The sequence below is a fragment of the Sus scrofa genome, chromosome 10, assembly GCF_000003025.6.
Source record: "Sus scrofa isolate TJ Tabasco breed Duroc chromosome 10, Sscrofa11.1, whole genome shotgun sequence".
Taxonomy (NCBI): Eukaryota; Metazoa; Chordata; class Mammalia; order Artiodactyla; family Suidae; genus Sus; species Sus scrofa.
In genome coordinates, this window is record NC_010452.4 from 67,616,417 (window position 1) to 67,760,595 (window position 144,179).

The window sequence follows — 144,179 nt, forward strand, 5'->3', positions numbered from 1 at the left end:
AGTGGCTGCACCAACAGTAATTTGCTAAATGACCCACTTGTGTCCCAAAACAAGTGAAGCAGATTGCAAAAGCAAGGGCTGCATTGCTGGCCTCCCCAGAGCAGGACTGGAACTGCTGACACGCTCCAGAGCAACAGCCGCGTTGCTGAGTCGGTTCCCAAAGCTGCACAGCCCTGTGAGACCAAATGACCTTCCAAATCGTCGTCCGTGAAGCGCCAGGTCTGTTTGCAGAAAAAGAACATGCAAGTGAGAAGTGACATCCTGCCTCGTCCAGAGCAGGGGCGAATGCTCATCTCGGCCCTGGCCCTGGACCAAGCACAGGACGCTCTCTGAGGCCAGCAGACGCGGGCACCGCAGCGGTCCCTGGCCAACACGCAGCGTCTCACCCAGGACAGTAAGCTCAGCGAGGGACGCTAAAGAGGTAGGAATGGAATCATCAGCTGGGCATTGTGTGAAATGCCACTCACTTCTCTCTGTGGATTTGTCAGGCGTCTACTACAAAGGTAAAACCGACATACTCTCTGATGACTGTCACAGGAGCTCACTGCTCCCTGTGTCGTTCCTTTGTGTGGCACTTACTCTGTTTGTCTTTTTACAGCTGCATCTGCAGCATATGGAAGCTAAGAGTCAAATCGGAGCTGCAGCTGCAGGCCTGCACCACAGCCACGGCAATGCAGGATCCGATCCACATCTGTGGCCTGCACCGCTGCTTTTGGCAATGCTGGATCCCTACCCCACGGAGGGAGGCCAGGGATCAAACTTGCATCCTCATGGACAGTATGCCGAGTTCTTAACCAGCTGAGCCACAGCGGGAACTCTGTATCTGGTTTGGTCTAATCTCTCCTGTGATCCCGCTCCTAGGACAGCACACGCGTGGAAGGCTCACGGGTCCTGAGCGTGGAGGAAGACGCTGTTGGAGTTGGTGTGGAGTGGTGGTTTATTTATTCGTTTCGCAAATATGTATTGAACTTTTTCTCTTTCCTGAGAGTGTTCTAGGCATGACGTTCGGCAGACAAAAACCTGGACCTCTGGAACATGCTTCCTTATTAGGGTCAGGTGATTGAGGGCGTGGAGAGCTGTTTGGGGCTGAACACACGCTTCCAGAATTCATGTGGAAACCTAACTCCCCATGGCGTGGTGTTGGGAGGTGACGGGCCATGCGGGTGGTGTTAGGGACCTTACAAAGAGTCCCCAGAGGGATAGCGCCCTCGCTCCACCTCTGCCACGTCCAAGGGGTCAGGAAGCAGCCCCCGCAGACCCGGATCATGTCGGCACCTTGACCTTGGGGTCAGGAAGCAGCCCCGCAGACCCGGGTTGTGCTTGTATTTCCAGCCTACAGACTGTGCAAAATAGATTTCTTCCATTTATAAGACTCCCAGTCTATGGTATTTTCTCACAGCAGCCTGAACAAGATGAGAGTCAACAAGCAAACAATGAAATGAACTGACAAAACTACAGAGTGAGAGGTATTAACAAGACAGACAAAAATTAGCAAAGTAACTAAATTAATAACCGCCACATGCACATAGAGCAGGAGAGACGAAGAGTAAGAGCTAACAACGCGATGGCCAGAGAAGCCTCTTGGGAGGACGGGATAGTTCAAACTAAGTCACAGCAAACTCTATGGCGAGAGGGATCGCTGGGTCGGGGGTGTACGGATCTAACAGGAAGAGACCTGTGGGCTGCTGGTCACTTCGACCAGGCCATTTTGCTTCCCCACCAGTGTCACTTCATCCCACAGCCTTAGGGGCATTTGCCTCCAGAACGCTCGGGTTTGCTGTGTTTGTCTGTCACCTTCCTAGGTATGCAGTGGCATCACTCTCTGGCTTCATTTGCATTTCCCCCGTGACTAGCAAAGACCAGCATCAGCATTTCAAGTTTTATGCGCCACCTGCCTCTCTTGCTGTACAGTCTGTTCAAGTTTTTTGCCCTTTTTATTGGGGCCTCTATTTCCTTTTGCTTCTGTTTGGAGAGGTTTCTGTGCAACCTCTGTAGGAGTCCCTCCTCGTATGTATTTTGCAAATATTCTCTCCCAGTTTGTAGCTCTTCATATGGTCAATTGCATGTTTTCCTGCTGCTAACTTTTCATATGAATAACTGCACTTTTGAAAAGGAAGAGTTTTTAATCTTGAAGAAAAATCATTTCATGCCTAGAACACTGCCCGGTATATGTGTAACACTCAACATCCAGCAAATAAACAAAGAAGCCACTCTTTCAAATAAATTCCTAACAATGATTTTTCTCCACTAACTTATTCATACCTCTTCTATCATAGAAATCTTTGCCAAAATCAAGGTCACAAAAATTTTCTCTTATGTTTTTTAAAAAAAGTTCGTTAGAATGTTGTGATTGTTTTAATAGGGTGGAAGTTATGTGTTAAAAAAGTTGGTGGTTTTTTTTGCTTATGGTTGTTCAGTTGTCCCACACTGTTTTCTGAAAAGAATATCCTTTCTTGATTAAATTGCCAATGCAACTTGGTTGTTAATCAATTGAATATATAAACACACACACACACACACACACACACAGAGAGTCATTTTTTAAATTGATTTTTGTGTCTCTGCTATTGTCAAAAATACAATTCACACTGTCTTGATGACTATAGCTTAAAATAAGCCAGCAAAATGTCTTGTTTTTTAAAATTCCTATGACTATTCTAACCACTTTGATTTTTTTTTTCTTATATACATTTAAAATCAGCTTCTCAGTATCTACTGGTCCTGCTGAGATTTTGGTTGGTGTTAGTTTGAACCGATAAATCAATCTGGGGAGAATTAATGTCTTATCAACCTTTAGTCTTCTGAGCCATAAACATGGCGTAGAGCTCTGTGCACTCAGTCAGTTCTCAGCACAGAGGTCATGGGCTTACTTTGTTACCTGAGTTTCGGGGGTTTGGAGCTCTTATAGATGTACTGCGTTTTTATTTTAATTTATTTTGTATAATTGTCCATTGTTCCTACATAGGAACTATAGTGGGTTTTTTTTAAATTTGTGTATTGATCTTGAATCCTAAGACTTGATAAAATCACTTATTGGTTCTACAAGAGTTTGTAGATTCTTTGGTAAGTACTGTCTAGTTTACTTACATTGTATGAAAATAGAAATAGTTTTGTGACTTTCTCTGCAAACTATGTGACCTTTATGTTTTTTCTTGCTTTATTGCCTTGGCCAGGACCTCAAACACAATATGGATTAGGATGAAGAGAGCAGACCTTCTAGACTTTTTTTTGGGACGTATGTTTATTTTTATCCAAGACAAAAATATATGATGTCTTTTAGTTTTCCTTGTCTCTTCCTCTTTGATTCATGAGTTATTTAAAATTATATTTTTAAATTTCCAACTATTTATGGACTTTTCAGATCCATGCTATTCTTTTTCATCTTTTTTTTGCCAGAGAAGTTACTTTGAATAATTTTAATTATTTTAAATTTGCCACAGTTGTTCTGTAGCTCAGAATATGGCCTAACTTGGTAAATAATCCATGAACCCATGACAATAATGTGCATTTTGCTGTTCAGGGCCTGGCGTTTTACAAGAGTCTAGCAGGTCAAGTTGGCAGATATTGTCGCTCAGATATACTAAATCCTTGAAGGTGTTTCACCAATTACCTCGATTGCTGAGAGAGGAGTATTAAAGCATTCGGTAAAATGGCATGTTTTTAATTTCTCCTCTCAGTTGCAATAATAGTTTTTCTTCCTTTTAAAAATAATTTGGGAATAATCATTTATTCTGTTACTCCAATTATTAAACAGGAATATTTGTACTGGTGGAGAACCTGGTTCATGTCCAAAATTCCTTCTACGAAACCCTGGGAGCCAGATGACTTCCAAAGCTCAGAAGGTGGGGGGCTTTAGAATGATGACATACTGCCTGAAACAGATAACACATGAGGCCTCAAAAAGGTCTGAGTAAACAGCATAGAATCAAAAACATTATCTCTGCGGGGAAGCATGCAGATACTGGCATTCAGTGGGTACGGAAAGACTTGCATAGATAGCCTCATTTAGTTCAGTCCATTAGTGTTCCCTGTGAGCTACGACAAAACTTTCGGTTGTCAAAGACAGTTGGGCTTGGGAATTAGAGATAAGAGAGGGTGGGCCTGTAGAAGCTCATTTTTATAGCTATTAATACGAGAAATTACCATTAGATTGCCATTTGAATTTACAAAGAGCACAGGGGAGAAAAAAACAGATAAAGATGAATAATGAAATGATTATATAAAAGGAGCTGACGGGAAACACTCATGAGCTTGTCACACACTCATCTCCTTACGTCACTAAGAGGTAAATATGTATTTACCCACACCTATGTTTGTCATTCAAGCAACACATGTATTTCCAAACATGCTCATGCCTCTTGTTGAAAATCGAGGGTCTGATAAGGGAGTTATTAACTCTGGTCAATATTAGATTCTGCTCAGTATTTAAATCATCAGAAATACCTTCTCGCCTATTAGATCTTACAAAGCAAATTTTTGTAATTGAATCACTATTATGAAAGCACCAACAGAAACCTTTTTAAAGGAACAGCTTCTCTGTTTATTCCTGGGAACAATGTTCTGTTAACTACATCTAATCAAAAGCCTAAAGAAAGGATTCTTTGCCGGGCACGGACAGGGGCAGCCGGTCTCAGCCAGGCTCTCGAGATATGTGACGTCACTGATTGTGTCTTACATCCTGCTTTTACCGTCAGCGCTAAGACCCTCCGCTCCTTCGCCTGGTCCACTGACCGTCTGATTTGCTCTGTAAATCCAACCCCTATTCCCTCCTCATTCTTAGTGACGCTTTTAGGGCGAGGAGGCCGGAAGCAAACTGGTCTCATGTAAACATCCTCAAGCATGCGCAGCCTCTCTGCTCTAATGAAAGTATATTGCCAAGTCAATTTCAGGCTACATTTTAACCTAAAAAGCAATATTTTCCCAAATCTGTTTAATCTTCACTTAGTCATTAGCAGAGCCTGATAGACTTAAGGTTTAATCCACTCACACTCTTAATACCTACAAAAAATCATGGGTCACATGATCTTATTGATGGCATCCCACAGGTTATTAAATAATTTAAACATTGTCAAAAAATTCAAAAAATCTCTAGGATGTTTGGTCATGCAGAATAAACTAAACACTGAGACAATTAATGTTGCAACTGTGGCCCCCGCCCCCCCAGAAAACACACACACTGTGAGGCTTGACTCCTTTAAATAGAATATCCTGACACACTTCTGAATATCCATACAGATGACTTAGAGAACAAGTTAAATAAACAGCATTTTTTGAGAATAAGACTCCCTGGTGCTTTAAAGCTTCTGAAATGCGAAAATATTACTCAACACTCTCATTGCACTTCGAACACATTAATCTTCTTTCAAAACTTCAAATCGTCAATTTCTGGGACGTCTTAGCCAAGTTAAGATTGAAGTATCAAAGACTGTAGGAAAACACGCTTTACTTTATGCTTTCAAAAATAATGTATTTTATATTGTTTCCCTTCACAGTGTCCCCTCTCAAGAGTTCCCGCTCTGATGCAGCTGTTAAGAACCTGACTGCCACAGCTCAGGTGGCTCTGGAGATGCAGGTTCAATCCCTGGCCCAGCACTGTGGGTTAAAGGGTCCAGCGTTGCCGCAGCGGCGGTGTAGATTGCAGCTGGGTGCAGCCATAAAAGAAAAACAAACAAAAACGCCGAAAATCAAAGTGTCCCTTCTAAGTCCCCACCAGGCCTTTTCTTCTCATTTAGCCGCAGTGGCAGTGATGCCACTCTCTCCACCCTCCTGCTCTCGTCTGCCTCTGTCTTGCTGAGGCTGATGGCACAACAGTCCCACTTCTTTGGCAAAGACGGGAGGAAGCTGAGCAGCATACGGGAGAAATAAAACATACGTGCTGATTGGTGTAAATGGACTGTTTTAGACCTGGTTCCCCTATTCAGATTGTTATTTCGAATAGATCTGAAATATGCAAATGCATTTTGTCTTACGTAAGCCTAGGTAACCCTGTACGATCTCCCTTCTCCCAAGTCCTTCTCAGGGACCTGCTAGAAAGCAAAGCTCCATGACGACCCCACACGGGGCAGCTGCAGTTCACGTGGGGGAGGAGTTCATCGGCCCTGAGATGGGTTTTCTCTTTCTCGGCAGCTATGAAATTGAAGAAAGGCTCAGAGGAATTACATCCAGACCTCGACGGGCAGAGAGACACCTGCCGCACGAATTACAATCCACGTGAATTTCATCTCTAGGCCAGAACTCTCTCCTGAGCTTCAGAAATGTGGAGCAACCATTTCACCGGCACCTCAAACGCGTGATTTTTAGAACTAAAAACAGCCGTCTCGTCGTATTGTACTAGAAGCCAAGAATTACAACGATCAAGGACAATAGCATCACCAAGCAATTAGCGTTGAACCTTTTTGCTCAGGAAGACGGAAGCGAACACCAGGAAATGATGAGGGCTGCGTAATAATGGAATAATAAGAACTGGTAATACTGACGTCGCGAATACTGGTGGCCCTGCAAGGTCCCTATGATGCGCCAGGCACCCTGGGGGCAGCCTCTTGTGACCCCCTCATTAGCAAAATCTGCCACGTCCAGTCAACTTTCACTTCCACGTGTTCGCGGGCTCAGATCGTCTCAGGCCCTCCCCGCCTTAAGCTTGTGACCTGGTTTCCGTATCCCAATCCTGCAAATCACCCGGCTCGTGAAGCCACCAAGCCCTCCGACAACAAAGCACGGCTGCTACCAGAGGGTCGCGCTTTTCAAGGTCTTCCCATTGCTCTTCGCATAAACGCCGCATTCTCGCAGCACTTGGAGTTTCCCTCCGGGCCATCGCTTCCCTGAGGCTGAGGGGAGCCCTGCCTCGTGGGGTGAGGTCTCAGACCCCTCAGCGCCCGGGCACACGCTGCTTCCTCTGCTGCCAAACCCCGCTTCGCTCGACGAACCTTTGCCCACCTGGCGTGGTCAGGGCCGCACTTCCGCCACCATCCAACCTACGGTCTAAGCATATGGCGATCGCTTCCTTCTCCTAATTTCTCTCTTTATTGACTTCCTCCTATTGTTCATGTACGTTTCTCTTGTTCGCCTTTGCCTTTGTCCACGGGTCCCTTTGCCTTTGTCCACGGGTCCCTTTACCTTTGTCCACGGGTCCCTTTATCTTTGTCCACGGGTCCCTTTAGCATGTTTAGTATATTTAAGACCGTTGATTTAAAGTTTTCAATAATCAAGAGTTTCCGTTGTGGCACAGTGGTTAACCAATCCGACTAGGAACCATGAGGTTGCAGGTTCGACCCCTGGCCTTGCTCGTTGGGTTAAGGATCCGGCGTTGCTGTGAGCTGTGGTGTGGGTCTCAGACGTGGCTCGGATCCTGCGTTGCTGTGGCTCTGGCGTAGACTGGTGGCTATAGCTCCCATTAGACCCCTAGCCTGGGAACCTCCATATGCCACGGGAGCGGCCCTAGAAAAGGCAAAAAAAAGTAAATAAATAAATAAAAATAAAAAATAAAGTTTTGAATAATCAGCCTAATATCTGGCTTCTTCATGGATAATTTCCACCAACTTGAATGGGCCACGCCTGTTTTTAATGTTTTGTGATGTTGATAACTGGTCCGTTGAACGTGATCATGTGGTAGTTCTGGAAGTCAGATGCTCCTCTTGCTCTTGGTTGTTACAGCCTTTTCCTTGCTTGGTAACTCTGGCCATCGATTCCGTAAAGGACCGAATTCCCTGTCATGTGTGGCCACCGCAGAGCCTCTTCCCTTAGTCTGTGTGCAGCTTGCAGGGAACTCGCCTTTCTTGACCTTATTCCACTTGCATGAGGCCCTCCAAGTCCACCTGCATGGTCACAGATGGTAGGGTTTTCTTCTTTTTGCAGCTGAAGAGAATTCCCTTCTATAAGCCGCATCTGCTCTGTCCCTTCATCCACTGGGGGGACTTTAGGTTGCTTGCCTGTCTTGGCCCCTGTGAATAAGGCTGCAATGGACATGGAACTGCAGACCCTCTTGAGACAGCGTTTTAATTGTCTTTAGATAAGCGCCCATTATTGGAATTGCTGGATCGTCAACAGTCCTGTTTTTAAGGTTTCGAGGCCCCTCCACACTGTCTTCCATGGTGGCTGCACCTGTTTACATTGCCCCCAAGAGGGCACGAGGACTCCCTTCTCTCCACACCCTCTCCAGCACTTGTCACCTCTGGTCTTTTTGATGACGGCCATTCCGACAGGTGTGAGGTGATGTCTCCCTGTGGTTTTGATGTGCGTTTCCCGGATGATCGGTGATGCTGAGCATCTTTTCATGTGCCTTGGCCACCTGCATAGCTTCTTTGGAAAAATGTCTGTTGAGGTCTTCTCTCCACTTGTACATTGAATTCTTTATTTTTTTGAAATTAAGTTCTATAAGATTTGTTTCCTCTCTCCTTATCCCTGGAGCTCCATATGGCCCCTTGTCACATACCTTGTAACCTTACTCCTATTATCTTCTCATTTCTTATTTTTCATCACTGTTGCTTGGTTTTGTTCTGTTTTTATCTTCAAAGCTATTCTTCTTAGAGGACACTGATACTCTCTTCTTATTTAGATCAATTGCTTTTCAGGGCTTCACACTGTCTCTCAGACGACAGTTGTCTTTCCTTGGAATCCCAGAGTTATTGCTAAAGTTTTTGATATGTCACATTTTCTGTTTATTGCTATTCTTTCTCCCCTTGTGGGATTAAATCAAGTTTTTTTTTTCTTTTGTTTTTGGATTTTTTTTTCCCAGAAAGGAAACATGTAAGTTCTTATTTTCAGCCCTTACGTGACTGAATGTGGGTTTATCTTTCGAACTTGATTGAAGATTTACCTGTTATAAACTCTAGGAGGAAAGCCATTTGATCTCACAGATTTGAAGCTCATACTCCTCAGTACTCTAGAATTTATTCTTACCCTGGAAAAATCGGATTCCTTTTTTGTTTGTGAGCATATTTTGTAAAGTCCTTTTTCTCTCTCCACCCCTCGAAGCTTTACAGACATTTAAATTTAATATTCTTTAAATTCATAATAATTGAGTCTAGGGATATCCATTCTCACAAAAATGTCCTTTCACAAATCTACCAAAGCTCAGCGGTTTAAAACAACCACCGCTGTGCTTATTGTCTTGGAGGCCACCTGTGGTGGGCCAGCTCATCGAGGCTCTGCCTGCTTCATGGGCCTTCCGTCCTCCCCAGTTCGTGGAAGGCCCTGGAAGCGCTTCTGTAAAGCTGCTGGTGGCGGGGCGGGGGGGGGGGGGGCTCCGTACAGCAGGTGCAGCTGTGCAGGCACTGGACAAGCAGTAGGACGCGCCACACATGCCACACACACCATACACGCACACGCTACACACGTACACACACACACTAGGGGTCGAATCCAAGATACAGCTGACTGCCTACACCACAGCTCACGGCAACACCAGACCCTTAACCCGCTGAATGAGGCCAGGGATTGAACCTGCATCCTCATGGATCCTAGTCAGATTCGTTTCCTCTGAGCCAGGAAGGGAACTCCCAACTTTGCATCTTTTTTAAGTAAATGTTTTTTCCTCAACATCCTTCTCCTTTGGTATTTTTATTTATGGAAGGACTATACTTTATTTAACCAAACTACTGTTATTGGTCTTAGGTTATACTCAAATATTTGTTACGATTGACTAGTAACTTTGCAGACTATGTGGTTTACAGACTCTCTGTGGAACTGGCATTAATCCTTCTTTAAATGATTGTTGGAATTCACCAGTCAAGCCATCTGGACAGCAGCTTCTCTTTCTCGGGATGTTTTGATCATTGACCCAATCTCCTTTCTCACTATTCATCGGTTCTGATTTTCTATTTCTTCGTGATGCCCCTCTTGCATCCATGAATTAAAATATTAACAGTTTCCCTCTTTACTTTCAGATATGTCGCTTCATCTTGAAATAGCCCTTGGCTTGAAAACTCCTTTAAACCGTATCTCAGGACCTCACAGAATCACCAGCGGACTCTGTCACGGTTCTGTAACAAGGCTTCTGTCTGTCCTGGATGTTCTAAGGGCGGCTGGTCTCTCAGAATGGGGTGACGGAGATGCTCCTTTCTGCAGGGCGCCGCCATCTCTTTTGTCTCTGCAGCGATGCTGTTGGTGGCATGGAAAAAAGAAAGGGAGGAATAAAGTTGAGAGGGAGCAAGAGAGGAGGATGTAGAAGGGAAGGAGATAAGGAAGGAAGGGAGGGAGAGAGAGGGAGGGAGGGAGGAGGGAGGGAGGGAGGGAGGGAGGGAGGAGAGAGGAAGAGGAGAGGAGGGAGGGAGGGAGGAGGGAAGGGAGGGAGGAGGGAGGAAGAGGAGAGGAGGGAGGGAGGGAGGAGGGATGGAGGAGGGAAGGGAGGGAGGAAGAGAGGGAAGGGAGGGAGGGAGGGAGGGAGGGAGGAGGGAGGAAGAGGAGAGGAGGGAGGGAGGGAGGAGGGAAGGGAGGGAGGGAGGGAGGAGGGAAGGGAGGGAGAAGGGAGGAGGGAGGGAGGGAGGAGGGAAGGGAGGGAGGAGGGAGGAAGAGGAGAGGAGGGAGGGAAGCAAGTCTTGGTCGCAACTGATGTTTGTCCGAGACGCTGGCACCGAGGGGCGTCCCCAGGGGACTCTGAGGTAAGGAAATGCAAAACGTCGGCTCCTGCAGATAAAATTTGACTAATAAAATTAGCTCAGAGCAAAATGCTTCTTTAGAGAAACCAAAACAGATGCATAATTACAGATGGAAAAGTACTGGAAAGGCACAAAGAGAAAATCAGCTTAAAATAGCATCATCTTTAATGGCTTGTGTTGATGTTTAAACATTGGATGTAAGCCGTTTAAAAAAAAAAGCACACACACATTTCGTGACTTCAGAGTAGCTCAGGGCCCTGGGAACTGAGCACACAGAGGAGAACGGCTCGTGTGCACAATACCGCCCACTAAGCGCCAGGTCCTGTCCACTGAGCACAAACATGCTTTAAACAGACTGTCCACACTTAGGCATCGGAGCATCTGACTAGGCATGTGCGATGTGCAGTTAGTCACTGAGAGTATTTTACGACTGATGGAATACGTTTCTGTTGTTCAAGAAGTCACTTAACCCCTTCTTAGTTTTTCAGCCTGTTGAATACTGGCGGAGAAGTCCAGTCTTACAAATCATAGGGTTTCTTTAACTCGTGTAACTGAAAATCTCATGTATTTCCTCCAGGCTTTCCTTTCCACAATTCTTTCTGCTGTTTTACCCTCTCTCTCTATATATACAATATGATTTATGATAATCTATAATATTACATATTATTATGAATATATGTGTGCATATATATTCTATGTTTATATTCACCTATGTGCACATGCATTTTTTTATATATATTTAGAGGAATCTTCACAAAATACGACTGTGAACGCCTAATTGCCCGGCACGGATTTGAGAATAAAGTCCGCTTCCTTCTGTGATTCAGGAATCCCAGAACACGGTCCCTATTGTTCGTCCAAATCATGTCCTCGTTTCAACAAGGCTGTTGCCTGCTCGATGCTGTGATTGATTTTACGACACAGTGCAAAGTGCTCACGTGTGCAAAGTCCCTGGAATAACCGAGGGCTGACCTTCAAGGCCCAGCCTTCTTCACACACCTGCTCTTGAGCCTTGAAGGCCCTAACGACTGCTGCACAGGTGGGAGAAAGCTGGAGCGGCCACGAAGAAGCCACTGACTTCCATACGCTTGGAATCTATTTAAGCAGCTGGCACCTCTGCACATACAAGTCCACGGAATCGTAAGGAGTGAATGGTGAGAATACCGAAAGCTACAGCATTTCAGATACAGCCCCTGTGCACACGTTTCCTAAACATATTTTCAAACCGTCTTCCAAACAACACAGCTATTTTTAGTCCCATCTTTGACGAAGGAAAGAAGAAATGCCAGAAGGTTTTTCAACCTGTTGACGGAAAAGCCATCACTACTTGCTAGAAATCCCGACACACAACCTCATAAATGAAGCTCGCTGCAAGGATGGTAACGATGCTGTTACAAACCCAGGTGTTCATGAACTTGACATGGAAACATGTCAGTTATAGGCACTTCTTTCCTCGATGGAAGAAACAATTGACAAACGGTTAACGACGTTCCTATTTGCTTTTCCTTGTTAATTTTAACTGAAATCTTTCCCTTTCCCCCAATAATGCTTGAGAGAGAGAGCGTGCACACAAATGAAGAGGTTCCCAGACACCATTCCCAGTGCAGACTCCAGGTCCAGGGCACTGCCTCTGAGCTGCTCCTGTTTCTCCCTTTGGTGGGTTTTTCAGAAAGTGCTGACACTGCTGCCTAATTAAATTTAGAAAAGTTTAGCAGCTCATTTATTTAGCCCACCGTACGGAGAAAACAATGCCACATTGACTGTGTTGGTGACAACCTGAGAACTGCGAATGGAATCCCTTTACAGAGTCCAACCTGAGCTGTGGAGATGAAACCTTTTAGAGCTCCTGGGAGTAGTGAGACTCCCGGAGGCGGGAGGATGCTAATCCTGCGCTCCCCTGGAGGCTGAGGACCCCTCTTTAGCGTCTCGCCCAGACATCTTGTTAAAATACTGAAAACATAGTACGACTTTTAAGCAAAGGACCCAAAATGACACTGAATCCCCAGAACTTTTCCTCTCCCTCACTTCTCTCCAGGTTTTGTCTGTCGCCTCCACCGATTCCCTAGTGGCCCTGCACGAAAGGTCCTGTGATTTCTGGTGGTGGGTTTTCACCAGAGGAGTTGAGGAAAATAAGTGTGTCCCTCCTACGGGGGTTGGCTCACTGGAACCTGATGGATGACTTTGAGGGTCTACCCCTGTTTGCTCACCTGGCTGAGTCAGATTTGGGTATTTTCCGTCGCATCTCTTGCAAAGACACGTGTGGGTTTGTGGATGGGGTTGCATCCCGGTGCTTCAGGGCAGGTGCCCTTTTCCTCCGAGGTGACGTGCTGAAATCCTGCGGTTCAGATAGACTCGACAGAGGAGCGGTGCGGGGAAGATGCCGGCGGTCCCCAGGCCCTTGGCTCTCGCCCTGTGCTCAAGGCTGGGCTCAGTCACGGACCTTAGCGGCGGAGGGCGGGGAATGAGCCTTTCCCACCGCGCTTGTGAACTCAGGTGATGGGTCCTATATGCACCCCCACTTCGGAGGACTTCTGCTCTGTCCCTTTCTACCCCAAGAATGGCAACTACGAAAGCGAACTTGGAAGGCAGGGGTGAACCTGGGGGTGTGACTCTCCCTCTGCGTCCTGGAATGTTTGCACAGGGCAGAGCAGCTCAGCAGCCTGCGGGGCAGGTGGAAGGGAAGTCCACCCCCGTCTCGTTACTGGGCCCCTGGTTGCAGAAGCTCAACTTCTCTCCTAACGTGGACTTTATCCTTGGGGTGGGCGTGTCTAGGAATTATTCGTAGTTATTTCTTAGGATCTGCCTACAAATATGTCTGAATTTTAGATGCATGTACCTATTGTCAAATTTGTGTACGTCGTCTTCTCGTCTCTAGTCTATTTCCCAACTTCTCCCACGCACAGTGTAAACACGACAAACCCCGGTTTCCACGGTTCTGTCCCTCCTCCTCAGTGAGCTTCAGAGAGGCAACCATGTCCCTGAATTCCTCAGTTCCTAACTTTTCTTTATCCCATTTTATTTTATAAATAAATCAACAAGTATGCACCTGCATCACTTTCACAGTGGCGTAAACAGCATCATCTAGTTATGTGTTCTCAGTGTTTTCTTTACCAGCTGGGCTTCCTCTCTCTCCTTTTCTGCATATTCTCACCCACAACTTCTCAGCCCCTCCCTGTTGGTAATTCACACTCATAACTGAGTAGATTTCCCAATATTGTCTCTATATTCATGGAATGAACGTAAAATCTTGTAACAAGATAAATAAACACACGCATAGTTAGGGGTTTTTCTCTCTGTTTTACGAAAGTTGTTTCATATTTCACACACTTTTCTGCATCTCGCTTTTCTCCTGTTACTGCTCTCTTGCAGGAGGAATCCCAGGAAATCCTAGTCGTTCTAATTCGTTCCTTTCTGCGGCCGGGAAGTGCCACGTCCTGCGATAGCTGCGTAAAGTATTCCGCCTGACCGCTCTGGATGGGAAGTTAGTGTTTCCTCACTCGTGGGTTAAAGAGTGCGGGGCACTGGGAATTCACTGCAGAGAGTTTAAGAACAGGGTAAACCTGGCTGAAAAGTGGACGGCTTTCATCACCGCTCCTCGGCAGCTGGAGACTCAGACTGCTGGGCCAAGCTCCGTGCATCTTGAATACATCTTGCTAGAATGTCCACATATGCTACTTCAAATTTCTGCCTCCAGTGCCTGGAAGTGCATTTTTCCAACGGCTGAAATTGTCGAGCTTTTAAACTTGGGTCGCATGGGGAAAGAGTTATCCTGGAACCTTAAAAGCATGTAACTGCCTACCAGTGAATCTGAAAATGTTTCCTAGACATCAAGGCCACTTGAACTTGCTTCATGATCTTTCTTAGATTAGATGTCACTAAATTGACTTGCGACATTTTTATTTCGTTAGTGATCCACAGCTTTATTGAGGTGCAGTTCATATAGAAAACCACACATATCCAATGTACACAGTGTGATGAGTTTGGACGTATGCACACATCTTGGATCCATCAGCACGATCAAGTTCATCAACAGGTCCGTCGCCTCCAAAGGCCGCCTCCTGGCCCCTCAGGGTGTGTGTGTGTGTGTGTGTGTGTGTGTGTGTGTGGTAAGAACACACCATAATTTCCACCTTCTTAGAATCTGTAAGTGCACAAAACAACCTCGTTAACTTTAGGCACCACCTCAGTGTGTACAGATTTCGTCCAAATCCATCTTTGTTGGCGACATTTGACTACACCAAGAGGTGAGTTTTTCTACAAATACGTCCACCTTTTCTGGCATTTCTTCTGTGGGTCCAGCTTTGGTATCAGCCTCCTCCCGCGCCACGAGATTGTCCATTTCATCTGGCACCTGCAGCCCTAAGAGCGCTCTTGTTCCTGCTTTGCAGTCAACAGAGCACTTATTTTAAACTACGTCATAAAATAAGGGAATTGGCTTATTTTTTTCCTGATAATCCGTTGCAACCGCAGCTTGTGATAAATAACTAATCTCTCATAAATAAACCGTTTGAGGCATAACGTACATGCAGTAACGTACACGCACGGCCTCCCTGCGAAATGCTCCCCTCTGACCTTAGGTGGACAGTCATTTCTCATCTCAGCCCAAGGCCTCTGGCAATGTACTGATCAGATTGCTGTCCCTGCAGATTAGAAGTGTCTGTCTTAGAACTCCATATAAATGAGAGAGAACTGAGTACCTCCTAAGTCCCCGTCTTTGCTCAGCATGACTTGTTTGAGAGCGTTTATGTTGCTGTATGCATCTGTAGTTCAGTCCTCTTTACTGTCAAGTGGTTTTCTGGTATGTGAATATGTGTTATTTATTTTTAACCCAGGCTACACGGTTGCATGTGTAAGTTGTATACATTTTTTCATCATTGTGACGACACTTCTATGCACATTCATAGAAAGTGTTTAGATGAATTAGTGCTTTCATTTTTCTTAGCTAAATTTCTAGAGGTGCCATTGCTGCCTCACAGGGCCACTGCAGATTGAATATTATAAGAAACTGGCATTCTGGCTTCCTAGGTCTGGTGATCCTTTGGACACCCACAGCGGCAACGTGGCAGCTGCAGGGTGTGCCGTGATAGTGCATTGGATTTTTTTTTTTTTTTTTGGTCATTTTAGGGCTGCATCCATGGCATATGAAGGTTCCCAGGCCAGGGGGTGAATCAGAGCTGCAGCTGCCGGCCTCCACCACAGCTACAGCAACACCAGATCCAAGCTACATCTTCGACCTACCCCACAGCTCATGGCTCTACCAGATCCTTAACCCATTGAGCCAGATCAGGGATGGAACCTGCGTCCTCATGGATGCTAGTCAGGTTCGTTTACCACCGAGCCATGACGGGAACTCTGTGCACTGGATTTTAATTTGTTTCTAGATCAGATAAAGAGACCGAGTATCTTTCCCGTTTATTGGGCTTTTGCATACGTTTCGTGAATCGTCTGTGGTGTGTGTTCTGAAAAAGGCCTTCCCAGATACCTGTTTGCAAGGCATCATCTCCCCGCCTGCAGCCTCCCTTTCCGTTCACCTGATGGTGTCCGTCAAGGAAGAGCAGCTTTCCCTTTTGAAGAAGCCTAACTTACAACGGTTGAGAAATGAACCGGGCATCGTCTGCAATGCAAACGAAGGCCGAGGTCCACATCCTTCCTCAGCTCGCGCTCGGCTGTTTTGACACAATTCGTCGTGGAGCCTTTTCTGCCATTGGGTTACCTTGACATCGTTGTCAGAATCCATTGACCAGATATGTTCAGGTTTATTTCTGGCTTCTCTGTTCTGTTCTATTGCTCTAAAGAGCAATCTTCTACCCTTGGCAATCTTAATTAGTAGGGTTTTATAGTGAGTTTGGAAATCAGGCGTTGCAATTTCATCAGTTGTGTTCATAGCTTTCAACATTGGATTGGTTATTCATGGCTTCTTGAAGAATCATAGCAAACTTATAATTGGCATTGCAGTTTCTATCCTGAAGTGTGCTGAGATACTTTTAACAATACATTGGACTTATGGATAATTTACGGAGACTTGCTCTCTCGGCAGTACTGAGGCCTCTAATCCACGAGCGTGGTCTACATCTCCAGCTTTTGAGACGAAAAAAATTCTCTCAGCGAGGTTTTGCAGTCATTAGAACAGAGGTCTTGCCATGGTTCACTGAATGCATTGTGAAGTGTTTTATGTCATAGATGCCATGGCCAGCAGTATGTCAAAATATATTTTGCAAATGCTTTTGATAAAAGCAATTTATGTGTAGGGGTGCCCTATCACAGGGCTGAATTCATTTGTGATTTTGGTAACTTCTTGTTCATTATTTTTGTTTTTCTATGCACAATGACTATGTACCCTGTGACTGAATAAAGCATCACGTCTCCTTTCTAAGCGGCACGACTTTCATTTCTTTCTCTCTGCACGTTAGAGGCTCGCGCTCCGGGACAATGGTGAGTAGACATCGTAAGCGTGGTTGTGACTCTGCCGGTTCCGGATCTCAATGGAAACATATCTCGCCTTTCACTCTGTCGAATGTTAATTGTAGGGTTTTCATACCTGACTTTTCCATGTGGAGGGAATTTTCACCTCTCCTCTTTGCTAAGATTTTTTATTTTTAAGAAGAGTGGATATTAACTCTTGTAAAATAGTTTTTTCTTCCATTGGGGTGATTAAAGTATTTTGATCCGTTATCCTTTTAAAACAGTGAATTACACAGACTGATTTCCAAATTTCAAAGCAACCTTGCATTTATATCCACTTGCCTGTAGTGCATCTTTCTTTGTATAATGTGTCTCTCTTTGCTGGGTTCTATGAAGGCAGGCTGTAAGGAACACAGTCCAGAGTCACAGGGACATTTGCAGCTTTCCCTTTGTATGATGGCTTTGTGAAGCTGGAGTCGAAATAACACCAGGCTCACAACATGAACGAGAAAGGGTCCCTTCCTCCCTATTATATGAAAGCATAGAATTGATATTATTTCTCCCTTTTATTCAGCAGCGAAATCAATGAGGCTGGCATTTTACTTGGAAAATTTTAAGCTGTGAATTCAGGTTTTGCACCTGACTGGGGGCTGATCGCATTTTGTCTTTTTATTGTTGTCCATTTCATTAATTTCTATGACACAATTAATATGGCAGTTCCACCTAAATTTCAGATTTGCTGAAATAAAGATGTTTTGAATATTCCATAATTGTTTACACGTCTTTAACGGCTTTCGTGAGCCCCCTTTCATTCATGATATTGGCCATTTGTGCTTCCTAAATGTTCTTTTTCCAGTGTAGCTAAATGTTCACCAATTTTATGGAGCTTTTCTACAATCAGACTTTGCGATGCCTTTAGTTAATTTTTATGTTTTTCTATGTTTTCCAATCTTTTATTATTTAATGTTTTCTGCTTACTCTGGGTTTACCTTGATCTTCATTTTGTAACATCTTCCAGTGAGAAGTAACTTGATTGGTTTAGATTTTTCTCTCTTTTAGAATAGTTGAGCCAGAATTTCCCAAAGGCAGTCTGGGGTTTCCTGAGATTCTCTAAGGGTTCTGAGAGGCTGTAACTGGGATCGCAATAATTATAAGACAGCTCTTGCACCATTGTAGCGTTGTTGACATGTGTACCTTCAGTGCAAAAGCAATGGGAGGTTAACTTTGGGTGCCTTAACAAACCAAGGCAGGGAATGCAAACTCTACTAATTCTCATATATTACTCAGTGCAATGGACCCACATTTCAAAAAAAAAAAAAAATGACTTTGTCACTGAAGGCTGTCTTAGGAAAAGCAAGGAAATATTTTATTAAATGCAGACCCAAAGTACACATCTTTCCAAATACCGTGCAGGATGAATTGGGATGTTTGCACACTACACTCCTGCCTCAGACCAGCGTGTGGCACTGTCTTGAGAAGAGCACTTCAGCACTTGTTTGAATTCCGAGACAAATCAGCAGATATTGTTTATGGAACCCCATTGACCTCAAGTCTCACCAGCAGCTACGGTTATTCGGACAGGGGTGTTGGTGTTTTCTCAGAAATGAATGGCGCAGACCTGGCTCTGCAAAAGTCATTGGTACCCAGTCGTGAAAATTTTAATGTTGAGTGCTTGACAGTTTCTCTGTACGTCAAGACTCTTCCAGTGAGAACAGAAATGGTATTAGCAACGACAATTTTCCGATTTTTTTTTCTGGCCACGCCCACAGCAGGCGGAAGTTCCCAGGCCAGGGATTGAACCTGCACCCCACGAGGGACAGTGTCAGATCCTTAACCCACGGAGCCATCAGAGAGCTCCAATTATCTGATATTATTAATGAAATGCATCATCATTGGGAAGCTCCGAGCAACCAAGTGACCTAATGTCGGAAGTTACGAAGCCAGGCATCGGGAAAAGATCCATTTCTCAAGTCACAGCTCCTCCGCTGACAGTTTTTCTCGTGGTATGACGGCACTCAATACAGGACCCATAAATACGAGGTGACTTGTCGGCGCTGCTGGATGGATGGCTAAGCCGAGGTTTTGTTTCAGCATTTCGCCCCTCCCTGCAGCATTACAATTGCTTCCTACTCGACGTCACGGTGATTTAGAAAAACTGCCTGTACCCGGTCTGTGATGAACTATCCGCTCACACAGTGCAGCCAAGGGGGCCTGCAGAGCTGACTTTGAATTCTTCTAGAAGCCATATGCTTTGTAGTATTTAAGTGAAAAAATAACAACCCCTCCCATCATTTCTGGTTCCTGAAAAAAAGAATTTAATATGTTTTTGCAGCTCAATAAGAAAGCCTTACAATCTGCTTAATGAAATCTGCGAATAGAGTATGTGTTGTTTGCAGGGGTTTTTTCCTTTAAGAAAACAGGCAGGTTAGTCAGTTTTCTGATCCGCAAAATTATGCCAAGTGAGGCCCTTGCAGACAAAACTATATTCTTCTAAATGAGATAGTCTTTCCCCATTTGTTAAGTTTACAGCTTCATAATTACTCGCAATTATCATTACGTGTTCCCAATATGCCCCCATCTTTTCTGTAAGGCCCCACGGCATTAAACGCCCCTCCCCCAGGTAGACTTCCCAGCAAGGGTGTATTTGTGCCTCTTACCGATGGGACAAGAGGTTCCTTTTCAGACTCGAGAAAATGAGAATTCGGCAGAGTCATAGTCGGCCATTGCTCCTCCCACGTCTGTGTGCCAGTTCCTTCCTCACGTGAAAACAAGAGGAAAAAAGCAAAAGCACACGCTTAAAACCTAATAGGCATTGCTTCTTCTTATGTCTTGACACTTTTTTTTTTTTTTGCCTCACCCGCAGTATACAGACATTCCTGGGCTAGGGGTCGAATCCACCCAGGTGGCCTGAGCCACAGCAGTGACCACGCTGGGTCCTTAACCCACTGTGCCAGCAAGGGAACGCCCTAAGCAGAGCCTCAACAGAGCAAATGTCTGACTTCTTATCAGAACAGACTATCTTGGGAACCCGTGTTTTTAAAACGTTTGTTTTCTTGAATTTCTTTTCTGCTATAACTAGAAAATGGTGCAGGGGAGGGGAGGTCACTTCATTTCAGGTCCTTTTTTTAGGACCTTCTAAGTCAAGGGAAACACAGAGCTGGGTCGTGAGCAACGCACAGAAGTGTGTACAAACGCCGTGCAGTTACAGGAAGGCAAAGAAGCCCGCTGGCACCAGCGCCAGCCAGGCCCTCGGGCCGCCTGGCGGTGGAAGGAGGCGCGTCTCCAGAAGCAGCGGCATCCAAGGTATCTTGCAGAGATTCGGCGCGGAGGGGCGAGAAGGAAACCCCGCAAAACCTTGGTGCAACCCACCGACAGCTGCAGTTCCTACCGTTTAGCTTCCGCTCCACCGGGGCTCAGGCGGCGAGCCCACGCCCGCGGCTGCGAACCCGCAGGCCGGCAGATGCCGTCAACACTCTGTCCAGACCATCACACTGCGGGCCGGGGCCGCTGGCTCCGGAGACCCGGAAAGCACATGCATGCGTCACCCTGGGCCGGAGCTTAGCCTGTTTTTTTGGTCTGCAGACTTGGTCGCAGAAAGAAAACCTTGTCTTTTTTGCTTTCTAATTGCTTTGAGCCCAACTTGAGGTGTTTCATTTCCAAATGTTTCCTTTCCGATTTGATGAACATATCATTTACAAATGATTGTTTCCATGCAAAATTGCAAGAGTTAGCTAATAGTGTTACCGTACTGTCCTGTCTAACTCCACGCCGGTGGCACGCTAGCATATGCAATTTATTCTGGTTTCACAAATCAGTGTTTACCTTATGCTGTACCTGCAGATATACAGTGGGTAGGAGATGCTAATTGAAAATGTCACGATTTTTCAATCTAATTAGTATAATTGCTCAGACAACAAAAGCAGGAGAATTTGCTTTTTAATATAAGTTTATTTTCCATGATTGCTGGAAAAGGCTATGGTCATTACGTTTCCTAGGTAACCACGAGACTAGTGGTTGTCAAGCCTCTGAATCTCTCGACATATGAAAGCATTTGTGAAGATGAAACCCTGAGAAAAATGCCAGGTTCTTGTCAAAGACCTTTTTTTTTCTTGTATCATTTGTTCCAAAAAAGTTTATGAAGTTGGACTTCAGATTTTTTCCGTTCTAATTGTGAATCCAGTCATGCTTGAGTCCATGCCTCTTTAAACTGCGCTTAAACTCGGATAGAGCTCAACCCTGACTGTCAGAAAGACTCAGCTCGGGCTCCACAGAGCTCCCTGGAGCCCAGGGTGGTAGAGGAAAAATAAATATCGTAGGTATGCGTTACTTGAGGGGGAGGATGCACAAAAATCAAGCCAACGGTGTGAAAGTCGAGCTATCTTTTGAGAACTTTATTTCAAAATTGCTGATAATGTGAGACATTCACTAGGAAAAATTTTCTGCAAGTAATATAAGTTTAGAAACAAACTTGCAGAACAATGTTTAACGGTATGTTTTCTTGCCACTTGGATCCTGGAACTGCAGGCAGACAGGAAATGCCCCTTCTAATACTTTACTGTATTGCTCTAACCAGGGAAGGTATCGACGGGAAGTGAAATGGGAAAGTAGGAATTTGCCGTAACTGTTTGCTTCCATGCGCAAGAAGACCCCACATCCCAGGTCTATCCCGTGACCTGCAGCAGCGTCCTGGCCATGGAGGGGCCCCTCCTTGTCCCATCATCAGGCCGGCAGTGTGACTGCTATGGGTCTGTGCCTTTCACCTATCCTGAGCGGGAACTCAAAGTACTATTGCCTGGTCTGTCTGGGCCTTTTGTTTTGCCCTTAGGAGAATAATGTGTTCTAGATAAAAGATGCTTCCAGCTGGGTTCCAGGATGAGAAGGGCCCGGGCAGAGTGGCACCCGGGGCAGAGCTGCAGAACCACCTGAGGGGCAGAGTGTGAGCTGCAAGTCCTGTGAAAGGAGCCGCTGAGATCTGGGGGTGGTTTGGGGCTTTGGCCTGGCTGTTCATCCAAAGGTTGCCAGCCCTCCCCTTTGCTGCTGTCCAGCCTGCAAACCAGTCTCCCGTCACTACTTACTTCCAACACTTGCTTTGTTTTTTGTTTTTTCTTTTTTTGGCTTTTTAACGCCGCACCTGCGGCGTATGACAATCCCCAGGCTAGGGACTGAATTGGAGCTGCAGCTGTCAGCCTGTACCACAGCCACAGCAACACGGGATCCTTAAACCACTGAGTGAGGCCAGGGATCGAACCCACATCCTCATGGAGACGAGTCAGGTTCCTAACCTGCTAAGCTACGATCAGAACTCTGCTTTTGCTTTTTAATGATTGTATAATCTTCCCCTGTGAATCCTTCTCATGATCGAACCTTAGCCCAACCTCACTTTTCTAAGCCTGATAACCAGTTGGAAGAACTTGACTCAGACCAGGGACCGGGTTCTGGCTGGACCCTGGCAGACGCCTTCACTCGCCTAGGGGGTTTTCATCTGCAAATAGCGCGAGATGCAGCTGGACCTTCTACTTGCTTTTTCCACATGTGAGTTTTCCCAGCGTTTATGAATCTCTCTTCCTCCAACTCATTCACTGAACCTCACATTTAACACCCAGGCATCAGAGCAATGCAAACTTAAATGAGACAATTGCAATTTTTTGCTTTCCTTTCCATTGTATTAGCTCTTTATCTAAGAGAGATGTAAATTCCTTAACCAGGGGAACGTGTCCCTAATTATTTTTCCTCCCTTTGCAATTACCCTGCACCTACCGGGTGTGCCATTGCTGCTAGACTAATTGATTGATGAAAAGAGCAAGCTGATGAAAGTCTGAGAGCTGCATGAAGACATTAGCAGGACAGGTGTCTGATTAGTTCTCGGCCACTCCTTGCCATGCGACTCTTCTCGGAAGCCTGGGCTGCAGCTGGAGGCTAAGCTCTGCCTCTCGGGGGCTGGCAGCACTTCCAAGCCGTAGCTGCCCACCCAATCTACGAAAAGCGAGGAAACGAAGCGGAGACTCTGGCCTTGGGAAGAGGCGGCCGTGGTTTCAATAACCTGTCCTTGGCCACAGTTAAACAACTGGTTGCTATTTGGAGGTCAGTGGTCGTCACGTAGCTTGGCTTGTCATTGGGTGACCTTGGCTCCTCGGCGCCTGGTCCTCCTTGCCTGGAATGATGCCCAGTTTCGGGTCAGCTGCGCTCTGGCACACGGCCATGGCCAGTTTCCTCCACAAGCTCGTTGTTTAAGCAAAGATCGCATGACCTGGGTTTGGGCTCTTCCATTTCTACCATTTTCCAGCCTAATTACAACTTTTTCATAGGGTACAACATCTTAAGACATATTATGGAGCAACACCCCCAAATAACTTCTCTTCTCTGAAGAGCCAAGGGTCTGGAATCTCGGGGCGAGCCGGTGATGGGACGGGGCCCCTGCAGGAGGGGGTATCTGTGCTCGTCGGAGGTGAAGGTGCGTGAGAGCTGGACGAGCAGCTCTGTGGATGTCACGCCAGCACTTGCCGCCCGTGGGGCGGGGAGGGGAGGAAGTGACAGGACGGGACAGGGAGGAAGCCAAGGGGCTTCTGAGCTGAGATGATGCCGGTGACCTGAAATAGCACTAATGACTAAGTAGTGTCAAGGCGCTGAGAAAGCAAACGGCAATGATGCCTCTGCAGTGCCCAGGACGGGCCTGGAGGGTCCCTGCCAGCCTCCCGGGGCTGAGAGAACAAGCCACATGACACGCGGAGAACGATGTCAAGAGTTACTAGAAGGCTCACACCGGCAGTCCACAGAGAGCCCTCCGACAGCTCGGGGAGGGGGGATCTGGCTGAGCATCCCTCGGGCCGGATGAAGTCGTTAGATAAGTGGGCTGCGAGGGGAGGAGAGAGACCCCAGGCCCTCGGCTTCCCCAGACCCCCTTGTTTAGGTTAATCTCAGACACTCTTCCCTTTCACGTTAGAGGCCAAAGACTAAAGCCGGAAGGCGCCTGGAAGCAGCGTGGTGACAGTGTCCTCCACGGGTCAAGATGGCAGGGGGACGCAGCAGGCCTGGTCCCTAGGGTTGAGGATGGTTCTGGACCAGGACAGACAGACCGCCCCCAAAGCTGCACACAGATGTCACCGCCTCGAGCAGGTTCCAGGAAACCCTCTACCTGCCGCTGGACTAGGACCAGTGGAAGCTTTAGCTGCGGTATTGAAGTCGAGTCCGTTTTAAAATTGTGCAGCGTGGCCTCCAGAAATGTTGCTAATGCCACTTCTCGACGAGGAATTGAAAGAAAGGGATATTCTGCACCAAGAATGTGTGGACCAGGTTATCCCGGCACTGAAATGTCTGCAGCTCCTGCAAGAGTCAATTAGGAGAGAAGCAAATGCAACGAGTGACTATTCTAGCACCATTTTATGCCGGGGAGCCTCTAGGATAAAAGCACAGCGCGCTGGGAGAAGGACGCTCTGGTCACGTGCGGGAGGGAGTGTTGACTGTGGGACGCAAGTGGGTAAACCTCCAAAGGTGTTTTTGGTGATAGAAGGAGCGAGTTCTCCTTCTCTGCCAGACGGCTACACGCAAGACAAGCTCCTGATGAAGCAGGTGTCCTGAAGGGCACAGTGCTAAATGCCAGTGTTGTATTAATTGTCCCCACGAGTCACTGGCGGGCTCACAGTATCTTTCAGACGCACAATTGGCCGCTGTGAGGGGGAGGCAAGAGCCTTGATCGAGTGCTCTGCGTTGGGACACGTTAGCATTGCTTTTTCTTCCAAAGGCGGGAGACATTTTTGACAGAAAAAAAAAAAAAATCTCTAAAGAAGCTGATGGAAAGAGCAACATCCCTCTTCTCCCCAAAGAAATAGATCCTTTTCTTCTTTCTGGCTTTTGGAAACCATGAGAATGAATTTGGAAGACGGACTCCTCCCAGTGACTGTTTCACACTAATTTTATTTATATTTAATCATGAATCTCCCTTAAAAATAAGGCTGGAGGGGGTCACCCTGGAAACAGTAGCATAGTTCAGCCATGCTCTGGGCAGTATTTGGCACCGCCAAGCGTGAGAGGCAATCTGTCTTCCTTGCATTTCTGCAGACAAAACGCAATGGCCTCGGACTGTTAAAAGGCCCTTTCGGAGAGGGCTCCTCTCCCTTCCTTTCAAAGCGCGAGCTGGCAGCTGGAGTTTCTGGCTGAGCGGCTCAGCTACCGCGGCTCCCATTTGGCATTTGCTTTCGAGTTCTGCTGTCTGGCTCATCAGAACCAGGCTAGGTTGCAAGACTTGTATTGCCACTTTATGTTTTAGAAGTTCAGGAAGGGTAGCAGGTGAATACATCTTTTCTAAAAGGAAAGGAATAGTAGATCTTGGGGGGTCTCACCTACTGGTAAGAGAGACTACTTGGGGGAAAGGGGGGGAGTTTGAATTTCTCCTGTCGTTTACCTGAAATTCTGCTTAGGGTTTCCAGATCACACAGGATCTGTCACAACTGCACATGTAAATATGGGGACATCTGGGTTTGAGAAGTAGCGGCTTTGAATTTCCTCAGAAGGTCTGGCCTTGTGCTCAGCGTACAGCTTCATGCAAACATCTTTATTTTATTTGAGCCCCATCCAGTCACAGCTTCTCATACGGCTGAGAAATAAAATTCCATTTCATGTTTCGGTGTCCGTCATTCCATCAAGTAAAGCAAATACCATGGCCTTTGTAAGAACTTGAAGCACAGACTTTGATGAACCTGGGTCACATCCTGTTTCCGCCAACCTCCTGCCAGTGACCTGTTCCCAGGTGATTAGTTATGACATGTATTTAATTCTGCTCCCGGCACCCGGGGCCCCGTGGAGAGGCACCAGGCAATGTTTTCACTTTCTCAGGGAGAAAATAAAAATTAGAACAAGTGCACAGTTTCAATTATTTAGAAAAAAGATACTTCCAGGCTTTAAAACTCCTAGTTGCAGAATCGTAATACTATGAAAAACTAATAGACATTCGAGACTTACTATAAAGCGACAGTAATTGAGAAAGTATGGTATCGGCAAAAGAATAGACAAAGAGAGTGTTGGAATGGAATAGAGAGCCCAGAAACAGATCCACAGAAATAAAATCAACCTATCTGTGACAACGGGCAAATGCAGTACGATGGAGAAAAGTCTTAGCAAATGGTGCTGTAACAACTGGAAAGGCCTGCAAAACAATGAAACTAGACACAGAAGTCACACCCGTCACACGAGTTAACTCAGCGTGGACCAGAGATGACAAATGTAAAACACAAAACTGTAAAACTCCCAGAAGAGAACGCGGGGAACCCAGATGACCTCGGGGTTGGCCATGACTTTTCAGATACGATGCCAAAGGATGACCCAGCTGGATCCATGGTCCACTTAACTGATGAGCTGGACTTCACTAAAATTAAATTTTTCTGGAAGTTCCCATAGCAGAAACGAGTCCAACTATTATCTGTGAGGATGCAGGTTTGATCCCTGGTCTCGCTCAGTGGGTGGGGGATCCAGTGTGGCTGTGAGCTGTGGCGTAGGTCACAGACATGGCTTGGCTCCTGCGATGCTGTGGCTGTGGTGTAGGCCAGCAGCTGTAGCTCCAATTAGACCCCTAGCCTGAGAACTTCCATCTGCCACAGGGGTGACCCTGAAAAGCAAAAAAAAAAAAAAAAAATTCAAATCTGCTCTGTGAAACACAGCATCAAGAGATTGAGAAGACTGAGAAGAAAGGCCACAAACTCAGGATGTTTGAAAAAGACACTTCTGATAAAGGACTGTTATCCAAAATATTCAAAAAACTCTTAGAACTGCAAGATATAATGGTGGGTACATGTCATTATGCATCTTTCCAAATCTATAGAATGTACGACACCAAGAATGACCGTGATGCCAGCTGTGGACTCTGGGTGATGACGACATGTCAGTGCAGGTGCATCAGGGGTGACAGATGAACCACCTGGTGGGGCTGCTGACGTGGGGGTGCTGACGGTGGGGACACTGATGGTGGTGAGGGTTTGTGTGCGTGGGGGGCACAGGGTAGATGGGCCATCTCTGTACCCTCCCCTCACTTTTGCCGTGAACCTTGAGCTGCTCTAAAGAGTAGCTTATTTTTCAGGGAGTAAACACCAGGTGTACTGTTTCCCCATGCTTATTACTCACGCTTTTGTCCAGGCTTTCACTGGACAGTGCACCTCCGCGCCATGTAGGTGGTGCTGACACGCTGGAGACCACGGTTTTAACTTTCAGGTGATTCTGCCGTGATAAGTCAGATTTGGGAGCGGCCCCACACATTGATGATGGAAGGGCAAAACGGAGAAATACACTGACCTGGCAGAAGTGCCCTTGAACGCCGCCCCTTTCAGGTTCTTACCCCTGGTTGACCTGTCCAGCCCGCTATGGGGGGAGAGCACCAGAAACCTTTCTGTCCCTAATTTCTCAGGAGCAGTTTTGCTTGAAGTTAAATGCTGAGCAGATGAAGGCATGTGGGCATAGCTGGTGGGGAGTTTCCTCCTCTAACCCTGCTTTTTTCAGCCACAACACTCAATGGCATGATACAAGACTTAGCACCTTGGATATGGGACATGTTGGTTCATTAACAAAAATAGCAGGAGGATGCATTTTTCTAACTTCAGAACCATTTTCAGCGATGGCATTGAGGGCAGCACATAGGTGAAAACTTAGCAGGTGCATGACTGCCTGGCTCCTCACAATTTAGGATAATAAGAATTTTTATAGGAGAAGTTGTGAGCATACTATAAAGGTCAGAGTTTGTAACTGCCTTCATCGAGAAGACTCAGGGCTTAAACACACTATGTAGAGATTACAGGCATTTTAGTATTATTCTTCTTCTATGTGTAGCATATTTTATGATATTTTTGTGTCTTTCCTAAAATATTAACTCTGTTTTGTTAAATCAGGAAAAAAAATCATAAAATTATATATGTTATATATAACATATACAATCTTTGTATATATATTACATACATATAATCTTTTTATAAATACATCCTACATATATAAAATCTTTAAAGATCAAATATTCTCTTATTTTGGTAAAATGTCCAAATAAACATATTACAGATAACATATAGCTATAAACATAAACAAATATACTAACAGAAAAGTATATATATATAAAGTATATATATATTTTTTATTCTATATATAAGTAGAGAAATTGTCGGTATAAGCTGAACATCCAATGCTTCTAGCGTACATTATTTCTCTATGAATATAATCACCCTAAAATGTACACGATTCCAATACAATTTAGATTATTAGAATTATAATAAATTATATTAATAAGTTCTTTGTCAAAATAACCTTTATAAAAGGTTCATTTCTTATACATGTCTTTCTTTAGAGTCTATATTAATTTTTTATTGTAAATACTTTCTAAAGTATTTCCCACATCGGGCTGGTTTTATCATTTGGGGACCCTGGGTATAAAAGGGTAAACTGGGATTATAAACTTGAATTACTTATTATTACCTGCCTGCATTTATCGGAATACGGCATCTATAAGAGCACAAAATAAGCCTCTACAATGTAGAGATACTTGTTGGGAAGCTCACACTTGGATAAGGTCTGTGAGTGAACCTTCCTCTGCTCGAGTTTGCATGGTTTGTGCGCTTACTAACTTTCTAGAGATCTTAGGTGGCCGAGGTCAGATATTTGTCTCCGTTTGGCTGAATACTGCATGCAAAATAAAGTCATTTTTTTCTTACCCAAGTGTGAGCTTCCCAGCAAATATCTGGCATCGGTTTAAGCCGAGCTTTAAGGCATGGGTTGGGATCCGTTCTGTCCAGGAGTAAAAGCATTTGGTGACTCTGCACAACCAGAGCTGGCCAGGCCCAAACTCCCAGGGAAGAACTCAGAAAACAGAAAGTTATTTGTGAGTGCTAGTTGGTATCGGAAAGAAGGAGTTAATTCAGCGTGAATCAGCAGCTTTCGATCAACAGGGAAAGGAAGAGGCAGACTGAACACCTGGGGCTTGGCAGGGGTTAGGCGAGGGGGTGGCCTGGAGACCCCAACACAGCAGATGATGCTGAGAAAGGGTCTGAGGCAGCCTGTGGGTGGGGCCCGGCAGCGGATACCGGACTAAAGGTGTGGCGGCCTTACCTGCAAGGCTTCCCTCCCAGCCGCCTTTGCAGCTGGGGCGCCCTTCTAATGCAAGTGGGGCAGGTGATGTCACTGCTTCCACACCTGGGCCATAACGCTTTACCCACCCTCTGCGAGGCTGGAGAGGCAGGTGTTGAAGGTGGAACACCTGGGTTGAACCTGAATCCATGAATGTCTGTGTGGAGCAGAGCCCCCAGCCCCTTCATTAACTTGAAGTTCACTCTGATGATCTCAGGCCACTAAATTCCTAACTGATAGTAACATCAGTAATATGCATACCTTTGTGAAAGACTGCGTATGACACTGAGTTTTTCCTTCACTTTTATAGCTGTACCTGCAGCATAGGGAAGGTCCCAGTCTAGGGGTCGAATAGAAGCTATAGCCACCAGCCTACGCCACAGCCACAGCAACGCGGGATCTGAGCCGCATCTGCAACTTACGCCACAGCAACTCCACATCCATAACCCGCCGAGCAAGGCCAGGGGTTGAACCCACATCCTCACGGACACTATTCGGGTTTGTAACCCAGGGAGCCACAATGGCAACTCCCATGACATTGATTTTTTTAAACAAGTATTTTAAATTATAAAAATGGGTTATAACACACAACATATAGTTAACCTATGTGTTATTTAAGTATACAGTATGTCCAGAAGATTGCCGAAAGCTACATACCAGCATGATAATGCAGTTCATTTCTAATGCTTGGGACTAATGGTTTTCATTTTCTTCTTTGTGCTCTTCCAGATTTCCTAAAATCTTGTTAATAAGCAAGTCGCAAGATAACTTCACAATGACCATTTGTATTCAGTAAAGAAAATACTGTGTATTATGTTTTTAAACCTTCGTGGAATGAAATAAAATCCCATACATATATACTTCTTCCTTTTTGTCTTTGGATTAAGTATTGCTTCAACTAAGGTAATTTCCTTTCCTATAATCTGTCAAAAATGGCCCTAAGCACACGTGTCCATGCATGCACACATATGTACACACAAGCACGCAGACACATACACACACACTATGTGGTGAGAACACTACAAAAGATTAGAAGCTGGACAACATCTGTGCAGCGCCAGGGGCCTGCAGGAGGGGCCCACCTACAAGTTTAAACAAACCTCAGCTTCCTCTAAGTTGTCACTGAGAATCCTTTGCCGGATGTTAGGTTTCCGTGGAAAAAGCTGACTTATAATTAAAGAACGTGGCCATCAGATCAGGAGTGACATCTCAACACCAAATTCTCCTCTCTCTTTTGTGCATTAGTGTAGTGCTGGGATTTCCTCAGATCCCGGCAGGGATTGTCCATCTCACAGCGTCTCAGCCGTCATTGTCAGGCCGGTACTGAGCGTGAGGAGAGTGACGGGGAGGGGGAGACAGGGCGCTATGAGGACAGTTCCCGGAGCAAAGGCACGGGGCCACTGAGAACGGGTCGGTTGCAGCCTTTGGTGCAGACACCTGATCCCGCTGAGGTCGAGGGGCAGATCAAAGCCACTGAACTTCATTCTCCAGGGTGGTGGCATGGTCTGGGGTTCATGTACATAGAGTAGGCTTGGTGGCTTCGGGTTCTCTGGCTTTGGGGATGCAGGGAGGGTCAGCCCTGTGGGACACGGTGTCTGTGTCCTTGGGAGGGCCAGGGGCTCCGACTCTGAGGACACAACCGCTCTGGTCCAACTTTCACATTCCAAGGCTCTGTCGCCTCCTCTCCTTCCCCAGATGAGGCCGAAGCATCACGGCTCTCCTCGCTGCCAATCCAAGCCAACCAGGAGCACTGCAAAGAGCAGGGCACCAAACTGAGAAATGGCTGTAAGTGGGAAAACAAAACAACAATGGGATCGATTCTCTGAAGAGGAAGAGAAGTCCACTCGCAGCAGGTGGGAGGCAGGAGCGTCACAGGCGTGGATGTGGCCACAGGTAGGTCCCGGATGCCTTTCTGGTCCAGAGCTGTGCGCCTCGCTCCAGGGCCTGCTGGCTCAGAGATCATGAGGCCAGTTTGCATCACGGGTCCCTTGTTAACAGTATGTGTTCCTTGTCAATGCCCCGCCCCAGCCTGTCACTACTGCCCTCAGCGGACGGCAACCAGCCATCCACTGCTTCAGCCCAGATGCTTTGGGAATTCATGTTATTTCCTTTCGTTTCCGCGTGCAAGAAACATCAACAAGGAGAGCAGTTATCTCCTTTAAAACGGATGATTCCTGCAGGTGACACCTGACTCTAACCCAAGCCACCCTCACACCCCACCTGGAATGGGACGACACATCCGCGGCCGTGGCCGTGGCGTCCACGGTCTGCGCGGCACCGGGAGAGACCCTCACACAGCAGTCCTTTGGATTACGCTTCTGCTCTGTGCCTCGCAGTGGCTTCACAGCTCAGAACGAAATAAATACCCTTTGTCACCATCTACAAACACCTGCATGATGCAGACACCACCACCTCTTTGCTGTCATCTGCCCTTCCTCACTGCTGTGTTTTAGCCCAGCACTGGCCGCATTCTCTGCCTCGACTGATGGCCGTGCTGACAGCTACTGACTCCTCCGGCGAATGCTCAGGCCTCCAGTCTCCATGACACCCCTTCCGTGAGCTCCCACGCATCTCATAAGGCTGTGCTTTATGCACCACATTAGAGAACCGCCAGCATCTAAATCAAGGTCCCTGAGCTCTGCTCCCGCCTTCCAATGTGGTCCATACTGTGCTTTATTTTCCTCAAACTGACTATTTCCCTGACATACTATGTACAGATGGTCCATTTCTTGATTTTCCAACAGACTCAATAAAATTACATTTCTGTGTGTGCATATATTTCTTTCTTTTTTTAAGTACTGTATTCTCGGCACCTAAAATACGTCTGGCAAATAATAAAGAGTTAATACTCATTTGTCAAATACTATAAAGTGACTATTAAGAACTTCCAATGATTTCGATAGGGCAGTGATTTTTTTTAAATGAAGCATTTAACTCATTTGGCTGGCCAGCAGCGTGATAAGTGGCTCTGGTGAAGTGTAGTAACGGGTGAGGAATTTATATTATCTCCCTCAGAGATGGCTGGTCACCAAAATGTCCAGGAAGCGCAGACCCATCTGGAGATTACCGAGTGACTCAGACAGAAGAGCAGGCTTGACCCGGCTCCTGTTACTCTCCCAACAATGTATGCTTTCCTGCCTCACTAAAGACATAGCAGCTCTCTGTCTGAAGTAATTAAAAGGCAGTGCATTAATGCTGTAATATGCAGATGCTCTGGATGCAATTAGAGAGTGTCGGAGAAAATGATAACTCAAGTTAAAAAGGTTACTGAAGGCTAATTCTGTTCACAGGCGTCGGCAGGAGGAAAACCACCAGAAAAGGTGTGGATTGGCATATTCCTGGTGAGGCGTCGGTGAGCAGCACAGATAACCAAGCGTCGATCCCGGCTCACGGCAGCAGAGTCCCCGCTTCGCTTCGAGGGCAGGTGCCCAGGCCTGTGCCTTGAGGCACACGAGGGTCCCTGCTTCTGGGAAGGGCAGCCGTGGCTCGTCTGTCCCGCTGTTTATCAACACCAGAACCGTTCTTGAACGGGGAACTTCCCGAAAATCCCAAGGCGTGCTGAAAATGATTGTCCCAAACCTTGAAAGGGTACCTGTCTTATAAGGTTGCAGTGATAGAAAGATTACTGTGCTAACCGCAAAAATCCTTGAAACTTGTAACAGCAATAAAGGCAATCAATATTCAGTGCTTTTTGATGGGGGCTCCGGCTAAAACAGAGAGAGGGAGGGATACAGGTGGGTGGATGGTGGATGGATCAGCTGATAGATCCATAGACGACCGACGAGCGGGTTGATCATCTGACCAAAATGCAGATGTTAGATGGACAGAGGGAGAAGGCGGCTGGGTGGCTGGATTAAGGGTGGCTGGATAGCCTTCCATCTGGGATGTCTCCTAGGCCTTTCTGTGTTTTCTCAGCGCAGCCCTCTCTAGCTGTAATACGCACCCAGTGCAAGGCCAGATCTTAAGTGTACAATTAAGCGGCTTTTGAAAAATGCGCAGCCGGCTGTCAGTGATCATGGTGGAGACACAGAGCCCTTCACACCAGACCCCTGGCCCTTCCTCCGGTTCACCCTCCCACGGGCGAGCCCTCCGGTTCCCATCAGCACGGACGCCTCTGTCCGGTTTGAGCTTTGTGGAAGGGGGATCAGACAGGATTGCGCTTCTGTATCGGACTTGAACTCGGCAAAGGGCTACGCTGAAATCCATCCACGGGCTGGGTTTGCCGGCAGCCCCTCCAGCTTCCCCGCTGACAAGTGCTTTTTTTATGAATCAGCTACAGTTGGGTAATCCACGCTCCCGTTCAGTAGACGTTTAAGTTGTTTCCTGTGGTTTTGATTATTTTGAATACAGACCTTGTAAACTTTTCAAGTTACGTGTGTTGTGTGTACTGAGTGTGTGCGTGTGTTTTTACTTCTCTGAGGTTAGCTGCCCAGGGTTAAACTGTCAGCTCAGACAGCAGCTCTGTCTTAAACCTTCTGAGAAACTGAATGTTTTGCAAAGTGCTGGACTCCCTTGGCTTTGCTGGAGGGTTTGGGGGTAGCGCTTTTACACCTGCTCTTCCCCTGATGGGACGGAGCAGGAAGTTCTGTCCAGCCACTCCGGCTGCGGCTCCCACGTGTCCCTGGCCTGGGTGTCCTTCTGCACCGACACACCCACTTCCCATCTCAGCTGCGCGCCCACCCCTGAGCCCCTGCGCCGCCTCCGTGGGTGCGCGGGGTGCACCCCTGGCTGTGGGACTCTCCTTGCTAAACGCAGACCTCGAATGCAGCCCTGGTCCTCACTCTGCGCTGACATTTCCTGTAAAGAACAAAAAGTATCTCCCAGGTCTCCAGTGAGTTATGTCAAGACAACGTGACGGAGGATAGAAAATGATGGGAGGAGAAATGGGAAGAAACGTCAGCCGTTCCACTGCGACTGTCTTTTCTGCCATCATTTTCTACTTTTAAAGAAAGGTTCTGCCCTCTATCAGAGGCTTTTAGCCAGTGACCGAGCACTAATTTAAACAGAAGAAAGGTTTCCCAGCAAGAGCGTGCACGCGTCCTCTGGGGGTGTGCCCGCATCGCCGGATGGAGGTGGCCTCACTCTGCCAGCTGCGGACACCTGAGAGGAGGGGTCTGTGCGCATCTGAAGTGACAAACGAACGAGAGCCATCAGGTGTGAACCTCCATGCATCAGGCTTTCCCACCAAGCCCCCGCGTGGACCTGCCAAAGGCAGGAGTGGATGTCTCCCGGCCCCTCAGTCGTGCCTAAGGATGAGTATCTGGGCGGACACAACCCAGGGTCTGCCGACACCGCGGCCCGGGGTGCAGCCCATTAGGGACCGTGAGCTCCTGGGAGGCAGGGATTCCGAGGCCTGGCCCAGGCCGGCAGCAGGCTGGTCTGGCTGCGGAACCATCTCCACTGGGCTCGTCTTTCAGACTTGGACCCAATTTCCAAGAGCTTTTAGTTCATTCGTATGATGTCCATTGAAGCGTCACAAGGGCCGTTTATACAGGCAGGTGACTTTCTCCAAAGCAAAACAGCATGCGTTTTATTTAGGGTTTCTTTTTGTGTTTTGTTTCGTTTTTTAGCTACTTGAAGGCAACAAATCCTGTCAGATAATTAGAGCATCTGTTTATCTCATGGTTGGTGTCTGTTCTTTGTCAGATCTCATTAGAGTTAAGACATTCTGTTTCTTGGTGTGCAACTAATTTTCACTTCTATCCTGGGCATTTGGGGTGTCGTGCTAGGAGATTTTGGCTTCTATTTAAACCTCCTCTTTTAGCAGGTAGCCATCCGATTTAGATCTAGCACAAGGTCCTGGCTGTGGACTGTGGATTCGAATTCAATTTGCTAAGCCTTTGCGATTCTCTCGGGGCACCCCGCTAGAACGCTGCACCAAGGCTGATCTGCAGTCCTACTCGCGCCTGTCACTGCCGTTCCTCCTCAGATCTTTGGGTCTCCACTCGGGTCCCCAGCAGCCATGGAGCCCACTGAGGGAGGGAGGGCGTGTGGGCGTTTCCCGGTGCTCAGCCGGGGTGCACTGGTTCTTGCGGAGGCCTCTGTCCAGCCAGGCCACCCCTGGCGCTCTCCCCCTTGACAGAGTGGACCCTCCCACTGCATTTCAGGGTCAAGGGTGTCTCCAGACTGGGATACGTGGGAGGTGGTGCTTTCCACACGGAGGGAATGAAAAAGGACGCACCGCTGCATCCTTTTTCACAGCGTGACACTCTTAGCACGTCTGACGTTCTCCTAAGAGTTTTGTGATGTTGCTTTTCATGTATTGCCGTGGTTTTCACCTGTAATCACCCAGAAGAACAGGGGGCGTGCAGTTTCTATTCTGTTCATAACTGCGAGCCAAGTGGCCATTGTTTTGAAATTTACTTTTTTGCACACACAAGCAAATCTTAAGACAAAAGGTGCTGTGACTCCCGAAAGAAAAGAATAAAATGAGAGATGCTTAATTGCAGTCCATATTCTAGGTCGGGGCCTTTATACCAGTCCTACAGCTTGCAAACTGCTCGAAGGGGGGTCAGGATAGACTGTGTCCACAAGAGTAGGTCTTGGCTGTCGTCAATGTCTCGACCGCCAGGTCCGAGACCAGAAACAAAGGACATCACCAAGACGTGGGATCAGGAGTTCCTGCTGTGGCTTAGCAGGCCATGAACCCAACTAGTATCCACGAGGATGCAGGTTCAATCCCCGGCCTCACTCAGTGGGTTAAGGAGCTGGCACGGCTGCGGCTGTGGTGTGGGTCGGCAGCTGCAGCTCCGATTCGACCGTAGCCTGGGAACCTCCATATGCTGCAGGTCCTTGGGATCTGAGTGGAAGTTTTTGGCCCCAAAGTTAAGTTTCACCTTTAAGGGTAAGAAAGGCAGAGCATCCAAAATGCAAGATGGGAGTCAGCTTGTGAGTGTAGGGCTTTCCCGGCAGCTTCCAGGCTTCCGTGTTTCCTTCAGCTCTCGTGCCCCGTCTGGTGTGCTGAATGGTACCGGGTCGCTGACTGCTCCCAGGAAGACTCAGCCCAGACCAGCGGAGCGTGGAAGATACTCCGGTGCTGGAAGGATGGAGCCCGACTCCCGCTGCAGGGTCCATGCCCCGTTCTCCCTTCCCAGCAAATGGGCACAAACCTCATGCTGAACACCATGTACTAATATCACTATAGTTGTTTTTGTTGTTTATTTTGTTAAGATTTTCTTTTGGGCCACACCTGTGGTATATGGAGGTTCCCAGGCCAGGGGTCAAATAGGAGCTAGAGCTGCCGGCCTACACCGCAGCCACAGCCATAGCCACGTGGGATCTGAGCTGTGTCTGCGACCTACACCACAGCTCCTGGCAATGTCAGGTCCCTCCCCCACTGAGCCATAGCGGGAGCTCCTTGGCTATAGTTTTAGATAATTCACACTGAGTTGTTAACCTTCCTGGCCCTCACTTCCTCCTGCATTACGAGGATTTCGGAGTCACTTTGTTGCTGCCAAACACCTCATGTCAATTTGTTCAGATTTTTTTGCCTGAAGACATTCATATGTGGTCTTCATGTTTTAAAGTCTATTCCATTGAGTATAGACTTCTATTTTCATCATTTTTTCTTTTTGCTATCTTCTGTTTAAATACACCATCCCATTGCGGTCAGCCTCTCACTATTTCTGCCTTAGTCCCTCTAAAATAATCCCTGGTAACAGCTCTGGATGATTTTAGAGGTAATAATATCTCTCCAGGATTTAAGGGTTTTTTTCTCCTGCCTTGTTTTGTGGAATTTAACCATTGTGTCTCAAGGTGTGATTATCATTGCACTTGGCTTTCAAATGGATCTGTGATTTCTTGAGTCTGTGAATTAATATATTTTTCAGTTTTGAAAATTTTGGAACAGCAGTTTCCATATATTTGCTTCTGCCCACGTCCCTGCCTCCCTCATCTTTCTCATTCTGGGAATCAAAGGAAATGTCTGCTAGACATTTCACCAAGGCCCCCACCGAGCTCAAAACTCTTTTCCTGTATTTCTCATTCTTTTCTTTTTGTGTTTTATTCTGTATACTTTCCGCTAACCCATACTTCAGTTAACTGATACTCTCTTCTACTGTTTCAAATATGCTATTAAACCCCTCTACTGGATTGTTACTAGTTAATAATAGTCATAATGATAGTTAATTACAGATCTTTCATTTCCTTTGGGTTCTATTTTATAAATCTAGTTCTCTGGTGAATCTGCGTCTTGTTATTTAGTTCCTTATACATACTCATCACGGTTTCGAAGCTGAGACAGGACTAACATCTGCTTTACCTGCGGATGTGCCCTGGGATGCCAGGTGATTTTACTGAAGGCTGGACGTGAAGGGAAGCAGATGCTCTGCTGATGCTTTCTCCAGATCAGATTTCACTGTATCCTGGGGCAGGGGCAGAAGGGCAGAAGCTCACGTTGATGTGTGGAGACAGAGGGGTTTTGTGTTCAGCGCTTCAGCCAGTCCATGGGAAGCTCCTGGTTCTCACCAGAGGGCCTGTTCTTCTCCGGTTTGGGTTTAGCTTTGTACTGCTGTTTTCCTCTTCATTTCTTAGCCGTTCATCCCTCAGCAGCTGAGAATTTGGAAAACACTTGGAGAGGACTTTCCACAAGATGCTGGCATAGTACTTTTATTTTCTTTTTTTCTTTTCTTTTTTGGCCGAGCCTGTGGCATGTGGAAGTTTCCAGGCTAGGGACTGAGCCCACACCACAGCTGTGACCCAAGCCACTGCAGGGACCACCCTGGATCCTTAAGCTGCTATGCCACCAGGGAATTCTTGGGCTCAGTCCTTTTCAACTTCCTTTTCTCCAGGGTCCTCCCTGCTCAATCCTCGCTGCAGGACTGCTTCCTAGTGCCCTCGATGAGCTGGCGGTTTGGTGCCTTTTATATGGTTATTTTGGTTGTTCTCCATGAAAAACTAGGTCTGATCCCAGCTACTCCAATAAGGTGGAAGCAGAAATGTTTATTTGCTTTATTTGTCTTAGATATTGATTTCTGTGAGGTCGGGAACCAACTGCCTTGTTTGCAGTTATGGCACCAGCCCCTGCCTTCGAGATCACACCCAGCCAGTCTGGCTCATGCCCAGGCTGACTCAGCTGTGCACCCTGCACGCCGGCAGAGCTTCGGTTTCTCCCTTGAGGTGGCTTTCCTTCATTTCTGTTTATTGTTATCATCCACGCATAGGTAGGTAGGTAGGTAGGTAGGTAGATATTTCAAAGCCAAGTTGAAGGTCTTATGAGGAGAGTTGCTTCTCCCTCATTCTCACACCCGCCAGCCTCCCTGCTCAACACACACACGTGTTTTCCTTTCCCAGGACAGGCCCTTCACTTTTTGGTGGCGTCCATGGTTCTCTATCCCCATGTTGGTAAGTAACGCGCTCCTGCTACTTGGATAAACAGAACAATAGCTGACAGAGCTGTGGTTGCAGCTGCGGATGTAAGTGGGTAGCGCTGTGTTTCCACGTGGTTCCCCTGTAACATCCTCTGGGAAATGTACCCTCCCTGAAGCTGGGAGAGTCACGCAGAGAAACCCAGTGTGACCTCAACATCGTTACCACGCCAAAACGGGGCTGATCCCCGCAGCATCGGTCTCTGTCCCCGTGCAGAGAGATCTTCCCCAAGTGCTGGCAATCCATAGGGAGAGGGCATAAAAGCCCCTTCTGACCCTCTATCGTCTCTGCGGTTCTAACCCCCACTAGACCCCAGCCGCCTCCCATCCCCTCAGCCTGCCCAGCAACCTGCGTCCTCTCTGAAACCCTGACCATCGGCCCTATTTGTTCTCTCACACCTCGGGTGAGTCAGAGGCCGAAAGTGGAGCCGAGTCGTCCGCGGTGCAGCCCATCTCCCATCAGACCGTTACCTCCCCACCCTTTGCAAAACCTCCCAAGCGACACAGCTGCTGTTTTTATGCTTCTATCACCCTTTTGGACGCAGGTCTCGACCCATGAAAGGATTCACCAGAAAGACCCAAGTGTCTTCCTCTCCTGGCAGTGAGGTCTGCGAGTTGTCGTAAGTATACAAAGTAAACTCTACAAGAATCAGCTCCCCAATGTTTCCCCACCATGTCCCCAGTGCCGGCATGTTATGTTGGAGAACAGGACCAGAAAAGCACTGCTGTTAGCCAGCGGGTATAAACTGGCATGCGGTCCACTCAGTACCACCAGCCTGGCTCCCCCAGCGTCCACACCCAACTCCTCCTCCAGCCTCAGCTCCTCGTCTTTCATCACAAACCTCCCGCATCTCCTCTGGGTCCTTTCGACTGAGATGCCATCAGACCTGCTCTTCCCTTTCACTTCATGCTCTCCCTCTGTAAACAACCCTTCCCTTTAGCATTAAGACAAACTGGAGCTTTTTGTCTTAAAATCAAAACCAACTAGAAGTGCCCATCCTTGGAGCCCACAATGCATTCCAGCTGTTCCTCGGCGGCTCTGGTCCCGCTCAGTCTGCATCCCCCGGCAGCGAGCCTGACGTGTCCTGAGCCCTCGCCTTCCCTGCTCCATTGAAACCCACAAGCAAAAACAGTGCAAAATGTTGGACTTCCTGTCGGTGACTCCCTGAGGGCTGTGCTCGGGGATGGACGTGCAATCCTAGGGGAAGGACAGTGTTTAGGCTGAAGTCACTGACGGAGATGGACACTCAGGAGATTCCAGCCTCCATCTGGTAACTCCAGTTTCTGTGGGTTCTAAAATTCTGGCTCAGCTGACTCAATGGAATCCGTAGTCAGTGGTACCCATTGCCAAGTTTTTTGAAATGATTTTCTCTAAAATGCAGAAAGTGACCCAAATATTTGGAAATCATTCATCATGCGTGACATGCAAGTCCATCCCCTCGTCCCAAAAGGGCCCTGCGTGGACATTAGGAAAACCTTGATCCGTAAACACGGGCTGAAGGGCTTTGCCTTATTCCTGAAAAATACTTCTGTTGCAATGTAATGTAAGTAGAAAAGAGAAGTGAGGAACTCTCCTTTTAAAATAAGTTTTCTGACTTAAAAGGAAACACCAGAACCATGGGTTGTATTTCATTATCAGTGCGTAGGCAAGCGCGTCTGTGGTCAGTGGAGAGGCTGACGGTGGACCGTTAGACACAGCAACACACCTGACTTTACAGCTCAAAACAACAGTCTGACAGAGGCCAGGCTGGAGAAGCCGCCGGTCTTCCAATTTCAAGCCCTGAGGCCCATCACTGGTCAAACTCCACTCAATTAAAGAGAGACGGTGCTTATTCGTTTGGGGTGGGGGAGGCGGAGCTGCAATAACACAGTTAACATCCGGGTCTTTGCGTCTGTGCCCATTTTCCTGGGCTTCTGCATATTAAATACAATAGTTTATAGCCACCTGCTAACACATCAGAAATACAGAATATTATTAAAGAGAAATATTCAGCATTTCAGCTGGGTCGCACCCAGAATTGTAAGCACCCTGATGCCCCAGAGGGAACAGGGCTGTGCGAATGTACAGTCAGGATGGGCGCTCCCGGAGGGCAGGCGACGAGCAGAATTTGGTCTTAGGTCTTTCTTATTTGGCCCCCGTAAATTCCTTGGCCCATCCCTGGCTATTTCCCGCTTCGAGGAGATTCTGAATAATAAGACCAGTAAATGAAGGAGCGCCATATTTATGTTACTGACCCGTAAAACAAGACTAATTTGATAGCATCCTAAAAGTGAAAACCCCACTCCTAAAATAAAAATAAACAGAAGCAATAAGATAGCCTTGGGAAACTTACCAGAGTTGTCAAAAAAGTCCTAAAATAAGCCGATCTGTGACTTTTAATGTATCCATGTTTAACTGACTCGGGGTGTTTTATAAAACAAATTAATCAACTCAATACTTCAATGGCAGGACACATTCCAATTTCACTTTGTTTACTGGAAGCCCTGACATGCAGTAAATACCTGTTTATCCTGCCAATACTTTTGTTCTGTTTTTCCTATTCCAATAAGCCTGGAACCCTGAGGTGTTCCATCAGGTCTCTGGCTCTGTGTCATAATTAATTCCAAAGGGCCTTCAATGAGTCTCCGCGGCCGCAGGGCTCACTGGCCATCTCCCCCATGGATAACGTCATGCTGACAACACCTAGAAGGCTAAAAGCAGCAGGTTTCTTAGATGCCTTGATAATAAACAGGTGTTGCAGAGAACGAGAAATAAATTCCTTAAATTTAAATAAAACTTTGCCTCCTCCCGTACATTTCAGAAGTCGACTGGTACAGGACCCACTGTCACACATTTTGTTTCCAGCCCCTGGAGAACTGTGTCCCAGTGCCAGCTTTGAATAAGGCTCAGGGCAAAACAGACTCTTGCTTTAATCAACTTAGGCCACTGTCACAGGACACCACGGACTGGGCAGCTTCAACATCAGAATTACTTTAAGTTTTGTTGAAGAACAGTTGAGGAGCTTCCATTGTGGCTCAGGGGTTAAGAACCTGACATAGCGTCGATGAGGATGTGGGATCCACCCCTGGCCTCGTTCAGTGGGTTGAGGATCCCACGTTGCTGTGGCTGCCGCACAGGTCACAGATGCGGCCTGGACCCCGAGTTGGAGTTGCGGGTTGCGGTTGCTGTGGCTGTGGTGTAGGCCGGCAGCTGCAGCCCCAGTTGGACCCCTGGCCTGGGAACCTCCATAGGCCATGGGTGCGGCTGTAAAAAGAAGAAAATAAAGAGTCGCCTTACAACGTTGTGGGGATTTCTGCCCTCCTAGAAAGTGACACAGTCACACACAGACACCCATCCATTCTCGCTCAGATTCTTGTCCCACACAGAATATCAGAGAATACCGGGTGGGGTTCTCTGTGCTGAGGGGTCCCCACTGGCTCGTCATTCCGGACATTCAGAGTTACTTTCCGCAGTTCCACAGGCTGGACTCCAAGTTCACGGTGCCGGCTCGGTCAGGTCCTGGTGAGAAGTCTTCCGGGGGGGGGGGCTCACAGGATCTTCCTCAAGTGAGCGTGAGCACACGTGCGTGCACACACACTCCCTAGGTCTCTCCCTCTTTTTATAAAGGCATTCGCTCCTTCATGGGCCTCCCGCTCTAACTTAATGGAACCCTAGTCACCCCCAAAGACCCAACGCCAAACACCTTCACCCTGGGGACGATGATTCAGCACATGAACGGGGCACGTTTTGTGATGTGGAGACTCCTGGGCGGGTCACAGCTGCAGTTTTGCAGCTGATCATAGAAAACGCTCTGCAGTTGCCACTGCCTTTCCTGTGAAAGCAGCGCCTGCGTCACAGCACCCACTGGAACTCCCGGGAAGGCACCGACGTCCGGCTCCAGCCCTTGACGTCGGAGCTCCGATGCATCCGAGGATTCGTCTCTGCAAACCTTCTCTTGGAAGTTTCACGAGCACGTCAACCTAAACGTGTGCTTAGGACTCAAGTCGTCCACTTAAAAATTTCAACGTCCGAATCTAAGAAATGACCCAGCTCAGTTTGTGTTACTCGCTCTGGCACCCATCATCCTTTTATTTCACTACCTCCTCCTAAGCCGCTCATTAGCATATAACCTCTGGGCACCTTCCTAATGCAAAGCCCTCGGGGCGCTCTTAGTCACAGAGAAAAGCCGGCGTAGAACCCTTCCCAGCTCCTACCAGTCAGGGCTCAGGGTCCCCCGTAGGCTGGACAATGTCCTTATTGGTGACATCTGCCACCATGCCAGCAGACAGAACCACGGACCTTTATAAAGGCAGTTCCCATCATTTTTATTCACCCCCGGATCACATGCAATCAAATATAACATTTTTTCTGCAGAGGGGAGAGTGGACTGATTTTTCTCAACAGGGCTTGAGGAAGCCGCCTTATCAGTTTCCGCCTTTCCAGCCTGGTTGCCTGGATACCAGTCTCCTTGACAATTACTCCGATTAAAGGGCAATTTAGAGCTTTAAAAAAAAACAACAAAAAACTGATCTGTCATCTAGAAATATCATCAGCCCTTCCAAACGCTGATTTGCCAAGTGGTGGACTGAGCGTTGCTATTTAGAGATGGATTTTTCACAGTGCAAAAGAAACCATCTCGCGTTTCCTCGGCCTCCACCGAACGCTTCAGTCCTAAAGGCGGCGAAGCTTCTAGGGGGGAGAATAGGTTCTTGGGGGAGGTGGGGCGATGCAGGTATGAACGGAAACTTTTTATTTCATGATTCGAAGACACGAATTCTTAGTGTGAATAAATGGCCATCAACATGGTTCTGGGCGGAAAAAAGGACAGAATGCCTTAAAAATCAACATTTCAGGAGGCCTTTCAAAACACCTATCTCGGGGAGTGTAGTACCAGATAAATACCATTGTCCTGATTCAGAGCAAATTCAAGTGGTAAAATTCATACCTGCCATCGACACATGCAAATGATGCACTTTTACTGACGGAACCGCCGCATAACATCACCCGTGCGGACGAAGCTGCGGGTTTGTGCGTCTGTGAAGGTTCAGAGATGCCCGGAGTTCCCGCGTGCTCCTTGGGACCCGCCGCCCTGCTCACTGCCCACCTGTGGGCAGGCGCTGTCTCCTCCCTCAGGACAGGTGACTCTGCTCTTCGGGGGATTTGCACAAATGGAAACCTAGCAAAGGCACGCCTTCTTTTCCAACTTTGCTCACTCGGGTTCTTTGTGGGATATGCCAGCTTCGGTTCATTCTCTCACCCGATTATAAGCCTTGAGGTTATTTTCATGCTCCACTCTTACAAAGAGAGCTTCTGTGGACATTGCATTCATTGGCAGGACGTCTGGCTAGATTGTACGGTAACTGTACTTTCTGAGAAATTGTCAGGAATTCTGGTCGTGGCTCAGCGGAAACAAAACTGACTGGTAACCATGAGGACGCAGGTTGGTCCCTGGCCTCACTCAGTGGGTGAAGGATCCGGCCTTGCTCTGAGCTGTGGTGTAGGTCGCAGAGGCCCCTCTGATCTGGCATTGCTGTGGCTGTAGTGTAGGCCGGTGGCTACAGCTCCGATTGGACCCCTAGCCTGGGAACCTCCACGTACCACCACGGGTGTGGCGCTAAAATTAATTTCCAAATCATTTCTCAAAATGGCTGGACAATATTGCATCCACACCGGTAACACACAAGCGCACCAATTTCTCCACATTCGTATCAACATGGCTCTGATCAGTCTCTTCCATTTCAGCCATTCTAACAGGCACATGCATGGCAGTTTTAGTTCGCATGTTCTGAAAAATCAGTTTGAGCTCTTTCCCCCCCATGTATGTCTGACATCTCTCTCTCTCTGATGAAGTTTGTTAAAATTTTTTTCATGTTTCTCAGTTGCCCTCGCTGGTTTCCTACTGTGGAGGTTTGAGTGTCTTTATATCTTTACACAGTCCGGAAACAAATTCTGAAGTTGTACACTCTTTGCAGATATTTCCAGGTCTTTGTGTTTTTATTCTAACAGATTTTTTTCAAAGAATATTTAATTTTGATGTCTATAGATTTAAAAATTTTTTATGGACTGTGCTTTTGATAGCTGGGTAAAAGAAATCTTTAGATGTTATCTTCTAGAAATTTTATAAAGTTTTAAAATGAGATTGTTTTGGCTTTTTTGTTGGTCATTTATTCTTACCTTCTGTCTCTAAATTTCAAATATATACAGTTTAATATGTCTTTAAGTTTCATTCCTATGTCTGTTCTAGTTCAGTTTTGACTGATTTTTATCCTAATCATGGGTTTTGTTTTTTTGGTTTGCACGGTTATCTTTGACCGTCAGGCATTGTGGGTGTTTCTTTTGTTGGGTGCTGAATAATTTTGATTCCTTATAAATGTTCTTGTACTTTGTTCTAGGATGTGGTTAAGTTACTTGGAAACAGGTTGATTCCTTTGAAAGATGCTTTAAAAACTAGACCACAGCCAAGAACTGCAGTCTAGTCTCATTCTGCACAATGACCCCACGACCCTACCCAGCGCCCCGGACGGACGGCTTGTCCCACCCGCCTGGCAGGAGCAGCTATTTTCGAAGTCCAGTGTTGACACCAACCCCTCCAATCCTGACGGCCTTTCAGTGGTGGGCACTGTCCTCCCGTGTGGTCAACACTTGACCACGCTCGGAGGTTTCCGCAGAGGCCCTGGCCCTCCGTGCCCCCTCTCCGTGCCCCGCCCTGCAAACGCTCGCGCTTCCGGTCACCCTGAAGCTCAGCTCCAGCCCCTCGCCACGGGGAGCCTGCTGGCCTCTGCTCAGACCCCACTGCTGGGCCCCGGCCAGGAAACTCTCGAAGGCTGTCGTCTTAGGAAAGCATAGGGCTCCGTCGTGGATTCCCTGTCTCGTAGGCATTATTCTCCTTTATTGCCTCACATCCAGGACCCTGAACACCCCACGCTCCCCGATGCTGTGTTACTGCCGTAGGCAGGCGCCTAAGTCCAGTCCCTATCCCTGCATCTTGGCCAAACGTGTGAGTCCTCATTTCTGAGTTGTGCTAAGAGGAAATTGCTATCATCAAAGAGTTATTAAATAACTCGCATCATAATCAACTAAAACCACCCTAAATATTGCTCTCTGCAAATCACTCCTCTTTTTATGCCAAATCACTGTATTGGTTACCTCATGCTGAACAATAGGAGTTCCAAAGTAGGTCACTTCTGAAAGGGACATTCTGGTAATTTGCCTTCCGAACAAATACATCCAATCAGAGGGCGTATTTAGCAGAGAAAGGCATGAGCGGAAGCAAAGGTGTTGGAGCAGGATCAGGACTGATGAGAGCGAGAGCGAGCAGGAGAGAGAAAAACAGAAAACAGAGGGAAACGGAAATGAAAATGAAAGAGAGGAGGAGAAATGGGGGGAGAGAGAGGGCACCGCTTCCCCTGGCGACTCGAGGGAGAAACCCTTAACGCAAACTAGGAGTCGCCGGCCCGTTCAGTTGCTCATACTCCTGACTGCCTAGTGTGTGTATTCCTTTCCCATTTCAGTCATTTCTTTAAAACACCGTGACAGTACAGGGAATAAACACCAGTGGGGGCGCTCCCGTAGTGGCTCAGTGGTCATGAACATAACCATGAGGATGCAGGTTCGATCCCCGGCCTCGCTCAGTTAAGGCATTGCCATGAGCTGGGGTGTCAGTCACAGACACGGCTTGGGTCCAGCATTGCTGTGGCTGTGGGGGAGGCCGGCAGCTGCAGCTGACCCCTAGCCTGGGAACCTCCATACGGTGCAAGGGAGGCCCTAAAAAAGCAAAAAAAAAAGGGGGGGGCGAGCAGCTGGATTTAGACAACTCCCAGTGAAAAGCTTTTAAAACAAAATCTCATTTTGAGATGCTAACCCACATGTCCAGAAAAATGGATGAGGACTTATATTTAACTGGTTTACATATAATTTATACCCTCTGCCCTCCCTCTTATTGTTTTAAGCATAAATTTGGTGCTTCCCAATTGCTATTCCAAAGCCAATTCAAGACAACTACTTGGGCTTATTTATAAAACAAAATCAGAAACATTCTCATGGAGCTCTGGGCAGATTCAGAAACACGTTGTAAAGATACTGTTTTTTGCACTTTTTAGGGCCACACTCGAGACCTATGTACAGAGGTTCCCAGGCTAAGTGTCGAATCAGAGCTACAGCTGCCAGCCTACACCACAGCCACAGCAATGCAGGGTTTAAGCCACATCTGCAACCTACACCACAGCTCAGGGCAACTGAGTGGGGCCAGGGATGGAACCCACATCCTCAAGGATACTCGTCGGGTTTGTTACTGAGCCACCATGGGAACTCCTACATTTCTTATAATTTTCAGGTCCCATTTACTATAAACTAGCTTTATTGTCCCCAGATTCAGTTTCCTGTGAATTATTTATGCAATAACCCTCAGTTAGCTGGGCTTTAAGATAGTATCCACTTGACCTCAACATTGTTTGTCAGTTGAAGCATCATTGTCAAAATAATTATAATTTCGAAATGAGCTGAATTTAATTAAGCACCCATGGCCCTGGGTAGCTGCATTTCATAGCAGGCAGGTGAGGACAGAAAGAGAACGGATAAGTTTAGCGAAGGCAGGCACGTCTCTTGGCCCCTACAGCGCCTGAATTAAGACAGGATTTCTTGCTATTAAAAGAGAAGTTTAGGGATCAAACTTAAGATAAGTATCTGCAATTCCACAAAATTCCCACGTGGAAGTCTCTCAATTCTGTTTCTGGAGAAATTCAATTTCCATTCCAAGAGCTGTAATTCATCTTCACATTATATCATTAAAGACATTACAGGTCAATGAAGTGGTGGTTGACTTTTTAAAAAAAATTTGGTGATAAATCCACTAGTTTAAGACTTTTGCTGACTGTATAGCACAGGGAACTATACCCGGCTTCCTGGGATATTTAGGTATAACCGAGTCACTTTGCTATACAACAGGAATTGGCATATTATTGTAAATTTAAAAAACTTCCAAGATATAAGGAACACGGTGTGGCTGAGGAGCCCAGGCGACAATTATTTGAAAGCACTGGCCGGAAGATGCGGAGACAGGGGTTGGTTTTTAACACCACGCAGAGATGGTCTTTGAAAATATTTGTCTCTGTTGGTGGGGATTTACATGCAGCACCGACTCCGTTTAGAGTAGACCAGGAAAAGCCCTTTGCACGTCTGCTCCTGCGGCAAAGACGGAAGCAGCCACCCAGGGGACTCAGAGAGGATGTTTCTGAATGAAGGCAGAATCCCACGAAGTCATCCCCGGGTTTAATTGGCCACGAACAGATCCTCGAAGGAAATAATTCTGATTTTGAATACCACTGCTCAAGACTGTCACTTGAAATAAAACTTGGGCCATGGCACAACGAAAACCGATCCTGATGAGAAGAAAATCACTGCTGGGGAACTGGGGTGAGAGGGAAGGTGCTCGCGACAAACAGGGGTCACTCTACGCGCAGCCGGAAACAGAACATCCCAGAGAAAACGGAGGATTTAGGACTAGCTATTGGGCCACAGATTAAGAAGAACCACTTAATGAGTCTTTCTGTGCGGCCAGACCTCAGCCTCACTTTAACTTGGCACTTCTTTAAATTTTGAAAACAGTAAAATCCCGTGTAATAAATGTTATAATAAATCCATTCCTCTCAGAAGTGATAGATGCAACTCTCGTCCTGATAAGGAAGGAGAATGAAGAAGGTACAACCACAAAGTGTCCCTCCAGTGCTTTCTGGAAGATGGAGCCTGAGAAAGGAAAGCCATCCACGCCCGTCAACGAAGGCTGCTGTGATCACCAGCCCCTGCAGCCACCCCACCCAAGGGCCCTCAGGAAGCACCACCTGCCCCCTTCCAGCGGCCGTCAGTCTGCAGCCCCTCCCCCGTTCCTGAGCCCTGGGGGTGTGAGAGCCCAGGAGGCTGCCCCAGAGCCGGGGTGCATAGGAAAGGGAGGACTTGGGGAGCAGCATCCTCCCACACCCAGAAAAGCGCCAAGTTCCCTGAGATCTGGATTTCTTTGATCGACAGTCATCTTTGTTCCTCCTACCCTCCCCCCTCTTTTGCAAAACTCCTGTCTACGCCAGCTTCCCCCTCGCCTAACTGGAGCCCTTCTCTCAGGGTTACTCGCGAAGCTGCCTCCTGGGGCTTAAGTCTTCAGTCTTGTCCACCAAGAAAACACAAGTCTCAACCTCAAGGTTGTGCACATTTTTTCAGTCGACGAGCCAATGGCAAAAGAGATGCCGTTGACAAGAGCACGATTTGTACCCGTTGATGACAAAGGAAGAGTGTCGAGTCTGAGGCACTTTATTATCTCAAATTTTCGAAGCAATTCTCAGGGGTATCATCTAATCCCTCTGTCCCCTAAGAGCTGGCCAGGTCCTGAAGCCACATTCCGCGGCTGGAGAGCACAGGTCCACGCCAGCAGAATCCAAGTCCTCTCCTCCTACAGCTCTCCGCCTGGACGGTAAACACACCCCCACTGCCTGGAGACGAGACAGTGACTCAGGGGCACACATGCGACATCACGCTGGGCCGGGATTCTAGGAGCCTCAACCTCCCAGAGCCCCCAGCAACGGAGACGCCCCCACGAGGAGAGAGCAAGAGCATCTAAACCTCCCAGACCTGTTGTGTCCACGCCCAGGGTCCAAGGCGCAGGTGATTTTTGAACAGAATAAAAAATAAAAATTACATTATCATTTTTCAAAAACATCAACATACCTTATTTTATTTGACAACCAGTATTCCATTTTCCACAATTGGCTTTTTTCTTCTTTACAAACTCAGCTGAAGATCCAACTCTTCCAAAGAAAATTGTATCTACAGTTTTACATTTAAAGATTAGATAGAGAGGTAGGTACATACATGAAGATATTTATATACCAAGTCTAGAGCAATTTGATATAGCCCGAAATGCATCTTTTCTTTAGAGACTGTGACAATTTTTTTAACTTTATAATCTTAAGTTTACAAAGAAGTGCACTGGAACTAATGCAGGAAATAATACAATGAAAGAAATTCTCCCCTTAAGACATGGCGTTGACAACAGCTAAGCTAGTTTACATCCTATTCTGTCAGAATAAACCTTAAGGATGTGTCTAATAGGATCACGAAAAACACAAAGTTTAATCGTTTCGGCAGGTGAAAAACGTCTTAATGGCTTCAGACTTTACTTAGGACCAAAAATTTGAACAAATACAAATTCCAACCATTAAGTGACGGAATTATATAGAACATTAGTTATCTTCTGTGTGTGCTGTCATTTGATTTTGAGAATGAGTAACCTGGATTAGACTCCGCGTAGAGAACACACAGCTTTCACACAGAAGCACCATTCACCTCGCCCACCTCACTGCAACAAAACTGAGACCTGGGCTTTGTGCATTTGGCCTGGAAATGAGATTTCTGGCTGTTCACACGCTGCAGCTGGCGGGGGACTGAAGTAGTTGTCCACAGTCATGCAGATACTAAATGAAGGGGCCAGGGTTTGATCCGTCTACTCTGCCCACAAAGCCCACATTCACGTCGTCTCTGCTGTCTAGGCCTCCATGGGGATGGACCCAGACAGGCTCCAGTGAATACTGGCCCGTGTCCATTCGGCGACTAGGAATTCCCAGCAGCTTTACAGTTCCTGGAGGTGAGACGCATCCGCCCCATGGGAGGTAACGCAGCAACAGCCGGACCCAGATCATCACTCTGAACTGGGGAGAGAAGCCCCACAGAGGACCCAGGCTTGCCCAGGCCTCCACCGCCCCGGACGCTGCAGGTCGGAATCCGGAAAGTTCTCTGCTTTCCGTGGTCAGGAACGTCGACTCCCCCAGAGAGGGTCATTACGATTTGGCCCCTTAATAGTTTTTACTTAAGCACAAAACACAGTCATGGATATCCTCTTGCGGTTTCCCCCTTCTCATTCGGGTCCACACAGCCTGCGCCCTGGTCCTAGCATCACTCAGACGCAGTTTGAGTGCGCCCTGCTGCCAGCATGAGGTCAGTCTTTCAATATGAACTAAACCACTGTCTTTCGGGCACGATTTTAAGACCATTTTCGTTCGCTGTGTCTCATGACTGAGGTTTCCTTATCTTCATCATTAACCCTTCACAACTGAGCAAGCTTTTGCTTTTAACCACATTGAATGAACCTATAAACTTCCACCATTGGGGTCAATTCCAAGGCCACATATTGAATTGCCCTGGTTTATGTTGAGAATATCTTTTTTCTGTTTCTGTGTCGCCAGCAGTCACACGTGTGGACTCTTCCAAAATCCTGCATGTATCATCAAAAACACTCATCATTTGTCTCAACAGCCTCTCACTCAGTCACTGCGAATCATACAGCAAATGAGTTCGGTGAGCCTCTGAAGCCTACTGGACTCTCACGACACACAGAGCCACACTATCTACCCATTTCTTTGAATTTGTCTTTTCTAGGGCCGCACCTGCAGCATGTGGAGGTTCCCACGCTAGGGGTCCAGTCAGAGCTGTAGCCACTGGCCTACACCAGTCACAGCAATGCCAGATCCGAGCCGAGTCTGCGACCTACACCACAGCTCACGGCAACACCAGATCCTTAACCCACTGAGCGAGGCCAGGGATCAAACCTGCAACCTCATGGTTCCTAGTTGGATTTGTTAACCACTGAGCCACGACGGGAACTCCCTGAATTTCAAATATATTTTGAAATAGCGAGGACTATATTGGCATTAACAGTAAGACAAAAGCTACAGCAATCTGCGACAGTGTTTGCACATTTGAGTTATATAAACAATAACAGAGTAAAAGGGAAATATTTGGGAGTTCCCGTCGGCTCAGTGGTTAACGAACCCGGCTGTTTCCATGAGGTTCCAGGTTCGATCCCTGGCCTTGCTCAGTGGGTTAAGGATCTGGCATTGCCGTGAGCTGTGGTGTAGCTGGTGGGAACCTCCATAGGTCGCGGGTGCAGCTCTAAAAAGACAAGGTGGGGGGAGACACGCAAGTTAAGTTTTGTACATAATGTAGAATCCACACGTTATAAAGCAGGATGGTCCAGGCCAGTGGCTGAAACGATGGCTCATGCTGTCTATATAGAGTCTGCATTCCTACCAGCGACTCGCCTTTTGCTCTTTTGTTTATCGGTCTAGGCAAACCTTTAATAATCAGTTGGAAAATTCATGCTCGTTTAAATAAGAACGACTTGGTGGCATTTTAAAGGCAAAAATGCTAATACCAAAACGTCTCGCTCTGATGCTGAAGCAGGAAAAATGATAAACAAGGGTGGCAGTCGCTGCTTTCCCCACAACACGGTGTCCAGCAGAATCACAGAGGGTGGACAGACCGTCACATGCAGCAGTGAAACAGGCCCTTCACAGACAGTCACTGTCCACCAAACACCCGGCCCCCTGCATCCCTGCCCGGAGGCGTCTCCAGTCCACACTGCTTTCCTTTTGGTCCAAAAAACCCCACTGTACTGAGGTATTACCGACATACTCTGACAAACGGTACACGACTTGGTGAGTCCGGGGACAAGTGTCCAGCTGTGCTGTGAACTACCCATCACCTCCACGCCCCCCTCCCTCTTCCCGATCATTTACAGTGACAGGCACTCTTGGGACCGACCTTGCCGCATATTCTGAGGCACCCCCAGCGCAGTGAGCGGCAGCTGCCCCGCGGTGCAGCGGATCCCCGGGCTGCCATCTCCCATCACCGACACCCTGCGCCCTGCGACCAGGCCCGCCCGTCTCCCTCTCCTCACAGCAGCTGCCACCCTGCATCTGTGGGTCTGAGGAGTAGGTCCCTCTTCCTAGTCCCATCAGGCGGAGCCGGTCCCACGTCCGACCCGCCCCACTGGGCCCACGGCGTCACCAACGGCAGCCTCTCCTCCTAAGGCAGAGTAAGATCTCGTTGGATGGAGGGGCCTCATTTTTTCTGCCACTTGGTCCATCAGCCCTCAGGACGCTTCCACATCGAGGCTGCTGTGAACACGGGGAGGCAGGCGTCCCTTCGGGATCCCGGCGTCAGTTTCTGAGGACTTCCTCACGGGTGGGGTTGCTGGGTCACAGGGCAGCTCTGGGCTGAGATTCCTACGGAAGCTCCACACCGCTCCCCACGTCCCAACAGGGATCAAGGGGTGCCTTTTCCCCACACCCTCGCCCACCCGTCTTTTTGAGAACAGCCCTTGACAGCTGGGAGGTGGCGAGCGGCCCGCACTTTCATTGGCCATCTGGATGTCGTCTTCGCAGAAGGATCTGTTCACCCTTAAACCTCTGCCGGTTTTAACCCCTTTTGTCTTGGGTGTTGCACGAGTTCCCAATAGGTTTAGGATGGTACCCCTTCATCAGACTGCGAATGTCCCCTGCCATCACCGCCCTGATGATGCCATCACCGGGGAAGGCCCTGGGCGCCACCATCACGTGGGAGACCCCCACTCGTTCCCCGAACCCCGACCCTGCCTCCTCTGAGGTTGGCTGCTCTGTCCTCCCAACACAAATAGAAAATCATCTTTTCCCACCATCTGCTTCCAAAAAGTGTGCCCAGAACGACTCACCTGGCAGAACCGGCAACGTGGCGTCTGTAAAACTCCGGGCACTAGACAGACACCGACCACATTCGCGAGCGGGCTTTCCAGAAAGGTCTTCACACATCCTTCCGGATAAGCCAGACTCCAGCCCGAGCTGCAGGGGCCGCCACTCTTGGCCGCCCCTTCATTTCACTGCTATTTTCTGGAGAAAAAGAGCAGAGGTTCTCGTCCTTCTTTCTGGCAAACAGTCAACTCTTGGCACATGTTATTTCTCCCCCCTTAAGGGTCTTTTTATGATGGTTTCTGCCGACTTGAGAGTGGTTCTCAGAAGCTGATTTTAGAAAGGTGGCTCTGATTTATACTGTGGGCAAAATACAACAGCAGCTAAAGCATCTTCTCTCCTGCTGTCAGCCTTCTTCTAAGTAAACGTTCCCGTCTCGTTACCGCGCACTCTCGTGTCACTTAGGACAGAACGTACTTAGTATTTTATATAAGCAAGTGGCTGCTGGGAGACAGCGCTTTGCATAATGTGTTTTCACATATGCAGATATACACACATTTAACACTGTACCATGAATAACCGTATACATGCACAAGTTTATCGACTATGAAGATTGGAACATGTTTGGAGAACATAATGCATGGTGCAAACATACCCTCAAAGAAAATGCCTGAAGAGATCCAGTGAGACATTGATACATTATTTTAACAAGATTTTAAGGAGCTACGTAAGGCAAAGGATATTCAAAATTTCAGGAACAAAGCAGAATGGATGGAATTAAATGGCTTAAAATGGAGTATCCTTATGCATTTTGTGATTTTTATATACACATTTGAAATTATATTCTTTCAAGTGCTTTTTATAAAGCTAATGAGATGTATTTTAACTTTTGGTCTTTTTGCCTTTTCTAGGGCTGCACCCGTGGCATATGGAGCTTCCCAGGGTAGGGGTTGAATCGGAGCTGTAGCCACCGGCCTCCACCACAGCCACAGCAACGCGGGATCCGAGCCTCGTCTGCGACCTACACCACAGCTCACGGCAATGCCAGATCCTTAACCCACTAGCAAGGCCAGGGATGGAACCCTCAACCTCCTGGTTCCTAGTCGGATTCGTTAGCCACTGCGCCACGATGGGAACTCCTATACTTTAACATGGTAACATTTATAACATTCTACTGTCAAGCTACATGAATATCTTCATGTTTTACAGTCAGGTATCCTTTTTAAATATCAAGATTGAATTTCTAAGAGTTGAAGCATTTTACTTTCCCGTTAATAGGGAGAGAGATCTGCGGTTTCCTCCAGAAAATGTGTCTTTCTGATTATCAGAGCCATGCGATCTGACAAAACCAGTATTTGTACATAACCACACGAGTCCACCCCACATGCATATCACATATGCATGTGTCTGCATCCTAAACCAACAGGTCCCATACATGCAGTTACACGCCAATTCTCAATGCTCTGGGGAAAAATGCCACGCTCAAGGCAGTTCTTTAATACTTAAGAAAATTTTCCATAAACCCAACTGGACCTTACAGTTGAACCAAAGGTAGTTTTGTGCCCGTTTTCAGCATTTTTCATACCTGTTTGCCGCGGCACCCTTGAATGTTTTAAAATCTAATCTGAAATTGAAATTAACTCACCTGCATTTACACCTGATGAAATTAATTCACAGGTGTGGTTTCTCCAAACATCAGTAATTCCTTTTTGAAATATCAACGTTCTGGATTTGTCTCCCTCGCTTTGTTCACCCGTTTCTTTACAGATGTGTGTACGTGCGTGTCTGCCTCTACCCGTCAAGTTTCTCACAGTAAACCTGAGTACAATCCAGCTGTTCCGCCTGGATTTTGAGAGCCCCCCAGCCCCCCGCGGCCGATGCTTCCTCTTCCGGTTTTCAGCGCGGTTTCCCTCCTTTATCGCTCACACACCAAGCGTGCACTACTTTGTTTTACGTTTGGCGTATCAAACCATTCTCACTCTATTCCAGCATTTTCTAGGCGAAATTTGTTCGTATTTTCTCCCATCTAATATTTGGAGTTTGCTAATTAAGCTCCATCCCTGGACACTTGGTTGGATGCTCGTTCACACTTCAGACTTTGCAGAGGCGAGTTAAAGAGGCGTCAAGGCCAGGAAAGCGGCCTCCCCCCACCCCGCCCAAGTTCCATGAAGTTAGGAAATGTCTCTGCCTCGCTGGTCACTGCTCCAACTTCCGGGCACGGTCTGCGTGTTGGGAGAGCAGCAGGGGTGCGAGGCAGGGAGGGGACCACGAGCTCAGGGGAGAGGGAGGCACAGGCCACCGCCGCGCCGGGGCCCGAAGGTCCACCGGCCTCCCCACTCTGCCCCGGCCACGGTGCTCCCACGCGCACTGGAGGGAGGGGCTTGAGAGACATCCGCTGAGACGACCTCATAATTTACGAGCTTCCCGGATCGAATTGTCCCCATCGCAAGGGCGTCTCGGCCATCTTCCTTCAACTGACCTGACGAACGCCCCACGGAGGGTGAACACGCAGCCATCCATCAAGCCTTCGCCCCGGGGCACGCGTGTGGAACCGCCAGAGCCGCAGGTCCCTGGACGCCTGCGCAGCAGCAGCCGGGCAGGTGCAGGTCCTGAGAGCGGAGGGCGCTCTCTGCGGGGGGGCGTACACAGCGCCCCGAAGGCGGTGGCGCCGCGAGGGTGACAGCAGGCCGGCGTCTCCCCCAGCACCGCAGGGCATGTGGGACTCGGCCTTTCCTAGGTGGATAGTCCGACACCCAACACACGTCTGCATTAGGGACCGCAACCCGAGCCTGGGACACAGGAAGCCAAGTTAAATGGACCAACGAGGTATAGCGTCACATCCTAAGAACCACGAGGGTGCAAGACAGCTTTTTCGGAATATCTACTTTCACAAAAGATAAACCGAATCGCCCAACATAGCGACTGGGAGCTTATCGCGGCATATACGGTACCATAAATTTAAAAGATACCGAACAACTTTTAAGCATCCAAGGTATTTTAAAGGATTTCAAATATTTTATCACAGAAATACATGCACATGATTTAGAAACCACTGGGAATGCAAACTTTCTCTAAAGTATCCTCTTATCTGCTTTTGTGCCCTCAGAGTTAAGTATCTCAATCATGTCATTGTTTGCTTCTTAGTGGCCGCACCCGCAGCAGATGAAGTTCCCTGGCTAGGGGTCAAATCAGAGCTACAGCCACTGGCCTACACCACAGCCACGCAGGATCCGAGCCGCGGCTGCGACCTACACCACAGCCACAGCAACGCTGGATCCTTAACCCGCATCCTCATGGATACTAGTTGGATTTGTTTCTGCTGCGCCACAACAGGAACTCCCCGTTTCTGGTTTTAAATCACCCTGTCCCTAAATCATAGTTTTATGCTGATCAGCACCTACTTCATTTTCCCCAATTCCTACCCCAAATATAGATATATTACTTCAGTATTTTCAACGTCTGATATTAACCACAACTTCTTGTGCTGTCAGCTCGAGGTCCTGTCTAGTGACCTCTATTTAGTAGGCATGAGAACACCCACACCTGTCGTTACTAGGCGAGCTCAGGAAAACTGCACACCTGCTAGGTGCCATTTCAGAGCCCTAGCCCCTGCATATGCGTACAGACACTTGCTAAGCCTAAGAGCAATAGCAGCATATTAACAGACGGAAATGAAGGATTTTTTTTTTTTTTTTGGTCTTTTCTAGGGCCGCACCCACAGCATACAGAGGTTTCCAGGCTAGGGGTCTAATCAGAGCTGTAACCACCAGCCTACGCCCACAGCTCACAGCAACATGGGGCATCTGCGACCTACACCACAGCTCATGACAATGCCAGATGCTTAACCCACTGAGCGAGGTCAGGGATCAAATCTGCAACCTCCTGGTTCCTAGTCAGGTTCCTTAACCACTGTGCCACGACGGGAACTCCAAGGAGCACGTCTTAATGAGGGTAGTTTGCAGATTCTGACACAGCTTCAACCACAAGCAGAAACTGCTATTTTTGAGACGTGTGCAGAACAGCCCCGGTCCCATGCTCATCACGATGAAGCCCCTGCAGCCACCGCACTCGATCGGGACAAGAACCGGGTTTAAATCCAGCGTGGTCCCCAGGTCTCCGTGTTTCTGAACAGCCCTGCTGAACACTTCCTTGTGTATTAAAAACCAGGCTATCAAAATATAATGCCAATTTAAGGTACCACAATTATTTATATTAGTGTTACTGGGACAAAAAAATACGATGTGGTAAATTAATCTTTGTGCAGCAAAGTACTTCTTAAAATAGGTCTTCGGCATGCGTGGTAATGAGGTACTGCTATCTCTGCTGAACAGACATCTTGAAACAACGATGTCCAAAGTTGTTTAAAATCCGTTCCCGAAAATTCCCGTTTCAGCAATGCAAGCAAGACTGATTTTCTCACTTCTAACACCACACAAGCCTCTTTTTTTTTTCCCCCCAAATCCTTTGCTCAATGTAGGGACTCATGAATCAGCTGTGACTTTTACAGGCCTCCGTTGACCTTCCCACTGATAAACATAATAATGCTTGGCTGCTGAGGATCAATCAGCTTTCATAAAGGCAGCTGCCCTCAGATTAATCTCATATTATTAATTTTCCAAGTTAAAAAGACAAGCAAAAGACAGGCGTGATGGCTTTCACTGCTATTTGCTCCCCTAAAATGATTTCCTGTGGACAATAAACAAACACATTTCCAATGTGGCGAGGCTGTAAGTGTGCAGGCTTCATAAACGTCCATTTAAATGGATGTGACGGAGAGTTTGGGATTGTAAAGATTACGGGAGACGCCTGTCGTTGTAATTACCTGCTCAGTTCCTCTGTCACTCAAGATGCCACAGCTGCATTAAAAACTCTCATCATCATCTAATTCTCAGATCAAATTCCCATCTTCAATATACCCTTTAATAAGGCTTCCATTCTCCATCTTTTAGCCTTAATTATCGCTCCCTGTCTCCCTTGACAACCAAATTAAAAGGTACCCGCTACAACTCCATAATGTGATCATAATACTACCTTGGAAATCAGACTTGTCTCCTGCGAATGGGGACTAACCCTGTCAAGGTTGGAAGTCTTCTGATAACTAGATTTTCTACGGATAGTTTCAGCACTGGAAGATAAGAAATGCAGTTGTATAATCTTTTATTGATTCTTTTGTTTCCCTTTTCCCTCCTTACCAGTACATACAATCACCCAGGCAGCTTTTAGATTGGTGAAGCTGGAAGTGGAAAATTCAGAGACCCACCTGGAGCTGTATGCTGAACTCCTCACTGAATACTGGTAGTGCCTGTTGAAAAAATAAGGCCGTGGCAGCTGGTGTGGTGAAAAGGCTTTTGATTTCAGCATGGAGCCAGCAGGGTCTACACCGACTTTAGCGTCTCTACCTGCGAATACGAGTAGTTTGACTTAGAGCTCTAGATCCTCGACTCTCCTGCTTTTGAGATTGCATCACAGCAAAAACAACTTCTGTTTTTAAACGTGCCATTTTCCACCATGGCTACAAATCTTCGGTTATGCCGGTTTTGTTATTTTGCTTTTTAGGGCTGTGCCTGCAGCATGTGAAAGTTCCCAGGCTAGGGGTCGAAGTGGAGCTGTAGCTGCCGGTCTATACCACAACCACAGCAATGTGGGATCAAAAGCACACATGTGACCTACACCACAGCGATGCCAGATCTTTATCCCACTGAGCGAGGCCAGGGATCGAAGCCGCATCCTCACGGATGCTAGTCGGGTTTGTTGCTGCTGAGCCATGACAGAAGCTCCACTCTAGTACTTTATGTCAAGAGGTACCGCGATAACCCTCCGAGACCCCATGAATTCCCCTGCAGGAACCTACACGTTTGGTCTTTAACTCCTTGTTAGCTTTGGTTGTCAACGCCCAACAGCCTGGCTTTCTACCACCCGAGCCCCCCCCACGGACTCCCACCAAGTGAGGGGCCGTTACAGTCGTGGTCGGTCGTGGCGATGCGGGAACGCGTGGTGGCTGGTTGTGGGAAGTGGGAGGGTGGTCCGTGGTCAATGGGGAGAGCGGTTTGCAGTCGCTCCGTAGGAGGTGGTGGCTGGTAACGGTCCATGGTTGGTGGTTTCTGCCGAAGGAGGCGACTGTCAGTTGCCAGTGGGTGATGGTGACAGCGGTAGTCGGAGCAGTGGCCGGCTACTGGCACTGCTGTCGCTGAGCCACTATGAAGGCCTTTTCATCACAGGACAGTCTTGAAAACCACACGGTTCCTTTTCCGGCTTCGTTGCTCTTCCGCGCTCGTTCCTCTCCCCCACGCATCCCGCTGGCGGGCTCCGAGGCCATTGTGTAGAAGTGGAGTCTGGGCTTCCCCGCGGCTCAGTCACCTCTTGCTGCCATTTTGCACGATTTATAGCAAAGCTTCCAGCCTCAGCGAGTGGAGGTGTCTGAGGAAGCAGGCCAAGTATTTTCCAGCTCCTTCCAAGGTCTCTCAAGTTACTTATGACCTGCATGCAACTACAGAGCTGGCTTTCTGCAGCAGATGTAAAGGCAGGCAGCTTATTGTCATAGCGTGTTGGGATATTTCTAATCACATCGTCACATGTGTGCTGTCATGCAGCACATGTCACATGTTCACTTTTCATGCAGATACTGATCAAAGGAAAGGGAGCGTTAGAGCAGGAGCTTCTGAAACTGAAGAGTATTTTCTGGAGTCACTCTGTCAGAAGCTGACAGACAGGTGAACATAATTCAAGGGGAATGATGTGTCCAGAAAAGACTGACGATGGGTTGAAGGGGATTCAGTTCAGCACGAAGAGAAGAAACGCAAACCAGCAGGCACAGTCAGCAGCGATGCCCAGGGTGGGCCGCCGGAACCGCATGAGCAGAGATCCTTTAAAGAGTCCACCCGACAGAGCCGTCGATTTGGGGCAGAGAGCAGCGCGATTGCCGGCCGTGGCCACAGAGTCAAGGGCAGTGGAGGCAAAGGCGCAGGGCCAGGTCTCTGCAGATAAAGGGTCCTGCAGGAGGCCCACCTCCGAGCCCCGGAGCCTTTAATTACCAAGAAAGCAGCATTGATTGGGACGGCGGCGCAGAAACGCAAGCCAGGAAGCAGATAGGAAGAGAAAGGGCAGGATGGTTCTCTTAGGCAGTTTATTGAACTAGCTATTCGGTCCCAGGCGATTCCGGCTCTAATCCTCCGAAACTGGAGGAGCCCCATGGGAGGAAAAAGGCACGGAGACCTTGACCGTCGAGAGGCTTCCCTTAGAGGTGACTTTCGGTGAGCACACGGCGGCCGGGTCAGCAAGTGTCGGCAAAGATGGCACAAGTCACTGCCTGGGAAACAGCAGGAAGGTGATGGGCACTTAGGAGCAGCCCTTCGGTGACCGGGCACGTCGCGAACGTTCTCCGGGATCAGGGAAGGGAGAGCTCACGGCAGCTGCCACGTGCTGGCCACCCACCACCAGGGGTCTGTTTTCAGAAACATTTACACATTAGGCCATTTCATCCGCTTCTCAGCTTGAGTTGTGTCCTACTGTCCACGTACTTGGGGGAAAACACAAAATCTCCCCATTGGCATGGGTGACAGCCGAGACCATGCGTGGCCAGCCTCGGTGGGCCTTCACAAATGCCAGCGCATCCAGGAGGACACTGGCAGGAAAGCGATGCACTGACACATGTTAAATCGGGTGAAATCACAGTTACTGGGGGGGTTGAAACACCTGAGGGTCCCGTCTTCATTTAGGAGCTGAACTGCGGTGTCTGCACCGTCTCCGTGAGGAGGCCCTGTGGGCACGAGAGCCAGGCTGACAGTGTGTGGGCAACAGGAACTCGAGCCACATGCCCCGGGGCAAGCGCAGGCTTTGCTCTGGCTGGGTGGCTTTGGGGGCGCTCCTTCCCCACGTTGTTTTTCAACTTCTGCGTCCATGAAGTGGGTAATAGTGCTGGTTACCTCCCTGCGGGGCAGCGAGGACGAGTGTCCTGCTTGGGGGTGCTCAGGAGACCCGGGGTGCAGGGGGTGTTTGGTATCTGCAGTCACCAGCCACATCACACCAGGCCCAGGCCGTCATCACGACAGCTCAGCACTGACAACGCGTTTCATTTCCACTCATTTCTTTGCAGACAGACATGAATTTCATTTTTTTCCGCTGATTGAGAAGATGACTAGAATTAAATGACTAGAATTAGCAGGCTGGAGATCTGGGAACTGATCAAATCTGGCAATTTCTTCCGCCAAAATTCTTAAACTGCCTTTCAGGTTCAGCCCTTGTCTACACATAAACATAGGTACTGACAACACAGTTATCACGAAGACTCAAAACTTATTAAAATTATTCAATAGGGGTTAAACATACTTTTGAAATGGTAAATCATGAACAGAAATGACTATACCAACATATTACACATAATCTCTCAGCATCTGTGATTATACTCACTGGTAAATACAAACGTACCCCCTACATCCAAATTATTCGGATTCAAACCAGAGATTTTTTTTTTTAATTGAAATTCTTGAGTTCTCACTGCAGCACAGCAGGCTAAGGATCCAGGATTGCCACAGCAATAGGTCACAGCTGTGGCTCAGATTCGATCCCTGGCCTGGGAACTCCCATCCGATGGGGTACAGCCAAAAAAAAAAAAAAAAAAGCTAAAACTCACCTGGCATTAGATGCATCCCCAAATGTCCTAATTTTTTACTGACCCTGAAAATTCAAAGTAGACCCAGATCATGGGGAGGGAACAGCCAGGAGAACGTTGTTCTGGAAAGGACATGGCACTTCCAGGCTACCTTGGAAGGTCAGTGTGCGTTAAAAGTGTAGAGCTTTGAAGCCACTTCCCAGAAATTCACCTTCAGCAGGTCTGGGCTGGGAACCGAAGTCTCCATTTTTAAGGAAATGGAACATGACTCCACGACAAGCGTAAGACTTCAGGGAACTTTACTATCGGCCTCTCCGAGGCCATGGGATGCCTCGTGGTATATGCACAATTGACTATTTCATGAAATCTGCAGAAGAAAGATGCTTTACTGCCATACAAGACTACTGTTTTGTTTGAATGTGACTTTCCTCAAGGCAAGGGACCCAAGACGGTGACAAGCTTAGTCTGGATTTAGCGGGACATGGTTCTGCGGCCTTCACGATCACAGCAGGGCCAAGGGCAGCCTACCTGGGAGACGACGCCTTCCAGGCTCACTCCCATGGCTGGTCTGCTCCTCTCCGAGCTGATTCACTAGGAGCCTGGACCTGGGGGACAGGACCAGAGAAGGCCCTGAAGTAGGCCTTTGTCCTGTGCAAGCAGGGAGAGGGCCAGGTTTGAAATGCAGGGGCACAGAAGCCAGTTCACGGAAGTCATGGTCCAAAGAGTGCAGCTCTGAAACAGACATCGGATATGACCTGTGCAAAGCCAACAGCCTAGAGATACTTGCAGGACGTTACCAATGTAACATCTGCATTTTCAACATTAAAATGTAACCATGTTAGAGTGAGCTTCCTACTCCCCGTGCAAAGGACAGCTGGAAAAACCGGAGGGAAAACTCTCACAATGTGTCATTAATACACACATTTTATAGATTTCGTAATGTTTGAGATACTTAGTATTTTCATTTCTAACTCAAAATACTCTAAGTTTTATAGTCATGATTGCAGTCTTTTCCTTAAAGGACCCCTCCTCCCATTTGTAATAGTCAATCTTCATAAGGACTGAATCCATCCCTGAAGGAACTCTGGATGATTCTGAAGCTCCTGACATACTTAAAAGATGTGCCTTTGAAGAAATCCATATTGTCAAAATGACTAGATCTGTAGATTGCCTTGGGTAGCATAACACAATCCCTACCAAGTTACCACTGACAGTCTTCACAGAACTTGAGCAAAATATTTTAAAATTTGTATGGAAACACAAAAGACCCAGAGTAACTGAAGCAATATTGAAAAAGATAAATGGTAGGAAATGGGAGGAATGAGGCTCCCTGACTTCAGACTATACTACAGAGCTATAGTCATCAAAACAGTATGATACCGACACAAACACAAATACCACTCAATGGAGCTGGATAGAAAGCCCAGAAATAAACCCAGGCAGCTATGGTCACTAATTTATGACAAAGGAGGCAAGAACATATACCTTGGAGGAAAAAAACAGTCTCTTCAGTTAAGTGGTGATGGGAAAACTGGAAAGCTACATGCACAAGAATGAAATTAGAACATTTGCTGACACCATACACAACAATAAACTCAAAATGGATTAAAGATCTAAACATAAGGCCAGATGCTATAAAACTCCTGGAGGAAAACATAGGCAGAACGCTCTTTGACATAAATCACAGCAACATCTTGTTTGATCCACCTCGTTGAATAATGACAATAAAAACAAACCAGTGGGACCTAATTAAACTCAAAAGCTTTTGTGCAAAGGAAACCATTAAAAAAATGACAAGACAACCCACAGAATGGAAGAAAAAAATCTTTGCAAATGACACAACTGACAAGGGCCTAATCTCCAATATACACAAACCACTGATACAGTTCAACACCAACAAAGGACCCAATCAAAAAGAGAAGACTTAAGTAGACATTTCTCTAAACACAACACAGCCAAGAGGCACAGGAAAAGATGCTCAACATCACTAATTAGGAATCCAAATCAAAACTACACTGAGGTAACACCTCACACCAGTTAGAACGGCCACCATTACTAAGACTACAAATAAAATCCTGGAGAGGGTGGGGAGAAGAGGGACCCTCCTACACCGTTGGTGGGAGTGTAAACGGGTGCAACCATTATGGAAACAGAATGGAGGTGCCTCAGAATCTAAACAGAGAACTACCTTATGATCCAGCAATCCCACTCCTGGGCATCTAGCTGGAGAAAACTACAATTCAAAAAGATACATGCACCTCTATGTTCACTGCAGCATTATTTACAACAGCCAAGACACAGAAACAGCGTAAATGTCCATTGACAGATGAATGGATTAAGAGGTGGTACCTATGCACAATGGAATATTACTCAGCCAAAAAAAGGAATGAAATAAACCAACAGGACCTAATTAAAAGCTTTTGTGCAAAGGAAGCCATTTAAAAAAGACAACCCAGAGAATGGGAGAAAAGTCTTTACAAATGATGCAACCAGGATACAACTAGAGATTCTCACACTAAGTCTAGTTAGTCAGAGAGAAAGACAAACGCCATATAAGATCACATTTGGTACCACATGTGGTATTAAAATATGGCACAGATGAACCCATCTACAAAACAGAAAAAGATCAGGCCTGTGGTTGCCGGGGGGGGGGGGGGGGATGGGATGGACTGGGAGTTTGGGGTTGGTGGATGCAGACGATTCCATTTGGAAGGGATGAGCAATGAGGTCCTGCTGGGCAGCCCGGGGAACTACCCCCAGTCTCTGGGGAGAGAGCATGGCGGAAGGCAGCACAGGAAAAAGCACGTACACGTACGCATGACTGGGTCGCCATGCCCCACCGCAGAAATTGGTACAAACAGCTTAGCAGGTTAAGAACCTGACTGGTATCCACAAGGATGTGGGTTCAATCCCTGGCCTGGCTCAGTGCGCCGAGGATCCGGTGCTGCTGCGAGTTTCTGTGTAGGTCACAGACGCAGCTGAGATCTGGCGATGTGGGCCAGCAGACGCAGCTCTGATGTGACCCCTAAACTGGGAGTTTCCATGTGCTGCAGGCGCAGCCCTAAAAAGAAAACAATTGGCACAACACTGTAAACCGACTATACTTTACACACACACACACACAAACAAAAACAAAAAACGCATGGCTGTGTAACAAGGATTGGCAAACTGTGGCGGCGGAGCAAGTCTGGGCTGCTGCCTCCTCCATGTGTTCCTATTGGAACATAGCCCTGCCTCGGGCGTCCGAGTACGCCGCGGCCCTCTTGTCCGCAAGGACAGTTGAGGCAGAGACCACGGGGTCTGCCAACTCTAACTGTCCCATTGGCCGTTTGTTGGTCCTTTGCTGTAGAATGCGGCTTGGTCAACATCCACACACAGGCCCCCACTTCTGGGAAGGTTGCACTTGGAGTCTATCTCAAAATAGGTTTAGGAGTTTCCTAGAGGCCTAGTGGTTAAGGGTTTGATGTTGTCACTGCAGCGGCAAGGGTTCGATCCCTGGCCTGGGGACTTCTGCTTGCCGGGGGCATGGCTAAAAAAATTTGAAGTTTAACATTTTAAAATAACCATGCCTCAGTATACTTTAGATTTCTTCTAAAAAACAAACATCTGCCGTAAATATGTGTTCCTGTAAGTTGATTTTATAATATACTTAAGTCCCTTGTCACTTCTAATCCATATGGGTTTTTAATACAACAAGTTTTTTTGAATTAAAATGCACTTTGAATTTTTAAAATCAGGAACACTGAATCAGACAGGAATATATAAATGTTAGGTAGATATCTCAGATTTCAGTATGGAATAAAATATGCACCTTAAATTCTTAAACTTTCCAACTAAATCCCATTGTTCAGGAGAAATAATTCTAAATTAGCCATTTTTAGCAGAGAAAGCACTTTGCAAACGTCTGACCAGTTTGGCCCAGTCTCTGCACAGCCTCCCCCCCACACCCGCTGCTCAGAAGTTTATTACTGTCCTTGAAAGTAGAGAAAAAGACGCCACAAACGGTCCTTGTGGCCGTGGCTTCCCTTTTTTTGCACTCAGACACTGGATTAATAAAGGGTCCTTCCTCTGAGGGCACAGCGACGCCACAATCAGCCGTGGAGAAGTGCCACTGGCAGCAGGGCAGCCTCGCGGCCCCCAAGGTCTGCGTTTCCGCAGCCGCCCCCGCCCCGTCACAGGCCAAGGCGCTTCCGGGACCCTGCACCTTCTCACTCCCGGGAGTGCACCCGACATCATCCAAAGCTCCACTGGGAACCATCTCAGCGTGACACGCATCCCTAACTGCTCTCCTGTACCCTGGGTCACTGGGGAGGGCAGAGCCGCCGAAGAAACAGCTACATTCAAAGAAAAGCCACTGGGCAAGCGAATCCACAGGGCGGGTCTTGGGTCCTGAACACGGGCCACCGCCTCCGACGAGCCGCCTTGTAAGCTGCGCTCCTGCTCCGGCTTGTGGGGGGAGCGCAGAAGCCCAGGACAGGTGAGAATTCGGAAAACGCCAACCATGTGCCTGTTGCTCGGCCCGTATTCAAGTCCCCACCGTGTCTGAGAGCCTAGGTGTGTACACCTCCTCAGAGGGAGGGCTGGAGGCCTCTCACGCCAGAGCACCCTTTAACCCACGTGACCGCCGACTTCCAAACGAGATCACGTAGGACTGTTAAGTCTCAGGTTCGTGAGCAGGGGGAAGAGTCCCATTTCTAGGGCACAGGGTACTTGGTATTTCCGTAAAGATCTATTTCAAAGTCATGTTAAGTATCACCGGTGCCAAAATAGCTCGCGTGTCAGACCTTCTATGACAAAGGGTATTTGTCACACATTTAGGATGCCTAAATTCCCATGCTAGCGCTAAAACAGAGCAGACCACCTATGGCGTTGAAACTATGCCCCTTTCTCACTGGCCACACTGAGCAAGCATCGTTACTGGTCCGCAGGTGCACCGGAAAGTAACCCCCTTTTTGGAGTAAATCTTTGCTCCGATGTGTCTGCATCAGTGACACACCTCGGCCTGCAGACATTAAGAGGAAGACACGGCTACCTAAAAAGAAACTTTCTCACATCCAGGAGCAGTGAACAAAGACCAAATATGTAGAAAACTACACTCTGGGGGGGTATTACCCAAACAGGCTGCTCAGTGCCTCGGGATCGTGATACAAAATTGACGGGTGTTTTATTAAGATTCCAGAGGACAGAACTTAAAATGCCAGGGACGCCGCTTCGGCTTTTTCACTGAGATCTGTACATTAACGTCCACACACGGGGCCCAGAGCAAGAGCCACTTTCCTTCCTGTGTGTGGCCGGAGAAGGTTCTCAACCAGCGTTTGCGAATCAAACCGATGGCTCTCGGGAACACCAGCTCATGCCGAAAAAGGTCAGCAAACACCGTGTGGAGAGTCCCGATGCCTCGTCTCTCCCCAATTCAAGATGCCACCGTACGTTTTCCATTGAAGACAGGACTTCACGAGCCTACGGGCCAATCTCTCGGGTTCCTTGGTGATACTCAAAAGTAAGATCAGGCTTTGCGGGATGGAGCCCCTGACAGCTCCTCCCGGGGGGACGGGCCGGATTTACGTCTTCAGCACGTGTCTATTTCTCGAGGGGCTGAAAGGGACTGGTCTTCAAGAACCTCGCCTGTTCGTGCGGTTCTGCCAAGACGCGGTTTGGTGTTTGCCTCCCGTGTTGCGGATGCTGACATTCTCGGCTGAGGAGTGAAAACCCAGCCGGGCCCTGTGGGGGCTCCTGGGCACACAAGCCCTTCCGTGTCCCCCATTTCTTGTTCTTAGGAACGGGCCTCATTCACCTCCACGGCCTTCCCCGAGTTCCCAGGGGCAGGCTCGGACGGCTGCCGATCAGGGGAGGGAGAACCAGTCAGGCGACAAGAGCACGGCTTGGGGCGGGATCCCGGTTCCCTCTCAAGGGGTTCACGTAATGCGGGGGGCCTCCTACACACCTAAGAGCAAAGGGAGAGTCCTCGTGCTTCTTTTCGAAACGAATTCTTAAAACTGAACACCCTGGGGCCAACCCTGTGCTTCTCCCTCGCTGGGTGCATCCTAAACACAGTCGCCCGTGACCAAGGACGCGGCGCCCTCGGCAGCCGCCTGTGGGTTCGGTCACCAGCACAGGGTGTGTTTCAGGAACTCGCCGGGTTTCTTCGGATCTCTGACCAGCATGTCCTCTGGGACAATCGGCTGTGTCCCTCTGGGCACAGACACAAGACCAGCATCGTGGTCAAGCCGAGATCTCCTGCCACCAGCTCTGATGCCCAATTCCCCCAAAGAAGGCCCCTCTACCCCAAACCTGCTGTTTTTCTTTTAGACAATACACCTCCCCGCAGTTCTTCCCCGAGGAGGACACATCTTTCAGGCATTAGCCTGCGGTGGCCTCCTTCGCCAGGCAAAGTAATAAAAGCTATTTTTCTTCTTACCCCAAACTGTCTCTGCATTTCTCTCTGCGCCAGTGGACAGAGGCCGAGTTTCGGCGATGGGAGCGCACAGGGACGGGGGCTGGGCAGGAGCACAACTTGGATGGAGCCGGTCTGCAAAGCGGCCCCAGGCACGCAAGGCAGGGAGACCTAAGAGCGGGCGACACTCCAGACGGGCAGGGGCGGGGGGGGCCTGCACGGGAGGCAGCCCGACAGGAGATTTCTACACCCGCCCATCCGGGAGGATCCCCCTCCCTGAGGCCTTCCCGGGGTTCACTCACCTGCTCTGTCCAGGTGGCCTCAGCACACTCCCTCAAGGCTGCGTGCTTCCAGGGCCCCTGACCGGGTCCAGCTCAGAGTCCAGTCTCCCGCCCTCAGGCTGTCAGGACTCGCTCATCCCTCACAGGTGCCTCCTCAAGGACCCAGGGCCGTCGAGGGGCCCATCTGTCTGGCAGCTCTGCGGCTGCACCGAGCGGGACACAGGGTGACGACCCAGGCGTGGGCAGGAGCAGGCAGGCTGAACCCCTGGTCCTCAGGGGCTACTCTGTCCGCCGAATGCCCCTCGGGCCAAACCACCAAGGCCGAGGCTTCCTCGGGCATCACTGCCACGTGACTTCATGAACCCAAGCCCACTCGCCAGGTACCTGAATCCTGCTCGGACAACAGCACAGGTGTCTCCCTGGGAGGCAGTACTGTCACTGAAACTTGGCCTCTGTCCTCCAGTGCCGGACAGAAATGCAGAGTCAGTTTTGAGCAAAGGAGGAAAACCAGCTTTTACTGCTGAAGGAGGCGCAGCAGGCTAATGCCTTAAAGACGGTGCCCTTGGGAGGACAGGAGATGCTCTTCCTGCGGAAACGGGGCCGCGGGGAAGGTTCAGGGTAGGAGCCAGCTGGCCTTCTTCAGAGCGGCTGTTTAGTGGCCCTGGGACGACGGGTCCCGGTGGGCCTCCTTTCTGGAATGGTAAGGCTTCATCAGGTAGCCAACATCTTCCACCTATTGGGGGTTTTAGGTCTGCAGAAGAGCTCAAAGGTATGACGTGTATCCCTTGAGGAGCCAGGACCCTGCCCAAGGTGGCACCGTTGTGTCTCTTGACCGCTCCTCCCCGGGCGCTGCATCCCCTCCCTTCCCTGAGCAGCACCTGCCCCTTGGAGCTCAGGGAAGGCCGCAGAGGATGCAGCTTGTTCTCGACACACAGGAAATGGGGGACACAGGCTTTTGCGCCCAGGAGCCCCACGGGCCCTGCTGTTTGCTTCCCTCTTCTGACACCCTTCACCTCGAGAACAGGTGACGGACAAGCGGGTGAGCATGCGTCTTGGACGGAGACGTTAAGCTCGGCAGAGGAACTCTGCTTCCGTGGAGCTGGTTTTAGGTCTATGCTCCCGTTTTGCCCCAAGTCTTTGCATGGGGAGCAGGGCAACAACCCCCTACTTCCTGCTGAAATGGGGCACAGTCCTGCCTCATTTTGGGGAATGGACACCGAATTAGAAATATTCCTGAGTCCCGAGTCCCGGCTCCTAGTCTTGTATGACTGAGATCTCGATGCCTGGACTGTTCTGGTGCAACAGGCCCGCAGGAGGAGTGACAACCGAACGTTGACAGAATCTCACTCCCTGGGGAGTCCAGGAGAAGTGGCCCCAAACTCATCTGGACGGGCACGCGGAGAGACCTGGAGTCCGGTGTCCACCTTATCTAAGCGGGTTTTTAACGTCCGATGTGGTACTGACATACACCTAAAGCGAGCTAGTGGCCATCACGCATCGTTTTTCTGCTGATGTCTGATCCAAAGTGATTTCATTGTTTAAATAGTTACAAGAGGAGACCTTGAAACCATAGGCTGCAGCTACCAGCAGACATCGCTGTAGGAATGCCTTGGTGGCAACACACGTCCGACACAGCGCAGAAAGCGCGAGTTCCCAGCAACACAAGGAGCCGTCTGAAACCACGATCCTAATGCCGCCTAGCATTAGTCTGCACGTCTGAACCACGGTTACTCCATGTTTATCTGTAAAACTATTTTCCTTAATGGCCAAGGCAGATATCACTGTCAAGGGTTTTAGCGCTTTTCTAGCTATGAGGGATGCAAGAACTGGGCTCATAAAATCTTCTGAGGACCTGGCTCTGTGGGTTGTCCCAGAGCAGAGGCCTCCCTGCTGATCTCCACCCGGAGCTCTTTTCAAGGGGTGTTAAGTGCCAGCAGCTGCGGCGGCTCACGATTTATCCATGCAGAGGCAGACGGCAAGCGCTCCTCTCCAGCTCACAGGGCTCCCGACGCGACCACTTTGGGAGGCATTTCATCCCACGGTGCCAGGATGCTCATTCCCAGGTCTGGCAACGCTCTCATTGACAGGCCCTTGATGTGCTTTCACTGGACTGGGCCTTATCGCAACAGCCGAAAGTCTCTGGACCACCGTCTTTCTAGTCTGTCGTGGTCCAGGACAATAATTCCCTTGTCACATCTTCTCATAGCTAGAGTTACACTACGGCAATCACTGACCTGGCAAAGAACTACGTATTTGATCAGCTGCTTCCAGTCACTTCATTTTTTGGAGGCTCAGCTACACATGTGGCAAAACAACAAACAGCCTTATAAAAAAAGGCAGAATATAGCTAACAACAGAGCGTACAACATACACCAAGAGCTTCCCACGCCAAGCCAGTTTTCAGAGATGTCAAGCCCAGGGAGCAGACCAAGCAGCACAGGATCTCGGGATTCCGTCTATGCCCAGAGCCTGGTGTTAGAGGCACAGAAATTCATCCCGGCCTTGCGGACGTGCCCTTCTAACAAACCAGCTACGGTTTTTGGTTGAGACTTAGCTGCTCGTTTCTAAGTTTGAGTGACCCTAAAAGAAATTCTTATCTGTGGTCAGGGTCACAGCAGGCTTTATTAATTGGCCAGGTGAGATAATCCGCCTAGCAATAAAGTTCCTAAGGGCTATTTGGTCAGAGCCTTGGGAAGGAGAAATGCACCAAGCTAACCTGGAAGTACTAGACACAGATAACTGGCCACAAACCCAACGATTGTTCTTTTTTTGGGGGGGGGGGTCTTTTTAGGGCTACACCCATGGCACATGGAAGTTCCCAGGCTAGGGGGTGAGTCAGAGCTGTACCTGGGGCCTACACCACAGCCACATGGGAGTCGAGCCGGGTCTGCAACCTACACACAGCTCAGGGCAACGCTGGATCCTTAACCTCACGGATACTAGTCAGGTTCGTTAACCACTGAGCCATGATGGCAACTCCTGGACTGATTTTTTTTAAATTAACATAGGATCCTGCTCCTGATGGAAAAACATTTGATTCACACACAGAAGTTCAGGAAAACAAATCATCTCACGAGTCAGGTTCAGGGCGAGGGGTCTGCATCCTCTCATCCTGGTGCAGTTTCACTCCATGTGAGCCTTGCTTTAAGATGACGTTGATGCAGGAGTCCTCTCTACAGACCAGTGCAGTGCAGGGGTCCAGTTCAGCACTGTGGTCTGAATATCAGGAACTCACGTTTCAAAGAGTCGTTCCATAAATTTTCTCTTAAGAGGAAGCATTTTTGCAAAGCCATCCCAGTAAAGCCATTAACTGCCTATACTGACCAGACTCAAGAGACATTTACAACCTGATTACAATGCAACTGACAAACTTGGTTCCTGTTGTGACATCACACGGTCTAATCCAAGGAGGCTTATCACTCATTTGATAAATTAACTAGGAAAATACACGGGAGAGCCTTACCTCTCCCCTTCCACCACTCCTGAGACACCTCGGGGCCTCTGAAGCATCCCAAAGTCAGCTGAAGTGGGAAAAAAAAGAAAAAACAAAAAACAGAAGGAAACTTTGATAGGAAGTTCCTTAAACATATATTTTTTAAACATTTAAAAATTACAGGTCACCGTGGATAATACTTTTCCCAAGTGACAAGAGACCTCAAAGGCAAAAACAAATCACTTAAAGGCAAAGAGCGTCACATGAGCTGTTGTCACGAGCACGCAAGACGGTCTTCGAGCAGAGGCCACGTTCAAGTTTTGCCCCAGCTCGCTGTTCAAGTTCAGTTAAAATCCTGAACTCAGTCCGGAGCGTCCACTTCCCTCAGACCTTCCGTCTGTCCTGTTTGTCCCGTTTCTTCATCCCAAACAAGCCACCAGACCAAATTCCTTCTCCTTAAGAAACGCAATTCCATTCCACGTTCCTTCTTTACCGAAGGCGCGCATCCTCCTTTTCTAAAGCCACCGTAGACTTGCTGCTGCAACTCGGCAAAGTGTCCATCAAGCCGAGGGGCCCCTTGGGGCTGGTTTCCCGTGAGTCGATCCCAGAAGAGCCCTTGGTTCGTAGCTACGAGAGGACCAGCTGGCTCCCCAGGGAACTGCCTGATGGAATTTCAGAGGTGCTTCCCATATTGGCTTTGTTCCCCCCCTTGCATGCACAACTGGGGCCTAGGCCAGCACGCCCAACAGCCGAGCGGAAATCAGACTGACGCCTAGTTCCACTCAAAAGCTTTCCCAGGGTACCATCACATGGAATTAAATGCACGCAAAAACAAAGCAAAAACACCACGATAAAGCCCTGGACCTGAGTCCAAGTGATGCCTTTACAAACAGACTTGCCAGCAAGAGCCTAGAATTGTCACAGGAACCAGAACCCAGGGGCCTCAAAGTGTGCGCCAGGCAACTTACCCAGACGCTGGCAGAGATGTCCCGACATCCCCAGACTCTGCTTTTCTTCTCCCCCAGATGATTTCTCCGAGCAGGAGCTTTGGGTCGGTGTGGGCTGGGTGACGGCCTTGCCTCTCTCCTGTTACCTGCTCCCACCCCAGAGATGGCAGGGCGGGTATGATCAGGGCATGGCTCTAGGGGGGACCCCTGGCGACCTGGCCTCTGGAAGCCTCCTCCAACCCTCCACTCTCCCAAAGGAGAGAAACCCCAGAGCAACCATCAAGCCGAGGTGCCCCACAGGGTCAGCCGCCCACGAGGCCAGGCCGGACAAGCCCCCAAAATTCACCACCAACTCAGCTACTAGTACCAGATTAATGTGGAAACGGTTCCGAGCTAAGGAGAAAAAAAAAATCGCTTTCATTTCTTTGCCAGGCAAGGGCAGCCACAATGGGCTAATGCCCCAAAGGCTGTGCCACCCTTTAGGAGAGACTAGGAAGTCGTTCTATAGTTTGGGAGTAGAAAAAGGACCACAGATCTGGGTGGATGCCGGCTTGCAGTCTTCTCCAGAGCTGGGGCTGGGTGGCCCCGGGACTGGTTCCGGGGGTCCTCCTCTCTGGTTTCCATTTGCTGGGGGTTACAGTTCGGCAGAAGAACTCAAAGCTGCTGTTCTGTGTCTTCCTAGAGGAGGAACCAGGACCTGCCCCCAGGCTGTGCTACTGTCTCCCGACGGCTCCCCCCCCGCTCTCCACATCCTCTCCCTGCCCTGACGAGCGACTGTCTGAACCTGCCCTTTGGAGCCTGGGGAAGGCCTTGGAGGCCGAGACCTAGTCCATAAAAAGTAAGAAACGGGGGATGCAGAAAGGCTTGTGTGCCCAGGAGCCCACAGGGCCCTGCCTGGTTTCACGGTCCGTGCTTAGTGAAGACGGGCGTTGCTGGCCGAATTCAGCGAGGGCTTCTGTGTGGGCTGTGACAGACCAACAGAGGGGACCGAGCCCGTACCAGAGGGAAACACCATGCCTGCCTGGCCGTGAGAAGGGGGAGGCTGGCGCTGCAGGAGCCTGACCTGGTGGTCCGAACACCACACACTGGCCCGAGGCCGTGCTGGCGGCAGATGCTTGATGGACGGGATGGGATGGGCCAGACCAGAGAGTTCCTCAGGATTCGATGGCAGCGTCTGGGCCTCAAGATTGCTGTGGGCTTTTAACCAAGAGGACCCCGCAAGGCCTTCCCAGAGCAGACTCCCACTCATGCTCTCCAGCTGCCTTTTTAGGGATACAAAACTTCAGAGAACCAATTCAATCAGAAGTGAGAAAATAAAGGAAAACATTCAAGCAAGACAATGATGGTTTAGCCATTCAACAAAGCAAGGGCCTTCAGTTCTTCCGCAAGGGCCACAGATAATACCCTGTCCCTGGAGCTGCGCTGCAGGCGCTGAAGCCCCACCATGGGGGCGAAGTCAACTGTGTGCTGCCCGCAAGCTCGGAGACCCCGGAGCGGTGGGAACCAGCAGGTGGATGATGCTGACGCCCGACGACCTCACCACCCGCCAATCAGGAAACGCCCAGGAGCTGACCACGCCCCGCTCCCTGAACCAGCAGGAGTCCTCGCCAGCCCCTCCAAGGTGAGGGAGGAGGGGGACTGTCCTTGAGTCACTAGCCAGCTGTGTCCCCCTCTTTGCCTGGACATTAAAGCTACTTTTTCTGTTCCCTGTTTCTCCTTGGCATCGGTGTACAGAGACCGTGATTTTGCCCGCAGGTTGGCAGATCAGCCTCTCCTCGAAGGGGTTCCAGCAACGTCTGCGGATGGTCCTGCAGCGGAGGTGAGAGGAAAGCAGGAGAGGGTGGGTCCAGGCCAAGCAACTAGGTCTGTTCCCTGGGGACAGACGACCGCAAGATGAAAGCCGTGTCCTCGGATGCAGATAGCATCCGCTTCTCGCTCCGGAGGTCCAGGGGCGCTCAGGGACAGCGCACGCGCAGAAAGGTTACCCAGGGGTCGGAAGGGAGGGCCCCAGACCACAGCACTGCCCCCCACCCCACCGCGGCGCCCCCGAGCCCTCGGGCTAGAATCCACCCGAGGGCAGGCCTGAGTCAGGCCACAGCCAGACAAACCAGACGACACGGGCCGCAGGAGTGATTTAAAGCGCACCTCGCTCCCCCCAACCCCCGACCGGCACCCCAGCCGGCCTCTGCCGCCCCGTCTTTCCTAACAAACCTGCCTGGCCCCCTCTTCCTCTCCGTCCAAAGGCCTTTTGTCAGTCTCTCTGCCAAATCTTTCTCCAAAGGGACAGAGTTCTGGGGACCGACCCGCTAGGAGGTTCAGCTTCAGGGCTCCCCTGACAGCCACTGAGCGCAAGAGGACCAGCCACCACGGCCGCGTTAAGGGCCTGCCTCTCTGGGCGGAGGACAGGGTCGGTCTGGGGCTCCCCCGGACACGCGGGCGGTGCCGCCAGCCTCTGGGAGGGGCTGGCCTCCTCCAGGGGGGCAGGTTGACTTACCTGTGCTTGGAGGCGGCCCAGGAACCTCCTGAGAGCACTCCAGCCAGAGCACCAGGAACCGTCCATGAGAAAAGAAACACGGCCACGATGAACGCCCTGACAAGCTTATTATACTTCAATTGACAGGAATTTAGTTATGTCTGTGACATATTTTAGTCATTAGAGTTACGACAGACCTCTATCAGGACAGTGTTCTTTAGAAATGTCATAAAATGACAGCCGGATGTTAGTTTAGCATCACTCGTGCTGAATTACAGGGGAGGGCAGTGTAGCATCGAATAAGCCGCATCACCTTGGCAGCTCCTACTGCAAGGAGAGAGGACATGTCTTATGTTTCAAGAGCCCGCCAGAAGAATCCCAACTTAAGTTCAAGGTCTAAAAACCTTGGCGTTCCCGCTGTGGGGATGGGCAGCGTCTCTGCAGCGCTGGGAGGCAGGTTCAATCCCTGGTCTGGCACGGTGGGCTAAGGATCCAGCATTGCCACAGCTGCGGTGTAGGTCACAGCTGCAGCTCAGATCTGGTTCCTGGCCTGGCAACTCCATATGCTGTGGGCCAGCCAAAAACACCTTCATTTTGCATGATTGGAGGGTGGGGGGGGAGTTTGCCAAAAATATCAGGTTTCCAAATAATTACATAGGAGCATAGGTCTCCATGAAACAAGCTACTCCTTCAACCTAAGTGACAAAGACTTCACGGCAAATATAAAAATGGATGTAATTATAAAAAATAGCTCTTTTAATAAGGACGACTCAGTTTCCTTGAGTAATCAAAGATCTGATACAGACAATATGCAGCAGGGGAAATTATTTTGATAAGACAGAATCTTTGTTTTATGGGCAGTTTACTTAAACAGTAAGGCTTTCACAACCTTGGAGAACAGACCAATAGTCCAAGAAATCCGCTTTTGGCAAATTAAAAGTTTTGGTTTTACCTATGTGCCTTCTGGATATTAAAGATTTTTCTTGAAACTGACTAGAGGTCTTTCACAATTTTGACAATTCATCCAGAATAGAAAATTATACGCGTTTATCCATAAAGAGACAGTCATCCCACAGCTTTTGTTCCAAAATTTTAGTCATCCGTCAGGTGCAATGCCGTAAACCTCATCTAGCGTCTGTTCTGAAAGCCGCCTCCCCTCCAGCCGCAGGCGTCCCCGGCAGTGTCCCCGTACCTTCGGGAGGGTTTACTTTTCAAAGACGCATGACTTACATCTTCAAGGCCAAGGGAATGCACATGGCTTCCCAGGAGTTTTGGGGTAGATTCTCTATTAGAAAATTTTCTAATTAAAACTTCAAATTTATAATTAAATTTTTATAACTAGAATTCTAGAACAGGGGCTAAACAGCACGGGGCATGGTTTCCACTCACCGTCAAGCACCACACTGTCCTGCATCTCACGCCTTCCCCTGGATCCTGCTCCTTACTGCCCTAAATCCGGCTTCACCCCCAAGCTCAGATCTTCCTCCTGCCGCCTGTGCCCTCTGAGCTCCGCAGGCGGCCAGCTTAAGCCTCCAACCCCCCATTTCCCTTGGTCCTGGGGGAACCAGCGTCCAGGTCTGTGTAGTGTCCTGTTCCCCAACCCGCGCCTGCGGAGCGAGCCGTCACCCTCCCGCTGCGCCGCCTCCAGATCTGGGCAGTTAATTCACATGAAACACACATGCTGGCTGAAAATTGATGGGGGAAGAGTAAATGAAAGGCATTGATGCTGCCGCCCCCAAACCAGGCTCCCCTCCCTGCAGGCGTCCAGCCAACAGACCCAACCAGCCCGAGATCCATGGAGGGTTGTTACCTGCAGCAAGTTAGGGGTACCCTGGGAACCTGGCCCAAAGCGGTTTCCAGGAGAAACAGCAGGACTGGGCACGTTTCAGGATGGGGGACGTGTGCGTTCAGGACGGGGCCTGCAGCACAGAACGGGGACGGGGTGGACGGGGTCCAGGCCTCAGTTGATTGGGATAAGCAGAGTCCACACCCTTCGTCCCCCACCCCCCAGTGGGGGGGGGTCTCAGGGGCGCAGATCCCAAAGACACATTGTCACCTGTATCTCTGGAGGCCCCGGGATTCTGCCGCATCCCTGCACTGTGTCTGCCTGCCTTTTCCCAGCTCCTGTCTGCCTCTGTTCCCTTCAGAGAATTCCTGAGACCTGTTCCAGGACAAGCACTGCAGCCCGGCTTAGAGCACAAAATGCCTTGGGCCCAGCGGGTTCTCTTAGGTCCAGAGCACCCCACCCGGCTCTCTTTCCCCAAGGACCCCGACAGTGCAGCCTTCACGTGTACCGAACGTTTAAAAACCTTTCCACTGAATTGTAAGAGACGGTTTTTTAAATCATGGCATATACAATGTTGGACGATTCTCAAAAATCGGAGGTTATCTTTATAATTTCATGTAAGGTAAAACTGAAATATCAAATCTAAAGTCCCTTCTAAGTTTAAAAGAATCAAACCAGCACATGAAGTGGCTGAGACATTGTCCTATTCCCCACGAGTTGTGTGCTTGGATCGACTTGAATGCTCAGTTCCTTCTCTCCACCGGCGGCCTCGGACGGAGGCAGCAAACGGGTTGACTGGTCTCTGCGAAGGTTCAGCGTTACTAAGAGTCCAAAGTGAACTGAGGTACATTAAAAACCTGAAGAGCTCATTTCAACAGAAACTGACTGGCATCGGTCAGCCCCAAACTGAGTGGGCAGGAGGCCCTGCGGTCGGTTGGGGCCGGGGACTTGGAGAAAGGGCGCAAAAATGAAGCAAGACCATTATTGATCACCTGGAGCCTACAGCCTCGGGATGGGCCGTCCTCGGTGTTTGATTTGATAACCTCTAGCCTTCCTTTCCTGCCTGACGTAGCTGCCTCGGGGTCACAGCCATTTCATCTAACAGCGTCCTTATGAGGTCATCGTAATGTTTTTTCTATAAAAAGCCTCCCTTTTGGCTTATGACATTGTCCAGGATCAGAGTATTAGCTTTTCTAAACAACAGAAGGTTGGCCAGAAACAAAATCCCATGCTTTTTCAATTGCACTACTGTTGATTACTGATCATTAGCTTCGGTGCCAACTGTGTTAAGAAGCCAGGTGGACAGGAGTTCCCGGTGTGGTCAGCCGCAATGAAACCGACTAGTATTCACCCCGGTGCGGACTGGATCCCTGGCCTCACTCAGTGGGTTAAGGATCTGGCGGTGCCGCGAGCAGGGGCTTAGGTCACAGACTCGGCTTGGATCTGGCGTTGCTGTGGTAGAGCAGCGCCTGCAGCTCTGACTCAGCTCCTCGCCTGGGAGCTTCCATACGCTGTGGGCACGGCCCTGAACGAAAAAGAAAAGCTAAGAGAACAGATACAAATCCTCCTGTTACAGGGGTGACATCGAAAGTCAGGGTAGCAGCAGTGACCAAAGCTCACAGTCAACGAGTCCTTGCCACGTGCCACGCTGGCCCACTTAAAGAGAACCACCTTACACACACACAAAAAAATGCGAGAACCTTGAGAAACGTGAAACTTGCAAAGTCACATAATCTAAACACTCCCAAGTAAAAAAAAAAAAAAAAAATAGGTATTTCCTAAAGATTCACATGGTAATTCAATCTTAATCTTCCCACAAAACAAAATTTCGTGCCAAAACTTCACACAGGACTGAAATCTGATAACTGGTTACTGTAGAAATTCTATCAATACCAACGTGATTGCTTTAGACGCAGACGGACGTGAAGCCTTCTTAATAGTTATCCTTTCAACAAACACAGTCTAGACTGGAAGGTTATGATCTGGACTCCTTAGGTTAATGTCAGCTGCGCTGCAATGACCTTTCTCTACCGATTGGACTAGTTCTCGGTTTCTGGAGTCTGATTCCAGCCTGGTGGCTGCAGCAGACGCCCGTGTTGGAGGCTTAGGAATGACCCACATTTATTTCTCACAGTTCTGGAGGCTGGACGTCTGGGATCAAGGCGTCCAGGTCAGGGTCTGGAGGACCACTGCCTGGGTCGTAGCAGGCATCCTCTCAGTGGGTCCTCAGGGGACAGAAAGGGTGCGGGAGCCCCCCCCCCCATAAAGGCACTAATTCCCATCCGACTCCAAGGCCCCAGCTCCCAGCACCATCATCTTTGGGGGTAAGAACTCAACACACACACGTCAGAGGGCATAGGGTCAGCAAAGCTTTTCCCCTCTTCCCTCTGGGGTCTTTAGCAGGTGCATCAAACAGGCATTAGACAGATGAGCAGGAGAGAAAGACCTTCCACACCCACGGGAGCCCAGGAAAAGTGACACTCGGGGGCGGGTCAGGCGACTGAGGCTTCTCTCCCACCCCGAGCCGAGGAGGAGGGGTAGGGCTGCGGGGGCCAAAGATGCCAATGACAACTCAGAAGCACAGGTGTTTGATACACAAGTGTTGTCCCCGTTTGCCCGGTCAGGCAGGCGCGTCCCACGGATAACAGGGAACCGAGTATCTTAAGTTCCAAAGAACAAAGACAACCTGAAGTGAAGGAAATAATTTCGACAAAACAAGAGCTGAGGAAAATCCTCCACAACCCTGTCAGGAACAGACCGACAGTCCAAGGAAACTGCCCTTTTAGCAGGTGAAGTCTGTTTATGTAAGGACACCATTGATCAAGCTTATCTTTAGAATCACTAACACTCTCATTCGATTTTAGCTGTGGCTTAAACAAAGAAAAACCTCTCTCCGTCCCCAAAGCTTTCTGGATCCATTTAGTTCATCCTCTATTTTTCTCTCATCCTGGAGGAAAAGCCATTATACCACCCATTTCCTAAAACAGCTCCATAACACACATTAGCCAAAAATACAACCTATGTTCCCTGCATGCACAGTCGATTCCCTTATTTCTAGGGGTTTCAATCATATGTGTGTGTGTGTATGTATATAAGAATTCTTAACGCTGATAAACCTTAATTCCTAGTGAAAACTAGGTTGGCGACACTCAACTGTTGCACGCCAGCATTCTGGAGGTTGGCAAATACCTACAGTTCGTAACTTCCAGAAGCATATGCTTACGTAGGACAGTTTTAATGGGGCCTAAGATATGTCTACTGACAGATCCAAGTCATCTTACCAAAAAAAAGCCTATGTGTAGGAATGTTTAATTTAGAAATGATCTAGTCAATGAATTTCCATCATTAAACTGAGGAAACATTTAAAGATGTAAGTTGCCAAAGAATTTTCTCTAAGTAGATTTACCATAAAACACGTATTAGTAAAATGTTCATTTGTAAACTTGTACCCAGCTTACATCTATTTAATTCTACTTAGATTAGTCAGGAAATTTCATGAGGTATTCAGCTATCATTCAAGTTATTTTCTTCACTGAAATTTTGTAAAAAGAAAATAACATAAGCTTAGTTGACTAATAAAACCAGGTAGATTAAGCGCTGTGAGTACTGTATTTAGCCTTGATAACTCTGAAGACCTGTCTTTTAAAATTAAACCTATCAAGCTAGACTTTACCAAATATGTTACCTAGATCATGAGAACTCAAAGCATTTAGGTTATTTTCTATTTGAGAATTTAGGAATAGTTATATAGCACTTTGCGTTACGTCAATGAAGTACAGCTATTTACCAGTTTTTTTTTTAATCTTTTTACCATTTCTTGGGCTGCTCCCACAGCATATGGAGTTTCCCAGGCTAGGAGCTGAATCGGAGCCATAGTCACTGGCCTACACCAGAGCCACAGCAATGCAGGATCCGAGCCGCGTCTGCAACCTACACCCACAGCTCACGGCCATGCCAGATCCTTAACCCACTGAGCAAGGGCAGGGATCGAACCCGCAACCTCATGGTTCCTAGTCAGATTCATTAACCACTGAGCCATGACAGGAACTCCTATTTACCAATTTTTTGCACGACCATTTGAACATAGAAAAATCACATGCATGAAACAAACACATCTATAGATATAAAAACGCAGACAGGTACAAGCAGAGACTAGCTTCTGTCACAAAATTTTAGCTGTGAATTGGGTATGTCAGCACAAAACCAGGATTGTTTTAGGGCCGCACCTGCAGCATATGGAGGTTCCCAGGCTAGGGGTCGAATTGGAGCTGTAGCCGCCAGCCTACACCACAGCCACAGCAATGCGGGACCCGAGCCGGTCTTTGACCTACACCACAGCTCATGGCAACACTGGATCCTTAACTCCCTGAGCAAGGCCAGGGATTGAACCCTTGTCCTCATGCATACTAGTCAGATCCATTTCCACTGAGCCACAACGGGAACTCCAAAACTCACTAGTTTAGCAGTAAAGGATTGTAAATCACTTCTTACTCATGTTTGTGAAGCAGACGGAAGAGGACCAACCCTAACTCTTCTTCACAGGTTCTGAGCCAGACCTTCAGCTGCACTGGGCTCAGAAGGGGGCTTCTGGGCAGCCCGCATCATAAAGTCTCTTCCTCTTTGGTCTTGGGGGCATGTGGGCAGTTTCTCACCTTCGGAGGTGTTTATATTTTGGACATGGTAAGATTTACTTCAAGGAAGAGAAAAAAATGAAAGTGGAATTCTGGAATATATCAGAAGTCCAAGGAAGTTACCAATGAAAAATGTTCCTTTTTAAGAGCTGGACAGTCCTGATTCCAGACCCTCATCTTTCACAACATACAGAAGCGCTCAGACCAACAGGGAGGAGGGTCTGGGGAGTGGGAGGCAGATGGACTGTGCAGTCTTTCCAGAGCCGCGTGTCCGGATGGGCATTTGTGAGCTCAGGACAGGTGCGTTTACCTCCTTAAGGAACGGGGTTGCAAGCCTGATGTCGAAACATCAATCCACCCACCCAACTGCATCATTTTCAACCGCTTTGTATCAGGGAGAAGATTCCTAAGCAAGAAGGAAAGCAAGTTCCATGTTCTAGAGCTTCTGGGTTCCGTGTGATGGGCCTTTGAAAGGTCCGCACAAAGCATTTAACAGAGGCCTTCAAATGTCCTCCCCTCTGGGTGCAATTCAATCTTCGCTCAGTTGCCTCGATCAGCCCCCAGCGGGCCCAGTTCCTCCTCATTCACAGGAGAGCCTGCGAGAAATTCTTGTCCTCTCTCCTTTGCAAGAGTTATTTCCGGGGCCCTGCGGGCTGGTCTGTTAACAGTGTAACTGGGGGGAGAACAGCCTCAGCGGCTAATCCTGGGAGCATGGCTGGGAGGTCCAGGATCTTCACCTCTCCCCGAAGTTGGGGCGGGGGGAGCTTGGGGAAGTGGAGACAGAAGGGCTGAACAACGTACAAGACCCGAGGACAGGGGGCAGGACACCCCTGCAGCCCAAAGCCCGAGCAGACCCGGGAAGCAGGAAGTTAAGGGAGCAACCACACGACCCGGCGCTGCTGCTGCTCCTTCCGCCAAATCCATTCCTGGATCTCAGCATCTCCACGAGCCACCTGTGCTGACGGCACCGCAGGCCCAAGTGCTCTCTGGAGGAAAAGGAGTTAAATTGGCAGCTGAGTGTTTAAGGAACTTCTCTGGGGAATGCAGAGGCCTTTGGGGAGCTTAGGGGGTTTTCCGAGAAGCTCGGGCGAAATTTAAGCCTCTATGTCAGAGGCAGCAAAAACCAAAGTGCACGAGCCTGAGCTGTTCTTGTTGTTAAGGGGCCTACGGCAGGCGCTCAGGTTCTCTGCGAACTTTTTTAACTGGGTCTTTCCGTGGCTTCCAGCACCACAACTGCTTAGGATAAGGGTGCTCTAGTTTTTCTTCAAATGTAAGGTTTTCCAGTCAAAGGACCCACCATCCGGCCCCTGAGAAGCAGCATCCAGCGGTGGTCCTGACTGCGACTCATCCATGGACGCCCAGGTGCCCAGGAGCAGGCCTGCTCCAGAGCCAGGATGTTCACCCCAGGGTGAGCCTCAGCCAGCTCTCGTCAGTGATGCTGAGAACAGCCAGATGCCCCCGGTCACCCGGCCACTAACCTGTAACACCGGGCAGGTGCTACTCGAAGGGGACTTCAATTCTGACAAAACGAGGGTTATGACAAAAGTCTCTCATGGCCCGGGGCTCCGAGTGACAAGCTCCCGTGTGAGCCGGCACAGCTGCTTCGTGTCCAGGAAGCCCAGTCAACAGCCACCAAATGCAGGCTCGGACCTGCACTGTCAGCTGGTGGAACCAGAGGACTCACTGGTCACCGAGCCAAACTCCCAGGACGCAGAACTCGTGACAGCAAAACCTCCGGTGGCTTTTCCACGAGGGCCCACAGGTGAGTGTGCACACCAGACGCCAGTGTGGACAGAACCGTGTCTCAGAGCTTGCGGGTGAGCACGCAGATGGGACCTCGGCCTGCGTCCTCCCCTGTGGTCTCCCCACTGTGGACAGAGGCCAGAACCGAGGGAGATGACGTGTCGGGGAGGAGGGGTCACAGAAACCGGGCTGTGCCTGGCAGAACCTCCCAGAGACACCACCCCCAAGGCCCGACCCAGCGCCTCTCCGATGCTCTCAGTCCAGGGAAAGACCGCTCTTCCGCCCACCGGCCCCGCAGGCGGAGGCCGGGGAGGCCGAGGACCTGAGAACTTCCCGCCTCGCAAGGTCTCCGGAGGCTTCGGGACCCCCATGAGCGGGGCGCCCCTCGCAGGCCACCAGAGCTGCCCCTTCCTCCTCCCGGGTCGTTCGACACGGACCCGAGACAGGTCCACACCAGAGGCCCCATCCGAACTGCGGCCTGTGTGCCACCCGAGCCGACAGGAAGGCGGCAGGCGTCCGGGGCTTCAGAGGGGAGGGAGACGGTTCAGGAGCTGAGGATGTCGGTCAAGAAATGTTTGCCCCGTCACGCAGGTGCCTTTCTGGCACGGAGGTTCTCCCGCGACGGCTCTGCCTCGGGGTACAGAGCCGCACCCCCAGTCTCTCAGGCAGTTACGGCAAAGGTGAAGAACCGCGTCGGCGGGGTCTCCACTGCCTTCAGCTCAGAAGAATCCCAGCACCAACGTGGCACACTTCGGGTGGAAGACTCTGCCCTCCGTGGGGGCACCTTCAGGCCACAGCATCCCGCCCACAGAAACCACAGCAGTGTCAGCCCGCCCGCCCCCAGTGCCATCACATCAGGACTCAAGACCGAAACTGGGGGGCAGGCACACTGGTCTAGAGCAATTCAGACAGCCTGCTGACCCCCAGAGCCGGGCTGAGGGCCCACCGCACAAACGGCAACCGTGACAAAACACGCCACTCGCTTGCTGGGAGAGCGTCCTCGCATGTTTACCGAGGCCCAAGCACTGTCCTCGGAAGGCTTTAACTCAGGGCGGAGACTTGGTCACCTGAAACGTGACCAACAACAAAGTAACTCATTTTGGATCTCACGGTGGGTGATGCCTGCATCCAGGAGGAATTCATCAACGGGCACGGGCACCGTGCTGCGGGCATCTCGGTGGAGGGGGGTGCTCAAAGGTGTGATCTACGCTGTGAATTGCAGCAGAAAGCAGCTCAGCCTCAGAGGACAACGGCACCCGCCAGTCGCCTCCAGGGGACAGCTGTGCCGAGTTCAGACGTGCTTTGTGGGGTCAGACCTGGTCTCAAATCCGGGCTCCCTCACGGGGAGCGTTTCACAGCCCCCCGCTCTGACGACTTCCGTCTAACGGTGATATCACTGTCTCATTAGTTCCGACCCACGGGAGAACCTGGGCACGGCGCTGGCGGGTGGAGGCCATTCTAAGGGGTGGTCCCGGGCTCAGGGATCCAGACCTTGGGCCGACGTGGGTCCCCTTCCGGTCTGCCCTGGACCGCCTGCGTGGTGGGGAACGTGCGCTCACATCCCAGTTCCAGCCTCAAGTACCCTCATTTATAAACCTGCAGAGACCATGAAGCCTACAGCACAGAATCACGATGAGAACTGTGTGTTAACATTTGAGAAGCCCCGAGATAGTGTCTGGGGCATGTGATAAGCAGTTTCAAGTCCCGGTCCAGGTTGTGTTATAATTTGAAGGAATCCATCTGGAAAGAAGATTTAGAGTGAGGAGTTCCCACCACGCCACAATGGGATCAGTGCCAGGACACAGCTTCAACCCCTGGCCCAGCAGAGCTGTGTAGGTCCCGACTGTAGCTTGGATCCGATCCCTGGCCTGGGAATCCATATGCTGTGGGGGTGGCCAAAAAGGAAAAATACTCAAAGATTGGAAATTTTTGGCATTCCTGTTGCAGCTCAGCAGGTTAAGACCTAGTATCCATAAGGATATGGGTTTGATCCCTGGCCTCACTCAGCCGGTTAAAGACCTGGTGTTGCCTCGGCTGTGGCGTAGGCTGGCAGCTGCGGCTCTGATTTGACCCCTGGCCTGGGAACTTCCATATACTGCAGGAGCGCCCACCCCCCAAATAAAAAGACTCGAGGTGTCTAGCTCTTACAGGATGTCAGCATCTATACAAAGGGCAGAGAACTTATACTCTCATCCCACTTGCAGGCCAGTCAGGGCGAGAACACATGCGGGAGGAGCAGGGACGGGTACGAAGGGCGGCGGGCGGGGTGACAGGGCGAATTCAACTACGCTCTCAAAGCTGAAAAGCCTACAGCAGGTGAATGAGCCTCAGGGCGAGTAAACGCAAGTCGGACGCTAAAGGCTGCAGACCTGCTAGAACGCGCAGGGGACAGTCCCCTGCGCTCTAAGTGCCGAGCATCCCATTCATTACAAGACTGAGAAACAGGCCAGGACACAAATGAGCCCACGCCTCTGCAGTGATCCAAAACAGAGTAAAGCTATACGCAAATGTACTCCGTAGCATGTCAGCAGTGGACATTCCAGTTGAATAAAGTCAGAATTTATGATATGCTTTTAAGATCGAAATCTAGAAAGGGATTTAATTCTCATAAAATCTGATGAAAGGAAAACTGTATGAAAGAATGCTGGATGAAATAAACAGAATCCAGAATCAGTCCGAGCACATGCAGAGGCTTTAACATTGACAGGCGAGACAGAAAAACAGGAACCCCAAGACGTCATGGCTTCAGAAATGCAATTTGCTTTTGCCCTCACTCCTTCTGTTAAATTTCAAAAGGATTTGAATTTTTAATTTTTAAAGGTAAACATTTGAAGAGTTCCTGTCATGGTGCAGTGGTTAACAAATCCGACTGGGAACCATGAGGTTGCGGGTTCGGTCCCTGGCCTCACTCAGTGGGTTAAGGATCCGGCGTTGCTAGGAGCTGTGGTGTAGGTTGCAGATGCAGCTGGGATCCCCACGTTGCTGTGGCTGTGGTGTAGGCCCAGTGGCTACAGCTCCGATTAGACCCCTAGCCTGGGAAACTCCATATGCCACGCGAGCGGCCCAAGAAACAGCAAAAAGACCAAAAAAAAAAAAAAAAAGTAAACATTTGATAACATTTCAAATAATGAGATGCTTGCTATAGCGAGATCACGTAATGCTTTGTTCATGGCCATTATCTGGTTGTGATTTAATTCCAAACAATCTCGCAGAATTTTTGTTTTGAAGCATGTACAGTAAATGTTTCTGCTGTTTTCCAGAAATCATGACCAATTCTCCCAAGAGGTGTGAGCGATAGGTCTGAGGCAGGGCTTCGGCAAGACCAACAGGAGACGGTACAGATCGATTCGGCTTTTTTCTAACTTCGGGAACAAGGCAAGGATGCCCACTCTCCCCATTTCTACTCAACGCAGTCCTTGAAGTGCTAGCCATCGCAAACCAGACCAAAAGAGGCATTCAGACCCGAAAGTAAAGATTTGTTTGCAGATGATGTACGTAGAAAATAACTCCAAAAAGCCACCAGACCTATAACAAATTCAGCACGTTTGCCAGATATAAAAATACAAAAGTCAGTTGCAGCTCACGAACAATGATCTAAAACAAAAATACGGTTCCATGTAAAATTGCATAAAATTGCATCCACAAAAAGGCAAGCACTCAGAAATGCATTTAGCCAAGAAAGGATGAGACCTGCACGCTGAGAACTGTACAGTATTCAAGTGAGGAAAATAAGGGAGCTCTCCTTCACGACTGGGAGAATCGTCTCTTTAGGGCCACGCCTGCGGCATATGGAGGTTTCCAGGCTTGGGGTCCAATCAGAGCCGCAGCCGCCAGCCTACCCCACAGCCACAGCAACGCGGGATCCAAGCCACATCTGTGACCTACACCACAGCTCCCGGCAACACCAGACTCTCACCCACTGAGCAGGGCCAGGGATCAAACCTGCATCCTCATGGATACTAGCCGGGTTCAGAACCTGCTGAGCCACAACAGGAACTCCCCGGACGAATGGGAAGCATTGATAATAAAGAGTCGAGGATCGTGGCGACGCCACACTGACAGCAACGGACAAATCATCCGGCGCAGTCGAGAAGGAAACAGGGGACTCGGGTGACACGTTAGGCCAGTTGGTTTTAACCGTCTGTCTACACGGCATTCCACCCCACACAGCAGCACACACACACTTCTTTCACACGCACGTGGAGTATCACCAGGATGGATCATTTTCTGGGCCACGAAACTAGTTCCAAAAACTCTCAGGAATTATCATTTTCTCACCACAATGGTATGAAACTGGAAATCAAAAATGGGAAAAACAGACATGGAGACTAAACATGCTACTAAAAATAGGTCCATGAAGACATCAAAGAGGAAGTCAGAAAACTCGAGACACGTGAAAACACACACAGCTTTTTCCAAAGTCTATGGGATGCGGCAAGCGCAGGTCTAAAAGGGAATCTATGGCAACACAAGCCTGCCTCGAGAAAGAAAAACGTTACCCAAACCACCTCCCTCTAAAGGGTTTGAGAGGAGGAGCTCGAGGCGGCGGAGCAGAAGGGCGTGATGCTCCTGCAGATACACCTGCACGTGGAACCGGCCTCTCAGAACACGGCTGGACGCTGGCAGATCGCACACAACCCAGACTGCAAGAAACATCATCGCGTAACTAGAAGCAGGCCTCAGGTCGGGCCCTGCGCCCTGGGAGGGAAATGCCCAAAGGAAAGGTTCCCCCATCCTGGAAGCCCCTTGCCAGCAGCCAGGGTCAAGCAGGGGCAGAAAGGGAGGCTCGGAGGGGAGAGCGGCAGGCAGGCCGGAGCCTAGCACAGAGGTCCGACCCCTCCCCGCAGCCCTCATCCCCAGACGCGTAGCTGCCGCGGGCTGGCGGGCTCTGGCAGGTGGAACTGAGGGGAAGACAACCTGGGGGCTGGAGTGTGATCTGGGCCACAACTGGGCGTGTGTGCAGGACAGAGCCCAGGTCTGCCACAGACGCTCACTGTTGACAAGAGCAAAGGGAGGGTCGGGGGTCTGCTGTGGCACCCTCACTCTCCCGTGTTCACAGTGGGCACAGCTCTGCCTCCATGGCTCTGGGAGAGCATAAGCTCCAGGAGGTGCCCACACGTAACACGGGGTCAAGACCTGAGCAGATGCCCAGGGGTGGTGCCACTTCAGAAGCAGGGCTAAAATGTTAGCAATGTCCCCCACAACCATGAGATCCACAGGTTTACGTGTTGTGGGAGCTTTGTAAGCTCAGCTCCTGCAGGGCATCCCAGCAGATCACTGTTGGCGCCTGTGGCCAGGGAGCCCAGCACTCCGTGGCTCCCAGCTTTGCCAGCATGCGTGGTCGAGGTGGGACTAGGGTCCAGGTGCGTGACTTCAGCGGTCTGCACTGGTGGCTTTGTGAGCCCAGGACCTTGCACAGCTGGGCTGACTGCCTGCACTCCCCGCAGTTGAGGCGGGACCCAGAGAGTGCCAACAGCAGTGCAGTTTTTGAGCCGCACAATGGGAGCCAGGCGACACCAGAGCACACTGCCAGGGATGGCTCCTGCTGAGGAATACCCAAGTGTGCCCCACTCTACCCCCATGGAACAGCTCCAACCCCACCAACCTTCCACAGCAGCTCAAACGGATCTGGGGGCTTCTGCTGGAGCAGCCACAGAGCAGACCCTGCCCCAGAGAGGGCAATGCCAAGCACAGAGCGAAGAGCTGGCCCCATTCTTTGCAGGGCAGGCTCTGGTCACCACACCACCAATCACACCCTATGAAGGGGAGGATGCCCAGCACCCACTGAGGAAACACCTGGCAGCATCCACACCAACAACAGCCTTGGCACCAAAGACACTGGACTCAGGTTAAAGAGACACTCCCATGTCAACACAGCCCAAACCCACAGTGGATAACTCTCAACCCTGAGAAATAAAGCAGCAGAGGAGCCACTCCCAATTAAAAGATCAAGGGAAACCCCTTGAAAGAAAGCAATGAAACAGAGCTCTCTAGTGTAAGGCAAGACACCATGAAACTCCGAGAACAAAGGCAATACACTCAGGCCTAAATCTTATCAATGTTTCCTTAGGTCAGTTCTCCCCAAAGGCAACAGAAACAAAAGTAAAAAATCAAACTTAGAAGCTTTTGCACAGCAAAGGACACCATTAATAAAAAGACAGCCTTTGAACTGGGAGAGGGCACCTGCAAATGATGAAACCAGTAAGGTCTGAATTTCCAAAACGCACAAACGGCTCATACGACTCAGCAACAACCCAATTCAAGCGCGAACATCCAAACAGATTTCTCCAAGGATGACCTATAGGCGCATGTGCAAAGATGCTCAACCACCACTATTAGGGAATGGCCATCATTAGAGAGTCCAGGAATAGCCAGTGCTGGGGAAGGTGTGCAGCAAAGGGCGCCCTCTGACATGGCTGGTGCAGCCACTAAACTGGTGCAGCCACTGTGGAGAACAGTATGGAGCTTCCTCGAAACAACTAAAAATGGAGTTGTCATACGATCCAGCAATCCTACTCCCAGACATACGACCAAGAAAACTCAAGAAGAAACATGAGTCCCAATAATCGCAGCAGTGCCGTTTAATAGCCGAGCCATGGAAGCAACCTAAGTGCCCATTGGCAGAGGAGTGGCTAAAGGCACATTAACCACCAAACTTTCCCCAGCATGACTTCCTCTTTCTCATCCTGTATTTCCTCTCAGGCCGATCCCTTCCATGCCTGTAATGGAATACGACTCAGCCACAGACAAGAACGAAATGATGCCACACGCAGCAATGAGAATATGCTTAGACATGATCATGCTACGTGAAGACAGAAATACTACATATACCATTTACGCGCGAATTTAAAATACGCGAGTCAATTTCCAAAACAGCCACAGAAAAACACGGCTACCAAAGGGGAATGCAGTGGGAGAGACAAATGAGGGGGTTGAATTAGCAGATAGAAATTAAATATAAAATCAAAAAGCTCCTGTTGTATAGCATGGGAACTATGTGCGATACCCAGTAATAAACCATAACGGGAAATACGAAATGTATGTATTACTTTCTGCTGTACATCAGAAACCCTGTAAATCTATAGTGATAAAAAGAATAAAGTCAAAAAATTAAAGGGTTAAGAAATAAAGCCCCAAATCAGCAAAAGGAAGGAAATAAAGATCAGAGGAGAAATAAAGACCAAAAAAAATAAGTCACAAAAACCAAGAGTTTTTGGAAAAGGTAAAACTGATCAGCCTATAGCCAGGCTCATCAAGAAAGAGAGGGACCCAAATAAATGAGACCAGCACAGACAAAAGTCACGAACATACATGAACAGTTTTCTGCAACAAACAAGGCAACCTAGGGATGGATACATTTCCAGAAACACAGTCTTCCAAGTCTGAATCAGGGAGAAATATTTAATCTGATAGACCGATCCATGTTGTGAAACTGAGTTCATAATAAACTTCCCGCCATCAAAACCCAGGACAAGTGGGCTTCACGGATAAATTCTACCCGAGATGCAAGGCGTGAATTCCTCTGCCTTCTTGAACCATCCGGAAAGCCTGCAGGGACACTGCCCACGAGGCCAGCGTCAACTGACACCAAGACACTATCACCAGGAGAACGTCAGGCCAGTGAATCGTGTGCGGGCCCCGCGTCCTCGTGTTTTGAAGGAAAGGGCCTTTCCCTCAGCCCCGGCCTCCCCTCGGCCTCAAAAGGCTGGCTCGGGAGTGAAAGATCCGGAGATTGTTCGGCGGCATCTATAAGCTGGCGGGAGAAGACGTAACACGGCCCCACCAGCCAGATGCCTCCGGGCTCCAGACGCCAAGGGGGAGAACAGACTCCAGCGATGAAGGCCCAGGACCGAGACAATCGAACGAAGGGCCAGGGGCTGTTACCCTTCACACTCGCTGACCAGAACCCCTTCCCCGAGCCCCTCTCTCCTCGAGGCTAAGTGACTTCTCACACAAACCCAACGAGAAGCACGCCCTGGCCCAACGGCGGGGAGCCTGTGCTCCCGGCCACTCGGCCGGTCGCTAAACCTGCTTGAGACCTCGTCTCCGTGCTCCTGCCTCAGTGTCTCTGTGCCCCGCCGGTCTAACGGAGACACTAACACAGCTAAAAACTAAGCAAAACCGTCTTTGTGTTTTACCTCGCCTCAGTTCTCTAACTTACTCTAAGCGGCTCTTCGAGTGACTTTTTAACGACTGGTCATTTCCAGGAAGTGGCACTGGTGTTTTCTTTCCCTCCGGATGCTCCCGACACCCTCCCCTGTGTGAGCATCTTCCCCGCAGACGGAAGGACAAGGTGTCACAAACCCCAAAGACAACCAGAAACTGTCACTGGACCACCTGACTGGCCTTGAATCGGAAATGGCCCAGGGAGAGAAAAAGTGCAGGCGCCCTAATCCTTATCAGCAGCCCTGGTTTCTGAGCTAAACCGATAAAACCCCTTGCGGCCCCCTCTCAAGGCAGGACACATTTGGAGGCCTTACCTGCTGTGGCGGCCTCCGCCTGGCAAAGCAATAAAGCTGTGCCGCTTCACCCAAAACTCCGAGACGTCACTGGTACCCGTGAACAGAAGCCGGTTTGGGCTACAAAATTTTGAGGCTCATCAGGATCTGACTTGGAGGCAGGCAGCTCGACCAGAAGGTCCGAGGTCTTCCTCCATCCTGGCCAGGCTCCTTCAGGAACGCGGAGGGTTGGAAGACGCCCTGGGCGCCAGATCCCTGGGCCCCAGGATGGGGAGCCCCGCCTCACTCCCACCGGCCTGCCCGCCCCGCAGTGGGACTGCTGGGGGGACGGAAGGTGGAGGAGACGCCAAAGCGGCTGCAGAGGCCGCCCCCAGCTCCAGGCCATTCCTCTCTCTCCCCCACACCCCAGCTGGGGTTCCTGCTCCGAGGAATTATTTGTGGGAGGGAGAACGTGTCCAGGATGCTGCCTCAGCCAGCACCTGCCTGCGTCCCCAGATGAGCAAACCGAGGCCTCTTTGACCTTGTCTGTCCGAGGAACCTCGGGGTTCCGCCCAGGGACCTTCTGTTTCAGAAACCCTGTCTGGAAGGTCCCGCCTGGACGAAGGTCACAGGCTTAGTGGGGCCTGGAAGCCAACCTGAGCTTTGTGCTTCTTTCTGCTTTGAGGCTTCCACTTACTTGCCAGAGAGGGTTCTGGTTTGTTTCCTGTCCACACGGGCAGCACTTCCTGCTCCTACCTGACAGCCCCCCACCAGGGAAACTGTCCGATTGGTCGACCTGCAGCTACAAACCTGCGATTAAGGAAAAAGATTGAAAACTGTGTGGCCACAATATTTTCTTTAGACTCCAGAGAAACGAGTTAACACTCCCCAACTAGTCCTCCTTCCAGACACAGGTGGAGACGGCTGGCCTGAAGAAGATGCCCCCACCCCGTCCCCGGGTTCCAACCCCCAGAGAAAGCAGGCACCCCTCTCCCTCACGTCCTTAATACACACACACAGCCCACCCCGCCCCAGGCTTTGGCTTCGGCTTATTTAGAAGGTCAATCCAGAGTGGGCTTAAAAAAAAAAAAAGGGGGAAGAGGCTTTTAAATTCAAGTAAATGTAACTCATTCCAGCGGCTGCTCTTGATTGTACTTGGCCAGGTGAATTGCCAGGACACGTGCAGTCGGGACTCCCTTTCTATTTACACGTTGTTTGTTTAAAAACGCCTTTTACTTGACAAAGTCGAAGCTGGTGGATGTCGCCCGCGATTTGCTCCCGCAGGAATCAGGCCTCGTCCTGCACGTTCCCATCTGTCCCTCGTGTGCGTGTCCGGCTGGACGGGAAACGCCAGCTCGTCTCCAGAACTGAGCCGCTTTCAGTTACAAACCAATAAAATGAACAAAGATGACTGTCCTTCGTAATACGGCCTGACCAGAATATTCTCTAGAGCAAATTTCAAGACCCGCCAAGAGATCTGCACGTCTCTGTGTCTGTCTCCGGTACTAACGAGCTCTCTTGACGTCGCTTCAAGTAAGCACTTGCAATTCTGAATATAAGAGAAACTAAGCAAAATAAATTTCAGGTTTACACGACCTGCAAAGAAGTTAACACCTGGCATTAGAGTTTAAGAATATTAATACAGACTAACTTGAGAGCTGTACTTCAGTTTACTCAAAGTTGATACTATATCACATTTGCTGTGACTGATGGGATAAAAGCTCTTAAACACTTTAAAAATGTTTTAAAATGTCTACCTGAAAGAGCTTTTCCAGATTTTTGGTGACTTGAAACATTAAAAATCATTTAAGCTAATATACAGGCATATTGATGAACAAATCTAAACTTACCTACTTCTATGAGGGGAAACTAAAGATGTTTGGTTTATTAAACATGCACTTTGTGCCACATTAAAGAAAAATTGTGCATTAGGAAACATTTTGTGTGTGCGCGTGTGTTTAGTGCCGCTCCCGTGGCATGTGGAGGTCCCCAGGCTAGGGGTCCAATCAGAGCTGTAGCCCCTGGCCTACACCCCAGCTCACGGCAACGCCGGATCCTTAACCCACTGAGCGAGGCCAGGGATCCGACCTGCAACCTCATGGACACTAGGCAGATTCGTTTCCACCGAGCTAGATGGGAACTCCTGGAAAAAACATACTTTGAGAGGTTTTATGGAGGATGTGAAGTCTCTCAGCAGAGAAATCTAATATGACAGACAATTCACAATTGCTTTCTTGGTTTTCCCTGAAGTTCTTAAGGATTGAGAAATTATATGTAATTAAAACTACTAAATGAGGAAAACATTTCCAAGTATAAAACAGTGTTGCCAGTGATCTAAAAACTGAAAATTTTCTTCTGTTGAGAAAAAAGTTCTGAAATGCTGCCTTTGGTAGAAGATTGTGTGAATTTGTGTTTAGGTGACTCGTGGGCCTTTAAAATCTTTTCTTACTTTAAATACGATTTGATCAAATGTTTTAAAACTATTTTTTAAACAAACTTCTCAAGTGTCAAGTTCTAATTAAAGTTCTTCTCCAGCTAATTTTGAGGTACTTGAGAGGCCCCCAAGGTGTCTCAGAAAGATGATAAATTGGGATTATTTGCCAGATTAAAGAGAGGAGACACTGTCAGATACAAGGTAACAACAGGACCTAAGAAGAGGTCATGCCACAGCTACAGAAAAATTAACCCCTCCTTGTCAGGCTCTGCCATCCTGATGTCTTGTGCCATGGCAAGAACGTGTCCCGACACCAGAGCATTTAAGTGGGTAAACGGCAGCTGTAAAATAAACAGCGCTACAGGAGATCCAAGCCGGCCGCTTGGCTTTTCCGGCTCCTGACAAGCCTTGTTTTTATTTGATGGGTTAAAACTTCCCTTGGCCGTAGGGCCGATGCCCTCATAGAGGGAAAAATAATGGTTAAAATATATTTTCCACTTGGGGTGTAGCTTCTACCGCTGTTGGTGATCAAGGCGCCCCCTCACTGGACACATCATCCAAACAAAACCCTCCAACTTCTTGAAATTATCACTGTCACCGTCATTGTCAATCATCAGGCAAAAGTCAGCAAAACTAGTAGACACGCCGGACTCAGAACAAAAATCAACTACCATGAGATTAAATCAACTGCTAAATATGAATTTATGGCTTTTGCCTGGCTAATTGCTGGCTTTTAATCTTTGTTTTTCAGATAGAGAAGCTCTTCCCCCAGGCACTTATGCTTTACGACAATTGGTAATTTACAGCTTTGCGTTAAACTTGTTTTTCTACCTGATCGATCCTTCTCAGAAACTGGGGACACGTGGGTTCTGTGAGCTTGGAGCTTAACCTCCCCCTGACCCCACACTGCAGGACACGCACGCCACTGCCCCCCGCCCCAAGCGGGGAGCCAGGCAGACATCACCCGCTGTCTCCTGTCATCTCCAGCTGAGGAGTTCCAGGGTGGCAGAACTTTGGCCCAGCAAAGGAAGCCATCGACAAAAAGATGAACTACTCAATGGGACAAAGTATCTGCATAATAGTATGACCCAGGGGTCAAACAACCTGATTTTAAAGTGAGCAGAAAATTTGAATATTTTTTTCAAAGTACTGAGAGCTAACAGGCACATGAAAAGATACTCACTGCTCATCACCAGGGAAAAAACTCAAAACCACAATGAGGTATCACCTCGCACCCGTCAGGATGAGATCCGAGAGATTAAGCGCCGGTGAGGTTGCGGACAAGGGGGAACCGGGCCCACGGGGGAGAACGTCCCCGCACAGCCCCCGTGGCAAACAGCATGGAGGTTCCTCCAAAAACAGAAAACAGAGCCACCCTGTGATCAGGAGTTCCCGTCGTGGCTCAGTGGCTAAGAACTCAGCTAGTATCCATGAGGATGGGGGTTCAATCCGTGCCTCAGTGGGTTAAGGATCCAGCTTTGCCTCACACTGTGGTGTAGACGCAGATGCGGCTCACATCCAGTGTTGCTGGGTGTAGGTCAGCAGCTGCAGCTCTGATTTGAACCCTAGCCTGGGAACTGCCATATTCCACAGGCGTGCGGCCCTAAGGAAAAGAAAAACTATGACCCTCTGATCCAGCAATCCCGCTCCTGGGCGTTTATCTGAAGAATAAGTTAAAACTAAGTCGAAAAGACACAGGCACCACTTTGTTTACTGTAGCATAATTTATAATAGCCGAGACTTGGAAGCAACCTAAGGGGTCTATGGATTTTAAAAGACTGGCATATATACACAGGAATATTGCTCAGCCACAAAAAGAATGAGCACGTGCCATTTTCAACATGGGTGGACCCTGAAGACATCATGCTAAGTAAAATTACCCAGCCACCAAACAAGTATGCATGATCTCATACAAAAAAAAAATAATAATAAGACAACATAAGGTAAGACGATATTATAAAAGTGAGCATGAAACCAGAAACAACTCAGAGCACTGCGGCGGCTGGCAAAAGCAGGTGTGGGCAGACAGCAGCATGGGTGGAGTGGACCACAAGGTACAGGCCTGCAGTGACGAGTCCGAGGATAAACTGTGCCGTGCAGTGGAGGCTGCGAGGCGGGTCTTACGATTCTCTTTGCGAGAAAGTAACTTGGCACTCTGGGGGGCTGCACGCCGCCCACCGCGGTCACTCCGCGACGCGTACACACCTGACAGCAGTCCGTCAGCTACACCCCAGAGGCCAACACCGATGCTGACCACCAGTTAGGGAGAACTCATCATGCAGAACATACATTTCAGGCACAAATTTATGAACTTCAAACTCATTCCTAATTGTTTAAGGGAAATTTTATTAATAACTTATGAAAAATGGCCCAAAGCTATAAAATATAGAAGTTAATGATTGAATAAAACCACAATCTATAAACTTTTAGAATTAAACTGATTTAGTAAAAATTGATGGATACAATATGAATAAAAATAAGTACTTTTTTATGCCTGTCAGAATTTAGAAAGCAATACCACTTAGAAAATAAAACAAGGAGGACCGCTGACATTCTTAAAAGTAGTAACTGTCATACAGACTATACCAACATTTTGTGTCGTTAAAGTGGACTAAAGACATTTTAATGCAGGACTACCTTTCCTACAGTTTATAAATTTAATATGTTTCCATGAAAATTTCAAAGAACTTTGAAGAATCTAGACTAGCTCATATTCAAGTTTAAGCAGCATGATAAATGCTCATGATCAGTAAAGACTTCTGAAGAATGGGTGTTGGATAAAACATTTTCAAATGTAGATCCAGACTTACTTTCAGTCTATAGCCATGCAGAGAGTATAGCAGTATAGAAAAAAATGGAAGAACACCCCACAATCTTGTCCAGGAAGACTACAAAGAAGTGCTTTGTGTCTCGGTAAAGCGTGAACTATAATTGCTATCAGGACAGGTGGTTATTCACGTTAGAACATTAAATTGGGTGTCAATTACCGACTGTTTCAAAGACCACTGTCAGGTACAGTAAAAGCATATAAAGTATTTACAGACTTAACAGAGGACATGATACTATATATAGAAAATCCTAAGGACCCCACATAAAAACTACCTGATCAACAAATTCAGCAAAGTAGCAGGATACAAGACTAACATTCAGAAATCACATTTCTGTATACTAACAATAAAATATTAGGAAAGGAATACAGGAATACAGTACCTTTTAAAAATCACACCCCCACAAAAAAAAAAAAAATCACACCTGGAAATAAACCTGACCAAGAGGGTGAAAGCCTTATATGCTGAGAACTATGAAACATTAATCAAGGAAATTAAAGAGGATTCAAAGTGGAAAGATATTCCATGCTCCTGAGAAAAATTACTATTGTAAAAATGGCCATACTATCCAAAGAAATCTACACACTAAATGCAATCCCCATCAAACTGCCCAAGACATTTTTAACAGAACTACACCAACCCACCCAAAATTTCATATGGAACCACAGAAGACCCAGAATTGCCAAAGCAATCCTGAGGAACAAAAACCAAGCAAAACTCTTCCAGATTTCAGCCAATATGACAAAGCCACAGTCATCAAAACAATGTGGTACTGGTACCAAAACAGTCAGACCAATGGAACAGAATAGAGAACCCAGAAATCAACCCAGACACCTATGGTCAATCTTTGACAAAGGAGGCAAGAATATATAACGGGAAGAAGACAGTCTTTTCAGCAAGTGGTGTTGGGAAACCTGGACAGTCACATGTAAATCAATGAAACTGGAACACACCCTCAGACCACACACAAAAATAAACTCGATATGGCTTAAAGACAAACGTAAGACACCAAACTCCTAGAGGAGAACAGAGGCAAAACATTCTGACATCAACCTTACAAATAGTTTCTTAGTCCCCCAAGGCAACAGAAATTAAAGCAAAAATAAACCAATGGGACCTAAATCAAACTGACAAGCTTTTGCACAGCAAAGGAAACCAAAAAGAAAACAAAAGACAACCTACAAACCTACAGAATGGGAGAATAGTTTCAAATGATGCAACTGACAAGGGCTTAATCTCTAAAATATACAAACGTATACAACTCAACAGCAAAAAGCCAAACCCAATTGAAAAACGGGCAAAAGACCTGAATAGACATTTTTCCAAAGAAGATATACAGATGGCCAACAAGCACATGAAAAAATGCTCAATACCACTGATTATTAGAAAAGTGCAAATCAAAACTAAAAGGTACCACACCTCACACCAGTCAGAATGGCTATTATTAATAAGTCCACAAATAAATGCTGGAGAGGGTGTGGAGAAAAGGGAACCCTTCTGCACTGCTGATGGGAATGTAAGTTGGTACAACCACTATGGAAACAGTATGGAGGTACCTTAGAAAACTATACATAGAATTACCATATGACCCAGAAGTCCCACTCTTGGGCATATATCTGGATAAAACTTTCCTTGAAAAAGACACATGCACCTGCATGTTCACTACAGCACTATTCACAATAGCCAAGGCATAGAAACAACCAAAATGTCCATTAAAAGATGAATGGATTAAGATGTGGTAAATATACACAATGGAATACTATTCAGCCATAAAAAAGAACAAAATAACACCATTTGCAGCAACATGGAACTAGAGACTCTCACACTAAGTAAGAGAGACAAATACCAAAAGATATCACTTATATCTGGCATCAAATAACCCTTTCCACAGAAAAGGAACTCATGGACTTGGAGAATACTTGCGGTTGCCAAGGGGGGAGGGAGTGGGATGGACTTGGAATCTGGGGTTAACAGATGCAAACTCTTGCCTTTGGAATGGATAAGCAATGAGTTCCTGCTGTACAGTGCTGGGAACTATATCTAGTCACTTATGATGGAGCATGAGAATGTGACAAAAAGAAAGTATACATGTATGTGTGACTGGGTCACCTTGCTGCACAGTAGAAAATTGACAGAACACTGTAAACCAACTGATGGAGAAAATAAAAACTAAAAAAACCTTAATGTTAAATATAAACCAAGTCCCGACGTATCAATGAAATTGTAAAAATCTTCCGCCACTGGAATGTAAAAAGATGAGGAAAATAAATTACCACACGTGTTCAAGTACGAATGGAAGCAGTAAAGTAACGCCGCTGTCTGTCCATCACACGGTTCTGATGTCTCGGTCTTGACAGGAACGATGTGCAAGGTCAAGACACCAAGAGCCGCTCTCGCTACCGAGAAAGTCTGCGGTCACGGCCGCTCCCACGCCAGGGTGGAAACCTTGACACAGATGCACTCTGACAGCGGTCAGGGGCTTCGGAGTAGAGCTACAACCAAGTCGGTCCAGAAGAGGCGTCACTAGAAAGACTCTGCAAGGAAATACCGAGAGGAAGACACAAGAAATCACCCTGGCCCGAAAGAATAAGGCAGGTAAGAACAGTGAACACTGCAAGATGTCTATGATTCGGGGAAAGGAAATCTGAAGTTAACACATTAACACTTAGAAGCACTCAGAAGTACAGGAATTCTCTATGTGAGCACACAGCCTTTTGTTTTTTTTTTTTTTTTTGGTCTCATGGGCCGCATCTGCAGCATATGGAAGTTTCCAGGTTAGAGGTCGAACCGTAGCTACGGCTGCCAGCCTACACCAGAGCCACACCAACACGGGATCTGAGCCGCACCCACGACCTACTCCATAGTTCATGGCAACGCCAGATCCTTAACCCACTGAGCGAGGCCAGGGATCGAACCCTTGTCCTCATGGATACTAGTTGGGTTCGTTAACCACTGAACCACGATGGGAACTCCCAGCATTTTTATCTTATAATCCTGCAGCCCACTTAAAGGCTCAACCAGGGAGAAACAGTAGTCTACCAGGCCACAGTATTTTAAAGCACAAAACGCAGAATGCATACCAACACTGCCACTGCAACACTGCTGTATTTTAAAAACTACAGACCCAGAATTTCAGACGACATGCTGCTACTAGACTACGATCCTTTTTTGCATATCGAAATATAAGTTTAGATAAAATGAGACTTTAGGCACTTGAGAACTGCATAATGCACATAATTAAAGGGTTTTACAACATTCTAATGAACTTAACATCCTTAATAGGAGTTTTAAAAGTTTAAACCTACTCAAACACACTTTTTAGCTTTTATTTCATGGCTGTTCCTGTGGCGTATGGCCATTTCCAGGCCAGGGACTGACTGACATGCTGGATCCTTTAACCCACTGCACTAGGCTGGGATCAAACCTGCACTTCAACAGCCACCTGAGCCACTGCAGTTGGCTTCTTAACCCACTGCACCACAGCAGAACACGCCAGTTTTATAGCCCGTCAGCTTCCAAGGGAAAAAGCAAGAACACCTACCAGTGCAAGAGAGTCGTCCCGATCAACAGCTCTTCTAACGTCAACACTCACACATGGACGCGGGCACACGAGACGCACCCGTGTTTGCGTTGAGGTGCAGATGCAGGAAGGGACTAGTGGGGTACCTACTGAGCACCCCTCACTGGAGATGTTACTGCAGCGTCAGTATCAGTACTCTGAGCAACTTACCGTGTTTTACTAAGGACAATTCTAGATTAAGATGGTGGAAACGGAGTCCCTGCATCTAAGCAATCCTCTCCCCAGATCCTCGGTGCTAAAGCCACTCAGAACGATAGAAAACCACGAAGATGGGACCAGACAGCAGGAAGCCTGAAGTCATTAGATCTGGCAAATAGACCAACAGAAGCCCACCCAGCAGAGCCAACCAGGACCCCCAAGCCCGCAGTGAGGAAAACCAAGCCCGGCTTTAAGTGCGGATTCGATTCGCGGAGCCGCTCAGGGGCGCGTCGCCCCACTGGGATGGGATGAGCACGCGTTAAACCGGAGCTGGACGGCGGGGTTCCATTCCGCGCGTCACCTCGGCTGGACAGAGGGAACATCTGGCCGAACGTGACCGGGACGTGGCGGAGCGTTTCGGACGAAATGAGCACTCGGGTCAGGAGACGCGGTAAAGCCCATCGCCCTCCGCGGCACGGGCGGCAGGCCCTCTTCTACCGGCAGGTCAGCAGGACAAAGCCTGCCCGGCCCAGGGACCCAGGACATGACGTGGCCCTCTCCCCCATCCGGGACTCAGACCCCAAGAGCCCACCGTCTGTCGTCCATCTGCTTCTCGTACGCACACCCTGTAGCCCTGTTGCTACTTCTGTTTGCACATCCCAACGCTGTGTCGCTACACCCCTGTACACACACCCTGTGGTCCTGTCCCTATGCCCCGTACCGACATCCCACACTTGTGTTCCGCTGGAGAGCCCCGACTCCCAAGTGCCTGGAATCTTGCGAAGCAGTTAAATCCCCAGGTTGTTTACAACAGCTCCAGGCTCTGGGTGACCGTCCCTTCCTTCGCGTCACCCGTCTGCAGGTTTATTCTGTGTGGAGGGTGACAGGTTCTCAAGACTGGAAACCAGACACAGTTGAGGGCACGGCTATCACTCTTCAAAGAGAAGCAGGCCCACACCACGCACTGGAGGCGCCCCACAGTATCTGCCAACCTAGCTCCTGGAGCCGTGCAATGGGTGCAACCTTTCAGGAACTAGCTGAGCCTCTCATGAGGCACCTGCACTCCACGAAGAGAGACGTAAAGGTTCTGGCCATGACGTCATCTTGAGCTTAAGCTCACTACTGAGCAACCCAATCTTCTCAGAACTTCTAAGTTTATTACACTGTTCTCATTTGTAAACAGTTAACAGCCTGATGAGGTAAGTATGACACCAGTTTTTAGACATTAAAATTAAAGACTACAAGGAAAAAGAAATACCATCAAAGTCTCCAGAGTGGGAGTTCCCATTGTGGCTCAGCAAGTTAGGAATCCCACATCCTCATGGAGACTGTTGGTTTGAGCCCTGGCCTCGATCAGTGGGTTAAGGATCCAGTGTTGCCATGAGCTGTGGCGTGGATCACAGAGGCGCTTGGATCTGGCATGACTGTTGTGCAGGCTGGCAGCTGCAGCTTGGACTCAACCTCTAGCCCATATGCCACAGGCGTAGCCGTAAAAAAACACTAAGGGTGATGACAAGTTACTGTTTTCAGGAGGTTAAGAACAATGCTTCAGGAAACATGCTGAAAAGCTTTTAATGTTATAACACCACCTCAATAGAAAAATTATAAAAAGATATAGTTGAACTCTTCCATAAAAGTAGATGATAAACAGATGGCAAAGAAATATGAAGGACTAATCCTAAGAGTCCCACACCTGAATGATATTGGACATTTCTGAGAAAAAATTTAAAAGGGGGACGGAATCAACTAAACCATCCAGAGTCCTGAGAATGAAGCAGCATTTTCTAAGTCGAAAGGACCCACCCAAGCCACAACTGGCCCCACGCATGACACCTCTCGTCGTAAGATAGGAGTTAGATCCTAAGATTTCTCAGGAGTTCCTTTTGTGGCTCAGCAGAAACAAATCCTCTTAGTATCCACGAGGATGCCGGTTTGATCCCTGGCCTCGCCTAGTGGGTTAAGGATCTGGTGTTGCCATGAGCTGTGGCTCGGATCCCGCATTGCTGTGCCTGTGGCATAGGCTGCCAGCGACAGCTCCATTTGAGCACTAGTCTGGGAACTTCCATATGCTGCACATGCAGCCCTAAAAAGCAAAAGAAAGATTTCTCAACAGCAGCACCAGAGGTCGGAGACAGGATTTCATACACCACAGGATAATTTTTAACTTTAAATTCTATCCCCAAATTATTAGTCAAGTGAGAGAAAGGCACTGTTAATTTATGATTTTAACTAAAGACCCTTATTCCCCTTATGCGTTTTGTCAAAAGCTACCTGAGGATGTGCTTCACCAAAACAAGGGCATAAACCAAGAAATATACAAGGTTCACAGCAAACAAAATATAGGAAGGAGACAAACAGAACAGAGATGATGAAGGAAACTGACTGCCACGGACAAAACACAGGGGCGCAGGTACCCCAAATCTGAGGAAAACAAGGTCTTCCGGCAGCCACACTGCAGTGACTGCCTCCGTGACTGTTTTGGCCCGGCGATAACTGGAAATTACAGCAAAACGGGACCATCATTTTGATCAGAACTCTTTGACTGGGCTGTGCCTGACGGACCTAGGGTCTCAGTGGTTACCCTGCAGTGGTGTCACTTCCTCAGCAACTCTCAGGAAGAGCATTCCGATCGCCAAGGAACACGGGCTCTGCTCAGGCTGCACACACACAGTCGCTGAGAGAACGTCCCGACTTAACATTGGCTCTCTAGGGAGGGAAACGGTGGCTGCTGGAATAGGTTATGAAACAATTACATTTTTATGCGTTCTTATTTCTTCTGAATTATCATAAACATGATTTATTCAAATTGAATAACATTTTCTAAAGACATTAGCAGCACATGCAAATACAATTTGAGCCAGCAATTTTACTTCCAGGATTTTGTCTCATATTTATACACATTTTGATGATCTCTTTAGAAAGATTTGCATTGCAATATTGAGCTAGAAGAGTATCTAATGATCAAATGCTGGTTATTGAGAGACTAGTAGTGATAGATGGTAGGTAAAACTCTGCAGAAATGCCAAAGTATGAATACGCTGGTATTGGTAAATTTTTCCATATTCTTTAAAGAAAATCAAAGTTAAGAGCATATTACACGCTACCCTTTGTATAAAGTGAAAAGATTACATTTTCTGTATTGCTTAGATACACATAAAATGCATGTGAAAAAGAACATGTATGGTAAAGATTCTTGTTGCATTTCTTCTTGTATTGTTTACATTTTGAACACATGGTGTATAGCCCAAATTTACTTTAGAAGGTGAAGGAGAGCAAGAAATAACTGGGAAAATCAAACAGATGAGTGACCTAAGGAAACAGATTGTACAGAATCTAAGTTTTCAAAGAAAAGTATTTAAGAGGGTCTTGGAGGAGGGATGTTGTTTTGAAAGAATCTGAAAGAGAAACTAGTCAAGATTCAAAGCTTTTCAGGCAGATCAATGTCTAAGTGCATGGAAATGAATGCCCATGGAGCGTATCAACAGTGGAAATTCCAGGATGACAGGAGCAGCAGAGGAAATACAGCAGTAATTAAACTAAAGCTGAACATTCACATTGCACAAAAGAGGACTACCTGACATGGCCACGAATGGTCTGTATGTAAATGAAAGTTGGAGCCTAAAAGGGACCCACGTGGAACTTCAGGAATTCCATTATTTATGAACAGTATTTCCAAATGTAATCTTACAGAAGGATTTTTTAAGTTACTGGTGTCCTATATAGTTACTCCCATTATATATGTTGTTTTGCTTTTTTATAGTATTTAGTCTGTTGACCAAATGCAGGGACTGTCACATGTGTGACGTCGTGAAAGTGAGGGTTGGTGTGGCCATGACAATGTGCCCTGAATCTGTCCTATATCCCCTGACACACTTCACGCCCTCAACAATACTTTACAAGACATAACTAGTTCTGGTTCATGGACTCTGAAAAAAATTCACACTGTAAACATTTTTAATTACGCAGTCATTTGAAAATATCAGGCTTTGACATGATTATCTGCAGTATTAAAACACTAAATAAAAAAAATCATATCTACAAACAAAATACACTAAGCAGAGTAACTGCATTTATTTATGATGTAAAGTAAGTGATGTATGTAGTTCCTTCCAGATTGTTACATCATCTGACATTTAATGCATCTATTACCAGCTATTTTGCAAGATTCTGGGCCTATCAATAAAAAGCTTTTATTTTTAGGGAGGGCACATACGGACTGAAAGTGAAAGGATGGGCAAAGATAGTCCAGGCAAATGAAAGCCAAGAGAAAACTGGAGTAGCTGTATTAGACCAGAAGACTCATGAGAGACAGGTCATTACATAATGATGAAGGGGTCAATACCATGACAAAGCATCTGTCAATATGACACCCAACATGGATCACCTAACTATAAAGCAAATATTAACAGACCTAGGGAGAAACAGGTAAAAGTACAGTAACAGTAGGTAACTAACACCCCACTTACAACAGTAAATAGATCCAAACAAAAAAAAAAAATGAAGAAGATGCAGACTTAAAGGCTAGGCTAGACTGACTTCAGATATACAGAACATTCCATCCCAAAGCAACAGTATTGTCAAGGGCTCATGGAACATTTTGTGAGATAAATCGAAGACTCCTGGTTCTAAGACTGTAATATCAAATATCTTTTCTGACTACAATATATAACTAGCAATCAACCACAAGAAAACTGGTCAATTCACAAACCTGTTGAGATGCTACCAAGAAATCAGTGGGTCCAAATAGTCCAGAAAACTCAAACTCCCTTGGAACACAAGTACAAGATACCTCAAATCATGAGACGCAGCAGCAGCAGTTCCGCAGGGATATTTACAGCAATAACACGCCTACCTTGAGAAACACGTCTCAGCCTAGCTTTACATCTCAAGGAACCACCACAAGAGTAAAGAACCCCAAGTCAGAAGGAAGGAAATAAAGATCCGAGCGGAAGATAGAAACAACCTTTTCTACCGAAATTTTAGTCAAAGACTGGATTCTTTGAAAAGAGAAAATGGACAAACTTCACTAGACTTACCGAGAGGCCTCGAAGAGGAAGCGTCATCACAGGGAGACCACAAAGAAGTCAGTGGAACACCTGCTATCACTTGGAATCTAGAAGAAGGATACAAACTCATTTGCAGAACAGAAACAGGCTCAGACTTCGAAAATGTATGGTTACCAAAAGATACAGATTAGGGTGGGGAGAGATGGACTGGGGGTTGGGAATGGCATATGCAGACTCGGGTAAGTGGAGTGACCGGCCGACAGGACCTGCTGTACAGCACAGGGGACTCTATCCAATATCGTGATCATCTATGCGAAAATCTGGAAAAGGATGTGTGTCTATGCCTAAGTAACTGAGTCACCTTCTTGTCCAGCAGAAACTGCCACAGCATTGTACATCAACCATACTTCCATGAAACTTAAGGGAGAAGAGTAAGGAGACATTGCAACTGATACCACAGAGATACAAAGACTCCTCAGAGACTGTCATGAAGAATTACACACTCAAGTTGGACAGCCTAGAAGATACGGACATTATGTTTTAGAAACCTACAACCTTCCGAGACTGCATCATGAAGTGGAAAATCTGAATAGATGGATGAGCAGGAAGCTGGAATCAGTCATCAAAACACCTCCCAGAATCCAAGGACAGAAGGCTTCACTGCTGAACTCTACCAAATGCTAACAAAAATACATACCAGCTTATAGTTAAAATTCTTCCAAATGCTAGAATGGGAGGAAACACTCATTTCATGAGGCCAACATTACTCTGATACTAAAATCAGACACAGATACGACAAGAAAATTACAGGCCAACATCTGTAACGAACACAGATGCAGCAATCCTCCACGAAATAGTAGCCAACCAAATTCAATGGCACATTACGAGGCCTATACATCATCATCGAGTGAAAGTTATTCCAGGGTCAATATCCCCATCAGTGTGACAGGTACCACGTGACCAAAGTGAAGGAGCAGTCTCAGTAGACAGATTCGACAGATCCACCCACACCCATGGTAACGAGATCCCAACGATGTGGGTAGAGAGAATCCCCCACGTAACAGACCCACGGCCAGCCTCGCACTTGGATCGGGAACAAGACAAGGAAGCCCACTCTCTGCTTTTGTTCAGAGTATTCGACGTCCTCGCCAGTGCAACTTAAAAAGCCATCAAAACTGGAAAGGAAGAAGTGCAATCTGCAAAGGCTAACAGTTTTATGTATAATCCCCAAAGATGCCCAATTTAGTCAGAATTCAGGAAAGTTGCAGAACACAGAAAACACATTTCCACACGCTAGCCATGAACTATCGGCAACTAGGCCATCCCAGTTAAAACTGCATCAAAGAGTATCAAAGAATAAAACTTAGCCAAGGCAGTGAAAGACCTATATGTTGAAAACTACAAGGCATTAGTGAAAGAAACTGAACAGAAAGATTCTGTGCTCATGAACTAGAAAATTGTTTAAAGGTCCATACACATCAAACGACTGTGATTCAATATAATCCCGATCAAAATTCCAATGGCATTTTTCACAGAGGTCGACAATCCTAAAGTTTCTATGGAATCACCAATAACTAAATAGCTGAAGCATTCTTAAGAACAAAGCTGGAGGCATCAAACTCCCATACTTCCAACTACGTTACAAAACTTTAATGAAATGTGTTTCTGCTTTTATGCCAATGCCCATATCAGTGGAACAAAAGAGAACCCAGAAATAAACCAAGCAACTGATGACAGAGGAGCCAAGGATACAATATGAGGAAGACCTCTCTTCGATAAATGGTGCTGGAAACTGGGCAGCTACACACACACAGGAAACCAGCCGCGACCTTACTACACACGCAAATTCACACAAAGTGGATTAAAGAGGGAGTAAGCTCCTTGACATGGGTCTTGGCAGCAAAGATTTTTAAGTCTGACTTCAAAAGCAACAACAAAACAAAGTGGGACTAGTCGGAAAGGCTCCTACAAAGAAAAAAACCTACAGATGACCCATGAATAACCCGGGAAACGCAAGTCAAAACCGCATTGAGGCATCACCTCCCACCTGTTGGGATGGCCGTCACTAAAGCACAGGGACATGTGGCGTATTTCTGGTGGGGCCATTGGTGAAGGATCTGGTGGTGTCCCTGCAGCGGTTTGGATCCAGTCCCTAGCCCTGAACCTTCACATGCCACAGGCACGGCCAAACACACCAGGTGTCGGCAAAGATGCGAAGAAAGCCCTGGAGCCCTGTTAGTGGGGAACCTGAGTGGAGCCTCCACTGCGGGAGATGGATGGAGGCCTCGAAAGAGTCAAACACAGAACCCCCACGTGATCCCGCAAGTGCCCTCGTGAACACTTACCTTAGGATAAATGAAAATATTATCTTAAGACATCTGAACCGGAGTTCCAGTCGTGGCTCTGTGGTTAACAAACCCGACTAGCATCCATGAGATTGTGGGTTTGATCCTGGCCTTGCTCAGTGGGTTAAGGATCCAGTGTTGCAGTAAGCTGTGGTGTAGGCTGCAGACACGGCTGGGATCCCGTGCGGCTGTGAAGGTGGCCAGCAGCTAGAACTCCGAGTGGACCTCCAGCCTGGGAACCTCCATGTGCTGTGGGTGAAGCCCCAAAAGACACCTTGACCCAACACTGCATTGTTTAGAAGAACCAGGGCAGGAAGGCAACCCATGCCCAACAATGGACAGATGGACAAAGGAGGCCAGATCTAATGGGTTCTCCTCAACCATAAAAAGGAAGTCTGCTGCTTGGGATAAGAGATTTTCCTCGAGGGCGTCATGCCCAGTGAAATGAGACTCCACACTCCTTCACTTCTGTGTGGCATCTAAACCGCCCCTGGCTCACGTACCGGGAGTGGTTGGGTGGTTGGTGTCCGTGAAAGACCGGGGGTGGGGGGGGGGTAGGGCCATGGGCGAAGAGAGTCCGAAGGAAAGGACGCCTGCTCCCAGTCCTGGGTGTGCGGTGCACAGCAGACCGAGGTCACTCCGGGGCTGCTCATCTGAAAGCTGCAAAGACTAGATCCCATATGTCCTCAGCATGAGATAATGCGATCGTTTTGCAACACACAAAGCTAACGTGTCAGTTACATCCCCAAAAAGGAAGGCAGTACGGCAGGAAAACTTAAGGTCACACGTTAGCAGTGTGTACAAGCACAGTGGACCAGGTGTCTGTCAAGCGCTTGGTTCCGCGGAGGTGTGCGGCAGGGCACACGCACAGGTGAGAGGTGCGGCTGGTTTCCTCTGTCGAGTCACTGCTACACTGGGTTTCACAGAGCAGACCCCTCGGGCCAGCATCTCAACACGGGGTCACAGGTGCTGCAGAAGTTCAACACTCCCACGCGTGATGAAAAACGGAACCCACGTTTCCTCTCAGGTTTGAGGCACATGATACAACCAGCTTGAGAAAACGGACCAGGTGAATCGAGCTGGGGGAACACAGCCCAGACCCGTCCCCTGGGAGAGCGGGGACCAGAGCCCTGCAGGGGACGCCGTCACGCCCGTACTTTGTGCTGTTGTTCACACCTGCTTTTTCCACGGCAAAGCCTAATCCCCAAACGCCAGCGAAAGACACCAACAACACGAGGATTGTTGTCATAAATGGATCATCGTTGCCTCCATTGTCAGCATCAGTTCAGACAAATCATGTCTTATTCAAAGGGTAAAGTTACCCTTAGTGTGTAATGAATATTTGCAAAATAATTTAAAACAAGGTCTTAGTAACGTGTAATTTTCTCATTCATTGTGAACAAGTGGAATATCATCCCCGAAGAATTCCTCGGGGTCTGAGAAAGAAAATAAAACTGCTCATGCATGTTTTTAAGTTTTTTGATGGTTCCGTTGGTTATAAACTTCTAGAAGGATGAAGCAAGCATCTTAAAGATCAATGAACACCCCTAGAGACATCAGGAAGCTCAGATGGGGAAGTCTTATAAAGGAGCATCACTCGTCAAAGAACAGTGAACATTAAAATCTGTACATTATGGGAAAAAGACTGAAAATGGAAGCAAGTCCAAGAATGAAGGGCAGTGTTTTCCAGGATATGCACGCCCTGCCCCCACCCGTCCGGAGGAGCCGCAGGATAAAGCGCTCGTCATGCACCAAACCACCTAGCACTGTCTGAAGAGCAGCGAGCCCCTGCTGCGGAGCCAGGCTCGTCCAGAATTCGGGCACGTGCCTCGGATCCACCACCACTCGGCACCTGGAAATCGTGTCAGCAAGAGGTCTCTGTCCTTTCCAGCAGCTGTCAGAATGGTACGGACACAGCGGCCCTCACCGTCCCGGCAACAGCACTCTGACTCTGCAAGCTTCCACCCACCGCTTGACCAGGCTTAAGCACTGGCAGCATCTGAAACCACAGCCCGCCTCCCCGCCCCTTCAGCACTGGAGTCGGCAGGAGCCATGGAGAACCAGGTGTGGATCCAGTGCAAATTAACTGAAATATCACCTTAAACACTCCTGTGTGACTGAAGAGGTTTGTAAATAAGAACACTTCATTTTGACTGAGACTCTGACTCAAAGCAGGAAATTTCCCTGAACGCAACACGAGTTAAAAGCTTTTGGAAATTCCCATTGTTGAGAGCCCAATCAGTGTCCATGAGGACGAGCCCGGCGGCCTCAGTGAGTCAGGGGATCTGGTGTTGCCGTGAGCTGTGGTGTAAGGGTCTCAGGAGTGGCTTAGATCCCACATGGCTGTGGTGTAGGCCAGCAGCCATGGCTCCAATTCCACCCTTAGCCTGAAATTGCCATATATCACAGGTGGAGCCCTCAAGAAAAAAAGGCATTGAACAATCTTGGTAGCTAGAAAGCGGTATGTTCATAATTTACCAAAGTTCAGGGCCTGCTGGCCTGGCCGTCACCTTCCACAGTCGATTCCACGGTGCACGGAGTCAGGAGCCCAGGCACACAGCCCCTGAGCGCGTGTACGGATCCCTGGGGTCCTGGCTACCAAAGGGCCACATTCTTTCTCTTCGGTAGCAGAGAATGTGCAACAGCTGATTTGGAAGGAGCTGCCCCCCACGTCATCACCAAAAGAGCCGTGGTCTGAAATGCAAGATTCCTCAGTGCCTCGAAAACAAGATCTGAGCCTCAAGTCTTCCCTCCCCGATCGACTATAAATCGACAACAGCAAACCACAGCAGCCTAGATTTAGGGGAATCTTATCTCATTATCAAAATCCCTTTCATTTGCAGAGAGTTTCTTAGAGCCAATAAATACCTCTTACCCCTGACTTCCTAGGCTGTAAGAACAGATGAGCGAGAAGGGGAATGGGTTTGGTCCCATTAGGACACCGACATTAGTGGAGGAGCAATTATCAAAGTAATTGACTATTCTGGCACCAGGAGGGGGTCCCCTTCCCAAGGCCCGTCGGCTCCGAGGCAGCTCGGGTACCGCTCACCCTCTGCTGTGAGCCCATGTGTCGGGGCCTCATCTCCCTGCGATTCCGAGTGCAACCGAAACATCACGAAGGGGAGGCGGTGGCCGCCTGCCTTTTGCTGCTCATGCCCCTGCTCCGTCAGGAAGCGGAAACGAGGCAGCTGTCCCTCTGGGGACATAGGGCACCATGACCCCAGCGTCCAGCCAAGCTTTTAGTGTTGAGAGATTAACTCACAGGACATGGTTGACGGTTTCTTAGAGAGGTATCAGGGTTCGTCACTTTCCCCTCCCTTTCCATTCTTTTCCGTCAATAAAAGCAGCCTACACTTGAAATACTCCACCCCCTTAAAGACAGAATAGGTGCATGATTTAACATCCTTTGCACAGAAGACGCACCTAGTTTTTGCCATTTACAGACCCAGTTTACATCGGCACAGCCTCGTGGATGTTTGTTACACGCTTTGGTATATAGTTGACTCTACTACTTTGTTCAAATTGTCCCAGATTTGACCAGAGATTTTAGTGGCTGTGTCCCCGACATACTGTGTCCTCAATTTTTGTGCATTTCCTTTTTTTCCTGTTTCTTCCAGGCTCATTGTCTTCTCCCCCAAGTCCTAGGGTGAGGACTCTCTGGATCCTTTGATTAATGGTATCAGAAACCAAAGTCTAGGCACTGGATGGGTTCACAGCTGCCAAGATGTAGCTGCTTCCAGATCTTGTCAGCTGACAAAGTAATCTAATATCTGTATACAATTATCTAAGTCATTTTATATGTATCTACTTGTATCCACTTGAAATGCCTTCACACTGATGTCTCCAACTCCAATCCAGTTCCACCCAACAAAGCCTTTGTCTGCAATTTAACACCATAACAGTCCAAATCCCGGCCCCAGCCACCGTCTGCCATGCACGTACTAAACTGCTCATTTTTAGGACAGTGCTTAGGGGTTCAGAGCTGTGACCTGCATCCTTTATCGACTGGGTGCGGTGCCTCCGTGCAGCTCCCTCACCCTCATCTGACTCCACGCATTCCCGAAGTCACTTAAGTTGGTACCGTCCCTACCCTTTCAGCAAATTGCCTCACAGTTTGGATGTACATCTGCAGAAGCGTCTGTCCCTGTCTGCATTCCACTCGGATTCCTCCACCTAAGCTTGTTTTCAGTGTTTACACTTGAAGCATTTGCTAAGTTTCTCCAGATTTGACAAATGCGGAGCAGCCAGCAGGACAGTGAACGAGGGTGGCTCCCCCGTCCACAGTTTCTATGCCCAATTAGAACTGTTCAAAGAGGACTCCGGCGTGAAGGAGCACAGACGATTCTGAAACCTCGTACCCCTCGCCGACATGGAAAGTTTAACCAAATGCCTGCAATTTTAGTCTGAGGTTCTTGAGGAAAACAATGAGTCTTGGGAATCATTAGACCTGGAGAGGCCAGAAGGGGCAGCAAACGGCAATGCTCTGGACCACTCACTACCCTCACCCTAAATGGAGATGCACCTTCATATGGGAAGCAGCTGTCAGAGAAGTAGGAGCTACGTGTGCCTAGTACCCAAGAAGCCACAACATCTATTTTCTACCATTTTTTTACATTATCTAATGACACCCAGAGGCAGAGATTGTCGACACGAACGAGGCCAAACTCTTCTGTTAAAATACCAACTCTATCCATCAAGACTAGCTAAGAATAAATTTAGCCAAGGCAAAAGACCTATATACTGCCAACAGGACATTAATGACATAAATTTGAAGTTGCAAATGGAAAAACCATCCTGCGCTCATGGCTAAGAAAACTTGGTTAAAAATGACCCTAAATGGCCAAATTTAACCTTAGGAACAAAGTCGGAGGCATCACACTCCCCAGTTTCAAACTAAAGCTTTCGTCATAAAACAGTACAGTTGGACATTAAGAAAGACCACAGATTAACGAACAAAGAGCCCAGAAGCAAACAAACGCAGATACGGCCAATGAACTTAGAGGCGGCAAGCCTGTCCAGTGAGGAAAGGGCAGTCTCGGTACAAGGCACTGGCTCCCAGGGACGACTGGAGACGCTGTGCGTCCTTTCCTGGGCCTGTGGCCATCCGTATATTTTCTTTGGAAAGAACATCCATTCAAATCTTCTACCCATTTTCTTAATTGAGTTATATGAGCTGTGATGGACCTGGAGTATATTAGTGAAATAAGTGGTAATGACATAATATTTAACTTAGGTGTGTAATCTAACAAATGCATTTACCAAAACAGAAACATACTCCCACATGCAAAGCTAGTGGTTACTAGTGGGAAGAGGGACGGGGGAGGGGCGGATGGGCTATGAGTTGAGAGACACAAACTACTAGGTATAAAATAAACTAAGGATATATTATACCATGCAAGGAATAGAGCCAATATCTTAACTTTAAATGGAGTATAACCTGTATAAAAACTGCTATCCCTGAAACCAATGAAATACTATGCATCAAAAAGTGGACCACTATCTCACACGACACGCAAATATCAACTCAAAATGGATTCAAATCCCTTAGAAGCAGCAGTGAGCTTCCTGACATAGGTCTTTGGCAATGACTTCTCACTCCAAAGGCAAAAGAAAATAAAAAGCAAAATCAAGTGGACTACATAGCTTTTGCAAAGCAAACTGTCAACATGAAAAAGCAACCTACTGAATGGGAGAAAACATTTGCAAATCTAATAAGGGGTGAATATCCAAAGTATATGAAGCCGTCAATAGCAAAAACCCAAAGTCAATTTAAAAGATGGATCCAGGACCTGAACCGCCCCTTTTCCAAAGAAATACATACGGCCGATGGGCCCATGAAAAGCTGCTCAGCAACACTGACCATCAGGGAAATAGGAATCAAGCACCCGAGATCACCCAGGACCCTCGGGATGGCTGCTACCAAGGAGACGAGAGACACGTGCTGGTGAGAATCTTCCTGATGCAGCCCAGGGAACGCAGAATGGAGGGTCCCCCGAAAACAGTCCAACCCCCGAGTGAACCAGCAATTCCAATTCCGGATGTTTATCTGAAGGAACACACACACACACACTGGAGAGCATGTCCCACGTTCAGCACAGCATTACTTACAGCAGCTGAGACATGGGGACCACCTGAGCGTCCAGGAGTAAAATGCACTTGACAGGGGACTCGAAAAGCCTGGGTCTCAACTGCACGGCTGTATTTCACGAGGATCTTTCTCAGTATTTACTGTAGTACCACCCAACCCCCAGTCAGCCGAGTTCATGGATAATAAAATCTTGCTTTTGTGACATGAGTCGATCCTGGGGCATTATGCTAAGAGAAATTAAGGCAGGAAAAGATAGTGTAGGATTTCACCTGTACGCAGTTGATGCCGCACCCCCACCCCCAGAGAACAGACGAGAGGCTGCCAGAGGTGGGCGGGGTGGGGTGAAGGGGTCCAAAGGCACAAATGTCCTGAGTCCTGGGGGTGACAGCAGGCTGACCAGTTAACCGCTTCCTGTTCAAAGTCGCTAGGAAAGCCCATCTTGATTCCTCACACACAAAGCGCAGCTGAGTGTGAAGGATGTCACCTGGACCGGAGGCGGTTTCGAGCGCGACACCAACGCGAAATCGGTACGTCGTACACCTCAAACAGTGTCACAGATGTTTCAAAACGTCAAAACAAAAACACTACAAGATGTCAGTGGTGAGTCAGGGAGTTTGTCAGTTATTCTCTTACACGTCTATTTTACAAATAATTTTAAGACGAGCAGTTGTTGTGTTTTTAAGACAGTGAAAGCTGTTTTAACATCCTTTTAGGATGTTTACAAAGAAAAACCACAAAGACCTGGAAGCTTAAAAAGGATGACGAAAGGTTTACATGAACACTAGTGTGGAAATACCCACAGTCATCTCAGAAATGCAGGATTTAGGACAAAGAAAATCAGGGAAAAAAAATGGGATTCTAAAATTGTGAAGAGGTCAATTCCCAGGAGAAACGTCTTCAGCGACCAGACCGCATGAAGCGGAAACCTCTAGAAGAGGCCTGATGTGTTCATCATTACAGCTGGACGCACCGGCAACTCCAGCGACGGAGTGATTCCCAAACCAAAGATCGAGATGGTACCCAAGGTGGAGAACAGGAGTCGCCCCGACAGCTCTGCTGGTGGCTCTCCGTTATCGAGGAGCATCCTGGGTGGTTTGTTCCAACGAGGGCCCAAGCGTGTCTGTTTCCCAACCCTCACAGCCAGCGCTGCCCGCCGCCAGGGGATCCTGGAACAGAAACCGACCCGGTCCGCAGCCCGGCCTCCAGCACATTTGACGGCAAGCATCAAGCGAGTGCAGCCCGGTCCCGCCAGGCCGGTGCAGAGGAAGCCGCTGGAGGGACACTAGCACAGTGACTGCTGGCACTCCAGGCCCCACCGCGGACAACCGAGGCCTCGAGAGGAGGTGGCGGCCTCGGGGTCCGTGAATGACCGCGCAGGTGGGCCGCAAGTCTTTCCCCGACGGAGCCCCAGCAGCCACCCAGCGAAGAAGGCACAGCACAATGGCTGTGGGGCAACCCCCCGCCCCCCGAGTTCGCTCCTCTCCCAGTCAGGTGGCCTAGGGCGCAGCTACCAATGCCCACACCTTGCAGGGACACGTGTCTACAGTGAAAAGGTAACTGACCCACTTGCAAGATGCCAATTTTGTTACGGCGAGTATTCAAGCTCTTCCCACAGCAACTTGCAAGTGTGCAACAAAGTTGAAAACCCCCACCACGCCCATCAGCCCTGAGGTTTAGCCCTCAACACCCTCCAGCCAAGATCCTGGGGTTTCTCTCGACCCCAAAGCACTGCGGTCCTGTTTCCCGCGTCTGTGGCTTTGGCTCTAAGCAGCCACGTGAGGCAGTCATGCTTTCTGTGTTTTTCATCTCGAGACGCTGTTCCATGAGGTCAAATAGCCCCACGTACAAGAAAACCAAGTGGCTGCTCTACAAGGAGCCCGTGGAAGGAAAGGGGCGCCTGCGTCTGCAGAAGCAGCCAGGGGGCTGCCCTGGGTACCAAGTGGGGGGCTGTGATAGCGGAGCTTCCTCTTCTGCCTCACACATGTTTGCAGACACACAGAACCCCGCCTACATCCTCCGGCCTCTCTACCTTCTCACCTGGTGTTGTCTCACCCTGCATCCTGCCCGAGAAGCCAGCATTGCAGATGGGCCTCCTAGGAGCAGGTGGTTAAAAGGGGACAATGTGCAGTCACAAGACTAATAACTTGTGGGGACATGACACAGCCTGTTGACCAGAGCTAAGACCACCGCATTCTTGCAAAGGTGCTGGCCGAAATCTTAAATGTTCTCATCCCAAGAAAAAACTGTGCATGATAGATGTTAATTCAACTCACTGTGGTGATCTTTTTCCTATATATTCAAATACTGAATTACACTGTTCACCTTCAACTGACATTTCAATTTTACCTCCGTGGAAGACACTTCCATCCAGTTCCATAAATCGCCCACATCAAGCCAGGATTCTTTCTTCCCCCCACATCGTGCTCCCTCTGGAGCAGCAGCCAGGTCCAGGATAGACTGGACCCCTCTCCAGAACATAAGAGTCTGAGCCCCAGTCACCTGGCTGCACGCACTGCAGCATACACACCCCTACCAGGCGCCTCTCCCTTCCTGCACCCAGAAGAGCCCCTGGGGGTGCCAGTGCCTGTTTACCTAAAAGGGGGGTTTTCACACTTCCTGCATCTGTTCAGATACCCGGTAGCCAGAACCACTTTGGATTTCCAGTCTGCCATTGAGACCTGCTTCCAGTAGCACAAGTCCACCTGCATGTGCTCTTAGGTTATGTTTACACCCAGCAGTCGTACTTGGTTCTTTCGGCCCCATCACTTGACATCTTGCTTCTTTCTAGCAGTTTGTTCGCTTCGTACTTGCCTTTTCTTTTTGGTCTTTTTAGGGCCACACCCATGGCATATGCAGATTCCCAGGCTAGGGGTCTAATCAGAGCTATTGCTGCCGGCCTACACCAGAGCCACAGCAACACTGGATCCTTAACCCACTGAGTGAGACCAGGGATTGAACCCACAACCTCATGGTTCCTAGTCAGATTTGTTTCCACTGAGCCACGACGGGCTCAATGTGTCCTTTAAACTACACTGGACCAAGTTACCTGAATTTTCAAGGCTGAACTTAGGTGGTTTACCAGAATGGAAGCCTGTATGGCCAAGAGGGAAAACTCCATTCTATACCAGGGGCGGGTGAAGGGAAAGACATGAGTGGTCCTAGGATGAACTCCTAGGCCATCAGACCCATTCAGCTTGTTATGTCAAGCTTTTCTGAACAATTTAAATCCAAACCCTGCATGAGATGGTGCTTTGAGAGTTCACATGCAGAATCCAGCAAAGTTCTGTTAGCACATACCTGGCCTTCTTCCTGACCCACAGCCACAGGTGTGGGTCTCTCACCCCTGCATAGGCGACTCCAGTGTTCATTTGTGCTCTTTTGGGCCATTAAAAGCTAAACCCTGCAATCTTCAAGAGCCACACCTCAAGAGACAGCTGAAGCTTGAGGGAAAAAAAAAAAAAAAAATCACTACTGTTACTTTCTGCTTCGTGCTTTTTGCACGTGGAGATTTCCCTGTTTGTTCTGAGTCTGGTTGTTCATTTGAGAGACTCACTTTATCTGACGTTTCCAGGTGGTGGGTGATAGGAGACAATGTTTTCCCTGCTATATTGTCTTTCGACATGATTCTATTTTAAACTGGTGACATGTAAATGACTGCCCGGCAAATCTGTGAAAAAGACATTAGATGAGCTGGACGTCTTTAGTGTTTACATTTAAGTTAACCTGAAACAGTCTCTAGACTTCAGATTGAAGACTTGTTTCCACTAGACAAGTTACTTGCTGAAAACTTTCCAGTTTTAAAAACAGGCACGTGCAGAAACAGAAACCTCGTTCCCTGAGGGAGCCCCCAAGTTCAGACCTGGGTGGCTCTGCTTACTGGTCACACTCCCCAACGGTCTCCCCACGAGGAAAGGCTGCTTAAGATGCAAAAACAGGGAGCGCAGGGCGGAGAAGCCGGGTGGACAAGGGCTTAACCCAAGGGACGTCGCCTGCCTCCAGGGGCACCCCACTAACCCAGGTCCTGCCAAACTGCCTCAAAGCAACAGACACACCCCCCACCCAGGAGGGGCCTCTAGAGCTCCAGACCTGCTGGCCAGTGCCAGGAGAAACTTCGAGACAGTCGACGCCCAACGTTAGGCTGGAACCTGAACCAGGAAGGCCATTTTCCGGTACAACGAGGATGCGGAGCCCACGAGTGAGACCTGAACCTGACCGTGATTGTACTGAGAGCACGACGCAGCATGAACTCTGCTGCTCTTTTCGGTTATAAAAGTATCTTTCTGCTATTATTAGGGGTAAAGACGAAAAGCTCTTCCACTTAAAGCTGTTCAGACAAAAATCCCTCGCGGGGGGCGGGGGGCTTCTGCTTTAGCGACCTCACCTGGGGGCTGTTAAGGGGCTCATTTGCAGACTCACTGAGGACGGGATCTCATTCACCTGCGTGGAGTCGGCATCCCTGTTAAGGGCTCCGGGGCCAAACCCGTCTGCAGCCGCAGGTGCTACAGAGGCAGGGCCTGGGGCCTTGTGAAGTACGGGTCTTGCAGGGGAGGGGATGGCGAGTCCCCGGCTCTGAGCTGGAGGCACAGACTTGCTTTTAAAAATGGGGCATGGGGAGGAGATGCCAGAGGAGGTCGTGCTGACCACCCAGGCCTGGTCTGGACCCCACGGTGGAGCCAGGAGGCGAGACCTGGGTGCGCCCAGGTGTTTTTACTGGCATCTCACTCATCAGCTGCTGTTTACAACAGCTGCGGAGAAAGTACTGGAACCCAGTACTTGCCCGAGTAGCCTCAAGCCCGTCATCTCCCCTTTGCAATCGATAAAGGGCACAGCACAGGTGGGCAGGTGGGCAGGGACAGTGACCTACCTTTGGACTTCCAGTTTGAAATGAGGTTTGAGCCGCTGAAGAGCTGAGTGAGAAGGAAAACCAAGCCCGTCTGCCTCGAGGGTCTTTCACAGGCTGCGGCCTCTGCCCACAGTGCGTTTCCTAAATAAAGCACCTTTATGAAGACACCTCACGCTCTGATTCCAGGACGCATCTGCCCTCTCAGGGCCACCATGTGCCTGTGTGCCCTTCTGAGCAGCAACGACTAAAGTTGGGGACACAACTCCCCCCGGGCCGGGGAGGTGAAGGGCCCTCAGGGAGGCAGGGAACTGCCTTCAAGCTGCTGACCCTGCAGCAGGCTGAGCCCCTCCACCACCCACCCCTCTGGGGCCGCAGCTGCCACCCAGCACCTGGCCCCTGGGGTGGGGCTTCTGACACGGGCTTCTCACCATTCACAGGCCGCGAGCCGGAGAGAACCTCTCCTCCTCCGGCGTCTCCACCGCGGGCCAGGGTCCCCACCTCTTCCTCTGGTGTCTCCACGGCAGAGCGAGGTCTCCTCCTCCGGGGTCACCTCCTCCTCCTCCTCCTCCTCCTCCTCCTCCGGCATCTCCGCGGGGGGCCAGGGGGGGTCTCCTCCTTTGCCGTCACCACCACGGACGGAGGTCTCCTCCTCCTCCGGCGTCTCCACCGCAGGCCGGGTCTCCTCCTCCTCCGGCGTCTCCACCGCAGGCCGGGTCTCCTCCTCCTCCGGCGTCTCCACCGCAGGCCGGGTCTCCTCCTCCTCCGGCGTCTCCACCGCAGGCCGGGTCTCCTCCTCCTCCGGCGTCTCCACCGCAGGCCGGGTCTCCTCCTCCTCCGGCGTCTCCACCGCAGGCCGGGTCTCCTCCTCCTCCGGCGTCTCCACCGCAGGCCGGGTCTCCTCCTCCTCCGGCGTCTCCACCGCAGGCCGGGTCTCCTCCTCCTCCGGCGTCTCCACCGCAGGCCGGGTCTCCTCCTCCTCCGGCGTCTTCACCGCAGGCCGGGTCTCCTCCTCCTCCTCCTTCAGCGTCTCTACCACGGGCTGGGGTCTCCTCCTCCTCCTCCAGCGTCTCCACCGCAGGCCGGGCTCTCCTCCTCCTCCTCCAATGTCTCTACCGCAGGCCAGGGTCTCCTCCTCCTTCTCCTTTGCCGTCTCCACCACGGACCGAGGTCTCCTCCTCCTCCGGTGTCTTCACCGCAGGCCGGGTCTCCTCCTCTGGCGTCTCTACCGCTGGCCGGGCTCTCCTCCTCCTCCTCCAGCGTCTCTACCGCAGGCCGGGGTCTCCTCCTCCTTCTCCTTTGCCGTCTCCACCACGAACCGAGGTCTCCTCCTCCTCCTCCGGCGTCTTCACCGCAGGCCGGGTCTCCTCCTCCGGCGTCTTCACCGCAGGCCGGGTCTCCTCCTCCGGCGTCTTCACCGCAGGCCGGGTCTCCTCCTCCGGCGTCTTCACCGCAGGCTGGGGTCTCCTCCTCCTCCTTCAGCGTCTCTACCACGGGCTGGGGTCTCCTCCTCCTCCTCCAGCGTCTCTACTGCGGGCTGGGGTCTCCTCCTCCAGCGTCTCTACCACGGGCTGGGGTCTCCTCCTCCTCCTCCGGCGTCTTCACCGCAGGCCGGGTCTCCTCCTCCAGCGTCTTCACCGCAGGCCGGGTCTCCTCCTCCGGCGTCTTCACCGCAGGCCGGGTCTCCTCCTCCGGCGTCTTCACCGCAGGCCGGGTCTCCTCCTCCGGCGTCTTCACCGCAGGCCGGGTCTCCTCCTCCGGCGTCTTCACCGCTGGCTGGGGTCTCCTCCTCCTCCTCCAGCGTCTCTACCACGGGCTGGGGTCTCCTCCTCCTCCTCCAGCGTCTCTACTGCGGGCTGGGGTCTCCTCCTCCAGCGTCTCTACCACGGGCTGGGGTCTCCTCCTCCTCCTCCAGCGTCTCTACTGCGGGCTGGGGTCTCCTCCTCCAGCGTCTCTACCACGGGCTGGGGTCTCCTCCTTCTCCTCCAGCGTCTCTACCGCGGGCTGGGGTCTCCTCCTCCAGCGTCTCTACCACGGGCCGGGCTCTCCTCCTCCTCCTCCAGCGTCTCTACCGCGGGCCGGGGTCTCCTCCTCCTTCTCCTTTGCCGTCTCCACCACGGACCGAGGTCTCCTCCTCCTCCGGCGTCTTCACCGCGGACCGAGGTCTCCTCCTCCTCCGGCGTCTTCACCGCAGGCCGGGTCTCCTCCTCTGGCGTCTCTACCGCTGGCCGGGCTCTCCTCCTCCTCCTTCAGCGTCTCTACCGCAGGCCGGGGTCTCCTCCTCCTTCTCCTTTGCCGTCTCCACCACGAACCGAGGTCTCCTCCTCCTCCTCCGGCGTCTTCACCGCAGGCCGGGTCTCCTCCTCCGGCGTCTTCACCGCAGGCCGGGTCTCCTCCTCCGGCGTCTTCACCGCTGGCTGGGGTCTCCTCCTCCTCCTTCAGCGTCTCTACCGAGGGCTGGGGTCTCCTCCTCCTCCTCCAGCGTCTCTACTGCGGGCTGGGGTCTCCTCCTCCGGGGTCTCCACCACGGACTAGGGTCTCCCCCTCCACACACCGGCGTCCTCCCCCATGCTCTCTATGCAAGAAGCCCACGCACGCCCCCGCCTCCCTTTTATCAAAGGCACCAATTGCCCATCAGGAGGGCTCCACCCTCAGCTCGTGGCCCCACTGCCTCCTAGGAGCCCCACCTACCAACACCGGTGGGCTTTTAATCTGCTAATTGGGGGCGGGCACAAGAGCGTCTGTAGCTCCCAGCCAATCCCAAGCAGGCCTCCTCGTGATCTAGAAGCGTCTTAAGTAAAGGTGATCTTGCAAACCCCGAGTAAATTCTGCTGTCCGGGGCCCCCGTCAAAGAGAACAGCACCAGCTGGAGCCATCCCTCAGGAAGGCATCCAGTGTGCCCCCCATGAGGGAGGTTTTGACCCCAGGTCTGCCACCTGAGGTGTAGACAGCGGCTCAGCACCCCCTTCGGAGGGGGGACTACCTGGGGTTTCAGGACTGTGCCTGCCAGTTGTTTAATGTCTCCTCATAAACTAAGAAAGATGTGCTTGCTGGCGAGGGCGGGTAAACGGCGCTCAGCTAAAGGCGAATTACCACCCCAGGTTCAGGCTGGGGCTTGACTGTGTCGGCTGCTCCCGATACTTTCAGTAATCCTGGTGTATCAGTGCCTTGCTCACGCCATCACCTGGTACCTTGCTCTTGAGCATTTTCTAGAAGGTGCCCACGGGGAAAAATGTGGACGAAAATGTAAAATTATACAAGCCTTTTAATTCATTAATCTACGTTTTTTACAAGCAGGCTTGAAGGTACCACTATACATCGGCGGCAAACACGTTAATAATCCGGTTCGTTGGACACGGTGCTCTGCACGGAGAGGTTAGACGCACCACTCCCAGCGACAGCAGTCAAGGCTGCTTTGCGCGCGTCATAAAACAGTCCCCAATGGAGCACAGCATCGCGCGGCCACCTTCACGCAGCCACTGGGCCTGGAGCAGCCTGGCGTCGCCAGGGGGGACCTCGCATCTGCTCTGTGGCAGGGACAACGCCGAGTCTCTGCGAGCATCAGCTTCTGTACCTTCCTGGAAACCAAGACAAGGCAAGGCCTCTGAGCCGGGGTTTTGTGAGGACCACAGGAGGGATGAGGGGCTCGGAGACTGTGCGCACCTGCCCCAGGGTCACGTTACGTAAATCACCTCGTCAAACACATCACCAACATCAATACCTGCTTTGCTTTTATAGATAAGGAGACACAGACTCAGAAGAGCCAGGTGAGTGGTTCAAGGTCATGCAGGAAGGTGTCCATGGCTGCAATTCAAAGCCAAGTGCGGGCACCTCCAAAGCCAGCATTCTCTCACTCTGGGCCTGGGAGCCTCTCAGAACCTTGCAGGGGTTTCACTGCTAAGTTGAAACACACAAGACGATTTTTAAAAAGAAGTTTTACGAGGGATGTCCTAAAATGAATTCTTAGTCTTGGTGGTATTTTAGTCGTTGCTACTGCAAAAGAAGTGAATGTTTCAGATTTTAAAATTCACCAGCAGGCAGTTGGCTATGAATGTGAAGTTACATCCTTGAACCTCCTAAAAAGATTGAGCTTTTTTTTTTCCTTTCTCCAGTTGAGCTCTGATGAACTCTGCTTTCTTTATCAACATTTTTGCTTAATTTACCAGATCTGGATGCCTTTCAGGATCCATTTAGATCTTTAAGTGCAGCCTAAATGGAATAGTTGTGCATTATTAGCTTGGCTGCCATTGACAGCTGCAACCAGAACAATGCACAAATGGAAACTGCTTAAAACAATAGCCTGCAGCAATTATGCACCAATAACTGTTCAGAAACTGCCACACCTGTTTTCCATCCATCCTTATTAACGAGCTCAATTCCAAATCAAGAGTGATAGGAAACAAACTAACTGTTCCCAGCTGGTCCATGCAGATGTCAAAACAAAAGCCGCTGAAGTGGGAGACCCAGGTTCTGTAAGATCTGCCAACGTGTACTGAAAATCCAGAACTTTCCCTCCTCCAGTGAGGGGACCAAGAGGATTTCACCGTCAGCGTGCACCAGTCCAGCGTGGCTTCCGAACTGAGGGAAGGGAGATGGCGTAAGCAGGTTGAGCCGTAAAATACAAGCTTTTTAAATAATTTCTGGCTCCTCCTTTGTGTTGGCGATCCCGTCTCAAGAAAAGAGCAATGTTCAGTGTCTCATCTTTGACAGTTTGGAGCACGCCAGTCTGGGATGGAAGGGCAGTGCCAATGGCACCCATGTTTTCCCAGCTGTGAGGCTGGCATCCTTATCTGAGGAGCGGGGCATGGGGGGTGGCGGGGTGCATGGAAAATACAAACATATCAATCCTTCTCATTTCAGCTCCTGGGACGGGAAGGCAGGGAATCGATCAAAGCACGTCCCTTCCTTGAGATCAAGGAAAAACCCAGCTCTCTGCTCAACAGAACGCAAGCTAAACGGCGCCACAGGTTCGACTCGTTGCAGAACTCTAGGCATGACCTGGGTGGAGAACAGCAGGGGGTAGATGAGATCGGGCTAATCACAAACGAGACGCTTTCCGGAGTTAATTCTACAAAACAGAACTCTTTCGAAAACAATTTTGTTAGATCCTGCAGGTCCTTAGGTTAGAAGGACTACTTTAGTTTAGTTTATTCTTTTCCAGAAATGCAGGCTCCGTGACATCAGAGACGGTGTGTGCGCTTGCTCCTCCAATTGCATAGATTTTATTCTGTGAAAAACAAGGAACCAGCTGCTGCCCCTAAAGTCTTCAAACCACAAACCAGATTATGGTGACTCTCAGACAACCCGCTAAAACCGGTTCTCCTAAATCCATCTTTTCCAGGAAAAGTGAAGAGGAAGCAGTAATTAGAACAGTGAAAAAGAAAAAAGAGAGCGAATGTTGCCAAAATTTGGCCACTGTCTACCAGTGCTGCGTTGAAACGCAGAGACAGAGTTTGGGGTAAAGGAGAAAAAGATAGTTTTCATTGCTTTGCCAGGCGAAGGCGGCCACAGCATGCTAAAGCTTCAAAGACTGTGGCCCCCATGGGGAAGAATTGCGGGGAGTTTTATGGTAAAAAGGAGAAAACCAGGATTTCAGGTGAGAATCAGGCTTGGGGCAGATACGCATTCTTCTTTCCTTGCGGGGAATCTTAGGCATCACCCCTGGCGCCAGTGACCTCAGTCTGTCCGTGATGGGGTCTTCTGGGTTACTGCCTGGAAGCACAGCACTTGCAAAAGGGCACATTGATCAGGGACTAGAGCAAACTACGAAGGTGCCTGAAAAACACTGTGCGCTGACAATCTTTAACCCGCCAGCTACTGTGCTCAGGGTTCCTGACCTTAGCTTATGGGTGATTGTGTTGAGGGTGCACTTACGCCAGGGAGAAGGACAAGGAAGGACTCTAAGCTGTGCAGTTTTAAAGAATTCATTTCTACGTGGGATGTGGCCCTAGAAAAGGCAAAAAGACAACAACAACAGAAAAAGAATTCATTTCAAAAAGAAGCAGGAGGACTCTCACTTTGCTCTTAGGTGTGTAGGAGGCCCCCCACATTACGTGAACCCCTTGAGAGGGAACCGGGATCCCGCCCCAAGGCTGTGCTCTTGTCGCCTGACTGGTTCTCCTTCCCCTGATCGGCAGCCGTCCGAGCCTGCCCTTTGGCGCTCAGGGAAGGCCGTGAAGGCTGGAGGAGGCCCGTTCCTAAGAACAAGAAATGGGGGACACGGAAGGGCTTGTGTGCCCAGGAGCCCCCACAGGGCCCTGCTCAGTCGCCCAGCGAAAGTGTTCATTAGAAATCAGGAAGGGTGAAGATGGTAGGATTAAGAGAAACCGAGAATTTTGCTTTACTATTTTCATGGCTTGATTCTGAAGGGCCGCCTCTTCCGGGAAGCCTTCCATGCATGCCTCACGGGCAAGAGCCAGCTTCTTCCTCGGGACTGTAACTCTTTCCACTGTTGCACTTAATTTCCTTCCACCCTACTGTCATTACCTGGCCCTAGACGGTTGTTTTGATTTTATCGTGTTTTATTTGCTGCGGTTGGTGGTCTTCCCCCCGGAGACAGTGAGCTACAGGGAGTCGGACAGGACGGCTGGATCTGGAGTCGGCAGAGGAGCCTGAGACAAGGTAGTGAAGTTTCAGTGACGCGGGCGTGAGAAGGGGCACAAGCCCCCAACTCCCGCTGCAGATGCTTCTCCCAAATGACTGGGCCTGGCTTTCCACGTGCTAACAAACCAAAGCCCAGAAACTTCTTTTATCTGCTAAAATACATCTTTCATTTATAAATGCTGCAAACCTCATGCCAACGGTTTTTAGTCCTTGTCACCGATCAAGGAATACATTGAAAGTGTGGATTCTCCAGGGTTTCCCATGACTTTTACAAGAAAAACAATTCATCGGTTAGGGGATGGCTTTGCAGTATGAACGTGCATATGCCTCTGTTAAAATCAAAAACAAACGGGGACCAGCCTTGAAAACTCCCTGAGCAGACAAAGCCAGTTTAGCCACACGAGCAAAGCTTAATTGAGCTGATTTTGCACAGCTCACTCGCCCAGGGTCCCTTCTTGCTGACGTCTTGGGGAATCATAAGCAAAACCTGAACTCTTTCCTGAGCTTGTGATGAGGTCACCACTGACCAATTCGCTAACATTTCAGAAAATTCTAACACTAACCAGTCACATGAAGAGTAAACCATCACCCCTCTCACTGTTTTTTTTTTTTTTGTCTTTTGTCTTTTTAGGGCCGTCCCCACGGCATGTGGAGGATCCCAGCTCAGGGGTCGAATCGGAGCTGTAGCCGCTGGCCTACACCACAGTCACAGCCACGCCAGATCCAAGCCTCGTCTGCGACCTACACCCCAGCTCACAGCAACAGTGATCCTTAACCCACTGAGCGAGGCCAGGGACCGAACCTGCAACCTCATGGTTCCTAGTCGGATTAGCTTCTGCTGCGTCACGACGGGAGCTCCCCCTCTCTCACTTTTTGACAACACGCCCCTGGGCCTCCTTCCACGTTTGATCTGAGGCTCCTGGTTCGAGGCTGTTCGGTGTCTGGCTGCCCCTTGTTACTGGTCATCCCTCAGTGAGTGGTTGGCTTTGCTCCTTTATTTCTATGCACCTGACAGCCCCTAGCATTTCCGGCTGCTGCCTTATCCTTGCCTCGGCACGGGAGTTATGATTATTTACGCCCTTTCAAACATAACGGCAGTTTCGCGCATCGAATCCGTGTTTTAAAAAAGGAGGAGACATTGGTGGCGAGCGTACCCTAGAAATTACTTGTACGTAATGCTACAGAAACTCAAATTCTCTTAAGTGTTATTATAGCTAGAAAGAGCTGGGTCTCTGCACATTTTGAATTATGACATCTGCTTAAAAAACAATCTAATTTTTTAAAAAGTAAGATTGAGGACATCAACATCCAAGGGCGAAGAGGAACATGAGTGTCGACGCGTAGGTTACAACTAAACGCCTTAAAGAATGTACGAAACGCCTACTTTTTGCTGTAATAACGAGGAGGCTGGCAACATAGGCTAACACTGGACCTGTGTCAGGACCTCTTCCCAACACGACATTTGGCAAGTGTGTGTGGGTGTGTCCCCGTGTATGCGTGGGTGCCCCCGGGTGTCTGTGAGTGTGTGTGTATGTGTTTTTGCCTGTCAGTGTGTGTGCACGTCATTTGCGATTATTGGGAAGACTGACTCTTTGACTCCTCGGTCCTACAGTGTCTGGCTTAGTGAGGACAAGCCACCGCAGTATAGAATGTTCTCTTATATTTTCCTCTACAACGTTTATGCTTCCTGTCCTTGGAATGTCCTTTTGAAGATTGTATTCGGCACAGATACTCACTACCTTTCCTGAAAAAGCCATTCTTTCCCCAACTGATTAGACATAGCACTTTATCCAGTACTCATCTTTATCTTGTATTATTCTGTATGATGGTTTAGTCTCACTGTCTTGTTATTCTCCTCCTAAAATTGAACAGACATATAAAAATAAGAAGAGTCTTTCCTGTTGTGGCACAGCAGAAATGAATCCGACTAGGAACCATGAGGTGGCGGGTTCGATCCCTGGCCTCGCTCAGTGGGTTAAGGATCACGTGTTGCCGTGAGCTGGGGTGTGGGTCGCAGACGCGGCTCGGATCTGGTGTTGCTGTGCCCCGATTCAACCCATAGCCCGGGGACCTCCACATGCCGCTAGTGCTGCCCTAGAAAGCAGTGAACAAACAAACAAAAGAAGAAAGATGGGGGACGGGGAGGGAAAAAAAAGCAGAAGAGAAGGGGGACCTACATTTCTTGAGAATTAATTCTCTGCCACGTTTTTGCTAGGGGGAACAGAATTCCAAATAGTTAAGTGCCTGGCTCAATCCTGAGATCATCAATTGAATTAAAATCATTTTTCTTCTCCTACAGAAGATGAATATATGATATACGGCTGTAATAGAGTAAATCTTAGATTTATAGTTAGAATACCTGAGTTCAAATTTGGTCTCCACTTTTGCAGAGCTCCAGGGAGAATCAGATAAGCTGTCTCATGTAAGTGTCTCTCTGTGTGTGTATGTGTATGTGTGTGTGCAGTAAATCTCCATATATGAATCAGTGGTCATACTTTTTTTTTTATTGTAAAGATGGTCAAATATTTTGATTGTATCCCATTTTAAGAGGTTCAAATGCCGAGCCTGAGCTGGGCCCCGGCAGCTCATCAGGGTTGACAGCAGGGCAGTGCTCAGGAAGGTCAAACCGGACGTGCACAGAGAGGCGAGGCCACGTTGGGCTCACTTTCCGGAAGCCCTGGAACAGGTAGTCAGAAGCTTCGGGATTTGTGAGGGATTATCCAGGAAGGGCAATCATCACTCGGTAATGAACAATAAATGCTAAAAATAGAAACCTTAATTCAAAAAGTGAGTTCAAATTTACATGTAAATACACGCTATAATATAAAATAATCCTACCATATATCTGACATATATTACTCCATCTAAATTATTTATATTTTGCCCACGAATAGTCCATATTCATAAATATCATGTTTGGATTGATTTATTTTTGTCTTTATACACAGTCTGCTCTTCAAGCTCCAGGCTTTTAATTAATCTGGATTTGGAGTATAAATTCTTTGTGCCTTGATTAATACCAAGCAAGCTTTATTTAATTAAAGAGACAGGCTGGTGAAAGACAATTTAATCAAAAATTTCATATGCATACAGTACATCTGTAGTTAATACTTGCAAAGGAAAGAGAACACCTGATTTATTGTATTTATTTTTTAAATGTTGTGAATAAAGCGATAGTCCTAGTTCCTGTGATGAATGCGTCCTGTGCCTGCTTCATCTCGAATCCATCACCTCGGAGAAGAGAAGGAACACAACGCAGAGGCCTCGAGGAGGCCTGGCGCCTCGACCTGCTGGCGAATCTCACCCGTCCGAGAAACCCGAGGGGTTTCTGTGGGTTTTAGCCCTGGCACCTCTGTGCAGAACCGTGAGGGCACCGCTCTGCAAAGAAGGTAGGCGAGGGCGTGGAACTTAATCCTCAATGTCGGACCCTCACCACACTTGCTAAGTCTTATTTAAGTGTCATTAATTCACCAGGTTGCAATCCTTTCCGCTGTACAGTGACGTGACCCCATCAACCACATACACACATCCCTTCTCTCAGACTCTTTCCACACAGACGACCACAGAACACTGGGTGAGTTCCCCGTGTGCACAGCAGGTCCCGCTGGCCCTCCGCCCCACACACCTCGGTGTGCATACATGCCAGTCCCCAAACCCCCCAGGCCATCCCCCGCTACCATCCCCTTTGGCAACCACGAGTTTTTCAAAGCCTGCGAGAAGAGACTCATCAGATTCTTAAAATTTATGCTGTTGAAAATTGGCATCCTTTGAAGATGAGCAGTTCGTTCATAGGCATTTTGTTGGAAAGGCACTTCTGTAATTGCATGTAAATTCACAGGACTGAGTGCACTCTTTCTGCAGGCTGTATCAGGCTTTCTGCACCCATTTCCTCACTGCTGGACATTCAGGTTGTTTCTGATTTTTCACTCTGTAAACACTGATTGGATCAACATTCTTGGACAGAAATCTTTATTTATGAATCTGGTTATTCCTTACACGGGATAGAATCCCAGCAGTGGAAATCCAGGAGATAAAAGTTTTGCAGCTTCCTGCTGCAGTTTGAAAAGCGTCTTCCTAGAAAGTAGCGGTTTATTTCTCCCACCAGCCCAGTGCCTGCTTCCCTGAATCCTTTTACATTCTCATGTGTCGGAAGGGTTTGTACCCATATTTCATGTTAAATGTAAGTGTAACAAGTGAGTTAGGACTGAATCTGCCTTCAACACAGAGAGAAAAAAAATGAAACCCACAGTTGCTCTAGAGCACGTTTTAAGCAGCTCCCTCATCAAGGAATCTGGGCATTGCACCGGCATGGGCAGTGAGTGCCAGGCCGTGTGGACAGCTGGTTCTCCGAGAGGGTGCCTGGACCAGCAGCATCAGAACCTGCTGGCAACGCAAGTCCTTGTCTCCACCGGCTTCTGGAATCAGAAACCCCGGGGCCGAGCCCCAACGCTCTGCACTAAGGGAAGCGAGCCGACCCCACCTAGTCCTTCCCACCACGTCCTCTGCCTCCCTTTTGTCTGCAGAAAAACTTTAGCCAGAGAATAAGTATAATCAGGAAGTGAGGGAACGCAGAGGCAAAGGAAAACCGTCAAACAAGACAAAATATTAGTTTAGTCAGAGACTTTCAGTCCCCCTCAAGGACTGCAGATACTACCCCGAGCCTCATCCTCCAGCTGTTCTGTAGACACGGAAACCCCCACCAGGCCGACGAGGCTACATGATGAACAGACGGCCAGCGACATCAGCTGCCACAATTCCCAGAACTGGCCTCAAAGGGAACAGGGAGCTCCTGTTGGGGCACAGCGGAAACGAATCCAACCAGGCACCATGAGGATGCGGGTTCGATCCTTGGCCTCCCTCAGTGGGTTTGGGATCCAGCATTGCAGTGAGCTGTGCTGCAGGTCCTGGACCCTGCCCGGATGCTGCCTTGCTGTGGCTGCGGTGGAAGCTGGCAGCAGCAGCTCCGATTCAACCCCAGCCTGGGACCCTCCACGGGTGTGGCCCTAAAAAAATGACAAAAAGTAAGAAAAAGAAAAGAAAGGGGAACAAACCGCTCCAGGAACTGAAGACCAGCTGCCCTGAAAACATCCAGGTGACCAAGGCAACGCTGATCAGACACCACGTGACCGATTTCAAGCCCCGGTCCATGCGACTGAGCCGGTCCCCGCGTGCCCCTCGCCCCAAGCTCCTCGGGAAACGCGCCGCCCCGACTCTCCGCGAGGGGGGGCCTCTGGGCAGACGGCTGCCGTCCCCGACCCTGGGCCACCGGCCCCTGAAATGAAGCCAGCTGTCCCTCCGCCAGCCTGGCGCCTGTACTGGCCTTAGAGCAGCGAGCGGCTGCACCCCGCTCTCGGCAACACTAAGTCTTCTGGATGATTCCAGCGTAGACCAGCTTTTAGAGAAGACACAAATTTCAACTCGCTCTTGAAAGGGCTCCAGCCCCGGCGGGGCGGGGAGAACAAGGCGGGCAGGCGCTGGGAGCTGGGGCTGAGCCCTGCGCTCCCCAGGACGCCTGCTCCCCAGCAGCGAGGCAGGCGGGGCCTCAGCGCATCCACCTGCCGCCTCGTGGGCTCCGTGTCCTGGCGCCATCTCTCCCATCAGGCCCGGTTTGGGCAGAACAGGGGCGACACTTGGGGCGCACCCTGGACTATCCCCCTAAGATTCAGGAGGACCCGATCCCTCTGGAAACCCTCGGCGGGCGGGCATTTACACTCATGGAAAAGTCCAGTCTGCAGCTGGTGGATCGGACAGCAGGAGGCAGGGAACAGTCGTCCGGGTCCCCAGTCACCAGGAGAGCCTTCCTGCTAACAGCTCAGAAGGGACATTCTTTACCGCTCAAAGTGGTGAGTCCAGGGAGTTCCCGTCATGGCTCAGCGGTAATGAACCCAACCAGTGTCCATGAGGATGCAGGTCCCATCCCTGGCCTCGCTCAGTGGGTTAAGGATCCCGAGTTGCCGTGAGCTGTGGTGTAGGTTGCAGACACACCTCCAATTCGACCCCAAGCCTCCACGTGCCATAGGTGTGGCCCTAAACAAAAAAAGTGAGTCCAGCAGTGTGGACATGTGTTCACAGCAATTCAGCAATATTGTCAGAGGAATTACCACCTTTTTTTTTTTTCTTACATTCCATATTAGAGGAGACTAGATTTGAGAATTAGAGCAGTTTTCCACCATGGAAATTTCTCCAAGCTGCTTCCATACCAGTGGAGACAAATACTGAGGACAACAGAAATAAAACAGAAGAAAATTCAAAAAATAGAGAAATACGTTAGTTTTTTTAAAAAAGAGAATTTTCTTTTTAATGAACTACCTACAGTGGCTAGAGTAGTTGTGGAGACACGGAGAATAATCAACAGAAGTGGGGATTCCAGCCCACAGACGGAAGGGAGCTGACACAACTGAAGCCTGTATCCTGCTGCGAAAAACAGAACTGACCCCTGGGGAAGGTATCAAGGCAGCCTTCAGCTGCAGCACTTAGACCTGAAGCTGAAACCACCGTATTTGTTTTTTTCTTTTTAGGGCCCCACGTGTCTCATGTAGAGGATCCCAGGCCAGGGGTTGAATCAGAGCTGTAGCTGAGGCCTACGCCACAGCCACACAATGCCAGATCCAAGCCACATCTTCAACCTACACCACAGCTCATGGCAACTCGGGATCCTTAACCCACCGAGCAGGGCCAGGCTTTGAACCTGCATCTTCATGGATACTTGCAGGGAGCCGAGAAGATACAAGGAGCCGAGGAAGGGAGCTTGCCTGAACGGTACAATTCCGAGGGCTAGCTCCTGATCGAGGCCTGTCTGAACAGTGCAGTTCCGAGGGCAGGTTCCTGAACAAGGAAATGCCTGCCTGCAGGGCGCAATTCCGAGGACAGGCCCCAGAAGATGATAAGGCTCAGCTGCTGACCTAACAACAACAAAACGAAGGGGCTGCTTAGCAGCGCAAGAATGGAAACTATTTCTCGGATAATTCAGTCTCTCCTGTTACTTGTTTTTTATTTTACTTTCCTGTATTGATTTGTGACTCAGTGAACTGAAATAACAATGGAATAATAAGAGTTTCACCCTGATGGAATTGCCCCCCAAAATCTAATTTAGTTAAAGTAAGAAATTATATTCATTAGTTTGTTATAAGTCACAATAGGTCTTAGAGTGAGGTATTTTGGAGTACACAATAGGTTGAAAATAGGTATGCATTATTCTTGTTAAAAAACATAATAATTATAAATCTTTCTAATTTCCTGGGAAGCGTTTAAGTTTTAATAAATTGGTTGATTTAGAAATAAAAATAATTTCTTACTCTGTCCCCTTGCCATAATACTTTGAAGTTTTTACCCTTGGTTTTAATCTAAAAATGCACTTTGTTAATGTCAGATTCTTATGCCTGTGACCTTCTGGCTGTTAATGATGAGCTTAACATAATAATAGGTAGTAACCACAAGATGCTTTGTTCCAAAACTTCTTATTTTTATATAATTTTTTTCCACATGATATTTTGTACCCATTATAGTTTTGCATGATGTATTGTATCCGCTGGTTTTAATTGAAATCCTTAGAACACAATGTATATCTATTGTACCATGTAGTCTAAAAGTTTAACCTTTAAAAATATGATCTAAGCACTGTGATGTGTTGCAATTAAGCTGTCTACATAAACTGCTACCTATGCTAATAAAATCGGAGCAGTCCAGCGCCCTGAAAGAAGGGACAAGGAGGCTGTCTCTGTGTGCATCCCCGACACTGTCCATCCCTGCAGGAACACCCAGGCTGCTGGAGCTGGACTCCGGCAGACACTAGTCAGGTTCATTACCGCTGAGCCACAGCGGGAGCTCCAAAACCACCGTAGTGATTGAAGCCGGCTGGTAAGCGATCTGTGTGTGATGTTTCAACCTCGGGCAGCTCTCTTCATAGAACAGATTCCGAGTTGAGTGTTTCCTTTCTAGTGCAGTTTTAGAAGAACCCACGGTGCTTTCGGCAAACAGACCCAAGTCAGGTGGGCAGTGCTGCCGCTACACAGCCACCTGTCCTGTGTTGTGGGACCTGGCTTCCAGGGAGCCTTGGCCCAGAGGGACAGAACCTCGCAGATCTGTCACCCTTGCTTGGCGCAGACTGGAGGGCCGCCTGGAAGAGAGCTTCAGGAACAGGGTGTCCTAACTGACCGGTTTCCAAAGGGAGCACTAGTTTTAGTTTCCTTATAGGATAAAAGCGATGGTTTGGGAAAATAAAATGGTTTTCAGCCGTCTGAAAGCCGGTCTCTCTGACTAGCTCCTCACGCGTGTGTGTGTTCTAAATTCTGCTTATCCCAGCTCCTTTTGTCTCATTTTGCAAGGTGTTTGACTACTTACTCCTCTCATTAAATTAATTAATCCATCATGAAGATGTAATTATTTCCAAAATTAAAATTGTGAAAGAATGTCAACATTCAAGGAAAAAGAGACCTGTGAATGTATACTTATGATTCAAATATTTATTAAGCATTGAAAAAGATGGAACTAGTTATGTGAAAGTGTGGACATTAAAATATTTGTGTAACGTTTCTTTCTTTGTGAAGTTAATGTATGCAAATAATATAGGTATTTGACCCAAATAACAGATATTATATCAAAAGAAAAGGAAATGCAATCCTTTTGCCATTTTATGTGGATTTTAAATGTGAAATACTAGGACACAAAATAATAGTAAAATCTCATTTTCTCTAAAAAGCTGAAGTAAAGAATAGATAGATAGAAAGATAGATGGGTTTTTTACTTTATGAAGAACTGCATAGTTTCTAACCAACCAATTAAGAATGTTTTCTCAGAGTGCCCGCTGTGGTGCAGCAGGTTAAGGATCTGGCATTGCGGCAGCCGTGGCATAGGTCGAAGCTGCAGCTTGGATTCAGATCCCTGGCCCAGTAACGTCCATGTGCCACAGGTGCAGCCAAGAAAAAAACACTTTCTCTATTTCTCTACTTTCTCAATTGCCATCTACAATAGTGATACTTGGGCTAGTGAATAGGAATAGTCACTCTATTTTATAGGAGTTTCTGTCTGTATTAATTTTTGGATGGTATAATTTGGCTTTAAATTTGTTGTCAGCAAAATAGGAGCTATCTGATTATATGAAAGATTATGACTATGTTTTAGGAATGCAAGAAGAGAAATGAGTCATATGAAGATTTGCATCTCCATCTATGGACCAACTGATCTACAGCTAGGAATTTGGTGTATCTCTGAGCAGGTGTCACACAGCAATGCTTTGGGCTGGATGGAATAGGAAATCTGACAAAAATTGGCTGAAAATAATATTTAATGTTTTCACATGACAAATTGGGGTAAATGACTTCTTTTGTGGCTTCTACTCATGTGCATCTCCAATTGCTATTTCCAGGTGTTTTCCAAGTAGCTTTTGAAGCTCCAAGCATTGCATCTGCGTGCAAAGCAGGAGGAAGGGGTGGGAACACACCGTGTCCACACCTGTCCCTCAGGGTCAAATCACAAGCCTCCCGGGAGCTGCTGTCGCCGCATCCCTGTGGGCTGGATGGGTTGGGGGTTACTGAGCTGAAGCTGAGGCTGGGGGGGCCCGGAGGGGTGGGGCGGGAGGAAGGACGGCCCCTCCCGGCGGCGACGCCCAGGGCGGACGGACGGCGGAGCAGCGGCTTCCTGAGAAGTCCTCGTTGTCGCCCCAGCACGGGCTCTGCTCTCAGGAGGAAGGTCCCTGCTGCTTCCCTCTGGGCCCCTCGGTGGCTCTTCCTACGTCACCCTGCACGGCCACGCCCTACGCGGGCACGCAGATCATGCCTAGCGTGGGAGAAACACACTCTGAAAACCAAGGAAGGTTGGGATTGAGGGCTGGGTTATTTCAAGTCTCAAACAGGCAGAAATGTGATCAGACCAGGCTTTTCGCGCCTCTGGCCATGCAGTCCCCTCACGTGTGAGAGGTTCATGTGCCCCTAACTGCTCCCATATCTTTCCTGGAAACAGGTGTCAACCCTGCTCGGCTGCCCTGCACCTTCACATCCGCTGCAGGGGCACCGCCCAGCCTCCCAGGGCCTCTAGGTGCAGGCCATCTTCTCAGCCACCGTGGTGGTCACCTGAGGTCCTAGGTTCTGGACCCTATTCTGCTTCTCTGCTGGGAATCCAACAGCTGAGCTGGCACAGGCGCTCCTACCTGGATTCTTCTGATCCTTCCCTCAGGGACCAGCTTCTAAATTACGGGGTGTGGGGGGTGGGGCGCAGTAAGTGTGTCACTGCCTAACAAGAGTCCCCACTGCTCTGGCTTCTAACCAGTTTCTCCATCTCATAATATCTGAATGCCAGGAGAATCACAAACTACTACTCTTTGGAGAATTTTTGTTATTTCAGAATCCTCCTCTTTTTAAGTTCTAATTTCTATATTCAATGTTGTAACTAATTCTGGTTCTTGAAATAAGGGATCCTGAGTCTCCATGGCTGAACGGCAATCAGCTGTATCTCCTGTCATCAGAAGCCAATGTGAGCTGTCTGGGCGTCAAGGAAGTGGCCCCACATTGAGACTCTCTGGTTCACAGCATCTTCTTGCTGTGTCCTCATCTGAAGGAAGTGGAGAGGGGGGCTCTGTGGGGTCCCTTCTGTAAGGACACTAACTGCCTCCTGGGGCCCCACCCTCACAACCTCTCACCTCCTGACAGCGTCACCCTGGGGGTTCGTTAGGCTTCAGCACGAGAACTTGGGACACAAACGCTCCAGCTGTAGCCACGCGTTCTGCTGCCCTGACATTGCTACCACCGAGTGCTCTTCCCAGCGGACAGCCTGACATGGTGAGCATGAGTGTGTCGTGCAGACACACACACGATGCACTTTTTCACTCATCTGCCAACCCGAGACAGTTGGATAAATAACATTTGTGCCTTTGGAAGATGGATGCTTTTGATTTGTTATTTCAGCTCCCAGCGGTTGGTTCTATCTGAACTTGGTGCGTTTATCACTGTCTCACTCATTTCTGCAACACTTGGCCCCAGTGCCCCTTACCAGGAACTTGGCAGTGCCCGTGTAAACAGACGCAGACCTGCAGAGCCCACAGCCAGACACAAGGGAGGAGCCCCTTGCTCAGAACCAGATCAGTGGGCCTGCCTAGAGCCCCGGAGAGGCATGCGCCATCTTCATCCCAGCAACCCGTGGGCACAGGCACCGACCTAAAAGGAAGGGAGCAGGCTGCACAGCCAGAGGCCTGGCCGCGTGCTGGGTGCCACCCGGAGGAGCTCCGGCCGCCGGGGCTCCTGTGCAAACACAGAGGCTCAACCTGCTGTTTAACCAGAAGGACTGCCTGCCCTGACCTCAAGCAGTGACAGCCAAGCAGCAGGGAACTGCTGTCCAAAGAGCTTGGAGGCACAACCACGAAGCCTGAGCGGGGAGCAGGCTGCAGGCGGGCGGGTTGGCAGGAGCACAGCTGAGCCGAGCGTCCCCTGACCTCCGCACCGGTCTGAGAACACACCCCACGGACTTGGACGCTGCCAGGAGCTCGCATCCTCTCTGGTGTGGCCTCAACCCAGGAAATCCACGGGCACATCTTTGGCAGCTTCCGGGGCCATATCATTCGATCGACCGTCAATACACTCACCTCCTGCCTGAAATTCCAACCAGATGTGTGCTTTGCAGACCAGTTCACGGAAGAGCTTTGTCCAACGTGCTGCTGCCACAGGGAGCTCTGAGCTAAGTCGGAGCCACGGCTGCACGCTTGGCCTCGATCAAGTGAGTACTGCGTTTATACTGTGAAGGTCAAATCTGCACCCTTGAGCATGTGGGGGTGAACAGTGGCGCACGCCAGGAAGCACCTTTTCCCTCAAGAGGAAGATGATGAGTTACGGCCAAGGACTGAATCAGAACATAACGTCATGGGTACCATTACTCATCACGGACTTGCCCTGAAGATCTAAGATGGCGGTGCCACTCTGCTGAGCCCGGGCGTGAGCGTGTGACTTTTCCCAACACGCTTCCATCCTATCGGGAGCAGGTAAGTCCTGAAAAAAGACGCCCTTCTCCCGTCTTCCTTTCCTACTCTCCCTCTCCATCACTCGGGAAGTGCAGCAGCCAGGACCTTGGAAGGTTCTGTTGGGCCTCAATGCTTGCTTTCCCCCCGCGGCGTCGGGACCTGTCAAGAGCATGGGCTAAAATTCACGACGTTTGTGGGTCAGCCACACTTAACATCTCTAGGCTTTTTCACATACAAGTGAAAGGATAAGAGGACTATGGAACTCACAAAATGAGTCTAAGATATTAAACAAAATCCACTCCCGTATTGATCAAATACGAATGGAGAGGCCCCATGTGCTCTGGGCCGGGAGGAGCTCTAGGCACCGAGGGTCAGAGCAGCAATAAAGCACGTTTATACAAAGAAACGAAGTAAAAGGGAACTCGTCCCCACGGCCAGGGTGCCTGCACGTGACTGACTCCCACGGGGAACGCACACGCATGCACACGCGCGCGCGCACACACCCACACACACACGCAGTGGGGAAAATTAGCACGAGGTGATCATGAACCTCTGGGTGAAGATGCCCAGGCTGGGTGCGGCCACGCTGCAGAGTCCATGGCGCCGGGGGGCAGGGGTGGGGATGGCGGGCGTGTGGCTGGTGAGACCCTGGGGGCCCCTGGTCCCAAGCCCAGTGCATCAAGTGGTGTGACGCGTGAGAGGTGGCAGCCCGTTGCAATGCATTTCGGAGTTAGGGCCCACGGCTGTTTCCGACGGTCTGGGGTAAGAGAAGAGAGCTGTCAGGAAGCGTCAGGCCTTTGCGCCTGAGCCGCAGGGAGGCCCTGGTGCAGTGACCGGGCTGGGGGCCGAGGGAAGGAGCTGCGCAGGCTGAGCTGGAGGCCGAGGCTGTTTCGCGGTGAACCTGAGGCGCTTACTGGGTGGTGACGAGGCGGCTGTGCAGAGTTCAGGGTGAAGGAGAGACGCCTGCGCCGGGACCTGCGGGGGTGGAGTGGGGCCGTCACCCCGGTGGCCGCAGAGGCCCAGGAGGGGAGCCTGGGGAACTCCGGAGACCACCGACCTCCGTCGGGAATAACGGCTCAAGAACGCCCTCAGAGCCAAGCAGGCTCATTCCTCAATGACAAATAATGTTTGTTCTAAGCTCTTTGTTTCACCCATACGTCTTCTTTAGTAAGGCGTCTGTTCAGGTTTTTGCGTATTTTTAATTGGATTGTTATAGTTGAAATTTAAGAGCTATTTGTATAATTTGGATATACCATCTTCATCAGATTTTTCATTTGGAAATATTTTCCCAGTGTGTTGGCTTTTCATTCTCTTAGCAGTGACGTCCACAGAGCAGAAGACTTTAATTTTACAACATACAAATTATCACTTTTTTCTTTCATAGGTTGAGCTATTGGTGATATAGCTAAAAACTTATCAGCAAATCCAGGCTCACCTAGATTTTCTTCTAAAACTTTTATTATTTTGCAGTTTATATCTTAGTCTTTGCAATAGCTAATCTTTAGGAAGGATAGAAGGTCTTTGCCTAGGGTCATTATTTTATTTATTTCTTTCTTTTGGCCTTCAGATGTGCAGTTTAAAGCACTCTCTTTCCTCTGTTGAACTGCCTTTGCTCCTTTCTCTAAGGTGAGAGGTAAGCCGACCCTTGACTGTCGGGGGTGGGTCTATTTCCGGGCTCTCTGCTCCGTGACACTGACCTACGTGTCTGTTCTTTCACATTGCCCTCTGCCCTCATCACATCAGCTTCGGGGTAGACCTCCAGGTCAGGGAGCTTGAGTCCTCCGATGGTGGGGTTCCAGACACCTGACATGTCAGCCACGGGCCACAGAGCAACAGCTCCTTGGGTTATTCTCATAATATCGCTTCCCCTGCAATTTTTTTGGAACAGAACATCTAAAACACAAGTAAGGAAATGGGTTGCTGATGCACCTAAATGCTATCTTGAGTTATTGAAGAAACTCAATTTTCTCCTTAAAAGTAAGCAAATCAGATCCCTTTAATTTTGCTAAGAAGCAACTAACCAAATTAATCACCAGTTTATTTCATCTTGTGATCAAACTGATAAAAGTCAACATTTGTCAGGGGTGTGCTTGTATGCCAATTATAGTAAAATATTACTGGCCCCTAATTAAGTTGTTTGTTTTGAAGAAGCTGGGTTTGGTCTCTAGGCTTTTCTCATAAATTATTCACACATTTGAGTTATGGAAAATACATTTGTCACTGCAACACTCAAGATTACACTTCCTCAATACTGTAAATAATAAAATACAGACTCACTTTTCTTTTAGGTTAAATGATTACAGTTCCAAGAATTAGGTTGTAACATTTATCCAGTGGGTTTCTTCTAGTGAAAACTTAGATCCCATTAATGACTTAAATAATGCAATTTTTAGAAACTCGTACTCAGGATGTTACCATAATATTTTACTTGGTATCTCACTGTTCTCATACTGAGTATCTTGAGAAAACTACACAGTCTTTGTTTGCAGAATACTGAATTACATTGGTGCCCCACGTGATGGCATTCCTGGTTGGCATTCCTCGGGTATCTTCATCTAAGAAACTGTTCTAATGAGGCCCTGGTACCCCCGTAATGAAGCCCATTGATTCGTCGGGCAGTAAGAACGCCTTCTGAACTGTGTCCTACACATGCGGAAAGTATAGTGGGTATTAGACACAGCGGTTTTCTACTCTGACCTGCGGTCTGCCACTCACGCCGTTAACACACTGAATGCATCTTAAATGAACAACCGGGTGCTTAACAAATTTACCGTCCCGTACGTTCCACTTTGGTTTTGTGCCTTGGTGAAACGAAGACTTTAGGCTTTCATTCTTTAAACTGGGAAAAGAGAAAAAGAAAAGAATGCCACCCCTGTCACTGTGACGTTGTAAAAGTTAGATGTCAGTGAAATAAAGCCTGCTGCCCGGTGTCCGGCCAGAGGAAGTGCCAACCGTGTGTCGGGCAGTCGCCTAAGCTGCCACTGTTAATACGGAAATCAGGGCTACCTTAACTCTTTGGTTGTTGATGCAAATCCTTCCCCAGTCCTTACACCTGCCGAGGTCGGGAAGACGTCGAGAGCTGTGAAGATGACAACGGCTCCCAGCGGCTGCTCAGGGACGCGGAGCCGCGGAGGTCATCGGCCGGAACCAGCGAGAGACGAGGGTGCCTTTTCTCAATCGCTTTCGAGCGCAGACGCGAGGAAGCCCTGACCTGCCCCGAATCCAAGAGCCCGGCTCTGGCCGGAAGCGATGAGAGGAGGTGCGAACCCCTCCTCCTCTGGACACAGCTGGGAGCTCAGACGCGGGCCGATGGCGGGACCGGGAGGGGGTGGGGAGGGGGCTTCTGCTCTCGGGGACGCCAGCTCACAGGCTTCGTCACCCAGAACGAAACCAGGGAGTCCCCACGCAAACCTGAGACAGCTGAGAACGGTTTCTTGCACCACAGACGTGGGGCGGAAAACCCACCCAGGCACTTTGTTCATCTCTTCTTTGGAAAAAAAAATGTATAATCCTTAGGCCTGGTTATCAACCTAGAAATTCCTAAAGAATATAAAAAATCTGTAATCTATGCTATGAACATACCACTCCTAGGATACTGATGAAAACGCAGTTCAGCTGTGAGAGTGGAATAGGAAAAAAACAAACCAACCCTCAACCCCCAGAAGAGCAGAAATGTACGCAGGGCGCAGACTACAGCTGGCAGAAGGACAGAGGCCTGAGAAGGTCACAGACTCAGAATCCAAGGACACGCACCTGCCTAGGGCTGAGAATTGATCAGAGCAGCAGACCCCGCAGACTGAGGATTAATCAGAACAGACCCTGCAGACACCGACGGGTACAAAGGAAAGAAAAGATGCCTAAGGGAGTCCAGAGTTTTGACAAATTTGACCAACTTCCTGAAGGAAAACTACCAAAGCTCACTCAAGAAGACACAGGTCACCAAAATGGCCCCATGTCTACTTAAAAGCCTGAATTTGTAGTTAAACATCTTCCCATAGAGAAAACTTCAGTTCAGTTTCACTGGCGAAGGGTCCTAGCACTTAAGAAAGAACTGTGAGCATTCCCACACAATCTCTCCTAAGATACAGAAAGGAAACAAATACGGAATACACATCAACATCACCCTGACATGCGAACCAGATGAAGATAACACAAGATGAGCCAACAATACCGCTCATGAGCGTACGCACAACGCTCCCCAGCCAACACCTCACATTCAGTCCTGTAGAGTATGAACAGGTTGACGTATTAGCAGAAAGTGATGTTTATCCCAGGAATTTAAGGCTGGCTCAGTATCAGGATTTCAATCAAAGTCATTCGCCATATTAATGAGATAAATCACAAAAGATTCAGGAAAACATTGACAAAGAAGATAATTTTCAAACGTAAAAATTCTCAGTAATTTCGGAATAGAAGGGAAGCCCCTCAGGTCCTAAGTGGCGAGTTTGCTCAGTACTGAGGACTCAAGACTGATGACTGTCCAGCTAATGAAATACGAGGCAAGGACGTCCCTTTCACCACTTCTAACTAGCTGTTTCTGGAGGGCATGCCTAGAATTCACCAAAGACTCTAAAAGAACCTTCTAGAAAGTGTAGATAAATTTCACACTATCGCAAGGTCTAAGGAAATCAATCACAAGACTGTAAATCAACGATACTTTAACTTAAAAAAGAAAAACCATTGTATTTTTCCACGCCAGAAATGAATAATCAGTATAAAGATCTTATCTGTCATAGCACCCAAAAATAAACTGCTTATATACAAATTTAACAAAGTACAAGCAGAATCTGTATGCTAAACCCTACAGAATATGGATGAAAGACATCACGCTGGAACTCAGTAAACCCAGGCACAGCCATGATCATTCCTGGACGTCTCCGCACTCCTCGTGTGTCAGTTCTCCCCAGTTTCATGCACAGATCCAGCACGACCCCAGTGGAAATGCCAGCAGGCCTTTGGGAATAGATGGGCAAGGGTGCTCCAAAGTCTGCATGGAAAGCCGCGACCAGACGAGGCAAAACAATTCTGGCAAAGAGCCGAAGAATTCTAGGCGGAGGAGCCTGGAAAAGCCAGAGCAAAGTGGGACCCTCGCGTCATGGGGGAGGGGAGAGACCGGGAGAGATCTGGTGAGTTCCAGACAACCAGCCCTGTCAATCCTTAGCCTTTAGGATCGTACTAGGTTTATGCGGGATGCTAACACCCCTGGAAATTAGGAGAATTACATGTGGGAATTCTCCGCATGGTTTTCTGTACACATTTTCCCCTTTGTGTGTCTAAATAAAAAGCTTTAAGAAGAGACAGAGACACAGTACTTTCCGGGGGCCCCTTCCAGGCCGGGCCAGTCCGGGCAGCTGGCTTGAGAAGGCAAAGGCTGCAGGTGGCTTCACCTGCAGATCTGAACAAGGCGCGAGGCTTCATGTGAAAATCCAGGGTTCCGACAAAAACTGTACCACGCAGCGTCGCACCCTGCGAGAGCGGCCTCCTGGCAGACGGGAGCCCCGGCTGTTGGTGAGAACGAGGGGGGCCAGGCCCTGCAATGGTGCCACCTCTTTGGAAAACGGTTTGGTGGCTGCTTAAAAAGGAAACACACACTCAGTACACACCCTGCCCTCTCCACGCCTGGGTATCTACCCAAGTACACACCCTGCCCTCCCCACGCCTGGGTATCTACCCAAGTACACACCCTGCCCTCCCCACGACTGGGTATCTACCCAAGAAAATCCACACACGCGTCCACACAGACAGGTGCGCCACCGCTTAAAGCAGCAATGTTTCTGGTGGCCCAGAGAGGCAAGAACCCAAACGTCCATAAACTGAGGACCGAATACATAAAATGTAGCATTTTCTGAAAATGGAATCCTGTTAAGTATTAAAAAGAAATGAAACACCGACCCAGATGTAACATGGATAAATGTTAAAAAAAGTTTTGCCGATGAAAGAAGCCCGACAGGAAAGACTGCACTACGTCCTTATGCGCTTCCTCTTATAGACTCTGCGCGGCCGGGTAGCAGGTGCTCTCCTGCGGGAAGCGCACCAGTGTCTGGGGCTGGGGGAGCGGGGGCTCGGGGAAATTATCGGGGGACGGACATGTCCTGAGACTGGATTCTGGTGATAATTGATCAACTCTGATAATTTACTAAGACTCACTGAATCTCACACTCTCAGTGCTCAGTTCTGGGGTGTGTTGTTCCTTCTAAGGCACCTCAAAGGCTGAAGGCTTAAGCAAGGGAACTGGCAGAGCTGCACGGAGCCTGTCGTGGCGCAGACTCTGGGCTGGGTCAGAGCGCAGGACACCAGTGCGACATGCACTGCTTGCCCGTCAGGACAGCGTTTCGAGCTCAGCTTTTGCTCTTGTCTCTTGAACTACAGCTTCTTGGAGAGACGTCCACGAGGAGCTGGGGAAACACACGCCCGGGGTGGTGAGGGGGCACCAAGCGTGAAGTCAGACCAGGGTCAGCCCACCGTGCGCCGGTGACTCGCTTGGCGGGGCTTTCCTGGGCACCTCCTCCAGGCAGACCCCCGCGCTCCAGCCCCGTCCAGCACTCCCTCGCTCCTAGCACAGTGGTGGCTGGCGGCCACGCTCTACACCTCAGAGCAGTGGCCTCTGTCCTTTGCTCCACCTTCCCGAGACCTTCCAGTGTTGCCTGAATGAGGCGGATGAACCTCGTTCTCTCGTAAACGAGATGCTCCTGGAGTCACAGGAACCTGGAAGATGAGGCAGGCATCC

At 49.0% G+C, this 144,179-nt stretch overlaps 1 long non-coding RNA gene across 17 annotated transcripts; it reads right to left on the reverse strand.

The window, feature by feature from the left end:
* Positions 46,713-119,624, reverse strand: LOC106505220. Of its 17 annotated transcripts, none has more exons than XR_002336453.1 (12): positions 119,337-119,624; positions 118,930-119,049; positions 117,619-117,732; positions 117,363-117,505; positions 72,597-74,383; positions 71,659-71,716; positions 62,049-62,252; positions 58,764-61,046; positions 58,173-58,311; positions 52,939-53,113; positions 49,140-50,738; positions 46,713-48,170 (listed from the first exon to the last, which is right to left on the reverse strand). It is a non-coding gene; the product is annotated as an uncharacterized LOC106505220 (long non-coding RNA). The 17 variants fall into 17 exon arrangements; XR_002336455.1 differs by lacking the exon at positions 46,713-48,170 and having other exon boundaries at positions 49,115-50,738; positions 72,597-72,721; positions 73,639-74,383; positions 119,337-119,428; XR_002336454.1 differs by lacking the exon at positions 46,713-48,170 and adding an exon at positions 57,944-58,037 and having other exon boundaries at positions 49,115-50,738; positions 119,337-119,428.